Source organism: Netta rufina (assembly GCF_964035555.1).
Source record: "Netta rufina genome assembly, chromosome: 10".
Lineage (NCBI taxonomy): Eukaryota > Metazoa > Chordata > Aves > Anseriformes > Anatidae > Netta > Netta rufina.
The window spans coordinates 19,120,380-19,241,092 of NC_140133.1; the positions used below are offsets into that span (position 1 = coordinate 19,120,380).

Consider the following 120,713-nt stretch of genomic DNA (forward strand, 5'->3'; position numbering starts at 1 on the left):
CCGTGCAAGTTTCCAAACAATGCGGCGAGAAGCAGACATACTCCAAGGGCAGAGTTAAGGTTGTGTAATTATCACATGTAGGAAGTGTCATTTTCCCATTGCATCTGCTGTTTTCCAAACATTTTTGCTCTTTTAGATCGTAGCAGCAATGTTTGCTTCAGGAATCTGTGTGGGAACAGTCACTCAGCAGCATTCACAGGGGTATGCTGAGCACAAAGTCCCGTTGTGCAATTGCTACCAGAACTTCGCTGCAGTGATGTTTACAGGCACAACAACAATGTGTTTGGGGACAGTATCAGCGGAGAACCTAGGAAGAAGCACACAAAGGCAGAAAGTCCTGAAACGTCAGCTCAGAAGCAGATCTGAGCACTGCCTGACTCCTGATTTCTGCTACAGCAAGAAGAGGCTGCAGCTATTCTCCCTATCCCTCTGTTACCGCGTTAAACAGAGCAATGGCCACAGCAAGCACAGAGCGAGTTATTGTGGAAACGCAAAGGAGCTACGGGACATTTTTAGAAAGCAGTTTATCTCCTCAAAAAGTTTCAGGGTTGCTGTATTCACAGCAGAAGTTGCTTTCTTTCCAAAAACCTACTACATCCTTTATTATCAATTCCCCTGGAAACCTTCCTTCCTCAGCAAGTAAGTTTTCAGTCACATGGTAAAAGCTTGGCAACCTCTGGACAGTGTGACTTCATTTAATCACGTACGTCCAACAGGAGGTAATCATTCCCAGTTTATTAAACACTCCTCAAGTAGCAATTAGGTCTCTCTACCTTCACAGGCCGGATGGCAAAGCTGGGATGGTTCCTGCAGCAGCACCGTGACTGCAGACGGGGCCAGCTGAAGCTCCAGAGCTGCTGCATCCCTTGGGAAGCGCTTCCCTCTTAACCCCTCCAGACACCAAGAGAAGAGCCATTTGTGGAAATTAAAACAAACTAAATTGTAGCTATGCTGAAGGGGTGTTTATTTCTCACCAGGTTGCTCGCACCGTGGATTATCCTGCCTGCCTCAGAAGTCGCTGCGGTGACGTGGGCAGCGTACCCTGCTGAGCATCTGGCGATTTTTAATGGAGTTCAGGCTCTCGCACGCTCGCAAGGCAGCCTTGGGCAAGTCATTTAGCACTTCTTCTCATTAACTCCAACACTCTTGATTTGAAAAGTGAATGCAGTAAATTTCTAAGCTCACACATAAATCCATGGCACCAGTTGTAAAACCGAACTCATTCCAGCCAAATATTTTGGACTCCGTGCCCTTGGATCCAGAAGATGCCACTTTCTCAGCAGCACCGTGTTCAACCCCTTGCTTCAGAGCTCTCCCAATAGCAAGAGGATCCTGTTAACCCACATCTTTCCACCTCTCCCCTTCCCCCATCACGTGAATTTTAAAAACAAAGGTCTTGCACAGAGCTGCTGGCTGCAGACACTTCCCAGGCACGACCTGAGATGCAGCAGCCCCTTGCAGATCCACCTCCCTCGCCCCGGCAGCACTGCAGCTGCTCCTGCTTCTGAGCTCCAGCTCGGAGAGCAGGCACCGGTCCAAGGCTCCAGTCTGCACCTCTGCAACTGGCCAGAGATGCTCGGGGCACGCTGGCAGCTCTCCCACCCCAAACTGAGCATCCCACAAACAGCCCCTGCAGAGGGGAAAGAGCTCCGAAACCCGGAGTGCCAAGAGCGCAAGGATATTTCCACGCACCTGGACCACTCATATACATGGGTTTAAAAACAAAGCAGGACGCTACACACCCAGCCAAAGTCAGTATTTGTGCATAGGGTTCAATGCCAAATATAAATATTAACTCGAGCTTCTCGGCCCCGTTAGTCACTGTGGTAAAGATGCATTTTTGTGATTTTGCATCAGAGCTGCGTAACTTCTCAGAAGTGACTGCTGTCCTCAACAGGCTGAATTCTAACCACTTGTAAATGAGCTTTCTGTTGGTTTAATAGGGAATTTGTTACACAGGAATTGGAATCGGGCTCGGGACACGGGGGTCCCTGTGAGTTTAGCCAGAGCTAAAAGGCTCAGAAGTGATGCTCTGGGGCAGGAAAGTTGCGTCTCACCGCGTGATTAGCGCCTTTTAGTAGAAGTGGGTGAAAAGGGAAATTAGCAATTGAGGGAGAAACGGCAGCACTCACTTCATTGTGCCCAGCACATCCCGCTGAGTGGGATTCCGAGCTGGGGAGAAGACACGGAGGGGAGGAATGAAAAGAGGCTGTGTGAAAGCCGGTGGCCCCCACGCAAACTAGAGTAATGTTTGCCGTGCAGTAAGAGCATCCTTGGCAAGGGAAGCAGGACTGCGCTCAGAAGCCTGGAAGTCTTCACCACAAAACAAAACACCAAACCGGAGAGCACGCGTTAGCCAGAGGCGCTGGTGGCCAGCTAACCGCACCCTCCTCCGCTTTCAAAGCACAGCGTTAGCTGCCACTGGCTCGCAGGTGCCGACGCCAGCAAGAAGTCAGGAGGAAACTACTCTTGGAAATCTCACTTAGCACTTGACAGGACCTTTAAAAATGTGGCCCAGGCTGAGTTCGCAAGCTTTTGGGGAAAGCGTTGTGCTAGGAGTTGTGTAAACACAGAACTCGCTGATGGATGGCCCCGGTGCACCACCGAGCTTGATGCATGCTCCTGCAAAACACACCGAGGAAGCTGGATTAATACAGAGACGCTGAGAGACTTCACTGATAATTGTGGGAGAAAAGCAAATGATAAGAGAGAGTTCCCACACAGCATGCCATTTTCCAGACTTCAGTAAAGACTCTGGTACGCTGTCAGATGGGGTATTTTTAGCCGAGCTGGGAGCACAGGCATGGCACAGTAGGCAAGGGATGAGGCAAGGAGAACCACTGGTGTGACTGAGCTCCTGGAAAGGGAAACGTCAAGCTGCAGATATCAGAGCTCCCAACAAACAGAGACAGGGAAGCATTTAATGGCACTGTGCAGTGCGCAGGCAAGATCTTGCTGGAGTTGCCATTCTCCAGGCAATTCTTGACAAAAACTTGCACGCGGGCTGGAGCAAGCACAGGGGAGAGCTTCTAGGCTGGTCAGAGTAGTGGGAAGCCTGTTTTATAGAAGTCTCTACCAGTTCAACATGCTCAGCCTGGAGAAACAAAGGTTGAGAGGGGATATGGCTACCCTCTCAAAATACGCTGGGGAAGGAGGCAGCACGCTGCGGCAATAGAAGAGCTAACAGGCGAGAACCAAGAGCGCAGCTGAGCTACGCCGGCCATGTAGGCTGGAAATCAGACATCTGTTTCTAACCTTCGGAGGAGCAAGGAACAGAAACAGCCTTGCCATGGGAGGAGCAAAGGCAGGCGATGTCAATATGGACCTTGATCGCTTGCAGGAGGAATCGCACAGCGGAGCAGCTGCCCCGGTCCCTTCTGCCCCCGGGATCCCCATGGGATCAGGTCCTGCACCTCCCTCCTCAGCCACTGCTCTCACAAGGGAGAGATACAGAAGGAGGGGAGCTCTTCATCCAGCTTTTGCCTCTGGAAATGGATTTCTCAAACACCCAGGGATTTCCAATTTGCCTCTAAATTTGGAACGTGTTTTTTTTTTTTTTTTTTTTTTTTTTTGCCATCCCAGAAAACCTAAAACTTCCTCTGTTCAGCAAAATAAGGGTCTTTTTTAAAGTTCTCCTTTAATATAATCTATTTATAGATGGTCTTTCATGGGTTCTTTGGAAAATAGTTTTAGAACTGAATTAGCAAGTGATCAAATGCCGACTATCAGGAACTTCAAACAGCAAGCCAAAAACTTTCTATCAGAAACAGCCTGCCGAAGAGCAACTTAGTAGAAAAAGGATCTGAAAGATGAGGAGCAATATGCAAGCGAGAGCCGGTGCCAAGAATCCCAGGGTCTGCAAACCCTTAAAATGCCAGACAGGCAGGAGCAGAAAACAGCCTGAAAAGGTAGGGAGGCATAGAAAGCTGCGTGTGCAACAGTGTTAAATGCAGAACTCAGCCGAGGGAAAGGAAAGCCAACAAAAAGCAGAGGCACCAGCTAAGCATCCTGCACGCTGTATTGTACAGATAGCGAGGGCTGTGCAATTTAAATCTGTAATCCCTTCCCGAGCAAAGAGGCTTTTGCAATAGCGCAATCTGGATGTCACCAGCATATGAATAGGCATCTTGGGACTGCTCTGGAGAGCAGAGGTCAAAGTTTAGTGATGTATGTAGTTGTCTCCCTAATGGGCCTTATTGATTATCATCCATAGAAACAAGCAACGTCTCCAAATCTGCCTCCCCCTTCATGTTAGATGCTGGCAGCCAAGAAAAAGTACCTTGATATCCTCGCTCCACGCAGTTTGTAGAGCATTGAAGCCTGCAACAAGGAAAGACACGGCGCTGCTGAACAGACTTCTGAAACACGGCGAGTGGGAAATGATAAATAGACCTGCGCAGCATCTGCATAGCAGTGGGAGCGCTGGGCCAAAAAGTGCTCACTAGTAAAATACAAACAGACAGCCCAAACAAAAAATAAAACAGGATGACATGAGGGGAGAAGGAGGAGGGGAAAATAACCTGTCACCCTTGGAATTCAGCCACCTAAATAAAGTATGGAAGGGGCTGAAAAGCCCCACTACAAACAGAGCCCAATTCCTCCTTGTGCGACTTCAGGTATACCAGCAAGGTATCGTAAGTATTGCCATGAAATTGTCACATCTCTGATGGAAAATCATGAGAATAGTTTGGTGTCTTCACAGCACATGCACAGCTCTGTTGTGGAAACTCAATGGGAGAGCAAAAATAGAAAATCCAGCACAAAGGCTGGACCAGAAGCACTAACGTTTTTTCCCATTTCAGTGAGCGCTGCTGCGGCAGCCAGCGTGCCAGCTGAGTGCCAGTGATGCCAGCAGAGCCACACAGCCACCTCCGGCTGGGTGCTGGGAGACCCCTGGGTGGGGGAAAGCTGATAAGGAACCAGGGTGATTATCAGACCTCTTCAAACTTCCTGGGTTTTCAAGACAGAGCCGGAGAAAGCAGGCTCACTCTGCAGATTTTCGGTACTTCCAGTTGTGGCTGCTGCTAGAAAGTGGAAGTGGCAGGGGAAAGAAAAAATATAAAAAAAAAAAAAAAAAGAAAAGAAAAACGAGCCCTCTCCACAGTATTTCAGAATCTCAGAAGAAATCCCACTTGGTTCCAGGGTTGGAAATTGTCCCAGCCAGCAGGGAGGTCCTGGCTCCCCCAGAGGTGTTTGCCCACCTCGGTATGGGGACATCAGGCCGTTTAGGCTGCCCCTTCAGGTGTGCTGCCGGGCTGTCTGCTCCCTCCATCCTCATCCTCAGCCATTTTCACAGCCTGCAGGCTCAGCACACACACACTCAGGACGTGGAAGAGCATCCCTGCAGACAGAGGCACCATCAGCCCCCCGCAGCCCTTTGCTACCTCCTGCAGGGTTTGGGAGCCCCTGGCCCCGCAGCACTCACAGCTTCTGTAGTGCAGGCGCCCCGCTGACCTCCACAGCACAGACGAGACTTCTGGGAGGCAGGAGCAGTTTTGTACGGCCCACACAAAATTCCTCTAAGGCCTTAGGCATTGCAAAGTTTGGCCAAAAAAAGGAGTCTGTGTGCAGGAGGCGTCTGCCCCTGCAGCTGGGAAGCCTGTACAAGCCTTATTTATTCCCGAGTAGCATCTGTATGAAACCCATCATCTACCTGCGTGTCCTCACATTGAAACGCTGGCTCTTCCCACCTGAGAAAGAAGAAAAACTGGAGATTATAAAGCAAAGCACAGGCTGTGTCACCTGCATGGAGGCTGTAGTGCCAGCCAGATGGGCAGCAACCACCGCCACTTCAGCGGCACTGCAGCAGCACGACGCCGGGCACTGCCAGGGATGTCGCTATTCAACTCGCTGCCAAGTCACAGAACAGCAACAAGCCTGTTGTGCCCTCGGTTTTCTTACAGGTACAGCAAATTTGGCTCGCTCTGGGGCCTCTGAAGGGCCCAGCACCAGGGAATCAGCAATGCTGTGCTCTGTGCAGCTGGCACTAGGATCACCAGCATCTGGTGGGAGTGCAGCTCCACGGGACTCACCAAAAGAACAAAAAAAAAAAAAAAAAAAAAAAAAAAAAAAAAAAGCCTCTCTTTTCTTCTAGAGTACAGCTGAATTCCCTTCCTCCCATTCCCTCAACAGATGTCAGAAAAAAGCATGAATGGCTGCGGCCCCGTGTTTGACTTGCAGCTTTCACACTTGCTGCCGAGCTGCCCTACCGCTTCTGAATTCGGCTCTGAAAGGTGCTGCTTTCTGAAAAGGAAAAGAGAAAGGGGAAAAAAAAAAAAAATCGACAACCTCAAACATTTAAGAGTAAACTCCTTCAAAAGAAAACTTGCTTCAAGCCAAAAAGCATGTGCCAAGTTTCAACTAAATGTAAATTTTCACCACACTGTAATAAACATCTCAATATGGGGGGCTCGCAATGAGAACGCTGAGACAACTTTGCTCCAAGAGGTTAAGAATATACAGAAATATAATATATAACTTTTTCTTTCTTTTTTTTTTTTGAACAGAAGGAAAAAATCAAAGTACCCCAAGGAGCCATTTTATGGTGTTTGTTATATCCATATAGATATTAAAACCAACCAAACAAGGAGAGCAAAATGACGAGCCATGGGTTGATCTGGTGCTCGTCGTGCAGGAGGATGGAGTCGGGAGCAGGGCTCTCTCCGCCAAGCCATGTCACAGGTCGGGGTGCTGTCAACCCAGGACTGCTATGGGAAGGAAGATTTTCCAGGACAGAGAGGTGGCCTGCAGCAGAAACGTGCCTGCAGAGCACACCTGCCCATCTCATCTCACTGGGGCTCCGCGGCACACAGCACATCCTCCAGCAACATCCTCCAGCAAGTGATGGAGGTGGTGTTAACAATAAAATGTGCCTTGGAGGGGGAAGAGTCATTGTCCTTCACTGCTCAGGTGTTGCAGGCTTTCCCTGCCCTCGGGCTGGCAAGGTGGGGCGCTGGGAGCTTTGGGTGCAAAGTGCGAGCACGGCAGTGTTATCTCAGGGCCACGTCTGCCTGCTTGGCAGACAGCTGCTGATTTGTTTTGGAATGTACAAAAATGGCCTTAAATCCAATTTAGGCATTAAGGGAGGAAAAAAAAAAAAAAAACAACATCACCACAAGAGCCGTATGGCAGCTTTGCAAGCCCACAGGCTCCCCCGCAGCTCCCGGGAGGGCAGCAGGGCTGTGGCTACCGCTCCAAAGGTGGTGTGAGGGTGCCACCAGCTGCAGCACCCTGCAGAGAGGAGCCCAGGGGCTGCACCAGCACAGGGACAGCAGCTCGTGCCCTGCAGCTCCTAGGAAAGCTGCAGCAGGAGAGCATCATGTATCTCTCCAGGAGAAGGGGCCACGCTTGGCACCAAAGCCATGAGTTTGCCAAACTTGCCCAAAAAAAGGGAAAAAAACCACTGTTTACAACGTTCCCCCAGCCTAGGAGAAATACGCTTCCCCAGAATCAATTCAAACCTAACAGGTTGCTGTGCTCAGAAGCAAAATTAATCTTACACCAGGAGGATGAATTACAAGAGGAAGGGGTTGCTGCGCTCCTTGCTAAAAATTAATCTTGCGCCGAGAGCTTCCCTGTCTGCTCTCCAAGTGGCCACCTTGCCAGGTGGAAGGGAAGCCTGGGTGCAAACGGGAACTTTGAGAGAAAACGTAAAAAGGTTTCCAGGTGGTTCTGGTTAAAGCAAAGGCAGAGCGATGAGCTGCATCACTGCCTGGCCTCAGTCATGGCAGAAGGTGGAGAATTGGCCAGGAAGAGAGAACCGCTGCTGCCGAGATACCGTGACTGGCCTAATTAGGTGGAATTGCCATTAGCTATTCCACCTAATTAGATAATTAGATTAATTATCTAATTAACTGAAATTGTTGTTAGACAAAGGCAGGTAGAGCCTCAGAGGTGATAAGGAAGGTATCAGGGCAAGGTTACTTCGAGATTTATATTGATTCCTTTAACAGTTCAAGAATTCCCCTGCTTCCCACAGTTATTTACCCTCACCTCGCTCCTCCAGGATTGTTTAAAAGTGATTAAAGCAGGGAAGAGGGGGGCTGCTTTTTGAAAATAGAGGGGAAAAAAAAAAAAAAAAAAAAAAAGAAAGTTTCACTGCAAGTTCATGGCCCCATGCTCTGGCCACGCTGACAAGGACTGTGCCTGTCCCCAGGCTCCTGGGGCTGGATTTTTTGGGTTTCTCCCCGCAGTCCTTTTTGGCTACCCAGCCCACATATGTTCAGTGAGAGGCACAACACGTGAGCTAACGCTGCCCCGATGCTGCTGGGTTTTTCTCCATCCCTCGCCCCATGCTTGCAGTGCTGGTGGGAACCACAAGCCCATTACCGAGCCCTGTTGCAGCAGGCACGGCGTAAAAGCAGCATCAGAGCATCCTGCCCCAGAGACCCCGCGGCCCTAAATACCCAAGGGGTGGCGTGAGGCAGGTCTGCACGTTTGATAACCCAGCTCTTCTTGCTCAGGTGTGAAGCTGAAGGCACGGCAGACAGGGCAGGGGAGGCACCCGGAGCCTCTGCCCACTGGACCTTCTGCTGCCCCCCCTAAATTTTGCCCCGACCGAGCCCAGGCGTGGGGAGGCGCAGGAAGGCGTGCAACCAGCTGGACCAAGCCCTTCCCGTCCTGCATCTATTGTTAGAAGCATCAAGGAATTTGACCCACTTTGGGAGTTTCTGTTGGTTTTTCGCATTCCATTTGTCCTCTCCGACGAGCGTTTTGCGCTCGTGTGTCACGGCGCTGGCTCTGCTCCCTGTGGTGGATGTTCAGATGGCCGTAAAGAGATCCAGCTGCTGTATCCCGCTGTGCTCAGAGCTTTTACACGCTGAGTGGATCCAAGATGCTGCCCACACTGGGTTTTGAGGCGTCCTCTCCATGTACCAGCTCTACCTAGCATCCTTCCTCCTTGCTCAGCTTCCTTCCTCCAGCTGGACATTTTAATTTGGATGCAGACACTGCACGCTTGCTCCCACCAACACCAAAAACACGAGCTTTGTTAGCTACAACACAACTTTTGCAGAAGTCCAAAACAAGAGCCAAGATTTGGTGAGCAAAACATCCTCAGCCCAAGCTCTCTTGCTCACCTCCCTGCAGGAATCGGTACGGCTCTGCCGTAGGGCAGAAGGAAAGTTTGAACACCTTGTCAGGAGCTTGAAGGTGACTTCTGGTTTACCTTCTCCAGCGTTGGTTGGTCGCACACACGGGTGTCTCACCATCATTTCCCCTCTTCTGCCTGCCTCCTGTGCACCTCTGAGGTTTCTCTTCCATACGCCCTCATAACACCTGACTTCTTTCAGCCTTAATACCTGCGTATAATAGCTTAATAACTCTCATAATAGCTCCAGCCTGTCTCCTGAGAGGCACAGAAATAAACCTGTCTCTCCTCGTTGCAGGGAAGACGTTAACAGATCCATTACCGGCCAGAACAGAGCCGCTGAGATTGTCAGCATCCCTCGCTTCTGCTCCCAGGGAGCGCCTTGGCTTCCTTCTCTGCAGGACGAGAAGTGCCTGCACCCGAGCAGTGCCCCCCGGTATTTTTGCCTGTCCTGGAAATCCGTCAGCAGCACGCTGCGGCTGACCCCACTTAGCCAGCAGGACGGAGGGAGACCACAGGCAGGCAGGACTGAATTTAAGCCATGCCCAGCAGCAGGCTTCTAATCCCTATCACAAAACCTGCCCGTTCTGCCGCTGCTGCCGTTCGGCTCCACAAGTTTGCAGGGCCAGGACTGCCAGCACTCAGGCTCCTTCACTTTAAGCTGGAGGCTGATATCCACAGGATCTTGGGGAGTTGTGTTCATCGCATTTGGCTCAGCTGGGCACTTATTTCATTTTTAGGGCTCGGAGACGCAGCAGCACTCCTTGCTGCAGAGGCAGAGTTCAAACCCCAGAGGAGAGAAGTCAGGGAGCGGTGCACGGGCGATGCCTTGACGCTCCTCAGCATAAATATCAATTTTCACACCGTGGTCGGGTTCTGTAAGTGTGGGGAATTGGTGTGGCAACAGGATTGTAAAGAGGTCTGCCGGAGATTAATCCCTCCGTAGGCAGTCCCCCTGCGTGCGCCGATTCCTTGCGATCGCTCGGTAATTAAGAGACTAAAACCAAACCAAGAGGGACCACAGTGAAAAACTGCCCCCCTCCATCTGTCTGCCCACACCTGCTCCCAATCTGACCCATGGGCAGGGAGCAGGGCACTCCAAAACCTCCCCATCCCTCCTGCCAGCGAGCCTGGGCAGCCCGGGCTCAGCACACACCCGCATTACATCCCTTTTACTGACCCCCTGCCCGCAGCATCAGCCCCGTACCCTGGCTCCCAGCTCAGCATTACATCTCGCTGTGCTCTGGAGCTCATCCACCACAAAGGGACAGCTTCATCCCCATGTCCCCCGGGGAGCAGCCCGGAGGGATGCTGCGGGCAGGGGTTAGCCCATCGCACAGCACGTTAATCGTATTACTGCAGAAACCTGACACAGTTCCCAAAGTGCGAGCCGCCGAATCCTCCCGGCGCCCGGCGAGCCTCATTGCAGCATGCCAGAGGTTCTTTAATTCATTAATCATATTTGCTTAATAACCCCGTATCTCTCCAGTGGGGGGAACTGCCAGGCTCGCACGAGGTAATTGGGGATGGATCTTCTGGGGAGCAGCACCGGGGCTGGGGCACATGGAGCAGCCCTGCAGTCGTTTCCAGCCCCCAGCCCCATCCCCAAAGCCCGGGGGGGGGCACACACCAAGCCCCACGGGTGTCAGGCACCCTTCTGACAGCTCTCCTCTCCCCGCCTGGCAGCGAGGCTTGTGGCAGAGGATTTATGACGCTGCCAGGTGATTGACAAGCCCGCGGCCGGCAGCAGCGTGTTTATTGCGGGTAATTACTGATGATGTCAAGGAAAAAATTGCAGAGAAGATCCCGCGTGCAGCCTGCTAATTGTACCTGCTCCTCGCGCTAGGAGTTGTGAGAGGTGTAATCCATCAGAGGGGCTTCGTGCGACTTCGCAGCAGCTGGCTGAAGGCCAATTCTGCTGCTTTCGGAGCCAAGAGCAGCAGCAGGGCTGGCGGCAGCAGCCCCAGCTGGCACTGCCCAGCAGCAGCAGCCCCACATCGGCACACGTGCGGGTGGATGGGGTCAGCTCTGGCGTGTGAGGCTCTCCTCCACTCGTTCCCTGCCCCTGCAGCACCAGTTGCTCTCATACTCACTGCATCGAAGCCCCTGAGCCCAGCACTGGGTGGTGGCAGCACTCGGTACCTGGGGTTTGGGCGCTTCCCATGTTGGGAATCAGCCTTCTTAAATATCCTGTGATAATAGCCCCAAAAATCCTCAGCTGGCACTTTTTCCAGGACTCCACTGCTGGCAAAATGTATATCGACCACCCCATGGCTCTGCAGCCCCCCAGCACGCCCATGTCCATCCAGCAGCACCCGGACCCCAGCCGCAGAGCTACAGCCCCACGCTCTCCCTACAGCACCACCAGGGGGGTGTTTTTTCCTCACCCATGATCAGGGAAATCAGCTGGCAAATCCCATGGCCGGAGCATGGATGGGGTGGTCTTTTTAATTGCTCGTTATCATCCAATGCCACCCACCTGAAGCACAGCCTGGGCGCACCAAGGAAGCTGCTGCACCTTTATGGGGGCCTGCTGGGGTTCCAGCTGTCTTTGGGGATGCAGGGAGCATCCCATGGCTGCTGCTACCTCTGTCTTCCCCTTCCCAGGCAAGCAGCAGCTTCACACCAGCAGCCTTATGGCCACAGAGCAGGCCAGCTTTAAATCAGCCCCAGCTGGGCCAGCTCCTCCTTCCAGAGGGTGCTAAAACCTCACCAGCAGACTCCCTTCACGTCCCACCGACTTTGGAGGTGCTGGGTGAGCCCCCGCAGGCTGACACGATGCAGGATTTACCTGGCGTGCTGCAAGCACCACAAACTACTTGTTAATCTTCACAATGACCATTCAAGACAGACAAAAAACCTCTGCCCTGCTCATCCTGCTCCACTATGGCCATCAGAGCAGCACATCCCACCCGATGTAACCCCGACACTGGGTGCACCCGCAGAGCCCCGGGTCCGGAAACCAAAGCGGGGACAGGCGAGCACGCCACCGAGAACCTGGGAAATTAAATTGAAATGCTTTTAAAAAGCACAGGGAAAGCAGACACCCTCCCAGGACAAGGAGGCTGAAAAGGCTATTGAGAGCAGCTATAAATACAGCCGGGCCGGTTCTGGCGGAGCCATGATATCATTTAATAACGTCGCTCGGAGGCTAATTGCAGAGTTTAAAAGCAAACTTAATAAGTAGCAACTATGAAAATGTTAGTTCTTAGGTTACGGGATTATAAGAAAGCAAACCAGTCTATGCTGTATGTTAATGTCTGAATCCACGTATTAGAGCAATGATCTGCGCTCAGTCTCTCTGTATAAACCTGCTCAATATTTCAGCAGCTGGGTATTTTTGCCTTGGTTCTCAGAGAGAAAAATACGCTCATTTATTTCCCCGAAATAGCATATTATGATGGATGCAACTGCCAAGCTCCAGCTAATGGATGTAACATGATGGAAAACATCATTATTTAGGTGTGGGAAATTGTTCTTTAGGAATCCAGTGTCTGCAGCAAACCTGCACTCCTTGAACCTCAATCCCACAACGCGTTTCAGATGTGGATTTTAAGTGACTGTTTCTAATTAGTGCATCACAGAGCCCTGTCAAAATACCTCCTGGTGAATGGCAACAGCGTGTGCACGGGATTTTAAATCGCACCTAGAGAGCGGCCGTGGCTCCCCGCAGCTTTGGAGGCAGGAGGCCAGCACCACGAAGCAGCGGGGCCGCCTGTGCCCGGCGGGCAGCGGGATGCCAGGCTGTGGGGTGAGCCCGGGGCTGCTGCTGGTCCCGTGCTGCTCGTCCCCGTGCTCCTCCTACAGCAGAGGTGCTGGGGAGATGAGGCAGAGGCAGCAGAGATCAGCTCGGTACGGAGGCACCTGCAGAGGCTTCTCCCCAGGGCTGCACATCGCCTGGGTACCCAGGGGGGTTGGGATGGCAGGCGGCACCGAGACGCTGCCAGCTGCACGGGGAAATCGTGAGCTCCCCAGTGCCACCTGACGCAGGAGGAGGGCCTTTTGTGCTGTTTCCCACAGGAAAATGAAAAGCAGTGAGCAAGGCGCAGGGCTGGGTACAGCAATGAGCCCAAGCAGCTTGGCTGCTGCAGGGAAAATCTCCTCCTGGTGCGGGATCTCCCTCACTCCCCGGACTGATGGGGTCAGCCTGGCCTAACACCCACAGGGAGATGCTCTCTGCTCGCAGTGGCTCTGAGCTTTCTTTGTCCATTTACTCACAGTTTGGCACCGACTCATTGCAAAATCCCCATTGCAGCACAGGCCAGAGCCCAGCAGCCCCAGTCCAAAGGTACTGCCTCGCAGGGGAAACGAGAACCCTGCTCCTCGGGCAAGGGCAGCAGCATCAACACCCACAGCTGGTTCACATCAGCCCCGCAGAGGCGTGTGCTCCAGGTGCTTGATAAATGCTCCTGGCTTCCTATGCAGGGTTCTGCTGTGCATCAGGGAGGCTCTCAGCCTGCCTCCGCAGCCTCAAGTGGGGCACCCCTGGTGGTTTCGGTGCTGCGAGAATAACTCGCTCTGCTACCCCGGCGCTCGTTTCTGCTCCTGGAGGTGTGTGAGCAGCTCCTGCTGAATCCAGCCTGGTCGAGGCTGGGCTTCTGAGAGCTTCACAGCTGCCTCTGCCAGTTTGCAAAGCACCCAAGGGCTGGGTGCTTTGAGATGCTGTCAAGTCCTTCCTGCACTTGAGGAGGGAAAATCCAGCTGTGGTTACGTGGGCTGAGCCCTCCTGGTCACATCCAGCCCAGGACTCGGTGGCATCAGTGACCACCAGCCCTTGCTCCCCGGGCAGGAGAAGCAGCATGCACCCAGGCAAGCTGGCTTTTACCAATGCTGCTGGCATTGAAAGGGCTCCAGAAACAGCATCTCTCATTAACTGATTGGGAAACCACAATAATCAACTTGCACTAAACCTGCAACTCTGTCGGTCACATGATTGTCACCATCATTTTGGGGAGCCATTCCTACTGCTCAGCACTGCCCAGAGAATCCCCCTCCACGTGTATCCCCAAGGGCCAGAAAGCAAAAGAACAACAGCAGCAGAACAATTATCATTTTAGGATCCCAGTTCTTAGCTCACTCTCGCTGCTCCCATCCCCATCCCTCCTTTAGTCCCCCCCAGCATCTCACAAAATTCCTGCACCCCCGGCAGATCCCTGCCACCCCCGGAGCTTTTTGTTCCCGGTGCCGCCGGCGTGACCGAGCGCTCGTGCGGACGGACGCACGGACGGACGGACGGACACGCTCCCCCCACGCTGGCATTGTTCCTGCCGTGCCTGCCCGAGCTGCTCAGCAGCTGCCCGGGGGTTTTGTCTGGCTGTTTTGTGGCTCCCGGCCGGGAGCTCATTGTGCGTTTCCAGCAGCTCCCGGCTGACCCAGGTGATGGCTCAGCTGCCGCGCGGCCTGGCGCCGGCACAACTTGGACGGGTTTCAGACACCTGGCATCGCGCAAGGAGGCAGAGAGACAAAGGAGATCGATACCCTCTGCCCCCAAGGCAAACAAACGGCATCGATTAGCTCCGGCGGCCGCGGAGACGTTGGGAAGCGATGTGGGTTTCGGCAGGTCTCACGGACACCCGCTGACCCGCTCCAAATGCGCTTCTGGTGTTCGGCCTCCCCGAGCTGCCCGGTGGGGGTCAGGGCTTTACAGGGAGCAGCCACCCCCTAGGCAGCAGCTCTGAGGTCCTGCCTTCATGGAAACGGATCTAGGTTGGGGGTCTTCATGCACAAATCCTCCTCCTGGGGTCCAGAGCCCCCTTCCCTCCCCGTCCCCCTGCCAGGATCCCTGGTCAGGCTCGGCACGGCTCAGAGGACCCCCCCAGCTCCATGCCTCACGTGCCAACACGTGCACTGAGCAAGGCAAAGCGGGGCACGGCCTTTGCACAAACACCTGCCCTGGGTTAAGTCCCCGTGCTCGTTGGGCAGGCCCCAAAATGGGGCTGGGAAGTCGGGTTTGGGAGGAGGGAGGCTGCTTTGAGGGGTCAGGGCCTGTCCTGCCCCAGCCCCGGGGGCTCCTCGTCTCCTCTCCTCCCCATCCACCCAAACTCGTTTCTTCTGGCTGCCCAGCGTGGTACTCAGTCAGCAAGGACACTGATAAAAGGAGAAAGGCTTTTATTTATTATTCAGCCCTCTCCAGGGTTTCGGTGCCACAACACATTACCGTCCTTCCCACATCCATTATTTATTTCCTGGTTCAGCACAGGTAAAGCTAAAGCGAAGCTGAAAGATGTTTGAAGCCCGTGCACAAAAGCTTCATCCAGCCCAGCCTCCCCCAGCTGAAATCCCTTCCCTGCTCGGAACCTGGACGAAAGAAATCCCGCTTTTGCTGAAGTCAAAGAGTTTTGGTAACTAATTTCAAGGGGTCTGCGCTCCAAGCCTTAGCAAATGGCTGAAGTGGGGGTGGCCCTGGCTGCAGGCAGCCCCTTCCCACAGCCCAAAGAGGCTGTCCCCCCCAAAAAAAATGCTGTCCCCCCCCAGCCCCTGCTGCCCCCTCCCTGCCCCCTGCAGTGCCTGGTCCCCGGGGAGCAGCACAGGAGAAGAGCAGCAGGGAAGATCCTTGGACTCTTGGATTTTGCCCGGTTTCTCCAAAAACCTCCTCCCTCAGCCCCAGCCACCCAGCTGGTTCGGGGAAGGGCGGCCCTCACCACATCAAACACAAATGATTGCAGGATCTGAGGAAAAGACAGCAGGCTGGTGGAGTAAAACCAGCGCTGCAAAATCAAAACATCTTGGATCTAGGTACTTTTTTTTCTTTCTTCATTCTCTCTCTCTCTCTCTTTTTTTTTTTTTTTTTTTTTTTTTTTTTTTTGGCATCTGGTGTTTGAAGGGAAGCGAATTCAGGAACTGGAGATATTCCCAAGCCTTTGGGTCACAGCTGCCATCAGTGGCACCGGGAGGGCAGCGGGGAGCCACGAGCCCTGCCTGGGGTCTCTGGGGAGGGTGGGGACGTGGGGATGGGGATGTGGGGATGGGGACACACTGCTCCCGGGTGCCACGATGCCGCAGAGCCCCCTGTCCCTGCCCTACCAAGGATGCATGACCAGACCGCGAAGCAGGAGCTCTCGGGAGCCAGGATGGGGGCACAGCCCGGCTGGCCATCCTGAGGGGGGATTGAGGAGATCAGCTGAGATTATTCAGGCATGGAAGTGTTTGCTGAAAGCCGGAGCCTGCTGTGAGCTCGCTGCCAGCGGAAACGCTCCTTTGTGTCTGCCCGGCTGCAGAGGGCTGGTGACCCGAGTCCCCCACGGACACCTAAAAACTGCTCCTGATTGCAAAGGTGCTGCCCACGGGGCACTGCTGTGGGACAGGTAATTAGCAGAGCCACTGCTAATGATGCACAGAGTGAGAGAGTGCCTTCGCCCAGGGGCAGCGGGGACACGAGGCCGCTCCCGGGGGCTGGGAACCTCCCCAGGACACGGGGATCTCCCGGGGATCTCCTGGCCACTGCGCGTCGATAACAGGATTAGCGATCTGTTCTGTTGAACGGCGCTGTTTAAACACGAGGTGCCCTTAAGCGTGGCGCTTAATGTCAATATTGGCTGGCGAGCAGGGACAGCCGATAAGCTGCCCGCGAGGACACCGGGTGCCGGCCCCCTCCATCTGCAAGGAGCGCCTGGGACCTCGCTCCCAACCCTTTGATCGCGCCCCGCAGTTGTCTCGTCCTCAGCAGAGGAATGCGGCCCCGTATAAATAGCGCTCGCTTTGATGTAACAGCCCCGATCTCCGCGCTAATAAAACGGCCTTGATTCGGCCCAGCACCCAGCGCCCGGCTCGAGCCTATAAATATTGCTCTTCCCCTCCTCGGAGCCGGCGCAGGTCCTGCCGATATCAAAGGGGAGCACGCACGGGGAGGATTCATCGCGAGCCGCGAGCCAGCCGGGCACTTAAGTGATTTGCTGAACCGGAGCATTAAATGGGAAGCAGCGAGTTCTTTTAACTGCCTATAAATACCATAACTTCTTCTCGGAGCCGGAGCTATTTTTTAATGACTGGTGCTTAGCTACATTGAAGTTTAAAACCCCGTGGATAAAAAAAAAAAAAAAAAAAAAAAAGCCCTGCTTCAGCACATGGGTAACACAAAAGCAGCATTTCTTGTCCATATGGAGAACATATTGGCTGAACTCAGCTACGAATCGACCTTTATCTTCGTTCGGGAGATGAGACCAATTAAGTCACTGGTGGCAGCGCAGCCGGTGAGTTATCGCTCTCCTTCCTCGGGCAGATAAAGGTCAGGCACGAGCCGGCAGCACGGGGCTCGCTGCGGTACCTGTTGCCCCGAGCTGGCTGCGGATGCCCACGTGCTGCTGCTCCTGGTGTGCCCAGGAGCCAATTCCCAGCTAATTGGGGGGGGTTTGGAGCCCCCAGCCTCGAGCGGGGGTGCTGGGGAGAGGCTCCTCAGATGGGCACAGAGCCTCTGCTGCCCTGTCCTCCCTCTGGGGGCACGCGGTTTGATATCTCGAGCCAAAAAAATCCTCCAAAAAAACGCTCTCCACGCTCCAGTGGAGAAACCAGAGCACAGATTTTGCCCCTTGTACTCAAGTCCCTGCCTTCAGCAGGCTCCTCGGGTTATCTTCTGGGGTCTGTGTGTATGTACGGCTGCGTACGAGTGCCTATATCCACACACACCCCGTCGCGGTGCACAGCAGGGCTGTGGGCAGAGCAGCCTGAGCCAACCCCCCCGGGGGCACGGCTGGGGGCACGCGGTGGCCCTTGGTGGCCTTTGGCGGCCTTCGGGCCGTCCGTCAGCGCAGCCAGCATCAGGGCCAGGGCGCAGGGCAGCCGCCTCCCCCGGGGGATGAATTACGGAGCCATAAAGCGCGCTGGGCTCAGCAGGAGGGTTTTATGCTCGCCATCAATCAGGAGACACAAACAGCTCCATTCCCGGCAGAAATCACGGCAGAAACGGGCACGTGGGGACCCTGGGGGGGGGGTTGTTGAGAGGGTCGGCCGGGGGGGCAGAGCTGGGCACCCCCCATGCACCCACGATTGAGGGATCGCACCCCTGTCCCGCAGAAGGAGCCCCAAAGCCTGGCAGCTCCCAGACCAGAGGCTGGTGCTGCTCACATCCACGCACCCAAATTTCACCTCCCTGAGCAAGAACCCAAACCTGCCCCCATAACCGGCGGTTTTGGGGCTGGTTTGGGGCTGGTGGAGCCTTCCTGGGGCAGGGGTGCTGTGGGGACAGGCTCCCAGGCAGACACTGCTGCCCTGCTCATCCCTTCGGTCTCCAAACGAGCATCGTGTGGGAGAGGAGAAGAGGCAGGGAGGGGAGGTGTGCACCTACTGAGCTGTGTCACTGCCTGCCCGAACGCGGCCCTAAACATCTGCCCCAAACATATCTGCCTGTCCACCACCTGCAATCAGCAGGCAGAGCAAAATGTGAGCCAGCACATCCAAAAAACCTCACCCTGAGCATGGGGGGAGCCTCTCTCGGCTGCTACCTGCTCGCTGCTGGAGCTGCGTTCTCCTGCTAACCCTGTGCCGCCGGAGGAGTTTCACGCTCCTGGGTTGCTTCCCCGCTCTGCTCCCAAAGTTTTCCTTGCTGTCGCGTGGATGTTTTTCCAAGCTAAAAATAGGATTATCTCTCCACCAACCGAGTCTGTCTGGGATTATACATTCAGAGGGTGTGATATAGGGACGTGGAATAAAGGTTTAATGAATCACAAAATTGAATCCTTTATGGGCTGGCAGCATTTTTCTGAATAAAACAACAACTTAATGTCCTACGTGTTGTACTTTACGAACTGGGACCTAAACTTATCTTGTACAAAGGAAATTACAGAAGCAATCAGGGGAGGTCTTTTATTAGTAGTTCTTCTCTCCCCGGCGCAGAGCAGAATATGAATTGATTGTCAGAGATTTTTTAAGTGCCTGTGATTGAGGAGATGATCTCTGATAAGCTGCTGGAGTAAAATAGGAGCCAACAGCTGCTCCATTTAACACCGGTTAGCCTCCAGTCCTGGTGGCTCACTAAATGACTGTTTTATCTCCCCGGCACACCCCCACATCACGGCGCCGCTGGCGCACACCTCCTCACCGGAGCTGGGGAGATGCTGAAGACAGGGACGCTCCTTCTCCCCCTCCAGCATGGGCACCGTGTGTCACACCGCCCAGGAGCTTCTGGTGGGGATGTTTCCCTTCTTAAAATGGGGGAGAGATCATCATCCGTGCTTTAGAAGGGAGGAGAGAAGGTAATTCACTTGCTCTCCCCAGCAACGTGTCCATCAGGCAGTTAAAACACAGACCCTGCGGCTGGTGAGTTTGGAGGGGGCTGCTGCTCCCCAGATAACCCCGCTGCGCTCTCCCCGCTTGCAGCATGTCACATCACATCACCACCGGACCCGTCTCACATCTGGGAGCTGCTCATTGCCATAAATTGCACAAATTGCCTTCACTTTAATGCCACCCACACCCAGCTGCATCCCCGGTGCCCGCAGGAGGGCACGGCCACCCTGCTGCCCCCTCAGTGGGAAGATTTGTGTCCCAAACTCCACCACGAGACGTGCCCCAGACACCTGCAATGAATCCTGAGCGCAGCTTTATGGCACGGGTCAGGGTGCAGCCGAAGATGTACGAGGGCACTGCGCAAAGGGGAGGGGGACCTGGAGCTGCTGATGCCCTCCGTGCCTTCCCTGCCCCTCCACCAGGGCCAGCAGCCTCTGACACGTGCTGCAGCCCGGTTTGCTGGCTGCCTGCGTTTGATGCTACCCTTGGAAGACTCTCAGACGTTCACAGGCTCCATGTTTTGGGCGAGCAGAGCTTTTTCCAAAGGAGTCACTTAAAGGCTTATGCAGGAACAAAGCTAAAGGGGCTGCTGATTATTTAGAGTTAGGCACGGCTGAGTTCACCAAGCAGAGCCATCACCCATCTCAGCTCCCCACCGTACGGTGGTGAGAGGAGGCAGATTTCCTCGGGCTGTGCAGCCGGCCAACTCCCAGGCTGAATTTAGCCTCGGAAACCTCGGGTCTCCTAAAGAAAACACCACAGCCCCGCCAGAGCCAGGAGCAGGAGCTGACATCAAGTAGCTCAGACAGGCTTCGAACCACCACGACCTGGCCTGGCCCAGCCCTCCCCCAACCCACGGGGACACCGCGGGGAGCTGGGTTTGCACTGTGGGGGAGGGCGAGATATTGCTGGAGAGACGAAGGGGAAACTGAGGCAGCACCTCTGCAGCAGAGCCAAAGCCTGCTGCCATGCAAAGGGCTCTCGAGGTGCAGGAGCATCCTTCAGTGTCCCTGCTGGTGCTGATGGGGAGTGAACCTGCCCGTTGCTGGCAGCTCACAGGGGGGATGTTGGCGGGGTGGCTGCGTGGGCCCCCCTGAGCCGCCCACGGCCAGGCTCTCCCCGAGGTCTCCACAGCACAGGAACAAACCTCCCGGCGCTTGGTTTCGAGACGCAACTCCGCCATAATTGATATCATAAATATTAAACCAAATAAACCCTTCTGCGCCCTGCCACGCTGGGAGAGCTGCCTGGGAGAGGCGCGTGCAGCAGCGCAGGCTGGATTTACGAGGGCTGTAGTTATAGCAACAGGCGCTGCCCTGGTGCGGCACAGCCCCGGCACAGCGGCGACAGAAACCCAGAGCCATGGGCTGGGCTGGGCAGGACGCTCCTCGGGCATGGCTCAATCCCTCTGGATGGGGTAGCACGCCTGCCTTGCATGCCCTCCTCGCCTACCTTTGTGCCAGGACCCGTGGGCACAGACCTGTAGAAAAACCAGGCAGCGTGCCCGCTCTGCTTGCCCTTTGGTGTACGCGGGGTCAGCCGGGCACCCGGCGTCTTCAGGTGGCACTTTGCTGCCTTTCTCCTCTTCGCAGCACGCAGCCAGGCTAAAGAGCAGCTCTCCTGCCTGCGACTCAGACACCCTGCTAGGAAATCAATAGCAATTTGGTGATGTTGTGGCACTTGGCTCGCTGCATTGCAATGCCCTGGGAGGAGCTGGCGGAGCGAGCAGAAGCAGTGTGAGCAGCACGGGCAGCACGCCTCCTCCTGTGCTTGCCCCAGGAGGCAGCAGCCACCCTGCAGCAGGCATCCCGTCCCGTCCAGCACCACGTGTGGCTGCCTGGAGCATCATGGAAATGGGCAGAAGGCTCGCAGGGCATGGGCTCGGTGCACACAGATCTGGCTTCTGGTTTCTGCAGCTCCAAGGAAGGTTTGGGTCTCCTCCTGGCTGCTGCTTGCACATCACATGCTCCAGAACAACTACAAGGCACGAAAAGTGGGTAGCCATTCACCCTTTTATTTAGTTTAGCTTAGCCTATTTACCTACAGAAAGACAGAGTAGGAATCACAAAGTTCTGGTCAAGAAATAGGCAGAAGCCAGGACGTGACTCAGGATCTCAGGATCAGTCCCAGACACGACAGCAACGTGGTCCTGGTCACAGGCTCGAACGCAGAGCCAGAGAGAAATGAAAGGTGGAGGTGCCGAGCAGCAGCAGCTGGTTTAAAACAATCAGGAAACTTAAAATAGATTTAGGCAGCTTTGAACCACAAAAATAAAAGCTGCTGGCATCTTTGTTTAACAAAGAACAGTTGTTCTTTCCTGCACGTTAAGGAGGGCACGGGCATGGCTGGATTTCAGCAGGTTTCAAAGGGCAGCACACACATTATTTTAAAATGATAAATAAAATGTAATAGCCTGACCTCGGGAATACAAGGGTCTGTTTCCAATGCACTCCTGCTTCTTTCATTTTCCTCCATCTGCATGGAATACAAACTCCTGCTGCTTCCCACCTGCGTGCACCACGGTGCCAGAGCTGCTCTGGGTCCCAGCCTGGCCAGGATGCAAACCCCAATGGGGGCAGGAGGGGAAGGGCAGGGCTGAGCAGGGGGGGAAGGACAGGGCTGTGCAGGGGGGGGAAGCTCAGGGCTCTGCAGGGCTCTTCCCTGGGCGCTGCCTGCGCTGAGAGCAGAATTAAGACCTCCAATCTATTCCTAATGGAGAGGTTACAAGAGGGCATTTGGGAAGCAATTGAAAGGTCGGTGAGGAGAGGCGGCCAGGAAATGTATGGAGTCTCATTACCTTTTATCTTCCAGGCGCATAAAGTTTGCAGGCTCTCTGTTTAGGCTAGGAGGAAGCCTCTGCAAGAATTATACACGCCGCCCGCCTGCTTATCAAGCGAGGGAGAGCTGTGCTCCATCAGCCAGCTGCGGGGCTTCGCGGAGATAAAGCTGTCCCCCTGCCCGGCAGCGCCGCGGGATAAATCATCCTGTCCTCGCTCTGCCGTCGCTCCTAACCTCTGCCTGGCCCTGCCAGCTGCACGATTTAGCTGCGGAGCCCACAGGAGCGAGCGTGGCCATGTCTGCTTGAAGCCTCCGAGTGCTCTGCCCGCAGTGTGGGCAAGGAGGGAGCGCTGAGTTTACAGAGTGAATCAGCTCCATCAGCTGCAAACACTGAGGTCGCGGCTTAAACACACGCCCAGCCCGGCACCAGGAACCGCAGTGCTGGAGCTGGCAGCGGGGTGCAGGACGCTCGCTGCCCCTCTTCCTGCAGCTCCCCGCAGCCCCCCGGGGATCCCGTCCCTTCCCCGGGGCTCAGCAGTGGCGGCGAGGCGCGGAGAATGAAGGAGGCTGCAAACGGAGCGGGCTGGGCACGGACACGCAGTGTCTGTGGGATTCGCTGTCGGCCAACAGCACGGAGACATGAAGAGCAGAGATGCACGGAACCAAAATCCCTGCAGGCTCGTTCTTCTCTGTAAGCACCACATACACACCTGGAAAATAAAACCGTGCGAGTGAAAGGGAACAAATTAAAATTCAATTCCTCCTCTAGCAAAGAGACGCTACCATCGGTGGAAGGACGTTAGAGATATATCGGTACCAGCATAATTCCTTGGTGAACTTTTATGAGCCAATTGATAAAAAATATCCTCCTGAGAGCAATGCACATTATTTCCAGAGCTCCAGTATTTTACTAGCAAGTCAGTGCTGGGATGTGTGATTTACACAGTGAAAACAGAGGGCTACCTAGGCGCGGGCAGTACAAGCGCTAGTGCTCCATGGGGAATTCTGCCCGGGGTCGATGCACAACGCCTCTGCTCGGCCTGCAGAGAGGATGAGCTAAGGCAGGGCTTACGGGGATCTCTGCTGTTAAAGAAGTGGCAGGCGTTTCTAAAAGCAATGTTCCCAAGCAGCACAAAACGCACCGCAAGGAAAAAAAAAAGAAAACAACAACAAGATGCACAGCACTGCTGCATCTTTCCTTACGACGGCCTTAAACACCTTCAGCAGAGTGGAGCAATTTCCTCCGGCACTCCATGTGTTCTCCAAAACAAAGATGGGAATCTAGATGAAATGAGCTCATCCGCACCTTCCCTCCAGATGTGCAGCACCCTGTGGATCCTTGCACAGGAGGAGCTGCTCAGACATCGCTCGCCAAGCGATGCTCAGCCTCCTGCAGAGCGGGGTGCCGGGCTGCTGCCTGTCCCTGCGTGGTGTGGGGGCTGTCCTGCACGGCCCCCGGCACCTGAGCACCCCCAGGAGCTCCCTGGAGAGCAGCAAACTGCCGGTCCCTGCCCCGACGTGGCTGCAGCTCTCACCGACATCAATCACAGGGCTTCCATGTGGGACAGAGGATGCTGGTGCAGCCCCCCGCGGATCATCAGTCATGGTCTGCTGATGGGAACCAGATGGAAGGGGCGCTGTCTGAAGCCAGAATTATGTTCGCTGCTCTGGTCTCGCTGCATTCAGGGAGGTTTCAGCCAAGCAAGCCATGGCTGTGCCTGCAGCAGCACAGAGGTGATGCTCGAGCAGAGCCTCTGCAGCCCCTCAGCAGCTCCTGCTGTGTGCAGGCACCCAGCTCCTCCGTGCTCTCAGGGGACTGCAAATTTAGATCTAAGAAAGCCAACATGGGTCTGGTTCATGCATTCTTTGAATTCACCCGTCATGCCTCTGAAGATGAAGGTCCGCTCATTTAATTAGTGTAGTTTACATAGGAAAGAGCATGCAAAACCCAACCTGAAGCAGCACAGGAAATTTACCTTGAACCCTGGAAATCGGGTGCTTAAATGATAACATTCAGGTGTTTTACTACACCCCTGCTGTCAGCCCCGTCCTGCTGACTCAAGCAAATCACGAAGGCCCGCGACTCCGAGGATGCTTTCCTGCATGATTCACCTTGTCACTCACTGCAGCAGGAGCAGCAGGGATCAAGCTTTTTACCTGGGGCAGAGAGAGGGCTGCAAGTCAGAACCTCTCACCTCCGCGATCAGGAGGGAGAGAAGTCACTCAGCTCCTCGTGCCACGAGGGCTCAGAGGGAAGGGAATATTTACCGTGCCTCAACATTCACCTGATTTTTTTTAAATTTCTTCACATTAACTTGTATCACAGCTCAGCCATTTGTTGGGCACAAATTTATTTAAAAAAAGAATCCCAAGATGGTTAAAAATAAAAACTTGCCCTGCTTTTTCTATCAGTCCATCACCAGATATATGTTTTCTCCATCTCAGGGAGTTTTTCGGCCCGCAGGAGGAGCATGGTGAAGCATCTGAGCCGAGCATCGTGCCCCTGAGCAGTCCCCACTGCAGTCCCCTGGTGCAGGGCAGACCCCAGTGGCATCCCACAGAGGGGACAGAGGATGCAGCCGGCAGGGCCAGAGCTGCTGTGGGAAGCAGGAGCTGATCCTGAAGGAAAAAATTGCTTACCATAACGACTTCATTATTTTTAGTGGGCACGGTAGTAGTCACTGTGATCAACTTTGCTGCATTTTAGCCTATTCAGCAGTTTTGTCCCTACTCATCTGCCTGTAATAACATGTGTAACTATTTTATTGAAATCTAATGCAACTACAGAATAAATAGAAACCCATCAATAATACTGAGCTCTTCAAAGACAAAAACATAGGCCACAGCAGGCAGGATCGGAAGAGGGGGCGTCCAGGCTGACCCCTCTGTTTGAAACCAACCACCAGCACTGCGGCCTGGTCCTGCTCCTTCTCCGACCTCGGATTCTTTTATTTAAGTGGTAAAAGGAGCTTCACAGAGTGCCAGAGCAAACCTGAAAGTGAGAAAACCCACAGGTGCAGCCAGGCACTTGCTGTGCCCTACAGGGAACGGCGGCCAGAGCCTCGGTGGCAGCACCAAATGGCTCTGCACAGCCTGGCACAGCCTTGCCTGCGCTGTCCTGGGGGACCTGGGGAATTCCTCTGGCTTCTCAAAGTACAGCAAACACACAGAAAAATGTGTTCTAGTCAATAATTTATTATACCAAGATGGCAGCATAATTAAGTTACCAGAGGGCTTTGGGCAAGTATCTGGTAGCATAAGGTGCTACGTGCTCTTGGCACAAGCTTTATTTAAACACATTGGATCAATTTGAATCAATCTGACATGTACACACTTCAGGGCATGGCTAGTTTCAAATCAATTAAACTCCTTATGACTTTATGATTAGAAACTTGAGGTTATAAAACATTAATACAAAAACACAGTTTGTAAAGTAAAAAATAAAATCCCAGTGTAATGTTTCATGAAGATCACAGGAATCATTATACAGGCTTCATTAAACAAACAAGGTAAGGGCAATTAGACTGTAAATTGAGTACAGTAGTTAAAAAAAAAGAGAAGCTATAATTAGGATGTGATGGCCACTTAAACAAAAATAAGGAAGTACGGCTAACTAGTTGTCTTCTGATTTCAGACAAAAAAGCAATTGATTTCTTCATGAGATAGAGTGTCCCAGCAAAACCTTCAACACTGAAAGCTGTTTGTAGCAAATGGCTCTAGGACAGGCAAGCCAAAGGAATTGATTTTCAGGCCTGGGAAGAGAAGACACAGATTTAAAGCAACAAAATGCATGCAGATCTCGCACAAACAGTGAATAAAAGCCCAGCTGGTATTATGGCCACAGCTCATGCTGTAACGATATGATTCAGCAGAGGATCTGGGCAGGTACCTGGGCACGTTCCTCTGCACGGACTTCCCTGGAAGAGCCCATGCAAGTCCCACTAGCATGGATGGGACTGAGACATGCACCTCAGTGCCCAGCAGAAATAAATTAAGCTGGGGTTTGAGAGCACTTCTGGGGGAAGGTCTGCCAACAGATTTTACCTTCTGGTGCGTTAAGCATAAGAACTGTCAAATCCCAAAGTGCTGTCCCCTGCTAAGCAAATGTTCATTACCAGAAGTCCCAGGGGAACAAAATCCTTCCGTTGCATGTTCTGTGAAAGGACCATAATGGCCATGCTCCTTCCTTGGCTTGGTACAGGTTACACTACACAAAAACCGTCCTGCCACAACCACACATCTTGGTCAGATTCAAGAAGCCTTTTCAGAGGCTGTGAAAGGCCTGTGAGCAGTTCTCCTTCAGAAACGCAAACAATGATTCTCCATGTGCTTGTATCTGGCCTGACCAATAAAAACATATTAATATAATTGTTTCAGTACAAAAAAAAAAAAATAGCAATAGTGATAAATAACAACAGACACAACACCAGGTGCTGTGGATGGGAGAACCCCGTGGGCTCCCCCCGTTACACATGGGGCACAGTGCCTCCCCGCCGTGCCCGGCTGTGTGCTGGCAGGCAGGGTCCAAGGTCCAGGAGCCGGCAGAAACCCTCAGCCTCGGCAGACTTTGCTCGGGGCCCCATGCACATAGGTCGTGTCCTTTGCTCCTCATTTACCAGGGGACACAGAGGCTGTGGGATCCTGGTGCCACCCCACAGCACGCCCTGTGAGCCCCCTCCTGCCCGCTGATGTCCCCAGCCCTGTCCCCTTCCCAGAGAGCCGACCGAGCGGCCGGAGGCCTGCTCCAGCCTCCCCACCGCAGCAGTGAAGCCCTGACAGCTCCAAACACACGGCGTCAAGCCTTAACACACAGCCCGAATCTGGATCGCTTCAGCCTTGCGTTGCCACTTTGAAATTCTTGGCAACTGGTCCGAAGCCTTTGAAGCTTAATCCCGGCCCTGCCTCCCTCCCGGTTCAAACGCGGCGGGGCCGGGCCGCCTCCATCAGCTGGCCGGCACATTGGGTGGGCGACCCACGGGACAGCAGCAGGGCTCGTGCTTCTCGCAGGGAACCTGGAGCTGTTTTCCCTCAGTGTCCTGACCCCACCTGTGGCCACAGGGCCCCCCTTTTGCTCCCCTCCGAAGGAACTGCCCCAAAAGGTGTTCCTCGCCACTGGCACCTGGAAGGAATGTGCTCTTAAACCCTATTTCTTTTCTTTTTTATTGGTCATCCCACAGTAAGTGCTGCCCAAAAATATAGCAGGGGAACGTGTGAGGGACAGGGAAAAAATAGGAAATCAGGCCGTACCTGCTGCCTGCTAACCCAGGCTCTGTGCTGCTTCTTTCCGAGGTGACGGCGCTGCAGAAGGCAGGGGAGGAAAAGCAGCAGGGGCGGAGATGCAGAAATTGCCAGGATCTGTGCATCTGCCAGACGTCTGGGTACCCGAGTGTGGCCCCAAAACCAGGGCGCTGGGTTACAGCACCAGCGGGCTTTATCACATCAGCTCTGCCCAAGGTTCAGCTCAGTCCCCAGCCGGTTTTGGTTCTGATTTCAGGCCACAACCAGCACCAGGCTTGTGGGCAAACGGCTCCAAGGAGGAGAAAAGCTGGTTGTGTCAGGGTGGTGGAGGCTGAAGTCAGCCAGCCCCACCTGGGACGGGTCTGGGGGCTCTGGGTGCCACAAATCCCTGCCCGGGGGTGAAGGCAGCGAGAGCCTTCCCTGCTGGCTTACGGGAATGCACGAGGATGCCTGAGGATGCCTGAGCAGCGCTGGCGCGTTTATTAGGGGACCTGCTGGCTCGCCAGGAAATTGCACAACAGTTAAATGCTTTATGTGCTGGACTAGTTTAGGAAGGAGCTATTTGAGGTTTTTCAGAGAGGGATCACTCTGGAAAGCACGGTACGGAGAGCAGGAGGCAGGCCCCGAGATGTGGCATGGCTCGGTGCCACTGCATCGTTGCTCATGGGGAACAGGAGTGCGGCAGCCAGCACACAGCACAGTGAGGAGAGAAAGAGCCATAAACCGGGAGATCTCTCCTCCCAGGAGCCTGCAAACATGTGCGAAAGGGCAAATAGCAAAAGGCGTGTGCAGGGCTTCAGCCACGTCTTGGCACCAGCAGCTGCTGCTGCGACAGGGCCTGGTCCATGAGTGTGAGCGCAGGGGGTGGCAGCAGGATAAATGCCACAGGGAATAATGTTGTTCTTATGTAGGGGTGTCCCTGATAATGCTGATCTCAGGGTGAGGAACCTGGCAGATGTGCAGGCATCTCTCTGCCCCCACTGAGCCCTTCAGGCCTCAGGGCTGCTGCTCGTGTCACCTCCATTTTCCAGCAGGCAGCTGAGACTCAGGCTGGCCTCTCACACAGGGCAGGGCTCGGAGGCTGCCGGGGGGGAAACGGCAGCACAGAAACTAACGAGGAGCAATCCCCACCAGGTAAAGAGTGACTCAGGCACATTCCCCGGGCTAACAGGTGCCAAAACCAACACAGATAAACGACAAACAATGGACCTTGAGACAAGAAATAAAACAATGTGCGGAGCGGAAAGGTCGCGATAGGGACTGACCAGAAAAGTCATCAAGGCTGTTGCAGATAAGAGAAGGAAAAAAAATGCTCTTATCACGGCAAGAGGCAGCGAAGGAGCGCTGGGCTGCTGCTGCCACCCGCCCTGCAGCGTGCCAGCTGGCCCTTCCCCTCACGGCTCTTTTTGCTGTGCTCACTGCATTTTTACCTCTTTCTGCTTTTTGGAGATGGACAGAAAGGCTGTCCGTGGCTGGTGGGGTGCCAAGGTGGTGCCAACCTGTGGGCTCCCAAAAGAGCTAATTAAAATTACGTCTACCAACCCGAACCAAAAGGCCGCCCGTAGCAGGAGGCAGCCGCTCCCATGGTCACGTTCCCTCCTGCAGGTCCCAAGGAGGAGAGGCAGAAAATGACTTTTCCTTGGTGGCCATAACTGTCAGCGCAGCGTTTGCAGTGCATGGATTATCTCTGGAGAAAACAGGGCCGGCGAGCGCGTTGACCTTTCCAGAGGAAGCAGCCGGTACCTGCGGCAGGCTCTGTGCTGCCCTGGCAGGGCTCTGCCCCCAGCCACCAGCCCAGTTAGCCCGGGCCCAGCCGGGCGGTAGATCATGTACAACTGCGGCACTGTCACCGGCGAGGATGTGGCAAGAGGCAGCTCCAGCCGCTCACCCATGAAATGTAAATTTAATGCAACTATTTGCAATGTAAAGTGCTTTGCACTTTGAAAAATATGCCATTATGTGCGCCTTTTATTGGCGAGAGGGGGAAAAATATATTCAGAAACAGTCTCTTGTGCATGTTCGCTTCTTTCTGCATCCAGAGTTATGGAGTTTATATTGAAATTTAGCAGCTGTGGGATACACGGACCAACAGTGCCATCACCACTAAATCATCTCTTATTTAGCTAATGCCCTTCATCGCTTGCACTCTCCTGCGAAAGCCACACACAGAATAGAAAATGACCTGCCAGGCTTACAACAGGCTGGTCAAAACAATTCCTCCTTCACTCAGTTTCTGCAAAATGCACCATCACCAGTAATACCACAACACATTTGTAAATATTCCAATAGTATTGGGTTTATTCTTAGGCACGCATGACATTTTCCCCCAAATCTTTTTTTTTTCATTCACCTTACCAGAAATGTCCACCTCAAAATAGTTAAACCAGCTGTGAAGGAATGTATGTCAATGCATTAAGGAACATCCATCCACTACGAGAGTATTTTATTCTGTTTAAAATTGTGAGAAAGACTTAACTATCTAGCCTCATACTATATGTTGAGTTTGTTTCTTTTTTTTTTTTTTTTTTTTTTTTCCCGTACATCTGTAGATCTTAACAAAGCAAAGGAAAAGGCTTGTAGGGAGAAGTAATTCAATTACTAAAAAAAAATAAAATTATTTTTCCCTTCTCATGAGTTTCAAATTCCTCCTCCTTTCACTTTGATGTCAACATGGTAAGTTATGAGTTTCACAGGGAAAGGGCTGGAGCCAGTGAGAACAGAAATGAAGATATTTGGGGGTGAGGGGAAGAAGCTGAGAAAAAAATAGTTATTGTCAGAAGTAATGCAAAGAAACTTCTTTACAAACGTTACTCCTCATCCACAGACTCGGGAGGAAATGCCTCCAGCAAATCCCTGGAGAAGGCAGGATAAGCAGAGCTCTCTCACATCGCATTGCCATGGACTATTTATGCTCCTGTAATCAGTAGTTGAGTGCAGGAGAGGAGTGAAAACTCCTTCGGAACTCTGGATCACTGAGAAGCATCTGGCTACCTCCTTGGTGATCAGTGAAAAGAAAAGAGTGGCTTCTTTATAAATCCCCCCCCTGCCCCCCCCCCCCCCCAAAAAAAAAAAAAAAAAAAAAAACACAAAACAAACACATTTTTGCCAGTGAAGCCAAATTCTGAAACACCACACGATGCAACCTGCAAGCCAGCACGATCACTTGGCCATTTCTTTTCCTCAAAATAAATTAGCTGTTGGTTGTTTTTTATCTGAAGGCCAAAGGCTTGCATTGCTCCAGCCACTGTGAATGCATTGCCAGGCGCACGCTGGTGACAAGACTGGTCAATGGAGGTGACAAATGGCTCAGCTGCTTTGTGAGGAACGTCCTGGCACCAAACCTTCATCTTCCACTAATAGTCAGATGTGAAAGGTTGAAGCAGAGAGCCTGGCACCCCGATACCAGCAGAGCGGCCACATTTTATCCCAGGGTGACACCACACCTCCCAGAAGCTGTGGCAGGTGCCTACAAGGGACGTCCATCAGGACACGAGGTGCCACCAGATGCGCCACGGGGGCTGCAGTCAGCGTCTTGTTACGGGAGGCTGAAGATAGATGACGGCGAGCAAGGTTTTCATCATTCAATGAGATAACAAGAGGCAGAGATAAATCCCTCTTTAGGCTGCAAGGCTGGTGGGAGTGATCTTACCTCCTGGTTCATTAAGCTTCCAGAAAGCTTCATCTGCCATCGTTAAGCGCTGTGCTAATGGGCCTGGCTGGGTTTCCAGTGGCTCGGCTCCCAGGGACACAGCAAAACTTTTTCCAGGCACTTCTTTAAACGCAGTCTCAGTGATGTCTGACAACAAAAAACTGAGGAAAGAGAAATGCAGTCCAACAGACACCGTGAGGGTGCTGTCCCAAAGCCTGACTGCCTGATCCTCTGCCATAGGAAAGCAAACACGGGTAGCACAATGCGAAGACAGAGGAAATCAGGAGTGCCAACAGGGTTCCTGCCTAAAAAAAAAAAAAAAAAAGGCCTAAAAAACCAGCTCAGCACCAGAAACACCCACTCCAGTAGGACAGGTTGTGCCCAGCTCACCCCCAGCATCCTTGTCCTGCCTGGCACAGGGGCGCTGGCCCAGGGGAGGCTGCCAGGGGGACACGGGCTGGAGGAAGGCATCACACCAGCCATCACCTTTGTGGGCTCCCAGTGGCTTTGTGCACTGTGTTCCTTCCCGTGTGGTGTACAGAGTGAAACAGGTTAAATCCTAAAGCCAGTTATAATAATTGCTCTGGAGGTTGTCTGCAGATAATGTAGAAAATAACAGTGGATTTGGAAAAAAAAAAAAACAACAACACAAAACCCACTTTTTAACTTTAATAAAAGCATTTCAAAGCAGTGGAAGGTTATTTATAGGGTGTGTAAATGTAACTGGAGGGGAGGCAGAGTAAAGGGAGTTCAAAGGGTGTCTGTGAAAAGGAAAAAAAACGCAGCGTTATCAACAGCGCTTCCTGTTTTCTCACACTCAACAACATTTTGAACCAAACTAGAGGAAACAACAACAAAAAGCTCCCGAGAGCTATTTGAGTATTATTTGACTAAATAATACTCTTTGACAGGTGGGCTCCTGCTACTTGCTGTGGGTTGGGGCTGGCGGGGATGGTGCCTGTGATGCCCACAGGACAACGGGGTCACCTACCAGGTGAGGAGCCTCTGAGCCCTGGGCACCACCCTAGCTGTGGCCACCACCACCTCCTTGTCCTGCTGTCCCTTGTACTGTGACCTTCCTGCATCACCTCCAGCTCACGGCTGGGTATACTGGTAGGACAGGAGATTCTCATCCCCTCGGGCTGAGCTCACTGGCCTCTATCCTACAAGGACCCCAATTGTTGTGGGGTTCAGCTCTGGCCTCCCCGCCACAGCCCAGACTTTGGTGGGAGACAGCACTGGATGCTGCGGGGCTGCCCGCACAGGACACGTGGGGAAAGCTTTCCTGGCAGGAACACGATTTTAGGCAGAAATAAAATCACGGACTGCCCCTTTCCTGGGGCTCTGGATCATCCGCAGGCTGTGCAGGGTGAGGAGGAGGCTGAGGGCTGCCTGGGGAGGGGGACACAGCCCCCTGCAGGGATTTTCTCTGGGCGGTGCGATGCAAGGTGAGCACTGCTGGTGGGAACACCGGGCTGCAGAAGAGCTTTTCTGTGTTAAAAAATCAGCATGCTGCAGGAGAGCCATCGGTTCAGCTGCCTGCTCCCGTTATGTTTCCTGAAAGCCAGGCAGTGTATCGGATATTCATTCATTTTGGGCTAACTATCTTTTCCATTTCTGAACAGCTTCAATTTTCTTGATGTCTCGGGGAATGGTTTATGAGGAAATAGAGCCTTGAGGGTGGACAGATGGAGAAAAATCTCCCTTCTCACCAAATTGATCACCGTAATCCTTCATCCGCTGCCTGCGGAGCCGGGCTGCTGGCACTCGCAGGCCCTGCCCGTGGTGTGGCCCCTCTGGGAGCACTGGTGCCACTGGTGTGTCCCCAGTACCGGGAGGCTCGGGCATGAAGGGGCTTCGCCTCACTGCTGCCAGCACTGAGGGGAACAGAGCTGGCCACCCCTGTTGCCAAGTGCTTGTGTAACAACACATCCATGCTCCCAGCTGTACCAAAACCGTGCTTTTTAGACTTCTTCATTTATCCATTTAACCCATTCGTTCCATTTTTAAAGAATATTTAAGGACGGGTTTATTCTGGTGCAGCTTAATTCCTGATGTTTCTTGTTTCAGTCTTTTTTTTTTTTTTCCCTTTCCATCGATTGGGCCAAAAAAATAAAGTAGTGCCATCTCCCCGCAAGCTGCACGAGCTCAATTAAGCTGATTTAAAGCACTCGGCGCTAACAGGGCTGATTTACTGCCCTCTGCTAAGCTCCGAGCAGCTGCGCGGCCGCCTCCATGCCAGGACCCGGCCCTCCCCTGCCTGCAGCTCCCACCGGCGGCCCCCAGCCCCTGCCCCAGGCCAGGGCAGGACCAAACCACCTTTACAGGGATGCCCAGAGCCACTACAGCAACAGGTGACAGACTTTTGAACCAAAGCCTGCATGGAAGCTGCACAATCGGGCTGCTTTTCCCACAAAACACCCTTTTTTGGGCAGCAAGGACGTAGCTCTTGGTTTACATTTTCGTGTTTGTTGGCTGCCCGGGAGTGTTTCCTTCTATTTCTCATCGCACCTCACCAACGAGGCTGTTCCCAAAGCTCTGAGCTGCCTTTTTGTTAGGATATGGAGCTCTGGGGAAGCACTGGCACCACCTGGGGCGTAACGGGGCAGCGCTGGGCCTGCACAGCCTCACCCGGCTCTGCACAACAAGGAGATCCAGTGTAATTTGCAGAACTAATCATTACTAATGACCAACATCACCACGGCAGAGTAACCACAGCAGCCCACAGCGGGCTGGGAACAGTCGGGAGCAAGCAGGACCCTCGGCCGGGTGATTCCTGCCTGGGGAAAGAAAGGGGCAGCCCTCACCTCAGCCACCTCCGGAGCGAAACGCGTGGGCTCTCCGTGGTGCTGCTCTCGAGGAATGGCACCAGCTGCACGTTCCTCGTCAGGGGCAGCAGAACAGAGCCGCAGCACCGAGGTCCCCTGTTGGGACGGGTCGTGGGGAGGAACCACGGCGAGGCAGGGCCTGTGCCGATGGCATCGGTCGCTATAAATCACCACGTCAGCAGTGCCGGTGCGGCAGTCTGCAGGTTCACACCTCATTAAGTTTCCAAGTGCCAAATTAATCAATGGGGTTCAGCACAACTGTTCTTAATTAATTGCCGTAGCAATGGAGAAAAGCAACGGCAGAAGAGAAGGAGAACTTGCTGCCAGCAGCAGCTTACGCAGAGCGAAACTCCCCTTCTGACTTGGTGGCGGGCTGGGGACGCCCCCGCCAACCTCAGCCTGCCGGGGGCTACTTCGGGGCTGGGGTGGAGAGCAAATAGGGGCTGGTGGCTTGGAGAGCCTTTCCACAGGCTCCTTGGTGGGTTTCGCAGGTTGGCAGTTGTTTATTTTTCAGTTATTATTAAGATTAAGCTGCATCCTGTCCACTTGGCCCGAAGCAAGATGCAAACCCAGATGTAAGGGAAGGAGAGGTGGGTGCTGTGCTCTCACCTTCACGGTGCCCCCACCTTGCTCAGTACAATTTGTGATGCCAGGGTATGATAAGGACACGGGGTTGAGCTTCGGGGACAGAGCCCAGGAAGGACAGGACTAACAGGACTACCCCAAACATGATGCCCATGTCCTTGTGGGCTGCTTTCCCCTACACGCAGCAGCCACCACGGCACCGGGTCCCATCCACACCAACACAGGCACAGCCGTGCCCAGGGGCATCGTTATCTTCCCATGACAGCCCAAATCCGACTGATTCTTTTAATGGACTGCTCTGGGACCTTGCCTGCTTCTGTGGATTAATTTGAGCCATGCCTCCCACCAGCTCGGTACATCATTATTTTCCTTAGTTTCTCTTTTTCCCATAAAAGTCCATACTAAATTAGTAAAGCTGACAATCCATTAAGCAAAAATGGTCTTAAACCGTGTTCCTAAGCCCCACACTTCCTGTGCTAGTAACCAGGGATACAAAAAAATATTATTTGTAGTTCAGTTTTGATATGTTGAGGGGGAAAAAAAATGTGGGCTTAAAGAATTCATGGAGGTTACGTCCAAATCTCTGTCCAAAAATATCTGCACAGCATTAAAGCTCCAAAAGTGAATTGTTTTGGCACTAGAGAAGAGGTCCAAGACACGCCTATCTTACACGGTCATGAATAATTACACGGTGTAATTATTCATAACTCAAGTCCCAAAGGAGCACAGCCTTGCAGCATAACCACGGTAGCATCGCTGCCTTCTGGGGGGCAGAGGCTTCACCCAGCTTCCAGGCAACACCGTCCCGCTTCCTCCTGCAGCACTGTGAGCAGGGCAGAGGGCAGAAGGAGCTCCCTGCTGGTGCCTCACACCAAATCCTGCCACACAAAGCACGGCTCTTGTCTCGTAGCTCACCACCATCACCAAAGTGGGCTCCCAGCGCAGACGCTCTGACCTTGGCGGCTTCTACGCTTCTCCATTCTGCTTTTAAAATTAATCATCTCATTCCAGGTAAGTGCTTTTGAATTCCGCCGAGTGGGACGTGACTCTCGCTGACTGAGACGTGCGGGTCTCAGCAGGGAAATAGACTCGGCACAGCTCCGCTCCCCGGTCGGTTCCAAGGCTCCAGTGGCGCTCACCTGCGCTAATTTTAAACGGGAAGCCTCACTGCAGGGTAATTAAGCACATGAGGAGCTCTGTCAGCACCTGGCGGTGGGATTCCCCTGCCAGAGGCACCTGCTGGATGGTAATTCCTCCTCCCCGCTCCCCAGCTTCAGCCCGAGGAGCAGATGGAGCCGTCGCCCTCCTCCTCCTCCCGCAAGGCCCCCCGCTGCTACCCGGCGCCTGGCGCAGCGGTAATGCACGTAATTAGGCAAATCAGTGGACAATGCAGCGTATTAGAGTAGGAGGAGTCGCATCAAGGCAAAACACGAACCCCGATTTATCTGCCACAGAAGACGGGACGCTGCTGCCCGACTGCCAAAAATCGCAGCCACGAGGTGAAACACGGTGACGGCACCGGCAAGAAAGGTGCTGCAGGCGGGTCACTGCCTGGAGGGCTCAGAGCATTTCATTCTCCTCCTGGCACGTGATTTATGCCTCAAACACCCATTTCTGTTCACGTGCTGCACCCCCAGCCCCTCGCACACCCAAGCTAGGCAGGGTGATGGCTGCTGATGTTCACTTTACCGCTGGCACCAGGCTGAACGGCACAGCTGAAGGCTGCAAAACCCTTGCAGCGAGGAGCTTTGGGCAGCCTGGCATGGGCTCACCCCTCCAGCAGCAGAGGGGAGGTGTGGGACGCAGGACATGCCCACGTAGGAGCACAGGGCTGAGCCCCACGCGGCGTTACGCAGAGCGGTGCAAGCCAAAGCGGTGCCGAGAGCTGGAGAGGCCGTTACATTTCTTGGCTTCTTCAGAGAAGGGGCTCCGCCTGCCAAGAGGAAACACCAGGGGTGTGATTCCAGCGCTGCAAACAGCCTCACGCACACAGCGGGGTTTATCCCAGCCTATAAACTGGAGCACGGCCGTGCAGGGACCCCCCGAGAAGCCCAGCCCTTCCCCCAGAGCACTGCGGTGCTGCTCAAATGGTGGGCAGCCCTCACACGTCCCGCCGGGCAGGGGGCACTTCCAGATCTGTCCACACACAGCGGGACAAAGGGCCAAGCCTTCGGGTGTTGCTGGGTGGCTCTTTGTTCTCTTCTGACTTTTTGGGCTGGTTTCTGACACTTTCACGGGATTTTGTCTTTGGCCCTAAGTGACTTCGCGAAGTGGGTCAGGACTGCGAAACCCGGTGTGTTTTTCCATGCCAAGCACTGCCCGGCTCTACCTGGCTGAAGGAACAGAGCTCTGCCAACGCCCGAGCCCTCACACAGCTTTTGTTCCTGTCCTCGAGCATCCTGCAAAGCACCGTCCGCTGTGCTGAGCCGTGCTGTGGCTTCTGAACACGAGACATCCAATAAAATGCAAACCAACATGACCAAACTCATTTCAGATACGATCTAAGCCAGGTCTGCAAACGCAGTAGTTGTGGAAATCGTACTGTCACTTCTCCAAAGCCGAGGAATATAAAAATAGTTTGATTTATGGGTACCACAATTCTACAACCCCAATTTACTTTGTCGATGCAAGATCGTGCCTCACACATGCCTGCGTAACCACAGCCTGCAGCCACTCACCACGAGAAAGGAGAGAGACAGCTCCACGACAGCAAACCTTCAAACCTACCGATCTGCTCTGCTGACCAGAGACCTACAAACATCATCCACGGCTGAAATATTTAATAAGAAGCTTGCAGGTTCACCCAGGCTGCTTGCCATGCTCACGGGACACCCCGGGAGGGGGCACCGGGTTTGTAGCACCACCAGATGCGAGCGCAGCAATCCCACGGTCGGTTCATTCCCCCGGCTTATCTTTTCGCAGCTTTGGAGTGCATTCTTCCTTATCTTGGAGACAAATGGCCTCCACGGAGAGCTCTGAACAGCAGAGCTATTTATCTGTTTGACATGTGTTTCCCTGTTTGTTTTCTCCAGCCTTGAGACAATCAGCCCCAGCTCTGACACCGCTCAGCTGTGCCAGTGGCGGGGGCTGCCCGGCCCCTTCGCTCCAGGGCTGTGAATCAATTTCTTTGCCATATTCATCATTGACTGTAGTAAATCAAGCCTAATCGATGCTTTCTTCTTTTGACATAGAACAAAGTCTCTATAAACTTTTCAGAAAGCTGGCTAGAGGGAAAAAAAAAAAAAAAAAAAGGAAAAGAAAAATCAATTCAGCTCCGTATTTTTCTTTCAGGAAACAAATGAAGAGGTGGCAGTGTCACGGGGGTGACATTGTCTCCACCAAAAGAAAATAAGGAGGAAAAGAAGTTTTATCTGATTGTTTCCAGTAGTCCACTTGTTGCTTTTAGCACAGAAACCTAACCCTAGTCCTAAAGCACATCACCCAGCCTAACCCAAGCACATCTGCATGTTCTCAGGGGCTGCTCCTGGCCCCACGTGCTGCTTGTGCTGCCCCTTCCTGCTGCCAAGCACACGGACACGCTGGGTAACACAGCCACAGGGAATTCTCAGCCCTTAATAAGGAAAAACTTCGCATCCCGCTGCTGCAAAAGTCACTTCCAGCAGTTGTAAAATTGCCAATCAATGTAAAAATCAACATTCATTGTCAGTTCCACAACCACTAAACGGGATTTTGGAAAAAGGCAGTGATGAACATCAAAATGATCCCAAGTGGAAGTTATTTGGGTATGGGACTGGTTCCTGGCATACCCACAACACAGCACGTTTCCCCAGGTGCAGGCACACAGAGCAGCAGCAGGAGCAGCCAGAGGGCCAGGCAGCATGCAGCAGACCTGCAAGAATGGCACAGGCACCATTATGTTTTAGGAGGCAGAAACAGAGCTCACCTGTACAAGGCCTCAAAGGTGAGGACACACCTGATGGCATCAAAGCTCTCTGCAAGTTAACGTGTGTGTGTGCATCCCCTGTTCTCATCCAGACTCCGTCACGGTGTCACGTCCTATGGGCACTGAAGGTATTGACACCCAAAGGGGATTCACACGGACATCGTGCAAAACGCTCCCAAGTGACATTCAGAAAGGATGCTTTTGGATGGGGGAAGAACACGTAGATAAACTAAATACGTTGTCTTCCCTACTTGGTAGCCAGTCCCCACAAATTAAGTGGGACTACTGGAAAAAGGTACTTTTAATAGTCTGCCACAAAATTGGTAAAAGGAGAAGAAAAAGAGCTGAAGATACAGGATACTACAAATGCCTATTAATTTGTAGGGTGTATATTTCCTAACTCACACTAATTTAAGGTTCTCCAGCCCATGTTCAATTGAAGGAAGTTTGTGTTCACACCTGTAATCTGGGGAGGGAGGAAGGAAGGCTACTTTTTTTTCCCCTTAAACACATTTTTTCACTCAGATATACACCGCATAATTGCAGCTACAGCGTAGATTTTATTGCTAGCATTTAGAAGAGTAAGTGCTCCCTGACATGATGGGAAAGGTTCCTCCCCTGGGGAACGGAACACAGAGCCTGATTAAGCGACCGGTAGGTATTTAAGGACATAAAAAATAGCAGCAGGTCGGGGCTGCAGTTCTCACCAAAAAGGAGTCGGCAGAGGAACAGAACTGAACAGAACTAGCCTGCTGCTTTCCAGCAGGGTACAGAGCACTGGGGAAGAACAAGTCTTCAAGCACAGGATTTTTATGTTTTATAATAATAAAAAGGTTGAAAAGTAAGCATAGAATGGTTTGGAGCGGAAGGGACCTTAAAAATCACCTCCTTCCAATGCCCTCTGCCCCGGGCAGGGACACCTCCCACTAGACCAGGTCCCTCACTCACAGCTTGCTCCTCCCGAGCTGTTCAACAGGTAAGTCACAAAGCTGGGTCGAGACAGAGCAGGTTTGCTTGCAGTCCTGTACTGAAGACCACTGCACGATGTTGTTTCTTCATTTTGGTTAACACTACTTCAGTGAGAAGAACATACACAGACAGAAGAAATAATAATTAGGACTTAGTGAAAAAGCAGTAGCTGTGCTCACGTGTGGAAACATTTCAAGTTAGATGAAAGAGTGAAGTTACTTCAGCACTTGTGATGTGTTAAGAACTGCAGAAATAAGCTATGAACTCTATCTTGCACTGAAAAATTTCCTTTATTTTCGCACAAAAATAGAAAAATCTTATTAACAGAATTTACATTTTTAACATTATAACCATTTTTGAAGTGGTTAGCTACAAACCATTTCAAAATGAAAATAGCAGAAAACATGAAATACAAACGTAACAGGAGTATTTCTCCAAGTAAATGCCACCATCTAAAGGTATCTTTAATGATTCTGCAACTGACTTCAGTTGTGATTAAGGACATAATTCTACTAAACAAGCTTAACAAAAACTTTTTTTTTTAAACATAAACTTTTTTTTTTTAAATGTAAGTTCCCTGAAATTACACGTTCCCTCACGTAGAGATCAAACCTGACTCTGTAAAACCAAAGAAGAAAAATAAAAAAAGTGAGGCTATCACACATTCACATCCATTCTTTTCAAAGCAGTCTTGTCCTCCAGACTGTCAACACAAAGAAGAAAAATATCAGCTTCTCTCTGCAGCTCAGCATAGCCTTGGGAACACCTCATTACAGCACCAAGCTGTGTTGCTATTGGGTCACACTGCTCTAACATGGTCCCTTAGTCTTCATCTTCATTTGTACTGCAAAGAAAAAGCAAAGGATTTGTCTTTGAAGGCACCTCCAAGAAATTTCCCTTCCCAGTAGAAGCTTCCGAATACTTGTCAGGTTCGGACACATGGTTTTCTTCTTGTTCCCGTAAAGCAAAGCAACTTGCAGCAGCCAGTTCTTCAGGCTGTTCTGAAAGACTAATTGCAGTGTGCATTTGCTTTTCTAATTCTTCTATCAATTTTCCAGGAACAGACGTAGATTGCAAAGAAGCCTTTGATTTTTCATCACTAACCTCAACCATCGAAGTGTTTGCGACTTGCCTTAATCCATCACAGTCAATAAGTGGAGCTGTCCCCTCCTCTTGAAGCACGCCTTGTGAAGAATTTATTTTCCCATCTTCACCGGCTGAGGACTCTTGCTCATCTGAATCAGAGCCTTCTGTCTCAGATGAAGTGCTGCTCGATTCTTCAGAGTCACTTGTCTCCGACTCAGAGGAAGGCAGCTGTTGCCTGGAAACTGCAGCAGCAGCTTTTAAGTGTCTCTCCTCTTCTTGTACCAGCAGCGCTGCTGCTTCCAGCTCTTCCAGCTCAAATCCGAGGTGGGACTTAGCCAGTGCGGTTTTCTGCAAGGATTCAGAAAGTGCAGCCAACTTTTTTGACCTTTAAACAAGAACAAAACATATTTAATGTTACAAACAGAACATTCCCATTTGATAATGAGAACAAATCAAACATTTCTACTATTCACTTGGTTTGCAAACAACTTCCTATTCCAGTTATAACTGTAAAAGTTACACAAAAGTATCTGAAGTACTGGTGATTACGATTATTCTGAGCAATTTTTCTTATATGGCTAAGCAATATCCCACTGAAAGCCTTCAGTGACATTTTCAGGAAAAAACACTGCTTTGTTGTTTCAGCAATACACGGTAAACTACTGGTTTCACAGGGATTCTCAAAACACCGATCTCAGAACAAATCTTTTCAGGATTGCTGTCTTTAGCAGTGACCTCTGCAGTATTTGGCTTATTGAATTAAGTTAAAATGCAGCAGAATCATTTTGTTCTACTGCCCTTCCAGATGTCTGCTAAACACAGATGAACTGAAAGAGCAGAGTTGATCAAGTCCATCTCAGTGGGTTGTCTTCATTATTTAAATGCCTAATTTTTTACCGTTAACTCTCCCAGAACTATCTGATGCCTTCAAATCTTATACTGGTTACATATTTATCCACCTCTTAACTCCGACCAACCTCTCTAAGAAACACAAATGACAGTCAATAATAAGCTGACTCTGCAGAACGGCACGCTCCTAACGAGCATCATCAGTCTCTGGGAATGCGTCTCTCTGCTTGTATGCAACCAAGTGACATTCATTTCGTACATAAAAGTAATTCACTACACTGAATTGTATTCTTAAAGTATTGAAAACTTCAGCACCGCAACTCCAAACAAAAAGCAGGACAATTCTTAACTAAAACTGCAAGTTTCTCCTCTGAGAAGTTCACACTAGCTCCCTCCAACGTACAGCTCCTGGTGACCACCTTCCACTCTATGCATGCCACAAAACTTTTTGTTTGCTTAGGAAGCATTTTCAGAAATCATCTTTTAAAGCTCTGCTATCCTCCGTCCAGTCCCTCTTCTGCTAATTTTGAAGGCTTCTTTAAAACCTGCCTCTTCAGAGGAGGCAGATCTTCCCTTTTCCTCCTCTACAAAGAGGAAACAATCCTCATTTTTAAAGGTTATTTGAAATTAAATCTCACCTTCTCTCAAAAAACATAGACACACACTTTCTAGGATCTACATTAAAATATATATATATTCAGGAAAAATGTACACAATTTAGATTTGAGTTGTGTTAGTAAATGAATATAAAACAAGACAATAATTACAAAGAAAATTCAGGATATATTGACAGAATCCATAACCATACTCCAGGCCTCCGGGAATCAATCTTTCCTGTCTGAAAGTTTGAGAAAAACATTCTGCACCTATGCTATTTATCCTACACTTGGTTTCTCTGATATCTTCTCTTCACTTCACAGCTACCTTGGTGCATCCACGAGGTGTCCAACACACTGTGCTTTACCCTGCATTTGTACGACAGCTGAAATGGAAGTGAAGAAAGCTATCGGGACCGTTCAGATAAGCACCACTCCTACAGCAGGCACATTACCTCAGCTCCTGATCTTTGGAGCAGCCCTATCCATTTCCTCAAGTGCTCTGAAGTCAGCACGTGCTTTACCAGAAAAGGGCATCGTGGATTTAAAAACAGAACAAAAAGCAAGGGAATGCCTGGAACTGGGGTGGGGGGGACACCACCACACAGAGGGGAAACCAGGTATAAAACCAGCAAGCATACATCCTGTTTCTTGTTGTAGAGTTTTGCCCCAGACTATCAATCAACTTTTCACCACTTCCTGCAACAGCAGGTCTGCTATAAATCCTGCAGTAACTGACTGGCTTTCATTTCCTCTGCCAAACCCTGCTAACCTGCAAGGCACGACACGCTGACACCGGAGCAAGCAGCTGATAATGTAATACATGACTCCTGCGAGGCACGAGTTAAAGTGCTTGTTCTCTCAGCTGAATGATTTTAAAGATCTTTATATTCTATTTCCCAGGGGGGATAATTACTCAGTATAACATAGACTCTTCAATTTTTTTCCCGCCCCCTGCTCCTAAAGGAATTGGATTTAAAACTGGGGGAAGGGAAGTTTAATGCAGCAGCTTATGCGTTTTTAGGCACAGCGCAACACTTAAAGGCTGAACTTGGATGAAATACAGCAACCTGCCTTCACCCAACCCACGGAGTGGAAAACCAAGAAATAAGTGTTTACAGGAAATAACAGAAGCAACAGAAAAATGGTATTTTTAGGACTTTTAACTCCAAAAAGCTTAAAGTTAAATCACAAATCCGAACAGCTTCCAACGTAAACATGGGTTTCAAATGTTAAAGAGCTGCTTACTTGACATTGCCCAAATTTATTTAGGTAAAGTACTTCCAAATTTATTTATTTTTTTAAATCAAGAACTTAATAATTGATCTTTTTATTTTTTAAGTTCCAGAGCATTTGAGAAGTTGCCAACTTTGTAACAGAGGAAACATCTTCCTTACTCCTTAATTAAAAAGGAAGGCAGAAAGAAACCCCAAGCGATGCACAGCAAGGTTCATAAGGCCTTGCAGGTAAGTCGTACAGGAATAGCTGCCTTGCAGGGAAATTTGTTTCCTGAACACACCAGTTCGAAGCTGGGTTATGCTCTAAGTCACAGGAGTTTGCATCCCTTTCAGAAAGCATTTTTCTCCTTTGCTTTTGAAACATGTCCTTCCTCCTAACTTCACGCACGTACTCGCGTATGTGCCTCCTCCCACAGTAGGGGAGGTTAACAACGTGAAGGCACAATTATTTTTGTCCTATTACGTGACTGTCCACAAGAATGTGACAAGCTCTACAACCTCAACTTGCCTTGTTACAGAGAATATTGTTTTCCTTGCATCGTGGCAGAGAATACGTGGTTCCTTTTAATTTCATTGACGCACAGTTTCCTCTGCTGACACATCTTCAACTCCAGCAACCTCAGTCTCACTACCTGTTTTACTACTGGCATTATAGATAGAAAATCAATTTTTCAAGCCCCGTTTATCCACGTACCTTTTCTATCATGTCTGTCACTGTTTCCCAATCCTGTAGGTGTTCTTTGGCTTTTACTTATTTCTACTATTCTAATTTTTCCTGCATATTCTTCCTGCAAGATGTTCTGTCCTTGAAATCCCTTCCTTAAAAACTCCTTCCTCCTTTTTTAGTATTTTCTTATAACAAAGTTAACACTTGGGATAAAGAAATAAGGCACATAACCAAGTCAAGTACTAAGGAGATGTATGGCATCGTGTCCATTTTTACATTAATACTTCAGTGTGCTCCAGATTACTAATGACAAGCGGTACAGAAGAAAATACACAGTGAGATGCTCATTTTATTCAACACACATTATTTTACTAAATTAGATGTGTGGTACCCCTGACAGATAAAAGAATGGCCCCTCTAAAGCAGCAGGTTTTTCAGCCCTCTACACTCACATGAATTTTTATCAATGAATTCAAAAAGAATGAATGAAAATGCTGGTGCCTGACAGCGGTGAACATCTGCCTTACTGGACAATGTAAAACTGCAGAAGGCATTCTTCTGAACATCTCGTTTCAATTCCTTCTGAGTGATCAAAGTAGACTACAAGATAACGATAATTAAGTCATAAAACAGCTGCGGCTTCCAGACTCACGTGTACTCCTTTTTCCTCAAACGATCTGCAACTACCGAAAGAGGAGATGCTTTTTATCTTTACAACAGATAACCAAAACATGGCATTGATTCAACCTCACAAGCAGATATTCTGCTTGAACGAGTGAATGCCTGCAAAAGGCCAACAATTCCACCCATCCTCCTGCTCTCCAGATCTGCCTTACCTCAGCTGTCTCCCATGGGGTCCCAGGGAGCAGTGTTGCGGCCACCACAAAGCACCAGGTCCCAGAGCACATCTCAGAAAAAAAGAAAGGGTGCAGACTTCATGCAGACCTGCACCACCATCAACTCAAGAATCACATTACACCAACCAGAATAGGAGTCTTCTGGTAAGCCATAAAAAGCCTAAAAAAATATTTTCATAGAAAACACAGAATGATTTGGCTTGGAAAGGACCTTAAGGATCGTCTAGTTACAATCCCCTGCCACGGGCAGGGCCACCTTCTACAGATCAGGTTGCTCAAAGCCCCACTACTATTTTTTGAGCTCTTAGCTGCATCGGATATTTGATTTTAACTGGATTTAAAAGAGCATGAATAAAGTATCTTTTCAGTTACTCAGATTTCTTAGCAGATGAAATGTTTCCTCCCAACTTTTACTCTGGTCATCAAGTCTCTTCCAGAAAAAAATGGAAAGCCTACAGAGCTCAACATTTCAAATGTGAAAAATAAATTCAGACTGTCATGCTCTTGACAAATTTATACATAAAAGCAGCAAACTCCACTCCCCAACTTTCTAATCTTTTATATTAAAAAAAAAGGCACTCAAAGAGCAGCATTGTGTCATTGCCCCCCTCCCATTTTCCTGTGCAAGGGACTAACAGAACTGCAATTAGCTATCGGTCCATCTTGTTTAAGAGAATTATCTTATTTCAAGGAGAACTGAATTTCAGCAGTGCACTTCACATCAGCCTTAAGAAAAGGTGGCAGTACTCCTTGGACAAAACCAAGGCAAACAGCATTAAAATCAGAGCATGGAAATGCTTTCAAGGGATACTGCGGGTCTCTGAGCTGACAGTTTCCCTGGCTGAAAGATAAGGGGCAATTCAGGAAACAGAAGTGAGACAGCAGAAGTGAGATATGATGTGTGAGAGACTTGCAGTAAACAGGTCCTGCTGTTTCCAAAATCTTTTGAGTAGCATTTTAGAGATTAAACAGCAAATACTTTAATTTTTCAAGTATGATTAATGGAAACGCATGATTACTTTAAGACATGCTCATTCCGTATGCACATCATGGTAATGATATCTTATTATTATGGTAATAGTGTTCTTACATAAACCTGCATAATAAGATTTAAAGGTGCTACACAAGATAATTATTAGTTATCAAGACGTCAGTTGCTTAAGGAAAATGCTTAATTACAGGTTAAGCTGATCAGATGCATGTTTTGTTTAATGTACAGCTTCAAGAAACAGGTAACAACAGAGGCATCTCAGGTCCTGTCCATTAGTCTGAAATTAAAATTTCAAGACAGAAGTACTGCAATCCTTGCCTAGGCAGCAGGGAAGTTTGTCTAAAAGAAACAATAGATGCTGTTCTACAGAGCTCAGATTATAAAAGAGTAAAACTGGGGTGAAAAGAACAAAGAAATGAAGAGATTTGGTAAATAAAGGGAGACAGATAACAGGAAAAAAAGAGGATTATGGCAGCAGAAAAAGGAAAGCTGGGTGTAGGATGGCAATTTGAAGGACCGATCAACAGACAAAACTGTAAAGTTTAAACAAGCTACAGTCTACAATTACACTGCTGTACAGGAACTGTAAGAGTACTTTCTGCCCCAGTGGCCTTTCAGAAAGCAGAGATGGTTTTCTTTCCCTCATTTCTGCACCTCCTGTAGTGCTGATCATTCAGGATGATCACCAGGAGAGGTGAGGGCAATGGGGACTGAGTGCAGTGCCCAGTGACACGAGGGGCAGCTGGGGTGGGTGGGAAGCAGGACACGACTTCCCCAGCTACAGCCCAAGGGGCTCTGGTTCTACCTTCTGCTACGGAGTAAAGAGGGCACTGGGCTCTGATGAATGAAGATAGCTGACATCTCCAGAGCACAGAGGTACCAGACGAGGTCTCACAGAGGAAGACATACTGCAGGGACTTGCTTTTTTGCAGGAAGGCTTATGTTAGCCAGAAGGAATGGTAACCTACCAAAATTACCTACCCAACCACAGCAGGTGAAGACCACAGGACATGGGGAGATGCATCCAGACATAAGATCCCCAAACAGTTTTCTGTTTGGGGACAAAAACCAAGTTTTCACCAAACATTAAGTACAAAAAAAAAAAAAAAAAAAGTGCTTCTGTATAATATGCTCATCAGTCAGAAATAGCACTATGAAAGGAAAAGGTTTAAAGAAAAAGTGTTAATGGGCCAGGCCTTTCCATCTGCCTGGTATCTGCCTTGCATCCAAATCTCTTGCTTAGCAGTTCAGCTATCTTAAAACAAACAAACAAGAAAACAAAGAACTTGAAAAATATGAAAATCAGCATTCTACTCCTCATTCTACATGACGGGTGGCACTGCATACTCGATCACAGCATTGTGAGTTGCATACCTAAAATGCTGTGCAAAGTATTTGCAAACATAGGAGTAAATAGTCAAATTGGCATGACAGCCTTTAAAAACAGGAGTCAGCAATGTTTCACTAAGGAATGAAAATAGTGTCTTCTTGTACTGGTACAAGCTTTAGCTTGCTCCTGTTTTTGTAAACAATAGAAAAATTATTTCTACTGAATCATAAGCCTGGTTTTGCATTTTACAGATGTATACAAACAGCCACTTTTCTGAAGTCCATGGTGTCAACTAGATATAACAGATAACAAAACTTTAACACAACAGAATTTTATTTATTTTTATTTTTTTTTTTATCTCCCCCTGCTCAATCACAATCAAGTTAGTGCACAGAGCACTAAGCCATGGCAGATTGTGTCGTACTTGGGCAAGAACAGCTCAAAAGCAACAAAAGCATGGGAACCTGTGTATCAAAACCCCTGACAACAGCCTTGGTTACCAGCCTGGTGTTTGAATGCAACCTAACTGGTCTTGGAACTGAGATTCATAACTCAAGTCTCGTTGTATGAGGCTGTTCCAATGTGTCTTGGGCCTGTTAATTGTGTTACAATGGGAATCAGTCCCTAACAATACTCTAACTTGGCTCTACAGAGCTGACAAGCCCTGTTTTAAATGTAGAACACTTTCCATTAATTATATTTAAGCCTTACAGGCAAGATAAACAACGCTCAAAGAAACAGTAGATACTTCAAGTGCAGGCTTGCCTTCGCAGTGTTGTAGGCTCCACCAAGTGGGAAAGCAGGCCTGCCTTATTGCTAAGCAGCCATCCCCTGGTAGCCCTACAGCTCCCTGAGAGCCACTCAAAGACAAACTAGCAGCACGCTGTGCCGGCCAGCAGGGCTGACAGGTACAAAAAGAGCAGTTAAATAACTTATCTCCACTCGACAGGAGCTGCGGACACCTAGGATTCATCTAACAGCAAAGCTGCTGCGTTAAGCGAAAGGCTTCCCGTCTGCTGGGTCTTCAGGTACTCCCAACAGCCTCCGTGTGCTGGGATGGCTCCACGAGAAGCCACGGAGCTTAAGGAGAAAGCATCAGTCTATATTTAAACTCTCTCTCCTGACAAGGCCTGGCAAAATTCAGACTTAGGAGAGAAAGCCTCACAGACATCCTTTTTCTCAGATACAAGAGATAAGATAACAAGCAGCACGCCCAGCCAGTGCAACCACTTTAAAGGTGTTCCAGATGACAGACCTGGCAGCACTGCTTGCAGTTTCCCACAACTACATGTACTTGTTAGCTAGAGGCACCCTCAGTACAACCCCAGGGGTATTGCTATCTCAGGCATCACTGGATTCAAACCCCAAGCAGAGCCCCAGCAGCTCAGACAGAGGGCACCTCGGTGTAAGGATCTGCACGACACTCAACACCGGGTAAGCTCTGAGGGGTAAGGGAACTCTGCCTTGCCCCAATGGCGAGGGACAGGCTGCAACCTGATGTACCTGCTGCTTCAGCACCGACACCAGCCACCAGAAACTGCAGACCCTGCAGCTCGGCCCTTTTCCTGCCCACAGGGGTCTCACCAGATTCCATCCATCGCTGTCTTCCAAGCCCATTTTGGCTTATGGGGCTGAACAAGGGGTATGAAGAGACCTTGTTCAACATTCAGCCCATTGGTAATGCCAGCATCGACTTCCTAAAGGAATTCTGTCATCATCTGGATGAAAATTAGTCTCCCTCAGGCAGCTTAAGCTCCTTCATGCAGAGGACTCAGTAAGTTACAGCTGACCACATAAAAAAGAAAGTTGATACAAGAGTGATGCAGCTGAACAAGCACCCAGCTATTCTTACAAAGACTTGAAAAGAAAATGTGTTGTTCCTCCACCTAAAATTTAGATGTCAGCTTCCATCCAGTCCTGCACAGCTGCTTCAGCAACCGAAGCGGTGATCTTCAGGGAATGTCTTGAAGATGGTAACTGAGCTCACCCTTTTAAGTAACACGGAAAGTCACTGGAAAAGAACATGTGATATCCAGGGGTGCCTGATAAGGTGGGAGAGGAAGACACACTGTTGAATTATCCTAACATGACTGAAACTTCAGGGCTTTGGGCCAACACTAGCATGCTTCCGCTAGAAACCCAACTAAAAGTCAAACATCCCTCCACATTTGAAAAACAAACTGCTAATAAGAAAAAAAAATGATTTAATTCTCATGATACAGAATTGAAAGACAAATTGATTTTAATAAGATACTCAAGACATGAAGAAGTCTAGGTTTGATCGACCCTGACTGTAAAACATAGAAGCAATAACAAAAATGACATTGAACTGAAAAGCAGACTTCATTAATGTAGAAACACCTAGAGTCAACATGCACAAAAAGCATAAATGGTCAAACAATGAGATTAGATAACAAAAAAATCCTCCAGTCCAGGAACATAATCCTTACAAACGGACATTTAGCTGCAATCGTAAGAAACTCATCACACTAAACACACCATCCATTTGCTGAAACTACTCCTAAAGCCTCGGATTCTGCGTGGAGATAAGGCCTCTGACTCAATTACACCTTTTAGCGTGTTTTATACGAGACACCGTATTTCACCACATTTTATTCCACTTTCAAGGTTATTCCTAATGAGTGCTTCAACTTATCCTCAATGCAGTGACCTCCAACCAAAGAGAAATGGTTTTGAAAAAGCCAGCTCAGAATTAGCCCAGACTTTTTGCAGTGTTTATTTGCTAGAAGCGGTAATGCACACACCAAGAGTGAGCTCCCCCCTCCAAATTAAGCTCTGACAGTAATTCACAGCAGAGTCTGTAATCTTGGTAGATTTTAAACAGTTGCCTATCTGCACACTCTGTTCTACTACAAACTGCAAAAAGATCCTAACTTTACATTATTTTTACTGAAAACTACCTTATGCACCCCTTTACCCCAATTTCCCACAGGCTTGGGGAACTATACACAGATTTTATCCAGTTCTGGGAACACACCCGGTCTCTACTGTGAAATATAACTCAAACTTCAACGAAGCAGAACAACACTACCCTGAAGTCTGAGGCATGAAGTGGAAAAGAAAAATACACATTAACTGAGCCAAAGGGCAACCCTTTCTTGGAAAGGAAATGCACTCATTCGGAAGAATACAGACAGTATTTTTCTCTCTCTCCATACGCAGACAATACCTTAGGTTCCTAATGAGCAGAGAAGTACTGAAGTCTAAAATTTTACATTTCCTTCTTCAAAAATGGCACATCTACCCTCAAAACTCCTCTTACCGTACCAGTAAAACAGAAAGCCATTCCTTTATGGAATAGACAACATCTAAAAGTTGCTCTTTCCAACCTTTACTGTAATTTCATCTGTTTTCCTGAGATGCACCATCTGAAAGGTGGCCAATCATAACCCCACCTGACTCAGGAGATCTGAAAGAATCACGGAAAAGGTAATGTCATTAACAGGCAGTGAGATAAACTCAAGCAGCACCATTCAACAGTTCTGTGCACTTAGTTTATTACATATTTTATAGTAAGAGGCAGAACCAATAAATAACCCCATTAAAATCTCATTAATTCTGATCAATGCGTACCAAAGCTAACCTAAGAACAAAGCTGAATTTAATGTGTTTGTGAAGGAGAAAGAGGACCATTTTCTTCAGGACCTGGCTAAAAATTGACCTAAACTTTAACTAATCTTCTACATTATCTACAGCAAAAGAAAGACAGATGAGTGTAAACACAACACAAACAATGCAACATCTGTTCACACGATTTAGTACGAGACTAACCACTATCTTTATAGGTAAAAAAAAAAAAAAAAAAAGTCTCTAGAACACAGCACTGAAAACCACATAGTTTATAAACATCCTTATGAAAAGCCAGCTGCTAAAATAACGTGCCCAGTCTATTCAGGATGTGCAAGTGCAGGTAAGAATTCACTCTTTCCATTTTTCTTAAGAGAATGGATTCTGATTTTTAGTCTAAATAATCCAGGTCTGCACACTTATACTGTCTATACTTACTGTTAATTATTTCCTTTATAACAAATTTTCAAAGTAACAGGCAACTTCAATCAAATTTAAGAGAAACTACAGGTTGAAAAAAAAATCTTTGAAATCCCGCACGTTTCGTGAAAATAAGCAGAATCACATCAGAAATAGACAGCCCCATGAGAAGGGCAGGCAGAACACAACCACTGTGTGCTGGGTTGGTGGGAGACCACAGCATGCACATCCCAACTGCAGGTACCAACCAGCCCATCGGCGCTCAGACCAGCTGCTGCCTCTTGCCTGGTGGAGGTGTCAAGGGCTGAGAAGAAACCAGGGCACAAGGATGGGATTTGTACCAAGTTTATAGAACTTTTTCCCCCCTTCTTCCTCCTTTGTAGACATCAGAAAGTGGAGACTGGAACCGTATTTGCTGCTCACTGAATCTTTATCTTAAAGATAAGCAAATCATGCCATAAAAATGGGAGCACAGAGTTCAAAAAAGTCTCCCATTAGGAGGGAGAACAGACAAGAGAAACTCACCGCTCGTCTTCAAGTGACAGACAGGAGTCCTGAGCACAAAACAAAGGCTGACGTGGAAGAATCCAACAGGCTTATGGGCAACAGAAAATGCTTTCATCCTGAAATTCTGGCTTCTAAAGGGCATTGCCTGAATTCTGAGCTAAGAGCGATAACTTACGCTGCGAGCCAACTCACAGTCATGTAAACACGAACTGCTATCTACAGAGCTTAAAGTATTACAGTCTGTTAAACATAAATCAAATATGAAACGCAGCACCATCATTTCAATTTAAGTGACTTCTTTATGTTAATAAATCTGAGTATTTCAAGTGACTTTCCCTCCATATTTATTCTGTAGTTCCACAGCATTTCTTTTATAAAGAATCTAAATACTGTATGAGCTGAACTTCACATTTATAAATATTTAAAAAAAAGATGAAGCTTTCCAGTGTAACATTTTACTTTCATTACTTGGTCTTTTGATAAGTTGAAACTAAACATATCATGGATTATAAAAGAAATCAAGGACAGCTTATGTATATGATGCTACGAAAATATTCAGAAGAAAAAACAGGCTTGTAATTAATACTGGACTATAAAAAGAAACTGAACAGTGTTTATGTTTTAAGAATGCTTTAACTGAGTTTAGAAACAGCTCAGTGTTGCCAAAATAGCTTCAATAAGTTGCAACCAGCCTAAACATCCAGCAACTGCACGGCTTCCAAACTTCTATATGGTAAATAACATAACGCAAGATTAATAGGAACTTGCCACAGAACAGACAGATAAAGGAACGGATTTTAAGATGCGATAGCAAGTGTTGGCTGTGTGACAGAAACAGAATGCCGACACTTGTCCTACGTCAGCAGCACCTCACTTGGAAATTTCTGAATTGCTGTTTACCTGTAGCTTGGGCTTCACCGTGGCCTCCTCTCATCTCCTCTGCCACCACCCTGAGCTTTCAGGGTACCTTGTATCAGCTGCCCTGGGGCAGGATCTCACCTCTTACACCTTTTGGGGGTGATGAGGCCATGTCCCACCGAGATGGCCGCACACCTGGCTCCCCACCACAGCAGGAAAGCCTGCAGCCATCGTGCAGCCCGCAGCCACGGTCCTTGCGGGAAGGAGTCCCCGGGGAATAGTGGGGACAGGTCCCAAGTTAAACGATCATCCCAACCCCTTCAGCACGGTTTCTCTCGTGCCATCCCTGTTCGGTGTTGAGATGTACGGGGGAATCACCGCGAGGGGTGGGAGCGGGCGGATGAAACAGAGGTAGCACTGACAGGGCTGAAAACACAACAGGAAGGCATTATCAGGCTGCACATCGGCTCCCCGCTTTGATCACAGCTGCACGCTCCACCTGCTCAGAAAGGCAGCAACTACACGAGCCCATCCTTCCCCCGTCGGAGCAGAAGCCGGCCGAGATGTGCCGACTGCAGACACGGCACCGAGCGCTGACCCTTTGGCAGGCAGGCAGGAGCTGCCTCCCCACAACTTGGGGAAATCAAAGCAAGGGCCTGAGGGGGAAAAAACTGGCTTTCTTCTTCCCCTGCTCTACCCGCAGCAAGGTGCATGCAGACACAGCCTGAAGGAATACGAGCTATAGAAAAGCGATGGAATAAATAGGGGAAAAAAAAAACAAGAGAGGAAAGGAAAGGAAAACATCAAAGGAAACTGCAGCTAGCAGCTGGGAGGAGAGATTAAATCCCTTGTTAGAATCCATGCTTTACAGGGCTTGCTAAAACATATATAAAGGGAAATTTCTGGCATTATACCCACCTGTCTATCACATTTTTCAGCCTTTAGGGCAAACACTGTTTTGCTTTAAGCCTCTTAAGTCAGTATATTACATTACTTGGGTATTGTTATTTACAAAGTGCTCCACGTACACCTACTGCTCTGCAGACAATTGAAGCGACACCTCGGGCCTTAAATAAGATGCAATATTTAATGAGAAGCATGGCAGCTCAGGATGACAGTAAACAAAGAGAAACTATATTAAAAACATGCATCAAAATAGTGAAAGATGAGACAAACACAATGTGCCTGCAAATTCTTAGTTGCTATTTTTAAATCAAAGAACTGTGATCTAAGGATTAAAAGCAGATGACTTGGCATGAAAATAAATAAAATTTGGGTCCTCTACCAAATTCAGGCACCAACTGCTCATGCACTCTGATCAATTGGTAAGCCCTTACCTAAGGTCTAAGTGCTAAATGATAGCATTTCCTTTTTTTTTTTTTTCTAAAAAAAAAAAAAGGCTAAAAAAGCCTATTTTAGTAACAAATCGTGAAGAATCTCAAATACTTTCTGCACCATATCCATAGCCAGTGTTTGAGCCATGAGGTATGAACCACGAGTTACACTGTCTTGATGGAAACATAAAACAGTACAAAAATCACCCAACAACCTAGGGAGAATGAGGGAACACAACATACTGCTGGTCTGAATTTTTCCTGTTTCATATTCAATTAGATGAATTTTAGCTGCATTTTTGTTGTTTTTCTTGTATTACACAATAGCTAAACAACAAATCTCTGCCCCAGCATACTTGCAGACATGTCAAAAATCAATCTTTCTTAAGAATGACCCACTAAGTTTTTCCAGTTCTTTGCCATAACATGGGTCATTCAGACATGCACATTCATAGAGCTTTTTGTCCTGTAACTCTCACCAATTTTCAACATTTTTTAAAAGTAGACTCTAGAATTAGTCACTCTCTTAGCAGGCTCACAAATGATGCAGTCTGAGGTCGTGCCACTTTTCTCCTAAGCGATACCATTCTGCTTCTTCAGTGAAACACCGTGCGCACGCTCTTACCTACTGAGAGATGAATAGGTACTCAAGTTCAAACTGTTCTCGAGCATGACCCAAGCTATTTTTCCTGCCCTCAACTGTCTCATGTTCTTCAATTCATAACCATGATCTACAATCTCTTATTGTAGATGTGCCATCTTATACTTGATTGTATTAAAATGCATGTTGTTCAAATAAGCATATGTTGCCAATCTGGGTCAGTCTGTGCAACTCATCTGTTCAAATCATTATTTCCTACTTTAGAAAAAAGAACAACTTTAAATGTCACCAGAAATTTTTATCTAAAAGAGACATACTCTGTATTTTCTTACAGATTGCTTAAGTTATCAGCTAGTACTCAGACAAAGACTCCAAAGACAATGGATGATCCTCATTTCATAAAGAAACAAAAAATCCCATCTTTTCCTTTTTTTTTTTTTTTCCCCTTTTCCAGCATTTCCTAAACACTGACACATTAGTTACTCCAAGGGTCAGTGGTACGTAAACTGAAATAGGTGTAAAATGAACCTCAGGAGCCTGCGAAGATCCCTTTTGAAGCAGCCACTCCCCATTACTGGTAAAACTTTGAAAACCAGCTGAAACATCTGAAAGTTAATACACTACCACAGGCCAACAAAGAAGTGGTAGAAAAGCAAACCTAAAGCAGCACGATTACTTCAAGCAGTAAGCAAATGTAGTCTGCCAGCAATAGGAACGCCAGTTTGCAAAGCCTGGTAAGAGGGAAATACATTAACAGAGGCTTGTAATCGTGAGCTACTGTTGCAAGGCATTGCAGCCACAAAAACCAAATAGAACAGCTTTCTTACTTCTTTCACTGAAAAAGCGTGATCACAGTGCAGCACACCAAGATTTTTTATTTTATCCCTTGTACCTGCATGGACCTCAATATTGAGTGGAAACTGCAAAGGAAAGAATAACCTTCAAAACATGATCTCCACAGTCCAACAAGTTGTTTTGTTTTACACAGAATATGGGGGGGGAATTAAGGGGCTTCAGTGTATCCAGATAACAATACCATTCAAGAAAAACAGTGAAAAATATAGTTCTTTAACTACAAAATACATCAAAAGAAGGGATTTTGTACTGGTGGCAAGGAGGTTGTTGACTAATAAATAATATAACCAGCTACATGAGAGCATACACTAAAAGCAGATGCTAATGGCAAGACTGCTTTCAAAGCAATGTGAAAGCAATTTTGCTTTTCTCTGCACCACCTACTTGGAATACTGGAATTTTATCAAACCTGTAATTCCCGTATCTTTCAATAAATTAAGCTTAATTTGGCAGTAATGAAGGTAAAGTAAAACCCACACTACAGCCAAAGCAGACTGCAGTTGACCATGGAAGTGTAATTCACATAAAATACAATCCTGTGAGTTGTATTCTTCTTAAGATCTTAACTGTAGGAAATGCTTAAACATACCGTACCAATCAGTTTAATCCCACAAAACCAAGAAACAGGATTTTCATCCAGAATATATTACTGCTTATGCTTTTGTTCTTCTGAATCATGGCTGCTGAATCCAAGAGGTTAACAGCTGAAAATTAGCATATTCTTCTAACAAGAGAATGCTTTCAGCCACTGATTAATACTTCTTCTCTGCTAATGATCCCCACACACACATAGACACACACACAGAGAAAAATTAATAAACTAGCTTGCTAGCAACATACCATTTAACAGTCTGTTTGGATAGTTTTGTTCCTGAATCTTCCTTTCTGAACTTAGTATTTTCATCATAGATATGCAGTCAACAAGATCTACGCCATTCACCTCTCATTTGAGGGTAGTCCTTAGCTGGATGTTACAGCTAAGTTACTCCTAGGAACACTGCAAAGCCACAAAGAATAGGACTTCAAGAACATTAACCCTGTAAGTCGCAAAAAAGCAAAGACTGAAAGATTTTTGAAAGTCTGTTTTTCCTCTATTAAAGTATTTTGATCTTTCCAAAGGTCCAAACCACTGAGAAAAAAAAAAAAAAAAAAAAAGCCAAGAAACAGATGCAAAAATGGCACGAAGTAGTTTCTACACGACCTTCCAGAGTTTTCTAGATCTCAGCAAATAATGACGGGGTCAAATTTTAAGTTTGCAGATGGATGATAAATTTCAGAAATAATTTTTAACATACAGCTATTTATATTCACCTAAAGATCATAATATTTGACTACACAAGCTTAAAGATGTTATATGTTATAAAAATATTTTCCCAAATCGAGCGGAAGCTTGAAGCAGTTCTTTCAGGAGGGCTGTCATACGTAAGCTGCTCTTAAACGCTCTTTGCCCTACAAGCAAGCACAGAAGAGTACATGGGGGAGCCAATGTAACAAAACAGAAGGAAAGTACTACAAATAAGATGCTCCACAGAGGAGAGAACTTGATGTAAATTAGTAACAGACACATAGTTATGCTAACAGCTGAATAAACGGAAGAGGCTTTTGACCATTTGATGGTACAGTGTGTTTAGATGGGCACAACAGCAAGCTATCAGCACCACTCCGATTATCAAATGTATGTTTGGAAAAAAACCATGAGTAGGCTGCCTTTTTTTCCCCCATATATAAACAGTTGATCACTTGTAAAATAAATATTTAATATCAGTTAAAGCCAACAAAAGAGGTCAGAACCAATATACAGAAATCTTCCCTCTACCAAACCACAGCAATGGACTAAAACTATGATGCCGAAGGCTGAGATCCTTATTCCCCTACTTTAGTGGCTTTATCATTTCTTATCTTAAAAATCCTAAATCTCGCCGATCTTACTTTTTTCTGAAAGACTTGTACTCCTTGATGCCTTTGCAACAGCAGCCCGTAAACCTTCAGGCCCACATTACGCTGTATTGATTAAAAGAGTAATTCAGAAAGCCTAGGGAAAAGGGAAGGGGAGCTGAACAATCACAGTCAATCTCATCACCTCAATGACACACTGTGAGTGTAATTAATCCTACATTTATTTAGAGAACTTCACACCCTACACATCAAGCAGCAACTCCCTGCTGGCTTCTGACTAGGTAATTATGTTGTAACAAGGACTAGGTTTTGATTATAACAAAGAGATGAAAAGGAAAACAGAGCTATGAAGCTAGGATATCTTTTAGGGTATGTCTAACCTGCAAATCAACAGAAGCAAACGGAACACGTTTAGCAATATTGACTTGGCTTTAGTCTAGTTCCAATAAAGATACCAGCTTCTACAGAGGCTGCATAAATGACACCAGGGATCCTGGTTCTTTAAAGCTTACTCTAAAGCAAACAGTCCATGCTTGAACTGGCACGTTATACCTGGAGTCATCCAAATTAGCAAGATTACATTTGTCGTAGGTGTAAGTATCTGTACTCTGCAACGAGGAGGTGTGACTGCAGAGCATGTACACACCAAAGCAGCCTGTACGCAGGTGTCATAAATCAAGTTGCAGGCACAGTTCCACGGGACATGCTGAAGCAATTTAGTGGCTCATCCCTCTTAACGTAACAGATCTCCTTTACCGTGAGTCAAATCTACAGCAACACACCGTGTGAATAATGACTTCAGAATTTTTTGCAGTAGAACGGATCATGAAAAAAATATGAGATGGCAAGATAAAAATATGCTGTTGAAAATACAATGCAAATTATATGGGATCAAACATCTTACTCTTCTGCATTCCTTGAACCCACGAACTTTGGAGACGTATAAACTATAAAACTGCCTAAGTGTAACTACCCCTGGAGAACTGCCAGGGGCCCTACCAGCTTCAAATCCATTTCAGGAACACAGGAAACATACGTTTACCAATAATGAAGTGGTGTATGTTTAAACCTAAACATGTATTTAAATGTTAGGTAAACATACTTTAAATCGGCATGGGCTCAATTGTTTTCTTCCACAGGGATGCAGAACGGCATGCACTTAACTGCCTGCACCACGACTCGAAGCTGTTCAGCCCTGCACTCCGCCACTGATCTTACAGCCAGCAGCAGCACACGGCTGAGCTACGAACAGAGCGGTGCAAACTGGAGTACAAAGCACTGGAGAAAGACATCAGGCTACACAAAGGAACCTCAGCACAGCAGAAGTCAGCGGGTGAACTACTCTGACATCTATCCGTAAGGGAAACAACTCCTACGGGGTCACAGACAGAACTATCCTCCAGCAAGGAAAGGGAAGGAAAGAAGTTCTTCTGCTATAAACCCACACTTGATTCCCCGCTCTTCACAGCCCAAACGTAGCTATGAGACAACCAGTGGTTCCCCAAAGCTCTCTCTCCTCTCCCTCATCATCTTCTGCTTTTTATACCAGAATGGTGCAAAAGACAGAGAAAAGCTCAGACTTTAATACAAGTCCAGTTGTAACCTCACTTTGGAGAGGCTGCCATATGTATCAGAGTGGTTTGTAAAAGCTCTGACCTAAAGAAGAAAAGCATGCAAACCAGACAAATTAAATTTAATTTTATTATGGAAATGAAAGTAGTAACAGAAGTGACAGCAGGGTGGATGATAAGCTCACTTAGCAGGGGGATCAAATGAAGTGATGACATGTCATTATGACCTCAGGGGTTAAAGATGCAATTTTCCATCTGGCTGCATCTGGCTTTTCAACATAAATGTTGACACCACCTGCCGAGACTTACGACAAGCTGCCTGCATAGGTCTTTGTCGAGCTTTTGTTACCCAGGTTAACCTTTACTTTTCTCTCTTCTGATAGGTTTTGCCGAGCAACATGCTCCCTTCCTTCAAAACACGATGGAATTAAAATGATTTTACATGCCATTTTATACCACAGAACCGTATTTATTTCACAAGCAAGCTGGAAGTCTAAAAAGCAGGTTAAACTAAACTCAAGACTGCAAAAGAAAAGATGAAACTTCAGCTATACTAGCTAATATCTTCTATTATCTAAGATTTCCAAGAATTTACTTTTAGTTACAGTTACCTCAATAAAATCAGTTTCTCAAAAAATCCTTAGAATTAGAGCACTGGATTGTACTCACCATATCCAACTGACTATTAGCCACCTGCATTTGTTTTTATTCAGAAGCTTAATCATTTCCAATTCCAGACACACTGTGCTTAAAATAAATCATCTTCTGCCAGCCCAGTGACACATGCACTTATTCATCTAATTTAGCCACAGCCAAATGATGATCTCAAACCAAATTTGTAATCTGCTATTGACACACTGCTGGCTATAAGGTTTTGTTTCCACTCTGAAATTTAAAAGGTAGTAACTACCTGTGGTGCTCCCTCCCCAAAGGCTTCATCTTGACTGTTATTCTCTTACTACCATACGATATATCCATTGTACTTCTGCCTATGTCATTGTTTTTTTCCTAAACCTATGACTCCCAGAGTTTTCTCTGCCAGTACAGGTGAGCTAAAAATCTTGCTTCCAGCTGTTTTTAAAGTGCCCAGATTCTTCACTAAAAATAACCTACAATCTGTTTTAACTGTTAAACAGAGGCCCCAACCTCCACTAGGACTGGGTAACATCTCATGGAAAGAGAGGAAGAAAAGAAAAACCCTTCACTGATTTTTGAGAGTAACCTGGGACTACACCTATGAATAGAGAGGAGAAAACGGAGACAAAGAAGATTAATGAAGCTTGCACAGAGCAAAGAATAGCTAAGAAACAAAACAGAGAAAGTATCCAAACCAAGTGGGTACGCAAATTATTTCATTAAAAGACCACTAAAGAAACCTATGAATTCTTTCCCCTCCCAAAACTCTTTCCCACAGAGGCAATTATCAGAGAGCTGTAACAACTTTCTGCCCCTGGAACCGCATGTGTACCGCCCTCCCATCCCAACGCCTTACTCACCTTGAGGAGCTGGAACCCTTGCTCTTACCAGACTACTCACCACTCCTTTCCAAATCTGTTAGGTATATTCTGAGTGAAAAGTGGACTCAGTAATTCCCTTCAACACTTACAAGGGGAAAAAAAAGTGCCCCCGCTCACCTAGAACATGCTTAACTTCAAGCACACGCTTCACTGCTAAACTGAACCAGGAATGACTTAAGCATATGCTTAAATGCTTTCCTGATTCAGGCAAGTTCATTCCTAAAAATAGGCAATGGTTTCTACTGTTCCTCTTTCTCTTGTTCTCCTAATGACAGACAACTATTGTGCCATGTCATTATGACAGTAAGATAGCTTAATTGCCCTCTTTCCAGAAGCTGTCAGTTCTGCTTAACTGGTACATAATGTATGTGTCTGGCAGTAAATGTGTTAATGTAGCAGTCACTTATATCTACCATACATTTTCTTCTGCTATGTTTAAAGAAATTATTGGGTTTTCTGACTGACCTCCTTATCACTGTATTCACTGATATGGGCAGCAGTGATATCACTGTTCTGTGACTCATTTATTTGTGAAAGATCATGAAATAACTCCCTCTTTCATTTACTTTTTCAAGTCAACTTCAACCTGAACATGAATTTCCCCGTACTTGTATTAAAGGTCTTGGCAAAAAAGACCCCTCAGAAATGGAGATTTGGAACGAACTGGCTGCTCTTGTAACTAATCAGGTTTCATCAATCAAAAATATTGGAAACATCCGTAGTTGCTTTTGTGTATCATCACCTGCAGGAGCGTGATCTTTTTAACATATAGAGAAGACGACGACTCATCTATATGAATAGCACATACTAAGCAGTTGTGAACAAAAGGCCTTTAACTTATGAAAGAGAAGTGAGCCAGCTTGCACACTGCCCTTTCTGATTGTGAGAATTATCAAGCTCCCTCTATATCCCCTCATCACTTCTAGTATCTTGCACACTATTTCTTACCCACAGATAACCCATCTTGAATTGTGAGCTAGAAGGCAAAGACTACTTTTACCCATTGTTAGGAAATTGCTATGTTGCTATATTATCAAACATGACAATGGCACTTTTTGTATTTGTATTAGGAAGGCCATGATTCCCAGATTTAGTCTGGAAGTGGCAGAGTCACGGTTTCCTCTCCAGAGGAGTGGAAGCCGAAGCATATTGCCAGGCAGAGTGAGCTGGCAAGCAACTACAGGGGCAACAGTATACAGCACACAGATTTGAGACACTTATTCTGGTGTTAATAATCAATTGGTACACCTGCTATAGTTCATAAATCAACTGTTTCATACAGATTTAAATGGTCTGCATGTGCATTTGACCTGAATTGGAAGCTGTCAATACTGTAAGTAATTGTAAATTCAATGCTGAACTCGAATTTGTTCCAACCATCTTCCGGACGTTACATAAGTTCTCAAAAATCTCTTACTCCTAGGACTGCAATGGCATGAAAATTCCCCTAAAGCTGTTTTTCCCCCTAAACCATTAATAATCAATGAAAATTCACACCTATATTTAAAACGCAACTCCTCCCTCCCTTCTCCAGTGATGCCACCAAATAAAAAAATGAACTGGATGTCTTCTCCCATGTTGTAGGAATACCTGGATAACAAGGTTACGAAATGAAATAATGGAAAACATTTCCCTTTATAGGATGTAGCCTGTATTTTAGTTTTACTGATTATTTGTTCCTACATGCAGTATGCTAAAAACCTTTCCCACATCAATAACAAGTTCAGAACTTACTTGGTTTTTTGAATCCAGACGCAGTAGTCTGTAATGAAGAGATCGTTAAGGAGGTAGGCAGGGTCGCTCTCCCTAAAAATCTTGTGAATGTCCAGCAGACACTTCAAAACCGCAGCTCTTCCTGGAAATAGATTTTTATTTCTGTAATTCACTAGAAATTAGTCATTATGATTTCTATCTTCTTCCCACCTTTGAGACTTTAATAACAGCTATCTACAACCACCTTGTAACTTAAAGTTGATTCACCGTCTCAGAATTGCAGTCAGATGACTGCCCCTTGGCTCCCACATCTCTGTGGATGCAGAGCCTCCGACTTCAGCAAGAAAATCTCTGCAAGACTGAAGCCTCGAGGCACAGTCATGCGTGTAATTCTCAACAGCTCAAGAAGCCCCCTCCCCCTGCCTCTCCTTTCTTCTCACTGTATGGCTCTATACCACATCAAAAAAAAAAAAGAAAAAAACAAGCTGGAAAGTAACTCGCGGATAACAAAAAGGTTATGCCCCATCATCATTCCCCTGCTGAAAAAAAACATAAAGCCTATTTCTCTGTATGCCTACACAAACACCTGCACTGGGAAAAAATAAAGTTGGAAACACACAGCCCAGAGCAGGATCAGGCACCCAGAAGCCACAGCAATTGTGTAAGCCCGTGTAAGTGATACCATTGCCTAACAGCTAACAATTGCTTTAAATTAAGCAGAACTTTCCCTACTGCTCTTAGTTACAAAGTAACTTGGCAAGCTGAGCCTCCCTCCAGAAAGAAAAATTCACTTCAGGCTCAAGAAAGTGCCATTTGACGTGCAGTTGATAAATGCAGAAAAAGATAAAGCCTTGAACATTTCCTCATTCCACAACCAGAAATCTTTCTGCAGTCGGTTTGTTTCTGTTCATATGCAATTATTCCTTGTTAGTAACTTCTCTTCCTTGTGTAAATTCCAATTAACTAAAATCTCCTCCTTCAGTTTTCTGATGGGAGTTGCTAAGGGGTTAAAGGCTGGCACACTAAACAACAAAAAAAAAATATTTTCACTGCTTAATGGGGGAAAAAACATTCAAATGAAAACAGCCACTACTGCAAATGGAATCTAATAACCCTCTCCCAAGAGACTGGCTCCTCCTAGGCTATGAAACCTGAACATGGATGAAATTACATTTTACAGAATTAAAAAAAGGAAAAAAGATCAGAACTCCCCCTGCTGTTTGAGCACAACATTTTTGTTTGTTGCTTGTTGTGGAGTAATTCCATGCTGCAAAATATATAGACAGAGAAAGAAAGTGAAAAGATGGGGAAGACCACAGTATAGAAAAAGAACACTGAGAGCACAAAGCAATGGCAAACAAAAATTAAAAAAAATGTGTATAGAAAGCACTACTTTGGAAAAGAAGCAATTGAAGAAAAGTCAGGGAAGAATGCAAAAGAAATGACAACCCCAAGTATAACTGCTGAACTTTCAGATTCCATCACCATCAATGCCTGTCAAACCAAACCTGTCAAACTGAACTATTTTGACTACAAAGAAGTATGCTCTTTTAAAAAGAAATTATACACGGAATTAAAATTTTGCTCAACTTTTTGGTTCTAGCTGTCAAGCTGCCAGCCTGAACCATTTACAACATCCACTACATTTACTCAACTGCCAAGTAACTATGTAAATTAGTGACTCGAACACTAATTCTCAACAAAGAAGTAGTCCTTCTTCATTAATTACAATTTTAGATTACTGTAGCTTAACATCTCTGTCCTCACAGAGGCTGCAGCTCTAGCCAGCCTTAATCCCTGCTCAGCATGGGCATTCAGGAACCCTAGAGCTGTGCCTGTGTTAGCAGAGGCAGCTCCCAGCTCCTCTTTCAGCCCACGGCTGCACAGTGAGCAGCTGCCTGTGCTGGTGAATGCAGCATCTTCTGCACAGAGATGACTTCAGTGATGCCCACCTTACCTCTGCCTTGGAACACTTCCAAATCCTGTATATGTTTAAAACATGCTATACGTTCTTGTAATAAAAATATCATTTTGTACACCACTACGGGACACTTCATTTGTGAAACACGACCAGAAGATTACACTGTATTTACAAAATTGACTTTGAGTAAGTATGCAGATAAAGCATCCCAGAGACGGGGCACTATAGCCTGTATTCATGGTCTGGGGCGTTTTTCTGACTTTTCAGAGAATTTGCTATTACAACTAACATACTGACTCTAATCTTATGTGTTTTTTCCCCCATACTTTCACTGGAAAGGGAATATATAAAATTATATTTAATTTACAGATTGTGGAAATGATCTCTACTAAGTCACACTGCACATACCAAGATAGGATGGGAAACAAGACAGCTGCTTTTTTTGGCAGCTCAACCCTTCTTTGCTAAGATACACCGACATTAATGTAGATTAAACTTTCATCATGTTGTCTCTCAAGATCATACATCTCTTCTGTTACAAGAATAAAAAAATAAATTTGTGTCTGAGTGATACACGAGTGGGAATGGTAGATGGTGAAGGCAGGCTGGGAACAGCAGGGGTAAAAACGTGGCTCTGGAGGACTCTGTGACACTGCCATCAGCAATCCCATCCCAGTCCTGACATTCCAGGGGAGCCTGATTTAAAGTAAGTCAGCAGAAAGTTATATCAAAGGCAGTTTAGTTATACTGGAGGTAGGCATTCCCTCTGTTTCACTGCAGCGGCCCTTACCAACAGCCACCCTCCTCCTCCTCCGGCAGCCGAAGTCCTGCAGGGGGTGGCCGAGCAGTGACAGAAGCACATCTCCCTGCCTTTGGGAGCTCAGAGCAATGCCTGGTACAGTTGTCGATCAACAACAGCAATAAAATAGCTGAGGGAATACAAGCATGGTTTTCAGATGTGGTAACAACAATGGGAAAAGATGAAAGTGTCAGCAACACACGCGTGATGATCTTCAGCTGAGGAGACAGAACACTGAAACAAAATGAAAGCAAATGGAAAAGAAAAACAGCTCTTCAGTGGATTTGCTTGGGTTCACACGTTCACACGGAGATTTTATGTATGCACATGCATGCAACACATCAAACAGGGAATCCCACACAGGAGGAACACAAAGCATAGCACACACTTCCGCTTTCAGGATATGCATTTTATACGCGTACCCAGTAAATAAGTCCCTATAAAAACTCCTTACCACAGGAATGAAAAATAAGCACTGAAGAACAAACACTAGTTAAGCCTTGAAGTAGGGTATCCCATGAAATACAGATGATTCTTAGCCAATTTTCGTGAAATCCCATACCCTTATGTTTTGTCTTTGGATACACCTACTTTAGTCTCCAGCAGGCACCCGGCCTTCCCTTTCGGGCTGCAGCTCAGTACCCAGCACCATTCCTGCTCACGCTGCCTTCAGCGCCCTGCTGCACTCCTGCACCTCCCCCTTCTGCACAGCTCTTCGTGACGTGCCAGTGGCAGTGTTTGTGAAACCGTACAGAGAGCTGGAACAGGGAACCGGTGAAGCCAAAAGATGAACAGGTACGGGAATTTTTTGGCAGTTATGTCAGTCTCACTCACAGAAACGTTGCCTGTCAAAGCAAAGCTAAAACGTGCTAGTTTTAAAAAGTCTCACTTCTTTTCTAGCCCTAGAATTCTCATTTTTTAAAATTCACCACACATTAAAAGTTGGGGTCTTGGAAATGGGGTCTCTGACATTTCACTTCCTTTCCTGACGTTAACAATCATCCCACTTGTGCTGGGCACAGGATGAGGGCAGCAGCAGTCTCAGAGGAAGAGCAACAGAGGCTGAGCACCCAGGGCTGAAGTTCCCGAAGTCAGAGCACGGCTGCAGATCGCTGGGTTGTGCTGGAGTTCACTGCTACCACAGCTGGCAGGGGGCAGCCCACAGCTGGAGTTCTAGATTGTTTCAGAAATTCAGTTCTTCCCACACATGACTTCAGAAATTGATATAATTCAACCCCAGCTATTTGCCACTTGATACCAAAACTACTGTTTTTACACAATCATGAAACTCTGCTGGTTTTAATACTGAATGTTTAGAAGTAAATTCATCCTTTCATTTTACTTTATTTTGCCTATAGCCTATATTTTTCCATATGTGCAAGAAGGAACATTCACCTAAAGAAATAAACCAAACTTTGCTGTCTCATGAAGCAGAGAGAAGAATGCCATTCTGAAAAACAAGCAAAGGACTCTTCTGACTTCTGAATGAAAATCTCCTGGCAATAAGTTACCCCGCAGCCAACAGCGATAATTATTTTGCCCTAAATCTATGAGCATTAACTTCTGCGTGGAAAGAGGCGAAGCATATTTTATGTCACAGAGGATAAATAAGTCCCCTATTTTTAGCTCATAGATGATGGCTTCCAAATCAGCATTAGGCAATGGTAGCACAATGGCAGTAAATACTGACAGAACCAGCTCGTGCCACGTACTTACTACAAGTCTCCTGAAAAAGGGCTCCATATATTTCCATAAATGCAGAACACAGATTTTGCTTGAAATAGCACCGTAGCTAGTACGTGCCACTATTTCATTCCATTTTTTAATTATCCAAAGAACAGTAGAGCACATATCCTCGACAACACTGAAGTTTGAACAGCATTGCTGAAGTATTTTACGTATTATTGCTAACTAAAACAGAATGAGAAAATCTGCTAAAGACCTTAATATTAATCAGCTTAATGCATTCTGTCTTATGATTAACACTTTGGTGGGAAGTCGTAATTCAAATTAAGAAGCGTTTCAACCTCATGCAAAGTCCTTAATACCTTAAAAATGAAGTATTCTGTGTTTTTGAAGTGATACATCAAGATAGCACCAACATTTAAAAAATAAAGTCAAATACCTTGACATAAAACAGTTCAATTCCATCAGAATTCTTTACTAGTACTCAAGAAATTATTTTATTGTGTTCATTTCTTTAGAATTCATGAACTTTTTAAAAGCAGAATATTTATTTCCTCAATTATTTTTTTAATAGTGGAAAAATTGTATGGAAAAAACTGTCAACTTTCCTAATACCTCTCTATTAAGTTGCTTCAATTTTACACTTGGATATTCCTATCCTGGTACACAAAATTTCAAATCTGCAGCTAGTATTTTGAGCACATAAATACACGTACGAACACACCTGTGCCAAACTGCACCCAAAATACCCTGATTTTATTATCAAAACCATTATATATCCCATCTTCTGCTACCAGCACTCTGTAAAGAAAACTTAAGTCAGGATGCCATCAGCTAAACCCAACACTTCCTTGGAGTCCCACTTGTCCTCTTGCACAGCAAGGAATAGTTTTGTGGTCCTGTCTGACTGCATTCATTACCTGTTAGCTGACAGTCATTTTTACCTGCACTCCTCACCCCTACATTGCAACACAGTGCTGAATCAGGTTGGTGATGCATCCCGTGCACTAAACAAGAAGGGTAACAGAGCCCGGTATTCTGTAAAAAGAAATCCCTCAAAAGCATGGCTTGACCTCCAGTGAAATCTGAAGGCAAAAACATTCTCATTGAACAAACAGGCCTTAGCCGTACAAGCAGTATCTACAAACCCATTTCTTCTGACACTTTTTCCCCCCCCACTGACTGTAGGTAGGTATTATTTCCAATTTTTATCTTTCCCAATACTTTGGTAGTTGGCTATTTAAAAAAAGCTTTTCACTCTAAACACACATGACAATAGGAAAGTAATAGGGAAGACTAATTTGATGCATAAAACCCAGAGTTTTCACAACAGCCAGTAATAATCACTCTGACTCTTATCACCACACTGCTAACTTGCTAACATCCTTCCCAACAGCCTTACAGCCACATGAAGAAAATCACGTATTTGTGTCAACTTCCCGGGCAGCACCCGGAGATAATCACTGCTCCTGCTGAAGATACCGCCCTCCTCTCTGTTGTTAACAGCTCTGGCTGAAACGGGCACACATCCCTTTTTGTGAGGCTCACATCTGCCTTTCCAGCACCGCTGAGGCAGCCAGAGCCCCCATCCTGAGCCCTTGTTAGGATGCACGTCCACGATCTGTTCTTCTTTTTGTTACCAATGGGTACACAAGTGTGGTTGTGCACAGCTGCACAAGTGAAGTTGGAATAACCTTAGTTTTGAAAGTTTGTCCTTTGGCCAGGAGAGCAGGAATTTAATGTTACATTAAAATTCCTTTCTGCTAAAATCCTAACGGGATTGACAAGGGTTAAATTAAAAGAACTCATCTTCCAAACAATAAATCCTACTAAGGAAGCCGTTCAGATTCATGACTGTGAACAGCAGAATACGAACTGAACAGTTGGAACAGCTGAAGAGGATGCTTTAAGAACTTCCTTTAAACGTAGACAAACCACGAAAGTCAGAAATCCTAGTCTTTCCTTTCCTAGAGGCCTTCAGTCAGGTAATTGAAGAAGATCAAGAGCAGCAAAACAACAGAATTCCTGCTACATTTGTAGCAATAAGTGACTCTGCTCTGAAATATATCAGAAATAAAAAATATAAGACACCATTAGAATAGGGTCTAAAACAATTATAGTATCTAACCTACCATAAAAAAGCTTTATTAATGTTATTTATCAACAGAAAAAAAAATCTTTAAAAACAGAAAAATACAGCACAAAGAAAAATACTTTAGAATTCAACATCATGTTAATAATTACTGTAATTTTCTCTGAAGACCTTTTCCCTAAAGCTTTACAAATCACAGTTGGGCTACACTGATTTATTAAGATACTAGCTCTGATCAAAGCTTTTTCTGAGGATGAGATATTCATAACACTTGTGTGGATTTTCTGGTGTGAATAACGTAGCTGAATTTCCCCCCAACTGCATGCATTATCTGCTGCCTAATTAATGAGCTGCTTCACAGGCTCTTGCCTGGCAAGTACACCAATTTTGTTCCCTTCACTCCCCGGTCTCCTTTTCGCAAAGCCAGCAGATGTCCAGGAACGTGGCTATCCATCAAGTTCAGGTGAAACGGGCCAAAAGATTAGAAAGTATTTTTGTTGTTTCTTTGTTTTTGTTTTGTTTTGTCTGTGTGGATTTTTTTTTTAACAGACATACAAACAATGTGGCTGAATGCTTACCTAGTTGTAGTATCATGACTGTATCATTCAAGGCACGTGTCACCAAGTCGAAATGTCTGTGCAGTGGATAGCAGAGCACTCGTCTTCCAAAACATACCACAACATCATGAATGTCATAGAAACACTGCATATATCAATGACAAATCTGAATTAGTCTGTGTACTTCTCAATACAAAGAGCTACTATTTCTTTTTATATATATAGGGAAAAGTTTATATACATAAGGAAAAGTAGCATAGATAAAAAGTAGTTTATGTATTACGCATCTAAAATCTGTACTTTGATAGACACGAAAATCAACATGTTAAATGGAAACAAGACTGTGCAGTTAGTTTGCAGAGCAGAATAACAGAAGTCCTATACATTTCAGTGGTTTTGAATTAAAAAAGTAGGGAACGTTAGAATAAAATGTCTAACTTGAGACTTTGTCATTCTTTAGATTAAAGCAATAAATTCCATCTGCCCCATATTATTACATATATTAAGGGGAAGCTATAAAAAGCCTTTTAAGATTTTTTTTTCTTTTAAGAAAAATTAAAAACACATGATATTAACAAAATACATGTGTACATGTAAGATCTCTAAAAATGATACACGACGCTGCCTTTCATGAAAATTATAGATATTTGAGACAAGGATAAATATATCTGCCTAGGGAAAGCAGTTCATTGTCCTCTTTTATGAGTGAGGAAGACCTCTAATTTACTCAGACCGGAGGCATTAATGAGTTATTACACACTCTCTTACAAGAGCCACTTTTTTCCAGCTTTCGCTTTTCAAAAGACAAAATATTCCTTTTATGAATTCAAATAAAAATACCAATTTCACCTTGAATCCACAATTTATTAAAATTAATAAAGGTGCTTTGTTGACAGCGAGCACTGTTTTGTATTACATGACCACCTCAACCCATTTTTCATTTTAATGACTGCTGATAAGCATTTTAATCATATTTTGTTATTTGAGTCTAAGGTGTGTACGCATGACAATCAGTTCAAAAATGGCAGTCAGTTCAACCAACCCATCGCTGAGGCAATTTTGTTTACAGATGGATGAAAACACCCGCCTCTACATGGTTTGTGTAACAGATATAGTTATTAACAGCTTGGTGCCAGGAGACTGAATTTCCTGGGTGTGAAGTATACTGTTGGCGCAGGCTGCGCCAAGAACTGCTACATTATAGGATGAGCACATGCAGAAAACTCCTTCGCTGTGTTAGGGTATGGATCTGCAAGCACTCGAGATAAGGCAATCACTATTTTAGCTGCACTCCTCCGTCACTAGCTACTGCAGAACACCCAGCCGGACACAGAGACAGACTGACCAACCTGGAAAATCAGTTATGAACGGAACAAGTTCTTGTTAATCTCTCACCACTGCTAGAAGTGGTCATAGGACCGAACCCAAATAGCCTGTCAGAAATCTCATTTTTGATCCCGCAAACTGAGACGTGGCTCAGTAATTTCAGGAATGATGGAAGGCCAGACCTTTCTAGCCCGCTGCCATCACAACCAGTAAACGGCCACAGGCCAGGTTACGTCCCTTCCACTCCCAGCTCTGTGACAACTTAATTACAGAGGCCTGTGAGCTCCCAGTAAACGATGTGAAAGCACACAATAGAAAAAAACAGTTTGTTCCCTTCAGTCTATGCTGATTTCAAAGAGCCAGCAAATCCCCACAAGTAATGGGACAACAGTGCTGAAAGGAAGGGACGGAGTAAAGCAACACACATCGACTGGCTAACTTTGCAAGAAATATGAAACAAAATCATTCAGATAAGTAGCTTTTTTGTATTGACTGAGCTCAACTCTTCCACAACAGTCCAGAGCAAGGCCCAGCACCAAGAGACAGACCAGAGGTCATGCTCGAGCCCCTTGGGGCTACTACTAACTAGGAGCCCAGAGGTCATGATCAATTTCTGCTAGTATTTATCAACAAGTGGATATACAGTTATTTTAGACTCAATACTGAATGAGTAAGCCTTCCTCAATTGCAACGTACAATGCCAAGAACAAATAACACTGCAAATCCGTAACACAAAGAAGTTTGAACTCACCTCCAGCCAGCACAATGTAGCACTCAGTTTCCTGACGTTCCAAGATGATTCAACCTGATTTTAAGTGGAGACCATAAAGCAAATATCATCTAATTCAACATTCAAGACTGCTGGCAAACTATTTAAGATAACATTCCTGCTGCAATTTAAGAACCTTTGTGAACATGGAGGAGTAATTACACTATATGCATTGAAATGGTCACAGGACAGCATTAAAAGTTTTATTGCAATGCAGATGTTAAAATATCTGAAATGGTTTCTGTATTGGGAATATCTAGCCCATGCACAAAGCCTTTGTGATTGGTGTTGTATTTTAGAGTAAATTATTTCTGTGGAATTCTGTCCCTTTTCAGCAAGCAACAGAAACGTCAATCTGCCCAGTGCATAAATCCAGATCAAGCTACAATGCCTTGTTTCATGAAAACAGCTCAAGACTTCTGGCTTTCAGAGGGTGTCCTAAAGCCAGCAGTATACATAAAATGCCATTATTCTTAAGATGTGGCAGATTCCTAATATTTCTGTGGTAGCGTGGTCTAGGCGGATGATTATGACTAAAAGCCAGGAAGCCTTCAACTATAACCCTGACTTTTGTAAAGATTTGTGTGGCCTGAATGTCTTAGTCTTCCTATTAAAGAGAAACAAAGACAGAATGTGTTTTCTACACATACCATAAATGACTATTGCAAAGCTCAATGATGATTTGTACACGTGCTCCTCACACATATGCACCTTTGTGCAACATTAACAAACAATACAAGAGTCCTGTGATTACTCTGTTCGATAGGCAGGTCTGCACGGTTCTGCCAGCAATTCTAAAATCCATGCTTCACAATTCAGTCTGATTAGAACAGAATGGTTTTGATTATATGTTGCAATATTTTGATTAAAAGCATACAGAAAACATCTCCTTGGTTAGTATCAGCAGAGGAGATGTTAATGTTTTTATCTGGAAAGCAGGTCCATTTTAAGAAGACAAGTTTTCCAAAGAACTGCACAGAATCCACACTAAACTTGTGCTATCTTCTTCCTTCTTTATACCTTATAAAAAGCCTAGGATACAAAACACAAAATAAAGCTGGCTGCTGTTCTACGCAAGAAACAGAAACACCAGAATACTGAAAGTGGAAGCTGCCTTCCTACTTCCCTCCAGGATTTAAATACTGGAGAAAAAAAAAAAAATCATTGCTGTTTTGTATTTAAATGTGTATTGATTTTAAGATTTTAAATGCCTAATGGCAGTTTCCAGAATGCCTCAAACATTTTTCATACTAACTGCACAAGTTTAAAAATAAAAATGAATCCGTCTAAAAAAAAAAATAAATCAATTTTGTTAAAAGCACGTACCGATTGCCAATATAAAACACTGAATTCATAGTCTCAATCCTACAGAATTAATGATTTTCCATGCTTTTCCAGAATCCAAATCAGCAAACTTACCTATTACGAAACAGTAAAAAAAAAATCTGAAGAACCGTCTATATGAGAATGCTTTCATGAAATCTGCATTTACATAAACAAGACATCACAAATCAGAACCTAAGGAAGTGTCTTTAATCTCCTGCATCTCCTTCACCTTGCTCCCATAGCTAGAATTCTGCTCCAGAAGAAGCATTTAGAAATTGCAATAATCCTGAATTGCATCCCAACAGCTCAATCTAGAGAAGGAATGTTTTGCACTGTAACTTAGTCAATGATGTATTTTTAAACACTTGGAACTAAGTTCACTTTGAAAGTTAAGTTTTCCAAACAACCGAACAGGGTCTGGCAACAGGTTACTAAGACGTAGTGCATTTCCTTTTATCTTTCTTTCTTTTTTTTTTTTTTTCTTTTTTTTTTTTAATTACTTACATTTTGTTCTCCTTCGTTGACACAGATGTCATAGCAATATGCCAGAAGGATATCAATTAAGCTCAGATACACGTGATGACGGCTTCTTTTATCCAGAAGATAGGATTTATTTGTGAACCTTCTCAGCTGTTCTTTCTCTTCTTCAGTGAAGACAACTACATAAAGTAAAAGGATAATTGATTACGAATTTAAAGCTGACTCTTTGATTTAACGGGTGGTAATACTATTTCGACAGTATCTTTAAAAAGAAGCATTACTACTTACAAGTCACTCATCACTCAAAAAAAAGCCTAAATTATTCTTCATTATTTATTAAACTGATACACTCTTTGCAAAGTAAAGCTCCAGCCCTGGAAAGTATTACATGTATACACCAGCAATTTTGAAGCCCTCAGAAAGCACCAAGGATTTCCGTGGATGTGTTGGTAACTCACAGAGTAGTAAATGCATAATCGGGACCTGAAGGAATTTTAATTTACGAAGTCCATGTTGTACAGGATTAGAAGAACACAGAAGAAAACAAGTGTTTTTTCTTAATTTAGCAAAGTGTAAGAACTAAATAAATAGGGAAGGGAAAAAAGGAAAGATATAATTTCGTATTTCTAAACGTCAAATTTTGACTCAGGACCTAGATACATGATTTAGGAGCATCATTTACACTGTCCGATAATATCCTCCTGGTGTTTAAGGAAGATCGAAAAAAGATGAAACCCTATCCTACTGATGGCAGTATGAAAGCTACAATTATTTCCAAAGAGCTAAGGTTTCCACTGTCCATGACCATTGCATTTTGCTCACCTTCAGTGTACCTCATTTAGTTAACAGCAGCTATACTGAGCCAAGGGAGCGAAGCACCTCACCCAGCTCCTTCTCTTTGGGATGCACAAAGAGGAAGGCACCACCACAGCAGGCGTGCTGCAATAACGCATCAAAATATTGCTCTAGGGATCTGCGGTGCAGGCATGGAGAGCTGAAGGAGCATCCTGAATGGCAAACTTTCTGAAGAGTACTTCAAGCACTTCAGGAAGGATGTCACAATTACCTTGAAATAACAGCACAGATTAAGGAGATAACTGACTAAAAGCCATCTCTGCACAAACTCGAAGTACATCGAGAAGTCATTTAGTAAAATTAAAGCAGCTAGAAGCCTGAGCTAAGAGATTTTCATCCAGGCAGCGTGGCGTGCAGGCGCTCTGTGTCAACAGGCTCTGATTTACTGAGTCGGATGGATGTGGCAGACACATTTTGGTCACACCACAAGAGAAAGTTACAGACACAAAGCGACTTGACAGGAGAAAGCTGTGTTACCAGCTGATGCTCTGTTGCATTGCAGAAGCCCCACTCCACTATTTTTTGCAAGTACCAGCAAAACTGGAACCAGCCTGAGTTTAAGGATGGCAGTCATTTAGGGAGATTTCTGAGAAGATGGCTACAAGCCTAATGCAGCACTCTCCTTACACCTTCATAACAAGCCCTAAGCACAAGAGTGGATACGTGGTGTTCCCCTTAGCTTAGTGAATTTGATTTATTCTAGGAAAGGAGAAAAAACAACACCTTATAATATTGAAATCTCTCTTCAGTTATTCTTTTACCACCTCTTTTCTGAGTCACCATGTTCTGCCATACTCAGCTGGGGGCAGAGAGAGGCAGCAAGCAAAACATCCGAACTTAAAAACAAAAAGCAATTATTGGGCAACACACCAGGACGAGGGGTTGATACTGGACAGTACACTCAGCACCCTGATAAAGCGCCTGGAGTCCCTGGTAGCCAGGCACCAGTCAGGAGGGGAAAGGTCAGCTTCTGGAGCTCTCCAAGACAGATCCTCAAATATTACTGAGCTGCCATCTTCCACCAGCTTCATTAGCACTAACAACTTGACCTGATAACCCAACAATTCCCACCTCGACTCCCTATTTTCCACATCACCATTTAGCCCTGGAATCCTTAAGCCACTAACAATCCTGCCTCCACAACCTTACCTGTAATTCTACCACTCCGATTTTTCTGTGGACTTTCTCACAGCCGTCAGTGTGAGCCAAGGTTACGCGGCTGGGACGTAGCAGAGCCCCGGACCCTTGGAACACAAACAAATCCCTCAGGAGAGCTTACAGCACAGCTTACAGAGAGAGAAGGTTACAGTTCCTGGTAAACCAAGTTTCTTTTTACATCCCTTACTCATTTCGCTACTGTAAGGATGATGATCATGAAGGTGCTTAGAGATGTTTCTCCTCAATTTATACAATCCACATTCTCAGAGATGCTACCCCGCTACAAGACACGTGAACTTCTTCATCCAAGGAGCTTTCTACAAGACTTCTAATTTTACAGCTGTTTTCAAACAAATGTCTGTGATACCAAAGGCACACACATATGCACACACCTCGTATTGAGGCATCAAATTACAAATTAAGAAAAACATTTTTGAATGTTTCTTCTTTATGAACTTTTTAAACGTTTCAGCTTCATAACCATGAAATGCTTGATTTAAATTCCTATGGAAACTTCTTTACGAGCTAAAACATTTCTCTGGAGCGGAGCCAGTCTCCATTTATTTACAAGCTCCCACAAAAAAATTCCAGCTTTTATGTCATCTTAAGAAAGCTGATCTCTTCCATTTGCTATGATCTAGTACAAAATGACAATTTAGTGAGACTGTGGCAATTCAACTCTGTTTTCCCATTAATGCAATGCAGCTCAGTATTATCCCCTAAATCACCAACCTAGATGGCACATCTATATTCTATCAGCAAATTTCTTGGCAAGTTCTTAAAATGCATTGATTGTTCAGCGAGTCACCTCCATCATTCATATTAAAATTGTCCATAAAACCATATGTGCAATGTTGTAGCACGCTGGAAAAAAAAAAATTAGTTTCTGAAAAATATAGCATAAAACCACTCCGAAAGTTGCTACAGTAGGGTGGGTTTAATGAGGTATCACAACAGGGTGTTTACAGTTAGGAGATCCAATTAGGAAGAAAAAAGGCATTTCCAATTTCAGCAAGCTTTCCACAGAAAACCCTCTCCTGGAGTAGAACTCAATTTATTATTAATAGTATATGCAAGTGGCACTTTCATCCTGAAGAGAAACACAAAAAAAGCAGAGGTAAAACCAAAGCTAAAGGAACAAAAGAAATTCTGAAAGAAAAAAAAAAGAAAAAAAAAAAAACACAACACAGGAAAAAAGCCCAAGTCTGCAAGCAAAGACTCCTACATCAGATTACATTCATAAAGCTTAAAATCACTTCCAGGGACTACAGAAGTAAAGCAGTTTGCTACAAAGAAACTAATGACTCTCATGCTTTGAAAGAATTGTGTCACGGAACACATTTTCTGCAGGATGTAAGTCATTTACCCCAGCACTCGCCAACTTCTAGGTCCATCTCACTGTGCTTGCTGCAAGCAGCCACCAAGATGGGCATGCATCAGGATCACTTCTGTTCTCCTCCAAACACTCACTATATCAAGTACTGGATCTACTACCAAGAAGTCACCTTCCACTGTTCTTAATCAGTGACTTAACAACTGCAAGTGGATGTTTGTCTCACAGCTGATGACAGTTGCCAATGAGATCTCCCTCATCCAGGTTAAGGAACAGCCCAACACTGACAGCAAACATTTTTATTTGTACTACTGAATACCTGTTAGATACCCTAGAATCCATATTCCAGAGGTATATGTAAAATGGCAACAATGGTTCTAAGTAGAAAGCAAAGAAGTTGTGAATTCAGTGAAATTCATGAAACGTGAGACTTTTCCTCCTCTAAAATGCAAACTCTGAAGCATTTTGACATATACAACTGGACCATAATCACAGAGAAAACAAGTCTACCAGACAAGAGCAAAGAAGCAGCAAGACTAGACAATTCCCAAAGGTAAACGCTGCAAGATGTTCATTAACTTAGTTACTGCAAAGTACCAGGTGTTCTTAATAAAATTTCTCTCTGGAGAAAATACTTGAAGTTTACAAATAAAGATCCATCAATTCCATAAAGATCTTGAAGAATAAATTATCCAGGCCTAAAACTAATTATTAGCATGTCAAAACCACCACCTACTTTGTTTTCCTAATTCAAAAATACAAGTGTATAGTACAAGGTAATCAGAACAAGTGAAATCATAATTACATTTTCTGCTATATTAAGCCTGTGCTTTGTCCATTGGCATTACCAATGTTTTATCTAACAATGCCTCCACAACAATCCATAGTCGTTTTCTGAAAAGCAGCATCTGCTGCCGTTGTTTATCAAATCCTAAATTTGCAACTTAATTTGGATTTTAAAGCATTTTATGTTTGTCACTGCCAAAATCATGCCTCTTCCTGTTACGGTGGGATGGTGTATTCATACATTAACATCTAAACGAATTGTGCAAATTAATCTCACACACAAATTTACTGCTATACTGAGACTACCCTCACTTTTTTAATCACTTCATTTACTTATTTTAAACTACCATTTCTCATTAACACATTTCAAATTGCTCCTCAGTACAGTGAAGTACAATTTAATCCCTAAACAGGACGATGCTTTCTTACCATGTGGCTAAAATTTTATACAGCTGATCACATCACTTAAATTCTAGATAAGGTTCGGAGTATTCAGCACTCAGGAGTGCAATATCTGTATCTCAAGACTGTTGTGAAACTTAGGGCTCTGCATGTGTTGTGTTAGGGGTACTGAGATAACATGTGCTACCTACAGAGAGCCAGCTCAGTGGTCAGACCCGCAGAACCATAGAGAAGTCTAGGTCAGACAGGACTTCTGGAAATCAGCTGCTCCAGCCATCAGCTCACACCTATTGTGAGTTGTAAGCAGTTTTAAACACCATAAAACTTGTAGTCTCTTAGCAAGCCATGTGTGTGGAAGTACCTCACCCTCTCAGCAGCTGTTTAGAGGCTTCTTACTAGAAGCACCATCCAATACCAGCGACCGTCTCCGTATCCTTCTAGGTACGTTAATACACCTTGCTGGAATGCATTCAGATTTCTCCCACTTCTAATGGAAATGATGCAAAGTTTCTCAAGTAGTAAAGAAGGTCCTTTACTCAGCACAGTCCTTATTTCTATGTGCATTTTCTGTGTCGTTTCCGTTTACTCAACATGCACACTAGGAAACATATTAATGCAGATATGCAATTGAATTGCAACCAGTTTGTGAGAATTCCTGGATCTGTAACCCAGATAAACCAGATCTGTGACCCAAATTATCCAATCCCTTCAACTGGATAAACCATAACAGCAATACAAGAACATTTTAATCCTCCTATTGATCATAAGACTCCAGATCGAATAGCCTGGACCCCCCTCCTGCCCTTATTTCCACTATTCAAGTGGAACCTGTACTCCCCCTCATGGTGGTTTCTTTTACCACAACTCATTCAGGTTTAGCAGCCTCCGAAGGCTTCAGATCCCTGTTCTGCTGCCTGCCATCCAAACTCTGTTACCAGAACAGAGGTCTAAGTTGGAGGGCACATGGGGCCTGTTGTCATTACCTAGCCCAAACACCAGATGGCCACTTACGCTATTCAAATTTACTCAAGATCCCCAAAACTACATGAGCCTCTTCACTCTGCCATATGAAGGCCACACTAAGCTTTATTTGATCATCCTGATTACAAAAAAGTCTGTTTTAACAAATGCTTTAGAGAAAAGATGAGCCTTTGTGAAGTCCTAATTTCTGCATTACTTTCCTTAGCAGGCTTGTCAGGCTTTTGAGCAGTTTCTGTATTGTTGCTTCCCCTGAAGTCCGAGAACATATGCACGTGGGTTTTTTTAGAACTTTAATTTGGAATAAAAAAATATTCTTTATCAATAAAATCACCCAGCAGCTCTTCATCTTTGTTATACTCCTTTACACAAACATTATCAATATTTCATTCACTAAGGAGAGAATGGGTAAAAACAAACAAAAGAACTCCTCGTTATTCTGTTTCCAAGCCTCTTGTACCTTTGTCCAACGCTTTTTAAATCAAACACTTATGGTGGATATAATTAATTTCTGGTTTCAAAGGCTGAAGAGAGATCAGTAATGAAGATCAGATTACATTTGCAGTAAAATACACAGCATTACCCAAATTCCATTGTTCTACCCCTGTAGAAGATGTGCAAGTGCAGGTTTTATTAGTGCGCTAATATTTTATTTGTTACAGAACCTCTGCTAAAGGGATTATCGTTATCTGCTTCAGAAACATAGGATTTTCATACTATAGAGGAAATGAGGGAAGGACAATAAAAGAATATGCATAATAGTAACTTGTAATAGTCTCTACAATCATTGTGTTCAGAAGGGTAATCTCAGTTATCTGGTAACAGTACTGTTACAAGGTCATCTATTTAGCTTCTAACCTGACACAAAGATTTTCCCCTGAAAAAAAGTCTCTAGGAACTATAAAAACAGTTCAGTAATAAGTACCGTGAATGTCTGTGGCACTGTACAAATAACATGAAACGCGCCACAGGCGACATGACCATCAAACAGAGCTAAGGGCTGACACTAGGAGTCTTCCACAACTGATTGCTGGAAAACTTGCTGTGAAATGTCTGCACCACATTTTTAAGTGGGCACTAAAGTCTGTCTTCCAGACTAAAAATTGTAGGCTAACACCATACTTTCCCTTTAAGGATGATAACCTAGAACATAACAAGGCTTCACAGCAATTATTCTGTAACAGGTACGTACACACACACACACACACACATATATATAAAATGCTCTCACCTACTGTATTGCTGTCGTGTTTCTGATGACTTTCTCCCTGCAAGGCTATCATTTTTTCATGAGCCTCAACCCACCACGGTTTGTATTTCAAAACATGCTGAATAGCTTCATCTTCAAAAAAGTCAGCTCTGAGGAAAAAGAAGACATAGTACTCAGTTAGCTTTCTGGCCTGCAAGGGCACATTGCCAGCTCAAGTCAAGCTTCCCATCAACCAACACTCCCATGTCCTTCTCCTCAGGGCTGCTCTCAGTAACACCCTACTGTGATGAGACAAAGGGGCAGATAAGAAGTAAAGCTATTATTTCCACAAGTGTTCTTAAAACCAAGCATCCATAGAAGAAGTGATTATTTCAACTGAGATACTTTTACTTGACCAGATAAAATAAATCAGTACTCACAGGTAATGATCAGAATCGAACTTAGCAGCTTCTGCTGCCAGGCGTTCCTTCCTACGTTCACATACCGGAGTTTTGTCTGGATCCTTAACATCTACAACATCACTGAGTTCATCCTGAAAATGCATCAAGAGTGAGATGACAAAGCTGCAGATACAACATGCAAGATTCATTTAGTAAAAGTTTATGAAGGATGCTTATAAGCATTACAGTGTAAAGCCTAGATGCTGTCCAACCTCTCTTTCAAATCTTTCAAATTCAGGCTCTGCTGGGCAAATAAAAGATCAAAATTCCAATGAGTTACAATTATAACAAACTCTAAAGACCTTCAAATATTATGAGCTCTATTAACGCCTTTATACCATAAGGCAGACAGGTTATTTTGCAGTACAATGACAATTGCTATGTTTAACAAAAGCACACAACCACAAGAAGGCAAGATAAAAATCATAGCTATTGTTCTTGTGACTCTTGAGATTACTGCTATGCTCTGAAGTGGCCATACATTAATTAACAGGCGATTGTAGTGCCCTTTTAAATATCATTAAGCAGTGGTACTTTAATGCTGATGGGAAATGTACTTCGGAAATTTCATGGTAATAAACCAGTGTATATGTCTGAACAGAATGCAAATACTTTCTCCATAAATAGCAATCTTTCTGCTCCAAACCCTTAAAATCCTACAATTCAAGCAGTCGTAACTTACAGTTATATGATTTGTTTTAAGCACCTACTGGCAAAATTGCTCGGTGTAAGAACTTAAGCAGAACATTAAAAAACAATAAATTATCAACTACTACTTTAACAAAAGCTTTGCGCGCTATGAAAGGTATTCTCCTACCTCGCATGTTACTGGGTGTAGATTACTTTCCATCTATTCATGAAATAAAAGAACTTCTGAATATACAATAGCAAAGTAACCACATTTTAAAGTTCCTGCCCTGCCAACTAATCCACAAAAGGAAGTTCCAGTGCATCAGCATAACCCCAGCAAATCTAACAGATACCAGGTGGGCGATCACCTTAAAGAATTATGATCTCAACCAGTAAATACCACCTAATTATATTTCAATTTATTTTATTCAACATAGTAGATAGCGAGGCATTGCCCTCTTCATGAAATATTTTATAAGTCTAACAGTAGAAAGGCTTCACTTTGCATTTTTTTTAAATCTAAGTATTCATTCAATTAAAAAAAAATAATAAGAAGAAATAACTCTGATACACAATTAACTCATTCAAGCATCTCTATTTTCGCAGAAAAACAAAGATCTGTCTGTACTATTACATGCAAGGGCATAATATACTCAGTCTCAGAATGGCACAATGGAGAACTGTTACCTAACAATCCCTTCCTGACTACAGAATGAGCCAGGAAGCCTACTCAACAGGAAAGCTACCTGGAACTTTTGTTAGGAAATATAAAAATGCATCTACCTGCAGCCGCTGGAACACCCCCGAACGCAGATTCCCAAACCCATAGTAGTACTGTAGTGGTGGAAAGCTTTCTGCAGTTTCTTTATAAGGGGTCTGCTCTATTTCCCATTCAAATTCTTCTTCCTCCTCCTCAGACAACGCAGCAGAGGCACCTGCATATATTGCATGGTCAAAGGAACAAAATTATTGTGTAGGAAACGTATACAATTTAAAAGAAAGGCAAACACCAATAACAAAATAAGCATTTTTCATTGTTGCATCTTTAAGAAATGTTTTACTACACTGGATCAGCTGTAACTTCCAGAAAAACAAAAGAGGGGAAAAAACAGAGGTAGTGGACAAATGTGAACAGCACAACTCCAAATCCCCCTTTATCTTATCCAGTTGACTGAGAGCATCCTGAGAACTTCCCTACCAAATAAACCAAATAGTTTGAATTAAAATTAGCTATGACAGACTAGATTCATAGATAACAAGGCAAAAAGACAAAGATTAGGAAAAAGCTTTTTTTTTTTCCTGTTGATGCAACGCACAAATTCCCAAATATGGATGTTCAGAATTTGTGAGGTTTCATTGGACTTCTTGTGCTGCTATCCCAAAGGGCGGTCTTCCAAAAAATTATAACTCTTGTCACCTGGAATCTGCAATAGTATCACTTTCACACACAAGCCCCGTTATTTTCCAATTGCATTATAAGGTTGAAGGGTGGCATGTGCCTATATCACAGTTCACACTGGAATAGTGTGAATCACTGCTTCTGTCACAAAGGATTTTAGTGAACAAAGAAAAAAAGACATTCACTGGTTACTGAAGTGTTTCAGACAAGCAGATGATTAAACAAAGAATCATAGATCCTGCTCTAGATTCAACAAGTTTCAAAACTGGAGACAAGGAAAACTGAAGCTTTTTGAGTACACTCACTCAAAGTCTGAGATCATTGTTCCACTGTATACAGCCACTAGAGGGGTACAAAGATCTACAGAGGATTAGCATATATTAAACACACCTTTAAAAAATGTGATCACAACTAAGCCTACAGATACAACACCTCTAACTCCTGAAGACATTCCTTTCAATACGTACTAGTAATTCCAGTCTCACTCATACTCCACTTGTACCTTGGACTAAGTAAGAATAGAAATACTCTTATTTTTTTGTAATATATATATATAGGTAGATCTATTTTCCTAACTATTTTCTTACGTATCTGTATCGATAATGTAACTAAGACTTTTTTGTCTTACCTATCTCCTCCACTAAATGTTTTGCTGATCTTGATTTTTTGGGTGCTAAAAGGGATGTTACCATATCCAGTCCTTCAAAATATTGCCCAGGACTCTCCTTAGGTAATCGAATTGTCAAGGTCCCTTAAAGGAAAGTCAGAATATAGTTATGATATTAAAATAACCACGACAAAAAATGTGCATTTTTCCTCTAATGAAAAAGGCTCTCATAAATTGGGATACATGCAGGTAGCATTTTATTGTGCATCCATCTCTGTGCATGCTTTTAAACACACCTAACAAGTTTCACAGAAATCAAAGATTTTTATGATAAAGCACGGAAGAGAATATTTAATGAGTTGTGGTCTCTTGACTCACATAGCATAACACACCAACAGAAAACAAGCTTGAATTTATCCTGAATCCATCCACCAATCAAGCCATCAACAGAAGATCATAGGAAGCTATTCAGCATTCTGATTATTGTTCCGAGTCAGTACATAATAAAGGCTTTGCAAGCCTTTTGTTTTGTTTATGAATGCATTTATTCCAAAAGGTAAATACTGTTTTACAGAAATACCATCCACCTTAAGAGAGAGGACTGTCATGAGACTGCCTCAGGATTACCTAATTTCTGCTTAGTACTGTCTGACTTCATTGTGGATTTGCTAGACTAATGATCTTTGTACAATGGCATGTCTGTCCCCTATGGGCTCAAAGGAACCTTGTACATATTTTTTTCATTATTAGGACAGTTATGGAATGTCATTTGTGCTTACTGATAGCCTAAGTACAGCAAATCCCCAGCAATTTCTTTGTTGTTTTTTTTTTTTATACCACGTAACGTGGGAGAAGCTTTGAATTTATTTACAGTATCGTATACTTTGCTAAATGCAATTCCAGTGCAAGGAAGTATAAGTTACTGGAGAGTTAGTAACATTCTTAAAAACTAATATACTAAGAACATTAACCATACGTTTGTCTACATTGTAAGATGCTTTTTCTCTGCCATCTTCCACAATTCTTCCAGGAAGCGTCAACCTGTGGGCAAGAAGCAAGATGACGACTGAATGCCTGACTAGTTGTGCAACTTAACATCTCAGCACACAGACATGTAAGGCGCATTCCAAAAGGAACACAAACAATTTAACTACGTGATTCCTCTTGATACTAACGGAAGCGATAAAGCTAAATTCCTATGCAGTTCAGGGTCACAGCCACCACAGAGACAAACAACATCCTTGGCACTATGTGCAGCATTTGGAAGATTCTGTAATTTAAAAATTCTAAACGAATCTAATCTACAGTGATGTGACATGAGGCAACTAATTCACTGCATTCTACCAACCTACTAACACACCTTGTGGTCTGCTAACATGCACTGGGGAAGCTTATCCAAGAACACAGGAAACAGAAAATAAGAAGGGTTGATAACTCATCAGCTCTTACATGCCAAAGGTTCCCTTAGTAATTCCCTACTGAGATTGCCTCTTGGTCCTTTTCTGCAGCATAGTGGGGAACTTGCAAGCTGTAGACTTGACTTCCTACCACCTGTACTCACGTGACTTTTCTCCGTATGCTATTGGGCATCGAAATACATTCTTCATCAAATATATTGTATCTGGGTCTACATCACTTACACGCGCCCAAAGAACTGTGTTGTCATTTTACAACTAAAACTCTATGGTATGGTAAACTCAGAAAAGCAGTTAAGTTCCTTTTAAGGTGACTTAATGTCTGGAAACAAAGTGAATGGATCCATAGGAAGAATTTCTTGCAAAAAAACGGCCTGCCTGAAGTCAAGAATGTCAGAGCTGTAGATGAAGAATGATCTGAGATATCCCACATGAAGTTCATTTTCTACTGATTTTTATGTATTTGATGAAGCCCAAAGTTCTTTTTTTAAATGCTTCTACTACTTGCCTGAGAAAGTAAGGCTTAGAATAAAATTTAAAGTCTTCCCCTTCAAAGTACAAGTCAAACTCTGAAGCTCTTGCATAAGGTACGTCAATGATTATTGTAAGGAAATCCGGATCCTGGCTCAGCTCAAAAGCTGGAGTAATCATGATGAATGCTGCAGGCAAAGCAACCACTGACTATACGGTCCTATCAAAACAGAGAAACAAGAAAAGGTTAGTATGTTGTAGTTTCCATTTTATGACAGTAAATAGAATCTCTTGAAAATTTTGTATGAAAAACATTTCAGATTCTCACAGAATTATCTTCTACACACTCAAGAAGAAAACACTCATGAAAACAGAAACAAAAAATGCGTTCCTATCAAGAATATGAAGGTACCATCTTGCTGCACCATAATGAGAACTTATCATAAAAGATCACAAACATTTGGAGCACACAGAAGTATTTAATACATTCATCATAAAAAGCACACCAAGTTCAGTCCTAAAATTTGTCTGTTTTCTGTAACCATTACTTAGTATTTCACAGCGAACTGACCATAAACCATGATTAAAAACATTGAAAAAGAGCAGCGTTTTATAATAACTGCAGCTGTGCTTTACAGTGGCATGCACAGGTGAGACAGACCACAAGCAACAGACAGAGTACACCCCACACAGATGAGCTGGGTGCACGCCCTGAGCATCCTGCCCTTCGTGTCACATTTAACATACGTCACGGGGATGGTACGTGCAGAGCAAGTCAGAGGTGCTCCTGCGCAGCGGGCTCAGGCCACAATAGCTGTTTCAGCAACACAAGCAACTGACAGGCTCGGATTTCCACATGTCCATTACAAGCACACTTACTGTTCTGATCAGTTTGCAATTTTTTGGTCAGTTCCAGCGATGCTGAGTTCGCAGCCCAGCCTCGGTTCCGCCTGCAGATTCGGCCAAAGAGCACCTGAACACAAGTTGCATTGCATTAAGTTACCTGCACTTGGAATCTCCCTCCCTGAGTGATTTTAAGGTTTGAATCATCACCTAGCAGCATCAGATATATGTTTGTACATGGGCAAATAAATATTTTGAAGGAGGGAAGGGATTTACAAAGTAGCGCCCATCTGATGTATATAACCTGTCTCACTCCTTGAAAGCTTCCTTATGCAGAATATTTTTTAAGTTTAACTTAGAATCCAGTTTTAATTAAAAAAAAATAACATTTGAAAAAACTTTTTACCTAAATAAGAAAAATACGCGGAGCACCACCTGAAAGTGCGGCTCCCCCCCTGCCGCCCCCCAGCCCCCCCACACCACCCCATCCCCAGCAGCGCCTGCTCCAGCTTAACGCCGCGTTTTCCCGAATAACCCAATTTCCCAGCCTTTTATCTTGTTTTAAATAAAAGAACACACAAACCGGCCCTGCTGCGCACGTGAACCGTTGCCTCAGCACACCTCTCCCCCGGGGCGCCGCACGGGACCCGCCCGGCTCCCGCAGCCGCCTCAGGAGGCGCGGGCTCGGCCGGGGGCCGGCTGCAGCCCGTGGGCAGGGCCCGGGGACCGCACCCGGGGCAGCACCGGAGGGACGGGACAAGGCACAACGAGGCCGTGCCGCCGCCACTCACCATGCCCAGGCTGTGGCGGTAGCGCATGTGCGGGCCCGGGCAGCAGCTCCGCCTTCAGGGGCGGCCTCGCACAGAACCGGCCCTCACAAGCCCTTCACAAGCCCGTCCCTCACAAGCCCCGGCTGCCTCCAGCTCGCTGCCCGCCCCCGGAGGAGGGCGCTGGGAGGGAGGCGAGGGCGCCCCCGCCGGCCCTGAGCTCGGTTTTCCCCTCACAACATGGTGCGGGATCCCCCCTGCTGCTCCGTAGAGAAGCCACGGCGCTGACTGTGGTGGTTTGGTGCCCCTGGCGTCCTGCTTTTGGGGTTGTGTAAACGGTCTAAAACAAGTGAAAGCAGTATTTGATGTTTTTAAAGCCCTGAGCTTCAACTACTGTCACTACAAGTCTTATAAATCTGGCAAAATCCTTCTCAGAGGATGGGGTGCTGTGAGGGGAAGGCTGCCCGCATCACCCCAGCGTTTTCCTCTGATAACCGCAGGGATAGTTGAAAGTGTTGGTGTCAGACACGGCCAGATCCTGATCCTTAAATACAACAGGCTGCTGAAAGTAAATTCAGTGCCACAGCTCAGAATATAACTGCTTTATGTATAAGTACAGCGTGTGGGCAGAAGAAACACCTCTGGAGAGAGGGAAGCTGAGAAGTGAGTAGGAATGGAAGGTTTGGGCCTAATGTAATTCAAATTAAGGTATTAAGGATAAAGTGATTTCAAGAGCTGAAATGCAGAGCAGTGCAGGGGAGCAGGAAAACACAGATCGGTCCCACAAGTACTGCTGGAACAGGATGCCCAGTTCCGTGAGTGTCTCGCAGGAGAGCAGGCAGATGTGAACCAGATTGTCCATGTGAATAGAGGCAGAGCCTGATGATGCCAAGGAAACAGCATTTGGGACAAAGCACAAGAGGCTCGAGGAAATTGATAAAAGCAGAAAAGTATGTTTAAAAGCCAACTATTTAAATATAGAATTTAATGTAAAATTAATCTGATTTTTCTGTCGTCAGACTATGAATGGTATTCTGGTTCCACATCATTCTCTACGTTTTTAAGTGCTACTGATTCTCTTCTCCCTGTCCCCTGTGACATGCATTCAAACGTTTGTCCTGAAGGGATACAACCTCTGCTGACAAAGCTTAAAAAACAAAATAGACAAACATTCTTCCATGCTGATAAAGATTGATTTTCTTGCTGGAAATCCAAAGGATCTGGCATCTCTTCATGAGAAAACATCTTCACTCATACAGAACTGAAACAGCAGTTTAAATACCGTGCAGTGTTTCGTTGACATGCACAAAAAGCAAATACTTGCTTCAAAATAGATAATTCTCCCCAGTGATCTAAAACGGATGGACAGTTTTAATACACAGCCTAAATGTTCCCATGTCCCATTTTTTCACATGCAGAAATTGAAGATGCATTGTATATAGAATGCATTTTTTGGATTAAGAAGTTAATGGCATGTAATTTCAGATGCTGATTTGACTTAGACCAAGGCCTCAGAAACTTTTGATGCATTTCCAGAGAACTTCAGCACTAATTAACTTTTGGACCTTGCCAGTACAATCTGTGGTAAGTGTGTTGGACAGGAAGCTAAATTATGAACCACTAGACACCATTCTCTAGATAAGTCCAAATTCACATAAGATGAGTCTGTGAAAGATAAGAAGTTTCATCAGAGAATTCATTCTGGTCTAACTGATGCTTTCCAAGACTGCCTCAGAATTATTTTTTTCAGACTCTAATAACTCCTAGCCTTTTTTGACTGGTAATACTTTGCCTGTAAAAGAGAATTTATATGCTGATTTCAGTAAGGAAACTGGCACATCAACCAAAAGTTAAACTGACTATTAAGGCTCCATATTTAATTTTTCTCAAAATATAACTGTACTTTAAATTAGTTCCTTACAGATCTACATAATAAATCTTACGGTATAGCACAGGCCTTTGAATGATTTGCCTCTCAATACATATGATGTCATGGTACTGTGGCTGCAATATAAAATATGCAGAACACACTTGGTGTTAATAAATTTGTTCAAATGAAGTCTAAAGTATGCAAAGTTTTACTTAAGCATGCTTTCACTGTTTTATTTATTTATTTATTTATTTATTTTGTCCCCCAGACCTAAGCCATCTGTTTGATTATCTCTGTAGCCACTGTCATGTAACAAGACTACACATCATGACCAGTCCATTGCTTTGCCGCCAGAGTTGAACACTTTGGAGACTGCAGTGGATTTAGCAGTGCTGACTAGAAACTGTGCCATGGAATTCTTCTCCAGTCTGGTAATGTAACTGATTTTGTTTGAGCGTGCATGTTGGTAGCCCAGAAGAACTGGTATCTTCACAACTTGGAAAGTTTGAAAGAAAATGGTGCAAACAGGCAGGTAAGTGTACACTGGAGCATATCACACAAACAAGGGAAAAAATCTCCAAAATCATGTTAGGAATGTTTTGCGTATTCCATAATGTTTACCCTGGCATTTTTATGCAGACATTGCTGGCACATCTATATTAAAAAAATATTATTGATAAGTAGTATAAAATCACACATTTTACTGGTTGAGGATTTCATGGGATTGCTATTGATAATCGTTTTTATTAAGAAGGAAGTTTGGTAGGGTTTTGTTGTGGTACATATATTCTTAGAAGAGAGCATATGGTTATGCATTGTGGTTTTTCTGTAGCCTCTCATTTAGTATTGCTATTTTCTCCTTGTATGAAGTAATTTATATTTTGACATCTGCTCAGAATTAAAGTTGGATGAAATTCTGAAACCGTACATTTTCTTCACATCTCCGTTGATAGTAAGGCTAAGTATTTTTTAGGATACCATTGGTGAAGACTTGTGACATTGGTACAAAATGGCCAAGCTGTGTAGCTTTGCCAGCCACTAAATGCATTTTAGTAGTGGAGGACCAGCTCTTGGGAGACCTAGCCTCAAAGTAAATACGACTTTACAGAGCAGGGCTGTGCAGCAGGAAGATTCACCCTTTTGGGTGAGGTGAGTCATTTACTGTACACTGATCCTTACTTTGGTAGGGTCCTGACCCACAGGTTCGAGGCTTTGGCCTCACAGCCTGCAGTTACCTGTCTGCAGTGGCGTGCTTTCCCTCAGGTAGCACTGCAGCCTCTGTGGTGGTCCTCACATTACAGCAGCAGCACTGAGGATTTATTTTAAAACTAGCAGACCAAATAGCCTGATGGAGAGCACATCTCCAGAGAGGTGAGAGACAGCAGGAGAGCTGTGTTTGTTATGAGCCCCGCGGCTGCTCCAGTGCAGCTTGTTAGCTCATGGTTGTCCTGCACAGCATTCCCTGGAGCTAAAATGAGCCACGGAGAGTCTGAGTTCAAGCAGTAAGACCATGAGGAATGGGTGAGGCTACAGCTCCTGCTCCCTGTGATGATGTTTGTGCCTCTGCTCTTTGCAGAGCTTATGCTCCAGCTCCGTGGGGCAGCAAGAATCCTCGCATTTCCATCCTTTAACGGACATACATTACCTTACAAACCTACGCAGGATTTACTTTTCTGAGTTTATTTCTGGAAGGGGTTGCCCAGCGTGTTTCAGGACAGGCTGGACGTGGTGCTTGGGGACAGGGGTCGGGGGGTGACAGTGCTGTGGGGGGCGGTCGAACCCCAGGATACTGGAGGCCTTCCCCAACCTCGGTGCTCCTGCGAAGCTGCCGGTGCTGCTCTCCCAGTCCCTCCAGCACAAGCCCCAGGAGTCAGCAGCTGCTCGTCGAGCCCCCGATTCCTTCACGAAGTTTTATTTCTTCATATTGCAGCGGGGCAGGCTCTGAGGAGCGGGCCGCCTTCCTCCCCTCACGGCGGGGCCGGCCGCTAACCGAGGGCCGCCTTCCTTCCCCGGGGAGAGCAGGAGGAGGAGGAGGAGAAGGGAGGGAAGCAGCGGGACCACCCCAAGCCTCCTCCCCCGGTGCCGGTCCCTCCCCGAGCCCCTCCCGGCCGTGCCGTGCCTCAGGGCCCGGCTCCTCCCCGCTGCCGGCCGGGGCTCGGCGGCCACGTCCCCGCTCGGGGCCGCTCGGGGCGATGGCGGCGGCGGTGGTGGCGACGGGGGCGACCCCCGGCCCTTAGCCCCTCGCCACCCGCCGTGGCCATGCGGTTGTCCTGCAAGGTGGCGGCGGCTCTGCTGGGGCTGGCCGGCCTGCTGCTGCTCCTCTACCTGCTGGCCGGCCGCCACGCCGCCCCCCGCCCGCCGCCGCCCCCCACCCGCCCCGCCGCCCGCCGCCAGCCGCGCCTCGGCCGGAGCCCACCGCGGAGGAGCGGGGCCGGGGGAGCCGGCGCCAGGTAAAGCCCCCCGGAGCTGCCCCCCTGCGAGCAAACAGCACGGGGGTGGTGGTGGTGGGGGGCTCGGAAGCGGTGTGAAGCCGCGGTGTGCCCCGGAGGGGTGGCTTTTGCCCGGGGGTGGGGTGCGGGGAGGTGCTGTCACCCCCCAAATTGTGGCTGGGGGGGGGTCCCAGTGCTGCAGGGCGGTGTGAGGGGGCTGGGAGGTGCTGCGTGGTGCTGCCGTGTCCCGAACGGTGAGTATCGACGGCTTTTAAGCTGCCCAGGTCTGGTTTTAACTGCTCTTTACACGTAAATTATCATGAAAGGTTGAAATCAGGCTGTCTCACGTTCCCTCTCCTAGAACCTCACAGATGGGATACTTAAAAAACATGAATATTTGCAAAAAAATCTAATTACTTCAGAAAAAGAGGCAGTGTGTGCGTTCAGTGGGTGGAGGGCTGCGTTCCCCATCGCATTCCAACTTTATTATGGTCAGTGTGACCTCATATATCTAATTAACTTGGTATGTCTTTGTGCCTTTGATTCGTGATTTCACAGAGATGTTCTGAATGAAAACTGTTCCTGTTTCTTGAGCTCTTATTCCTTAACTTGCTGAAGCAGTTGGTTTCTTACAAGCATTGTTGCCCTGCTGAATGTGTCATGAACAGAATTCAAATGTGTGTATTAAAGCAGGATTATTTCCACTAGCAACTGTACCTCTTGAAGTCATTTTTCTTTAGGGCATATCTCTGCGATTATCATGGAAATCGAGAAGAACACTGAGGGAAGGAGCCTGGAAAGTATGAAACTCTGTTAGCATGTAAACAACCGCTCCATTTCAATGAGCTTTTCAGCGAGCATCTTCGTGTTCCAAAAGTTGACGTTATCTGACTTTCATTTACTGACTTTGCAAGGATTTTTGACAAAGGTTGTAAACTTTTGTTGTTGTTCTGCAACACAGATGCTGCACCAGACACCAGCAAGAGTTTGCATCGCGGAGAGGCACAATTTTAAGGCCCAAATATGACCCTTGCTGAAAATTTACGTTGTATTAGGTACTACCAAAATAAAATGTAATTGTTGAGGATATCCATACAAAAATAACTTAGCGTGGTCCAAGTCGAGGAGGTGCCTGCCGTCTTGGAAAGGAAGCAGCACCTGCAAACAGGTGCCACGCTAGCACAGATCGCATCCGCACGAGCACAGTGAAGGTATCAGGTGGGAGGATCGGCTTATTGTGAAAAGTCTGATCCGAAATACACTGAAAGCAGTGCGGAGGCTGTTTCCAGGGGACTTGAATGTGGAACAAGGAAAACTGACAGTAGTTGAACTAGTTATTGACTTCGGGAGTGAGTATTCCTGTTCATTGAGCAGGCTTTGCTTGTGCATGGCCTTACAGAAAAGCACATTCAAATGTTAAGCTGAATCGGGGTTGTTATTACCAATTCATTCCTATCCTATAAACAGTGATTATTTTAGTTACTCCTTACAAGCCAAGGGAGAGTTACAAAATTACTTTAAGGCTATGTGTGATCTAGCCAATTCCTGCAGGATAAAAAGTCCGATTATGACTGCGTAAGATCTTGTGGTCTGCCCATGGTGTCTGTATTCATATGCAGACTGCGTGAGTAAGTCACATAACCTCAGTGAAGCTGTGTCTGTGTAAATGTAAAAAGTTGCTTTAATTCAGTTTTGCTGAGTGGATTAGTGTAGTTTAGCCAGAAGAGTGCAGGTTTTGGTCTGAATTCAGAAATACTCGATGCCTCACCTAGGACATGGGTTTGGTTTGTAAGAACCCGTCATGCTGCAGGCAAGGTAGTTTTGCAGGTTGACAATTTTAGTTTAACTCTGAGTCTCTAACGCTGCTTTCTGCAGTTGCATGAGAACAATAGAAGATGTGTGTTTCCAGTTTTGAAGAAATTTCTCCTGATACAAGTAGTGATCCATGGTAAGAGCTTTGAGCCACGTAGTCCCAGCTGGCTGGGGCCTGGTAAGGATTAGGGAATAGGGGCACGTGTGCTGCCTCAGTCATTAGATGATTTTGGCAAGTCTGGAGATGAGCATCACATCTGAGTTTCTGAGTAGCTTGGAAAGCTTGGTTTTGGGGGGTTTACTGATCCTTCCTCTCGGAAGTGAGAAGTCCTGGGCCTTCAGTAAGATTCTCTTCCTGTGCGTAAGTACAAATACGTGCCAGACCGATGTGTGCAAAGCATCAAAAAGCAAAAGGGTTATTTTACATTCGAAGGGCAGATGTGACCACACTTTCTATTAAACCAGCGTGGCAAGGTTTGGGAAGTGAGCCTCTGCCAGGATGTTTGCTTCCCTGGAAGTAACTTTCCCAAAGCAAAACATCTCTTATGTGGCAACCAGTCAAGACGCTTTTTCTCTCTGTGCAGCCTGTGTGCACACATGCAAGTTTGGCTTGAGGTTGATGGCCATAATACCGCGGTGGTGGCCCCAATCACACTTCTCTAACAAAAAGCACCCTTGATAAAAGAAGAAGATACAAACATCCGTTCTGCTTTTGAGTGTTTTCCTCCCTTTGTCTGAGTGGTAGGAAGAGGTTTCAGGAGTTTTTTGATTGCCAGCAACTACAGTCAGTTTTGTGCAACTGCATTAAAGTGAGAAAACTTTATTTTTTAAACATTTTGAGCCTTTCTGGTTTATATTTTAAAGTGTGAGAGGGTGTTTCGTATAACAGAGCCGCTGTTGGGGCATTGGCTCAGTGTTGAGGCTCAGGAAGGGAGCCCATCCAGTGAATCACGTTTTGATACATTGCCTAAATCTAACCTTGTTTATGCTGAGGGAGTAAATGAGATCATAATAAGAAGAAGGTTTCAAAAGCTAACAACTATATTGCATTTTGTAAGAATCTGCATGCATTATCTTTCTCCCTGGAATAAATTTGAAGGTTTGAATAGGTTAGGAGGCTCCGTAATGAGATGGGAATGCATTATTTTGAATGGATCTGGATTGATTTAGACAGGTTTTGGGTTAATTACGTTTGAGACACTTTGGCTGTGACTAATAAGAAAATTGCATGTAATCCAAACTTTAAGGCCTAGAAATGTAGGCTATTGTGCCGGAGCACTCAGGCTTCTTCTGTGATGTCAACAAGCATGTCTGTCAGGAAAAAATGTATGCAGTAAATAAAATGCCATCGGGCATCTGGGTAGGAGCTGGTCTGTAGTGCTGGGAGACCTTTGCTACAAGTATTTTATCGTGCTACATCCTACCAAGTCTGGCTTCAGCTTTTTCCCAGGGATCTATTCTGCTGGTATTTTGTTAGGCTTTCTGCAATGCTTAATCCTAGGCAGCAGTGCTTAATTTTAAAGCCATAATAATGGGGAACAGAAGGAAAGGGAAAGCAGGAAGCTGTTTTCTCTGAACAGATGGGTAAAACTGGGAACAGAGCAGGGGGGTTGACATAATATTAGTTAGATTGCTAATATATCAACAAACTACGTTTCTGTACTGAAATTAGAAGATGGGGAGCAAGGTAGCAAAGACCTGGCGTATGTAATTCCTTTATTTGTTCTGGTCAAACCTTAAATTTTAAGGACCAGGTCACTGTATTGTGTTAGATGCATTTGAACATTTAATTTAGGCCATAAAGTCCAATTATAGACTGTACCTGTAACCAGTGGGTTGGACTATAAATGAATGAAAGCCTGTGTGCAGGTTAGGAAGAATTTGCTATTAACAATAATTATGGTTCTCTGTGGGTCTGTGTGCTTCTTTTAATATGTATGGAGTTCTCTAGAGGTAGGCAACTATTAGTACTGGAACAGCCGTTCCTGCTTTTACAGGCAGAGCAGCTAAAGCACGAGGAATTAACAACTCACCCTCAGCTTTGCAGGGGCTGAGTTACTGAAACAGCCCCAAATGGTGCTCGCCCACCCTCAGCCACTGCCCGAGGACTTCTCTGGTTCCAACGCCTACGAGTGTCTTTGGTGTACAGAACCTAGCCACGTATTCTTGCTTTCTTGCCAGCTGATTTTTATTTTGTGTAACAAATTGCATCCTCTGCACTGTTTGCTGGAGTATTTGAAACAAAGCGTGCATCTTTGCTCTGTCCTTTTGTTGTAGAGTCTAGGAGCGTCTGAGCAGGCAGGTTGGGAAAACTCGAGGTGCCCAGTCGGTGTGCGGCACCCAGCGGTAACTGCACGGTGATGAGAGGACTTTGTTCTCACAGTCCTCTTGGTTTCCTAATGTACTTACAAAAAGACAAAATCGTGTGCTATTTGTCATCTCCCAACATCCCTCTGCTCCTCATTCCTGCTTTCTTCACTAGCTGTTGCCCTCGGTGTCCCAGACTACTAATGAGGTAGCTCAAACACTACCTCTTGCTCCTTTTCTCAGGCTTTTTATTCCTGCTTAGACCATTGCAAGCTCCTGAATGCTTTCAGCCCAGCTCCTCATGACTGATAATTAGCACAAGGCCCAGGTTTCTCCTCCGCTCTGGAGCCAGGGCAGTGTCTGTGTTGGCAGTCGGGATGCCTCCTGTTCCTCCACGCTTCCCCTGGGCTCCTGGGGCTGTCTGCTTTCATCGAGGGGCTTCTTCTGCCGAGTCTGTTGGAAGCACCCGTCTGCTTGTACGGGGTTTCTCAATACAAAACAGCTGCAGAACGATAAGCTCGCTGTGCCTAACGTCAAAAAGTCGTAGCGCTTCGGTGTAGGGTTTAGAAATGTCACAAAAAAAGCTTTAGTCCCTCTCCCAGCGACTTCCACTGCCACAAGCTGTATCAGAGCAGCTCTTATCCTGCATATGGCTTGATTTAGAGACTCAATTAGAGGAAACATTAAAGGGATGGGGGTAGTGTGGGGGGAAGCGGGATCTGTGTGAGCAGCTAATTATTCACTTTAATAATTCAGCGGTTTTTACACTAATAGGTTGGTAAGTAAATACCACTTCACATAGATGTAGTGTTCTATTATTTATACGCTGATGAAATTGGGGTTTAATTAAGACTAAAGCCCAAGACTTTAAACCATTAATGAAACATGTTGCTTTGTCTAGCCAGGCTGGTATTCCTCAACACAGAAGTGGATTACCCCGTGGTACAGAGCGCTGCTGCTACACTGAGCTGTGCTTTAATGTGTGGAAAAACATAATGACAGCTTTATTAACTGCAATTTTTCTCTTTATTTAGAACTTTTGTTTATAGTATTAACTTTACTGATTAATTTTATGTATGTAATTGTGTGCAGAGAGCAGGCAGGGGCTGACGTCCTGTGCTCGGCGGTCTGTCAGGAGCTGGCAGTGATCTATGATCAGCCTTTTGAACTTTACTCGAAAGATTATGATGCTTGTGATTTAGATCCTTTGTCACCATGAATCCATCTAACGGAGCATAAATGCAATCTGTGTTGGAATGTGAATGCAGTACAGCAGCAGCATTCCTGGAGGATGTGATTTTACCTCCGTACTGACTGCAGGGGGGAGGACGCAACCAAAAGGCCCCATTTTCAGAATGTCTTCAGGTCCCTAAAAGGACTCTGATTTTTCTGAGTAGCAAGGAGCCTGAACATGCCTTTTACATGCAGATTCTCCTGGCTGAAATTTCTCTAATGTCCACACAGACAAAAGTAAAAAACCCCATAGCTTGGCCTTACACTGCTTGCGGAATCTAGTTGGATTCAACTGGGACAAATAAATGTGTTTGTTTTTAAAAAAATCTGTATTTTAGTAAAATCTCAGGGATTCCATCCAGTGAAATGGAGAGCAGTCCTTTGAAACTATGCCAGTACCTTCAGGCCAGGATTAAGGCATGCATTTTTAAAAGCCAGATTAATTAACTGTTAAAATAATTTGCATATGGATGGGTGATTTATTTATTTATCTATTCATTTCATGATTGGTTGTCCTGTGCCAATCTAGCCAAAAGTTACGGTCCTGGAATGAAATTGCTGGATATAGCTCTGTAACCTGCACTGTGTTTGAAGGCTGCCTAGGTAGTAATAAGCCCATTCTGGCTTTGTAACATCAAAGCTGGAAACAAAAGCTATCATTTGCACTTAGCAAGCTGCTGTTGTCTGCTTTGAGGTGTTATTGAATTAGTTTCGTGTGTGGATATAGTGCTGTGATTTATGCCAGTGCAGAAATGCAGGAAATCACAGATAAATTTCTGGGAAGAGCGCGTTTCTTTTTGTTGTAATTTTAAGATTCCTGATTTGCCTTGATTAACAAAATCTGGCCTCCTACTTGCAAGTTCTGTGAGTGTCTAATCAGAAAAAAACCTCTCTGATCCCCTACATCATGGAGAGGAAGAAAAAAAACCTCATCTCTTGATGCAAAATTATCTTCTTGTTTACCTTAGTATTTTTTTATATGTCTGTTACAAATTTTCAGGAAGCCTGGAGAACAAAAACATTCAAAAGAGCCTTCATCTCTACGATGCATGCATCTGGCAGTTGTGGCATGTGGGGACCGGCTGGAGGAGACGCTAATCATGCTGAAATCAGCAGTTCTCTTCAGCAACAGGAGGCTCTGTTTTCACATTTTTTCTGAGGATTCCCTTAAGCCTGAATTTGAGAAGAAGGTGAGTTTTTTTTTTGTCATTTGGTAAATAAATGCACGAGTCGCTTACATGCTACAAATCCTGGAGCAAAATTACACTGACATCAACAAGTAGCAACTAAGTGCTTTGTTACTGTAAGCGGTTTCTAAATTCCTTACACATGCACATTAAAAAAGAAAAGCAATATAACATGTATAATTCCTCCCCTCATTTCTTCTAGTTACAGGAATGGCCCTCCTCATACACAAAGAAGTTTGAATACAACATTTATCCAATAACCTTCTCAGTAGGAAATGCTCAGGAATGGAAAAAGTTATTCAAACCATGTGCTGCCCAGCGCCTTTTTCTCCCGGTAAGGCACCTGGCTTTCTGAGTAGGATGCTTCAAGAAAAGGGGCTGCTTCAAGAAAAGGTTAATTCCACGGAAGGGAAGCTTCGCTGATATAATATTAAAACGATTTTCAGGCTAAAACGTCTGCTTAAAGGTACTTTAGTCTGTACTATTGCCACTTAAAAACAACAAAGCAGAAATCCAGCCTTTTTTTTTTTTTATGCTAGCAAAAAATGTGTTTCTTATTTGCCTGCAGTTCCACTAGTCTCTCAGTGGAACTTCCACTTAAGACTCAGCGCAAGAGCTCTTTCAGGGTAGATGCTGCGTGCTTTCAATGAATAACATTCTTTTCAGCGTGCAGTCATCATATCCTCTTTATCCACTATCTCCCTTTCCATATGTTACTGATGCTTTCAGGAGTCCCTTTTCTTGTGTTGAACTTCTTTTTTGCAAGACTGTAAGATTTGCCCTTAAGGTAATAATTCCAGTGTGTTCTTAGAATCGTAAATTTGGAAATTATATAAAGCTGCTGGGCAGAAATAACAATTTTGCATATGCAGAAATATGCAAAATTAAAAGAAGCTTTGCATAAAGCAATTTCAGTGAATTTGAGAACAAACAGCAAAATATCTTGTGCATTGCTGTTGGCTGGGGTGACTCCAGTGAAGTGGCACGCTGCTCACAGGCTCCAGATTTCTTCATTGCTGTCTAATGAGAAATGGGGGGAAAAGAAATCTCTACTTTCTCAGATGGAAACAATCAGGAGACAGCTGCACATCCAGATACGTTAGCCTATGAATACATATGTGAGAAAATATGTGCTGTCAGCAGTTCTGTTTATCTGCCATTTCGGGGTAGATTTTCAAATGCACAAAGGCCAGATGGGCTGGAAGTAACTCCAGCTTCAGCAGGGATCCTCTGCTCCCTGAGTTTTAGATCACCTGGAAAATAATCCCCAAGTGTTAGCCTGTTCTGTACAGATGTGTTGTAAGGATTTACTCGCATGGGGATGTTCTCACTAGGAAAACACAATTCTCTCCTCTTCCTGTGACTGTGGCATTTTTTTGTCATGTCAGTAGAGACACTTGTCACAGAAATGGTCTCACATTTGTTGTCAGCTGTCTGATGACAGGAAAAGTGTCATGTATCGATGACAGTTCCTTCAGGCTGGGCACTGCTTTCTCGGTTCCTTGTTTGTCACTTGCGTGTTGCTGAAGTTTGGTGTCTCCAGCGACTTCTTGCAGGGAATGATTAGACTGGTACGTGGTTTCTTGAGAAAATTATGAGGCAGCCTGAACTGTAAATGTTTGTTTCTCTCAGGACAATTGCAAGATGTTGTGTGTGGCCAGGCCGAGGTGTCTGGCCCTCAGCAGGTGGGGTTGCCCCAGAACAGTTGCAGCTGACACTACGTTGATGTGGAGACAGCGAGGAAAGTAAGTTGGAGTAAGAGCAGAGGTGGCAAGCATCCCCTTGGCACTCAAGTTCACAACCTGGCAGAACTTTAATCTGGGTAATTTCAGTCACCATTAATGTTTGTTACTCCATGACTAGGCTCTGATGTCCTCTTTGGATGAGACAGAGCTGTAGAAACCCAGTCCCCACACAGTGGGAGCAGAGGGTGTCTAGTGTTGTTGTGTAGTGGAATATTGTGACTTTTTAAATATATCAACAGGGTGTCAATATCCTTTTTTTTCCTCTCCCTCCTTCCAGGCCCTAAGCATTTTCTAGATTTCTAAACGTGCCTGGATTTCGGGAGGACCCCAGGGGAGCAGTGGTGGAGTTGCTCAGCTGTTGAGCCCTCAGTTGTGCAAATTGTCTTGTTCCTGATAATGCTAAGCCTGAGTGGAATGCGAGCCTTTGATTCACAAGTGCCTCTCCTGCCAAAGCCTCTCTTTGGCGGTGACAGCAGGCATGTGAAAGTGGACAGGAGGGAGCGAGGAATGTGTTAAAGGAAAACTGTGTGAAAATCTTCTGGTGGTTTAACTGGCTGATAAAGCTAGAGCCTACGGGATGTGATCCTACAGCCTGTAGCAATGAAGTGTCCGCCCTGGGTAAGAGGTTGAAGAACACATTCTCAGTTTGTTGAATCTATTTGGGTTACTAATATATTAAGGGAGATCATATGGCATCCTACATCTTGTAGAGGCATTCTGTGACATCTGACCTTACGTTTGCTACACAGAGGCAGGGGAAGTGGCCTCTGTGTAATCTCACAGAGGCTCCATGTGATCTCACAAGTCTAAATCTTTTCCTGCAGTCCATTTCAATAAAACTGTCAATGGGATCTGCAAAGTCAGAATAAGGAAGATGTGGATCATCATTAGCACAGGACGATACCTTAAAAATAAATGAGGAGGATAATGCTCTCAGCAGTTGCTACCTGACATCTCTGTTAGCAGGAAGGTAGGGTGGTAAAATCATCCTTACCAAGTAGAACTTTTGTCCTTGTGCTGTCAAGTACCCGGACATCATGGCAGTTGGCAGCTATCTACAACCCGAGACAGCTATTGTGCAATGTTGGGAAGATTGGCAGAACGCAGCCCTGCGATACAGCTCGATGCTGTGTGCGGTTCACAGATGTGGAAACCGAAAAATTCCCTGAAATTCTCTGCTCCGAAAGTCACGCAGGAAGTGTGAGGCTAAGACTTCTCATCTATCACCTTTTGTATGCCAAGTTGGTTATATTCTCTTCTCCTTCCTGCCTTCCCCCCTTTCCTCCCAATAAATAAGTCATCACCCAAAGCCAGTTTTTATTCTGTGTTCTGGATAGCTATGGGGGTTGTTAGTCCGACTGGACTGTAGGATCACTGAGGATAATCCTAAATATCTGTGTTTGTTTTTTTTTTCCCCCACTGAGAACACAATTGCTACACTGAAAGTGTTTGGTGGTATTGACATGGATGTTAAAACAGGGTAAAAAACTGTGTTCTGTTCTCATGAACGCTGTGTGCCACAGAGCTGGCTGGCAGCTGGCTCTGCATTGCTCCGGAGCTACCCAAACAACCGGCTAAAGTATCATGAAATGCTTAAGGGATTTTTGGATGATTTTAACTCTAATAGTAACTAACATTTACAACGTTTCCCAAAGCATTGAATCTACTTAACAGCTTTTAAGGTAGATTAATATTATCCTTGTTCTGTAGGTGTCCTCTTGAGGATGCTGAAGTAACCTCCCCAGTGGATCGGTGACAGCGCAGGGAACAGAGGCCAGGGCTTTATGTAGACAAAATTCTCTCTGTTGTAACTTGAGTTAATTGCTAATTACAATTAAGTTTAGTAACTCAACTTTACATTATCATGGAGATGCAAGCTTAATTGTGATTTGTCCCTAATTTTGCATAAAGCTCTGCTAAATTGACACGCTGGCTGTTGCAAAACAGTAGGTAACGGAGCTTCTCGATGCGCCAATATGTGTTTACACAGTCGTGTGTTATTACTTGCCAACCTTGCTAACTACAGAGACAGAAGTTGTGAAATCAAATTGCAGTTAATTGAGTATTTAAGTGAAGTGTCAGGCTAAATATAGCAAGTTCTGTGCAGAACTTTTTGACAGATTTACTAAGAATACCATCTAGCTGCAAATGAGGAAAAAAAAATAATCACAGTTCTTCTGAGCTGCAAGTGCCAGCAGAGCGAGGAAGAAGACAAGGCAGTCAGCCCATATTCCTGACCATTCGTTTCAAAAATCACAGTCTGTCAGGTATGTCTACATGGTTCGTGCTAGCAAGCATAAACTCAGAGCACCAGACACAATCTTGTGCTGCTTATGCTGCAGGTCAGATGTGCATCTCCTCCAGCGTGTCCCCCCGTGAGCCCCTAGCAGGCTCAGTGCCACTCTGCTCTGGCAGAGCCAGCTGGAGCAAAGTCTCCTACCGCTGCCTGCCTCCTGCTGCTCACCTGCTTTTGACGTTGAAAAGCAGCAGTCAAAAACATGTTGCTTTTGAATAAGTAAAGGCTAAATATTGTTTTAAGGTCTGTGAAAAGCACAACATATTTTTCTGAAAATTTTTTTTAGCTTGGGTACAGAGCTGCCTGGAACCTATGGGACATTGGGAATGCCAGAGTTATTTAAATGAAGTTTTATTCCCAGTGTAGTTCCATTGAAATCCAGGGAGCTATGCAAGGAACTCTACTGACATGATTTCTGAAATTAAATTCCTCTACCCAAGGCACAGCCAGACAGGGATGTGATCAATTCAGGCTGACATGTGTAGGTTTTAAATAAGTCTTAACACTTTGCATGCGAAAGAGGAAAGTGTGAAGGGTTTAGGCGGAGGAGAGCAGCTTTTCTTTCAGCCTGTTGGGTGTCCCTGCAGGGCAGCAGAGAGGCAGCAATCTTTTGACAGACCAGGAAAGAAAAGCGTGTGAATCTAAGTGGAGGAAGACAGGGTGGAAGGCATGGGGACGAATGCCTGTAGGCACCCACTTGACAGGGAACTGGAATACTTGCTTGAATCCGTTTATATATTGGAAAATTATTACAGTCCGTTTAAGCCTTCTCCAGGCTTAAATTTCTGTGTGTGTTTGCAGTTACTGAAAGAATATTTTCTGCTGGCAGAGGCAGTGCTGACACTGTCAGTTATGCTTGAGAGGAGTTCCTACGTGCACCCATTAAATGCCCCCCTTAACCCTCCACTAGGAAATGCCTAAACTTGTCTCTCCACCATGACACCATGTGTGTATATATATTAAATAATTATATGTATATTATATGTATTAAAAAAAACAAACAAAAAAACAACAATAAAAAGCATCCTGGTTTGGTCTGCAGTGTGCTATGGGTCCAGCAGGCAAATAGCTTCTTATCATGCTCTTCATATTTGAATGTTACCACCTGTCTCACACTAAATTTGGAGGGAATTGTTATTTTTAGTGTTTTTGTCTTTCTATGGATTCACATAGTGGGTCCCTATGAATCAGGGCATGGCAGTGCTACAGAATAGCATGCAATACCCAGAATATCCTTAAGCTAAACATCCTTTTCGTGTTTCCAACTACCTGTCTTCTGTTGATTTACTCTTAAAGTAGCTATCTTTTTGGGTTTTTATCCTTTTTTTTTTTTTTTTAATAGCATTGGACTTGAGCTCTGTAGTGTGTTAGTAGACTACTAGTGTCATCCATTATTGGTACCTTCCCCTGCTGTTCCATGTGGAAAAAGAAGTCCTGGCGGTATTGCTACAGCCTTCCATGCAGCAGAGTGCTCTGCCTGTTGGACTTGTTTATGTGCAGTTTCTCATAAGCAGATGTACAGACATTTGCCTTCTCCTGCTCGTCCTGCTATGTGGGAAGAACATAGAGTTATGACAGGAATTTGTTAAACTTGGCTAACTGTCCGTCGGAGTCCCAAAGTGTGCAGTCAGGTGAAAAATCTCACTCAAATCTGTACTCACACACTTGGCATCTTAATGGATGCCTGCTGAGCATACTTAAAAGTATTTTTTTTTTCACTTGCTCAAAGTTCTGTTGTTCCGTCTGTCTTTCCCCAGTAATCTTTAATCATGATACATTTCAATTCATGTAAAATTAAATTTCTTTGGTAGCATTAAGTCATCTGCATAAATAGGAGGATTTGACATTAGTATCATTGCATTTGGATGAGTGACTGGTGGTTCCATGCCACAGCCTGCTGTAAATCAGCCCTTTGGATGTGCCTTTCGAGTAAAGAGAGGGAGAGAAGTGGCCTATTTGGCTGAGACCATAGTAAGAAAATTTCAGTCCTTCAGGAATCCTCGGACAGTTTTAGCAACTAACGAAGAAGAGCAACAAAAATTCAATTGGACCTGATGGTGAACCTTAGCTAATGGTATTTCCTACCTAACAAACAGCATTACAAAGAGCTGCTGCAAACAGCAAGGGAGTTCTCTCAGGCTGTTAAAGCACTGTATAATTTGCCCTACAAAAATTAATGAATGAGCATGTAAGCGCTTGGACAGCCACAAGGGGGAACATTGTCAACGAGAATAGATTAAATATCCTGGATCTAATTTACAATTTACACCCTTGTGACCTGAGTAACTGTACTGTGCTTATTCCTGATGTAGAGTCTGATAACAAAGGTCAGAATCTGACCTGATAAGTCTTAAGAGGACGTTTCTATTCACCAAGCAATTTTTTGTTCTTCAGGAGGATGTGTATAGTAGTTGTGATTTCTGTGATTAGTAGTTTTCTTAATGTAAAACATTTTTATGTACTAATATTGAATGTAAGTCTCCTTGTATAGGAACACAAGGTTGTAATAGGAAAAACATAATCCGAAATTGAGATGAAAAGCTTTCTTTTACGAGAGCTGTCTATGGTGGAAGCTTGTATGTTTCATCAAGGTCTGTGGTAGCCAATCTGACTGCATCATAACGATCCAAATTAGGTTTTGTGACTGATTCTGAAAGCATCTTCTATATACATACAGAGTAGCAGATGTATATTATGCTGTATGGTATATAATTTTCAATACTAATCCTTTCAGAAACCTTGTCATGCAGTATGCAAAAATGACATGTTTTCTAAAACCGGTTAATGTATTTGTAGGTTGTTTTTTTTGTACAAGCATAGCACAGTTTGTTAAAAGAGCTAATAAAATTATGTAAATATATATTCTTTGCATTTCATTTCTGAACTGATACTAAGTAGGCCTTGCAGATATTTTTGAGAGGTAAGTGGATTGTTGTTGTCTATGAAGGTTAGAATCCAGCGTTTGTGGTCTGGTAGCTCTTCTGCTTTGCAGTTGAAATAAACAAACAAGTTATAACTGCTGTTCCTGTATGTAATTGCATTTAGCTGATAAATCAGCTCTTTTAAATGATCAGTTTAAAGTATTGACCTTTTGTCAATAATCTTCCTTTTTATTGTCTGTTTGCTTCCTTTCTTCCTCTCCTCGCTGTGCAAACCCAAAAGGTTATTTTAAAGGATGTGGATTCACTCCTGTATGTGGACACTGATGTTCTCTTCCTGAGGCCCATCGATGACATCTGGCACATCCTGAAAGAATTCAACTCAACCCAGCTAGCTGCTATGGCCCCAGAACATGAAATACCAAAGATTGGCTGGTACAGTCGATTTGCGCGTCACCCGTATTACGGGACAACTGGAGTCAATTCCGGAGTGATGCTAATGAATTTAACACGGATACGCAGCACTCAGTTCAAGGTGAGAAGAAATGCAGCTGTTGCAGAAAGTAGCGATTTATGTGTTTTTCACATCTTTTAGGGAAACAGAGTTATGTTAAGAATTAAAATTAGTAGAGAATTATATAAAGCCTATATTATAAAGAATCTCAAAAGTACAGAATGCATACATGGATACTAAACCCAATTATTGTGAAAATGATCACTAAAACAAGTGAAATATCCTCATGAGGCTGGAGCACTGAGAACTTGCAGATGAAGCAGTCTGCTAGTAGAGAAAACGTCATCTTCAACAGTTCACACTCCTTTCGCAGGTACATAAAAGGAGAAATTCAAGGACCTTCAGTGTGGTCACAATGTTGTTTTAAAATTGAGAAGCTTGATGTAAATATCCAGATAAATTTAAAGATAAATTTGTAATTGTTTGCATCTGCTGTAAATAAAATTTTGTACCCTGCTGCAGATGAAGTGATTCTGTGAATCGATATAAACGAGGAGGGAATGTTTTCCATCCTTAAACTGACATCTTTCCAATTTTGTGAAAGGCCTGGCACGTTAAATTTTGTTTGCTCTGTTGAGCATGTATTCTGTAATCTCTTTAAAAACTTTATTTACCCCCTGAGTGGTCTTGTTCTTCAGTCAAGGCCAGGGGTTACTCATACAAGAACAGCTTGATTAAGAAAATAAACAAACTTCCTTTTTATATCAGAATCCCTGGGAAGGGAAGATCGTTTTCAGTTTGCGTTTTCCTCACTTCTATACCTCAATTTTCACCTTGTCCCTGCATTTTTACATTTTTCCACATTTTCTCCCTCCTGTTGCTCAGAATAGGAAGATTCTCAATAGCAGGAGCTGACATCAGAGCGACACCCAGGAGACCTTGCTTTCCCGTTCGGTTAGATTAACAGCACAGTCAGCTCTGCTCTTCCAACCCTATCCGGGTCAATGTTTCCTAGCAGTTCTTCATTTTTCTAGGTATCTGACATGGCTTAGCAGATGTGGGAATATGTGGGTGCCACGCTCTGAGTCATACATCACATCACTGTACCCGGGATTAACCCATTGCTTCTGTTTTTCTTCCTGCAGAACAGCATGATACCAGGCGGTTTGACCTGGGAGGAAATGCTGTATCCATTATACCAAAAGTACAAAAATTACATTACGTGGGGAGACCAGGATCTACTAAATATTATTTTTTACTTTAACCCAGGTAAGTAAGGGTTCTTGGAATCATGATTATCTGTGCTAAGAAATCTTACTGACTTCACTAAATTAAAAAAAAAAAAGCTGTTTGTTACTTTTGATAGCATAGTGTACTCCTGCATGAAGATCATGTGTATGCACACGTAGGATTTGCCACCTATAAAAATACTTCTGAAAGTGGTGCGGGTAATGAGGCTCATACTTGGCTCTAATGAATATGTAAATTTGTCTTCTGGAAACTGTGAGAAAATAAGTATAATGTTAGTTTCATGATCGAATGCAGACATAAAGTTTAAGTTGCATATGTGCTTAAGAGCTTCACTGGACCAGGGCCTAGCTGGAAAATATTTTTGTTTCAGATGTTTATCTGAGCACAAGGTTGCCAAACATTCTCCAAAATTATGGTCTATTTTTCTGAAATCCAGCTGAATTCTGACACTTATGCAAATAACTGTGTTACTATAAACAGAAAACAGAAACAGTCACTGAAATACCTCCTTTAAAGCCTGCTGCCCTCCTTCAGTGCAAGTTATGTTTTGAGAAACGTGCGGCTAGCCTCTCACCTGAATGACTCATCCTCAGCAAGCAGCTGAATGGTGTCATTTATATTCTGCTGTTTAGTTGTGTGTTTTCTACTCTTCCTACATTCTGCTTGCTCTGGTGCTATGAAGAGCTCTAGAGGACCTCCTATGTCTCAAGATGTTATCATGGCATACCCCACCCACCCAAGGGATTGCAAGGCTCCAACAGAGGGTTAGCACGACCAATCCGTATATATTTGTAAACATAGCAAAATAATATATCAGATTCCTGTCTGTCACTCTTGCACAATGTCTCCATAAACAGTTTGCAACATTTCTGGCGTCTCCTTCCTGTCCTCCTGATTTTCAGTCTTACTTGCATGAGTGTGCATTTCCAAGGAACTGGCAGCTGAAAGCTTCTTCGTTTTAAAAGGGCGTGTCTTTTTTCCACAAATGCTGAGGCAGTTTCTGGAAGTTCAGCTCCCTTGAAGATCACACAGAAGTAACTTCAAGCTCTTCCAAAAACAGTAACATGTAAGAAATGCAAGGATTTCAAAATTGCAGCATAGTAGGTGCTTTCCAAAGAAGCTGAGAACCTTATTTCTCACTTGGGAATGTGCTAAGCATCCGTCCTTATTTGCTTTTCCTCATTTCCTATGTGACCTTGTATTCCCTCAAGTGAGCTTGAAAACAAAACAGGTTTGGATTTATCTTTATTCTGTCCCCTTTCCTTTTACTCTGAGGAGTCGTAGTGGAGGTAACTGGATGTGCTCAAGTCCAGCCAAAAATACGGGAGAGCAAAAGCAAAGCAGGAAGTTAACATCTGTTTATTGCAGACAGATGTCAAACATCAGCGTCCTGGGTACACTGCTCATTAGACTCAATCCTGGGGGAATATAAAGTGGAAGAAATCTTCATAATGAAATTATAAATTAATTTCTGAAAAGACATAAATATTACGAGAATAGGGTCTTCTGGAGAAAGATGAAGCTGGATTGGTCATAAAGTCAAACTGAAGTTGCTAATTTAAGCATGAGAGGAAAAAAAAAAAAAGCCTGTTGAGTGTTCTCTATCAAATCCATATGTTGAGACTCTGTTCTGCACCATAATCTGCCTTTTCCTTGTAACTGGTAAATATTTTTTTTCCCCAATCAAGTAACATCAGACTGCACAAGAAAAAGAAAACAAAATAATTGGATACAACTCAAACAGCAAACCAGACTTTCCCAAGTTTTTAAACTGCTGGACTGATGAAACTGACCTAGGAAAGAATCAGTTGAGACTGCTGCAGATGGCTTTTTATAGATGCACTGCACTGGCTTAAAACTGCACAGAACTGTGCTAGCTGGGGCCTGGAAGGATGCCCCCTTCTTCCTTTCTCCCAAGGCTGTTCAGATGATTGATGTATCACAGAGCAGCTGGAGGTCAAGCCCAACTGTGACAGCAAAAAACGTGCGAAAGCTTCATGGTGAGAAGAAGATGGAGAACACTCAAGTAACACGTACAGAAGCTGATAAGCACCTGATGACATCCTCTCCCCGTAGTGGCCTGCTGAGCAGTTGTGCTTGCAAACATCTGCTCAGGCTTCCTGGAAAGTCCCCGTTAACTGGATCAGAGTTTGGATTGGGGAATCGCAGCCTTCCCTGTCCTTCCAGCAACACCAGGGAGTGATTTTGGATGTGTTGTAGGTCAGACTGAATGGAGACCACTTACCATCTACCCTCTCTTGAGCAGTCTCCTGCTAGAGATGCCTTTAGGGAAGAGCTGTTTCAAAAACATTTTCTCTCACTTCCTCAAGAATCACACAGGAGCTGCTGCACATTTCTTGGGAAGCTAGGAAAGGCCAAGTGGAAACTTCAATCTTCAGCTCTTCTGACACGACCTGCCAGCATAGTGGAATGATTCATTGTGCTCCATTTCTGTAGCAAAAAGGTCACAGGCAGTGGCATGATTCATTATAAGCGTGTTACAAATACTGTGGGTGTATGGAGAAAGCTTAAAAAAAAAAAATCAGTAGGGAGAATGAGGTTAGAAGCCCTTTTGAGAAATCAGGCTGATCTTTAAAATAGTCTGCACCTTTGAAATGAATGGATGACAACTCTTAGGAAGACTATGGATAAAATACAGTGCCTCTTGTGCTCTGCTGTGTCTCAGTTTAACAAAGTGCCATACCCTCAATGAAAGCTTCAGCAGCGAACAGTGGATATACTTTGCAAGATTCCCCTGCTATCTCAAGAAGGATTCAGGATTTTGCACACCCATCAGTGCTCCGTGTGCTTCCCCCATCATTTCTGTGACTCTGGAAACTTCCTCCTGTGGCAGAAGACCCTGAATAGTGCCACATAGCTCGTACTCTCTGGGTTTGATTCTGTCATTTCTAACCTTGTAAATACACTCTTGGTTTATACTTGCACCCAGCCTTTTCGTTGCCCACCCCTCTCTTCTGATCAGCTCCAGTCCAGCAGTGCTGAGGGAGGTGTAGCCGTCCTCTGAGGAAGGGAAGCTTCTGTGTCTAGTTGTTGCTTTGGACCTTTGTAAAAAAGTAACTGATTTTTTCTGATTGTCAGTCCCAGCTTTTCCACAGAACCATGGTTTAAGTTTTAACTCATTTAATGTGTCTTTTTTTTTCTATTTTCCCCCTCGGTTTTTCCTCCCAATCCCCTGGCTGACACTGGCAGAGTGTCTCTACGTGTTTCCTTGTCAGTGGAACTACCGCCCTGACCACTGCATGTATGGAAGTAACTGCAAAGGTGCAGAAGAAGAAGGTGTCTCCATTTTGCATGGAAATAGAGGCGTCTACCATGATGACAAGCAGCCTACGTTCAAGGCACTCTATGAAGTGATACGTGATGTAAGTCTCCTCTTTTGATAGAGGCAGTTTTTTTTTTTCCCATGTAGATTCTAGCTTTAAGCAGGTCACTCAGATCGCTATTCCAGCACACCAGGCTGAGCGGAGTTGTGATTCATGTAAACCCTTTGGTCACAAATAATGAGGTTGCTGTGGCCTGTCCTGTTTTACTGGGATGATTTGAACAATCTTCCTTCATGTTACAACAAACTCCTAATCAAAACGTCCACTAAATTGCTTTTCTGCGATACTGGAGCTGAAAACTAACAATTCTCTTTCTCTTTCCTTTAGTTTCCATTTGAAGACAATCTCTTCCAGTCTTTGTACTATCCTCTTCAGTCTAAGTTTCTGGACACAGTGCACACTTTATGTGGGAGAATTCCACAAGTATTTTTGAAGCAGATTGAGAAAACTATGAAGAAAGTGTATGAAAATCGTGTCATTGTCTACCTGGGGGCCAACCACAGATACTAAATGTAGCTGTGTTTTTTACTTGGAGTTTTTCATTCTTGCACTCAGACATCATGAAGCATTTAAATGAAGAATGTGACCTCTTTTACTCAGAAAAAGATATATTTTTTTCCATATCCAATTTCTTAATAACTCTCTGAAACTGCAAAAACAGAAGAAATCCTAGAGATCCACCTAAACTGTCCTTTTTTAGGCATTCTGTTGTTTTCCTACATTGCTCTTGGTTGCCACACAGTGAGTTGATGATTCTCACTTTTGTTTGATGAGTTCAGTTTGGTTATTTGTTTAAGACCAGCTGTATTCAGTGTAACTTTCTAAGTTGTGCAGAAGTTTGTACTGGACTTAAGCTCAACAAAGAAGTGACAGTTTGAACTATTTAATATGTATGGGATATAACTCTTGAAATGATAAGGAAAATACTCTTGGCTGTCATGAGAATGCTAAATTACAGCAAAGGTCACTCTTGTCATATGATGAGTAAAAATTTACTGTAGTGTAGGGAAAGCATTTGCTTAAAATTGAAGTTCTGTCTGAAGGTATGTTACTTGCTGTTCTTCACACGTAAGACCTTACAAAGGTTAGGGGAATAGAAGAGTCCACTTTATTTTACAGCACTTTTTGTCTAGTGATTGTCAATTTTACCCTTTGCTATTCAGTAGTTTTATGAGGGCTTCTCACAAAGGAAATAGATGGAAAATAATTACAGCATAAACAGCATACAAGTAATGGGAAGGGGATGCAGTGGAAGCTGTGTCACCTGCACAGGTAATGCACAACACAAAGAGAATCCTTTCTTGCATGGAGCGCAGGCATGGTCTTCCTCTCTGCTCTCCTACAGGTTTAAGAACATATTCCCTAACTTGGTAATGCTCGTTGCATTAGATGCAGCACAAGAATGTTGTGAATGAAGAGTCCAAAATCAGGTATTATTGTTCTGTTTTTAATTAATTAATCCTCTTTAATTGCTATTTACTGCATAGTGATGATGCTATGCCACGGAGAACCTTTGTTCTGTACCTAGGCTGGGAGACAGAACGCTGGCTGTGACCTCTGCTTTTGGCAGTGCCGGGAGCCCGGGCTGTAGGAAGGTGACTGCCTGGCAGCTCCCTTCCTGGAGGTACAGTTCTACGCTAGGATCATAATGGATAGCTTCAAAGTGAAAAGGGGATACAAGAAGGCTTTGATGTCTATTTAAAGTACTTCATTTAGTTTAGATGTCAAAAGTGTGATCATTGTATGATATGCACAGACAAAAACTTCCTAAAACTTGCAGTAGCCAAGAGGTGATAGGGACGAGTTACTGGGGAATGGAAAGTAAGGACACTCTTACAGAGCAGTGACACGGGAGCAGACTTGCAGAGAGCATCCTTTAAGTGTAAACAAGCCCTGATGGGTGCGTGTAGGTGGGAGCATGTAGAAAACAGCAGAAAATGATCTTACTTTCCAAGTGTGTTTAGCAAAAGAAATTCACTCTTGAAATTACTGTATTTTATGTCTCACAGGCAAAGTAGGAGAGAGGTGAGGAAGGTGAGATGCATGAAGCTTTCCTCTAGTGAAAAGAAAATGGATACAGTTTGCATATCCTGTATACGTAACATGCATTTATTAGAGATAAATATCTGTTGTGTGTGGGTGAGGGGTAGGATGTGTTTCTGAAGTTACAAAGGAGGATTTTGGAAGAGTTGTACTTCTGGAGGTTGCTGCCCTATCCAGTCAGGACAGATGCACGGCTTCATAAAAACCAGCCTCCAGCAGAAGGTACTCGCAGCGCGCACATACCTCTCCTTGTGTGGCAGCTCACAAGAGAGAAAAAACACAGACCTTGCTGGCATCTCCGGCTGCCAGATCGGCTGCACGCGGGATTAAGTGCTGACAAACTTTTTCCGAATGCACGGGGTGTGAAAGTGGCTGTGACACATCCCGAAGCATGCTGTGTGAGTGACACGGCGTGGCAAACTGCATCGCTACCCGATCGGCTGAGCAGAGGGGGTGTTAAAGCAGGGGGTGTGCAGTCTTGGGCCTGGCAGTTTCGCTGCAGGCCTGCGCTAGCCCTCAGCGGGCCTGACACGCAGGCACGTCTGCTGTTCGCGCTTCTGTGCTGCAAATTCCAGTCGACAATTTGAGCGTGTTTTGTGACTCAGAGACATTATCTTACAGTCTTTGCCACATAAGTGTAAATTGACTTGTAAAAGACAGAGGCCCTTCTGCATCTGCTCTGATGGAAAGCTCAGTATTTCCTAATGGGAACCAGAGAGGCATTGAATCTTCAGTTTAGGTGTTGCTTTCTCACACAACTCGCCTCAGTATTTGCTATTTCAATTAGACTTCTAATTGCTGCTTAGAAAACGCTGCATTTCTAGATAGAGCAAAGCTTGAAAACAATGCAAATGGACCTCGAAGACTTCAAAACCAGGAGGCAATGAAAGGAAAACTCAGTATGCTGTTTTAAAAAAGTTTAAATTAATGCAAGCCTAACATAAGTAAGCCTTTTAGGCCAGCAATACTGAGAACTTGTAGAAATCTTAGCTTGCTTTTTGATCTTTATTTTTGAGTATCGGGGTAAAGCTGCCTGTAGCTCAAATGAGGATAGATGAGACGCGTGTTGGGCTCTCTGAATTCCTCATTTCCGTGATATCTACAAGCCACGGAAAGTTGCAGAGCAAAAGTCTTGTTGCCCAGACAGTTGCAATACTGATGCTAAGTGTCTGGAGGTTAGGAGGCTGTGATTGTGTAAGCCATGATTCAGCAAAACCCTGCGCTAAAATGAAGGAATGGAATTAATCACAAAACAAAGGCATAATTACATATAAAATGATTAGACTTTAAAACTGCTTTTTGTGTTTACAGGGGGTGCTACATTATTTTTAGAAAGAACTGTGTTATGTTCGCAACAGCTATTGAAATGTATGAAGTATGTGCTTTAACATGGAGACGTCTGTTCATCCAGTATCAGCTTGCAGGAGGAATGGGGGAGTTCCCCCCGCTGTGCTTTTTCTGAAGGGGGGAAAAAAAGCTATAATTTGAACTCTCCAAAGTGTACTAAAACAATTATGTAACTTTGATTCTGCTGTTGTTGTTAGAATTATTAATTTATATTCTGTTACAGCTTTCAAAAGCATATTGTATTTTGGTTTTAACAGTAGTTGGTTCTAGTATTAATCTTATTTAGAAACCATTTTTCATTCATTTCGTATTTCATACTTGTGGCTAATTCATGTAAATTAGCCTTCATTTACTTTAATAATGGGATATGTAAATACTTACATAGACCTTGTATCCTCTTTTCTGCTTCCTCTCATATTTTAGTTATTTCCAGCAGTATAATGTAACCAAAACACCTTTGTTAATGTAACACATTCAGCAGTGTGTCATAACACAGAAGGGAAAACCGAAATAGTTTTCTGTAAAGGAGCAGACACTCCAGCAGGCTGAATGTGCTGGTAACAAAGAATCCCCTTTAACATGGAGAAGGAAGCAGTAGGGTGCAGCCCGCAGAGCTGTGCCCTGGTTACATGAAGGTAAGCCCGGACCCAGCAACCCTTCGGTTCTCTGAATTCTGCCCGTAGTCAGTAGCTTATATGCAGTGCATAAAGTTAAGTGTGTAAGCAAGTCCTTGCTGTATCAGCGTCAAATATTCAGGTTTTAAATTCGCTATATTATACTTGAACTTGCTGAAGATAGATAAATAGGGGCTTTGTATTAAGAGCTGCTGAGCACCTCCTTTTAGCCCAAAGCCATTTAAGAAAGTGTCAGGTTACAAATGCACATTGTAGAACAAAGAACTGCCAGAGTGGGAAGCACTTGGTTGCATCATTTATATAACGTGAGAGCTTTTCTAGGTTATTTGCCTGCATATTACAAAGGAGGCTTAGATAGCTTTGTTATCGTTTCTTTTTTCTTACAAGAGGAAACTGGAAACTGCTGTGTGTGTGCATACCTACACAGCACGAGTGTGTGTGTACAGAGCTGTGTACCTTTTCTGTATCATCAGATTCTTGTGTATTTTTATTTGACAAGTGCACCAATTGTTTATAGCTCCCAAGGAGGCATAGCAGTGCATTTCTGTGTTAAAATCCTCTGGCTTACAGTACAAATAAATGAATTTTTAAGCAAGCTCTGTATTTTTATTTATATAAGTATATTTAAGTGTGTGTACTGGGTCTCGTTGGGATGGAGTTCAGTACTAATGCTGTTAACTTTCCATTGTAGCATTTCTGCCCATGCCCGTTTTGAAGAGTTAATTACTTTGTCTATGGTTGACACTACAATTCAGTGATGTCTGTTCTTCAATTTGCTGTCAAGGTGGCTGTATTCGTTGGTACGTTGTAGCCTTTCTTTTTCTTGTTCAAGGTAAAAGGGGTATGGCCTCAGGGAGGTGTTGCCTTCTGCTCACCTGGTATTGCATTTAAAATGTATGGATTTGGCAGTTCAGCACAAAAATCCACCAGCAAGGTAAGGTTCTTGGCTGCGTGGCTTGTCCTAAGTAATGGAGAGCGAAGTGGAGAGGGAAGTACAACACTGGTTGAGGTATCTCCATGCGTGTGTATGGTCTGTCTGCATCGAGCAGAGAACACTGGGCTTACCGTTCCTCTTTTACCATGTTACTCTTACCATAGTGAAGGAGTGTTAGATTGGATGAGACAAATACATACATTTAACTTCCATCAAAGTGGTGGTGAGTCCTGCTCCACTCCAGTTTTGTGGTGACAGAGTTGGGAACCTAGTCTCAGAGGAAGCTGAGGTTACCACCTTCTGCAGCACTTCAAGGATTTGGGCATTTAGCATCATTTGCCTTCCCTTCTTTCCTTCTTGTTTGTTTTGTGTTGTTGTTTTGTTTTTTGACACTCTTGTGTGGTCACTGCTGCAGTGTCTGTGGTTTTGCTGCAACACCTGTGTGTGACAGGAGCCTGTGAGCTGGCTCTGCAGCCAAACCAGTTGAATGCCGGGTGATGAAATTGTTTTCCCATTTGCTCAAATTGCTCAACTGGATGGTATGTTGGGCTCAGTCACACTCTCTTTGAAGTCAAGAATAAAACTCCCATTGATATTCATGAGAAGAGGTAAGGCCAGCTGTAAACCAGTAGCACTCTGTACAGTGTTCCTTCATTTCTGGCCTGGGAAGTGTGTGGCTGGGTGGTGTTTCATTACCTGCCCTTTGTCAGCCTGGGCAGCGCTGTCCTCATCCAAGATTTTTTACTGGCAAGCGTGGCTTCAGTCAGTATTGAAACTTACGGGGAGAACGTGCACAAAATTTCCTAAATACAGAGCAGGCAGAAGTAAGATGGGCATTTACCCCTTGCTGGTGGTTCAGAGGAAGGGACCTGAACTGAGATTTCCACGTCCTCATTGCCGTCCTGCTGGGTCTGTTGGATCAGTATGAACCTTGCTGGCTGCAGCTGCCCTGTTGGGCACAAACAGACTCTGAGCTCCCTGAAGCACAGTTACCAAAGCTGGGGGACCTGGGTGCTGGATGAATCCCCTCCCCTGCTCTCGCTGCTGTATGCACGTGGATAACCACGACTGATGCTAGGAGACATCCCCGTTGTGTTCACATGGAGCACTGAGTATAAATGGAGCTCAGATAAGATTTTATATTCATCCTTGTAAGTATGATCCAAGCAGAGATAACTCTGCATGTCTGTGACATTTATAGCTGAGAATGAAGTACCAATAATGGAAGAAAAAATGTGGGACTTTCATACTGCAATAAATCTTGACATATTATCAGCTTTAACACAAACCATTGATCATTTAATTTCAAGTGGTTTCCTTCCCACTGCTTCAAGAAGAGATTCCTCTCCTAAGGATCAGGTACCTGTAATCACGAAGAAGCCAACTCTCAGAGAATGTTCTGCACCTTTCTGTCGGAACATAGTCAAATATTTTCCTGGCAAAGAGACACCACGGACCCATCTAGATGGGACAGCACAGCTACAGGGAGCCCCCAGGGAGGCTGGAAGCGTTCCAACGCTGGGCTCTTGTGGCAAATGCCTGTCTGTACTGGGATCCGTGCAGACTACAGTCTCCTAAAGAACAGTAGTTGCTGTGAGAGAAGGAATCGTTTGTGCTTCAAAAGACACGGCAATGTTTGGAAATTTTGCTTTCATTCTGGACTGGAATAAAAAACAACCTGTCAACACCTCCTTTGAAGTGAAAATGAAAATTGAGACAAAACAAGAATCATCATTTAAGATTAACAAAACACTTTGTTAATGTTTGGAGGTAAAACATTTTGCTTTTATATTTCTATAAATAAACCATAATTGCTTATGTTATTTTGTAAAGATTATAGTGTAGTCCAAAAATGTGCAACTGCTTTACAGCTACAGTATATTTGTCATACTGAAATAATGGAACTTTTATTTAAAAAAAAAAAAAAAAAAAAAGTAATTGATTGACCTGCTCCTGCTGAAATGTCTTTCCATGAAAGGGAGGCTGTTCCTGAATCCCTCTGATTACCTGCTGTACTGGTTGGGGTTGTGCAAAGCTGGTGCCTCCTCGGTGTACACTTTTCCAAGACGATCTCCTTCCTGCTCTGCTTGGCTCCTCTGAAGGGCACGTTGTTTTGAATACCAGCTTCCTCACACCTTAGGCTCCAGGTGAAAAAACAAGTCTGCTGGTAATCTGAACGATCGGATAGTTTTAGGGGTGGTGTAAAGGCAGCTTTGTGTCCTAGGGATGTACTGGGAGGAAGGTATGAGAAAGCCAGCTCGGAATGAGCACTACACAGTCTCACAGTTCCAGAGAATCAGGGGGACTTCAGCTGAGTTAGTTTTGAGGCCAGTGGCTAACTTTGCTAAAGCCTAGAATATTTACCAAACGTAGCTTTTTATTTTTATTTTTTTCATCTTGCTGTTGGTACTTTCAACATAAAAACCCAACTCCCACAAATACAATCTTTGTTTTCAGCCTTGTCTAGATTTCAAGCACCCCAATTGAGCTATTCTCATCTTTTGATGTTCCCCGGCCTTCCGGATCTATTAAATGATCTTCAGCTGTTTCCTCGGAGGAGGGATGTAATTTGTCTTGAAGTGGCTATGAGGTACTTTTAAATTAAATAATAAATACACAACTTTTTAGTGTCATTTTGTTGTATCGTGCTGGTGTTCCTGCAACTATAAACGTAATAAAAACACCCAAACCTTAACCTCCTCAGGTAAATCCTATGATGTATATTGATACGTCATTTTTTTGAAGATCTAAGAGGGTCTTGAAACACGATTCTTCTGATTTTCTTACACTCACACTTTGTATTCTGCTGCACTGCACTTGCTTGATACTGAATCGCTACAGATTTTTTTCAAAGCGTGCTAATCAATTTTGGTTCAAACAGTTAAAATACCTTACAAATTGCTGTCACACATCAGTGAATGAAATTACTTTAAGCCAGGTTAGGTCAGGAATCTCCAGACACCTAATCTAAGCTTCATTACTGAAAGTAAAGGTATCTGCAGATCGTGTGTCTTACCTTGTTGCATTCAGCACTACAACCATTGATCTGTGCCCAGGGCTTTGATGGTGTGTAATTCTGTGGAAATTTTCAGGAGCGTTAGAGACCTGAAGCTCAAGAATCAGGTTTTGGCTGTTGTAAAAAGACCTTCCAGGGCAGTGAGGAAAAGCAGTGCACCTGAGCCCCTGCTGTGGGCAGGAATCCTCCCCTCCTCTTCCCCCGAGTGCCGCTGCTGCTTCCCCTGCGTTAGGGGCCTGGCCACGCTGCTGCATGAGGGCTGCTGCTGGTGTTGAGAGTTAACCTTGCAAAAGGAATAGTTTTCAGCTGGCTCAATGCAAAGGAAGGAACTGGAAATGCTCTTTTTGGGGAGTGCACATTAATATCTTAAAGATCCATCAGAACTGGCAGTATTGGTTTCTGTCTCTTATTTTGCCTGCAAAGTGTGACATGGTTACATTGCTGGAAGTTGGTTTCCAGTTTGTTCTAATCTCTGCTGGTGTTTTAGGAAGATGAGAACGTGGAAGTACACGATTATGCTCTACATTTTGTATGTTATGTCTGTCTTCCTTCAGTACTGATGAGTATGAACATAATTCTTACCAAATCAATGCTTGATCTGAGCTTCTCAAGTGTAAGATCTTTCTTTCTTTTTTTTTTTTCTTTTTTTTTTTTTTTAAATGAGATTTGTCCAACTGCATAAGGCAGAACTGGATTCATATTGCTAAGATACTGGACCTGGTCCTGCTCTCTTTAAAAATTCCAATAAAATAAAATAATGTTTTGCAGAAGTTTAAAAAAAAAAAATCTAAAATAGGCTTTACATAAATTTAGTGCAAAAAGAACAAATCTGTATTGGAAAATGATTTCTCAGTCTTTTGCTGCAAGTTTGAAAGCACCAGATCTCCTTTCCTAACATGACTTTTTTCATTGTTGGTTCTCAGTAAATACTCCACAAGCAGCGTTGGGAATTTACACAAAACGAAATCGAGCTCTCTGTGTATGCTTTTATTACAAGGCGTGCCAAATACCTTTCAAAGAGTAATTAACATTTCTGTCTCATTAATGTAGAAACTCAGGTATGATTGCCTAGCTCATTTGGTTGAGATCACACAATGTACTAATGATGAAACCACACACAAGCTTTTTTGTCTTCTAGGATTATATTTAAATGTTTCTCCTTTGAGAATAGAAGGGAAATATGAATTGCTGTGAATTGAAATATTTTTCAGTTAGCTGTGGGGATGTGGGTTTCAAAACATGCAGGCCTCCCCTCATGTGAGCTTCATCCTAAATAAAATGCATTTGAAATAATCTTTGTTACCACCCAAACATGTAAAGTCATTTGTGTGCTCTCTCTGCCTTATTTCCAGAGAAATAATTATGGTTTTTATTCTGTTCCTGCTCCAGAGGAGATGATTGTCCTCCAAGAAAGAGGGAGTCACTATTTGTATATCTTTAAGCATTTTCCCCGAAACACAAAACAAACAAAAAACCCACGGTGTTTTCATTTAATTTGCAAGGCTGTGGTTAAATTTCCAAGACTTCTTAATGCCATGGTTCAATGTTTTTATTTTTTGTTTCTAAAAAAAAAAAAAAATCTATTTCAATGAAAATGTCTTTCCTATAGGAAACAAAAAGCTGTTGGAAGTGTATACTTTGAAAAAACAGTCTTCTATTAATTCTAGTGGAGGAAGGAGGGGGCTGAAAAATAGAAAGCATTTTCTCTTACTGTGGTAAGAGGAAGGAGGAGAAACGACAGGGAATATGGCTTTACTATTTATTTCCTACAAGTTGGGGAATGACACTTTTAAAAATGAAAGATTGCTGTCTCTTTGAAATACCCTTTGCACTGAAAAAGTAAGTTTTTATAGATTTATGTACGCATTCTTTATCCGTGAGCAGTATGGAAAAGAGGACTGGGAAAAAAAAAAAAAAAAAAAAAAGAAATTAGATATTTTCTGTTGCATCAGTGCATGCAAGGATTCAAAGGCAAAGCAAACTGTGTAACTGAAACTTCTCCATAAACTATTTTTCCAGATCTTACTAAGCATTGCTTCCCACTGTCCACTGGTATCTACAGAACACAGTCAACTTTTCTAATGATTCTGAAGGGGGCCTAATCTAGTCAAATGTTGATGCTTTGTCATTTTAATAAAAAATGTTTTCAGTCCAAAGATATTTGTAACCAGCACATAACATTTTGTCAGTCCTCCAAAAATTTTGGTTTTGTCTGGCTAACAATAAGAAGTGGGCATGATCTCACCAACGGCAGTGGTTTAATTAAGCTTATTGAATGGAGCTGCTGCCTAAATGGCAGGCCATTGTTCAGTGTTCCGTATGTGCCACTGAAGTATCTGTGAAAATACAAAATGTTGTCTTTTTTACTTGGTAAAAATAGATTTGGAGCTAGAATAGATCTGCTTTCTTGCCTGAGCAAGTGGAAGGAAAGTTCTTTGATAATGAAGAGTCAGTGCTAGCATACAGTTGGTTTGACTCTTGGGATTTTCTCACACTGTGAAATAAAGATCTTCCTCCAGTGTCATTCTGCAACATTTTACTTAATATCCTTTGCTATTAAATAAAATTATACGACATGTAAGTGCTACAATTCATATAATACAAGTCCACTTTCTTCAAAACAGAAGTTAAAAGGATTGGAGTGAAACCAGAGGCACTTTTCCCTATTGATTAAATCCTGCCAAAAGTATTATATTAACTTGTATCTCACTTTTAGAGACAAGATCTGAGAGCGGTGGCCCCTATTGGCTTTACCTATCCTCAGAGCAGCATCTGTTACAGCGCGGTGCCAATGAAATTCAGAACCTGACAGCAGCGGCACAGAAAGTTGGAGGGCTGCAAGCATACCTGCCACATTGTGCAGCATTAGCATCAAACCTTCTACTACTGCTTTTTACTTTCTGCGTGCAAAGAAGTAGCTCTGAAGTGCTTAGTAAAAAGGTCGAGTTTGTTTTATTCTATTTCAAAATTACTACTTAGTTCCATATTTCTGTGCAGATTATAGCACAAGAATTTAGATCAATTTATTTTATTTTTTTTTTCAACTTTAGTGAGGAAATGCAATGTTTTACCAGTTTAGGACACTTGAATTTGTCTCCTATGGTTTTTAAGTAGGTAGTGGAAGTGTACTGGTCTTTAAAATGTATGTTTATGCCTCTCTAGGCTTGTTTTGGCTGGTGGAATTCTTTAGGAGCAATCATGCTGGGAAATGCAGTTTCTTATGAAAAACTGAAAATCAGGAGCACGTGATGACCTCCAAGAAGTATTACAGGGAGCAGACTGGGCTGTGGATGTGAGCTGATGTGGTGTCTGAGGGGAAATGCAGTCAGCTGGGGTAGATAAGTTATTTAAGAAAAGCTGTGTTTTAGGAAAGGTGTGTTCTCCACTCCTTTGTTATAGTTAAGGTTGCAAAGGTAAACTATTATTTTTGCTGCTTTAATTAGATTTTGACACCTCTTTTAAGGTAAAGGGTACCTTGAGGAAAAGAGCTCAGAGTAACTTGTAATCTGAGTTGTATTGTCCTTTTCTATCATCAGCGTACCTGCGTACACTTAGCACGTCTGTTTTCAGCCCAATATTCACTGTTTGCTTTGAGTGGTTGGAAGAAAAAAAGACAGCTAAATTCAGTGTGGTTTTAATGCCATCACATGCAGCATGCTGTTTGTTTGTCTGGCCTAGGGTTTCAGGCATAACTTTGTCTCTGGTCATTTATTTGCTTAACAGAGTTAGTTAATGATGCTGCCTGGCTGCTAGGGAAATAGGCAACACAACAGACATACAAGTAAGCAAAAGTGCCAAATCCTAAGTATTGCTGGGACTTTTCATGTAATTAACATCCACTGGGGAATACCAGTTTCTGTTTTAGAAGCTGACAATTGATCCATGGCCCCAAATGGACAATTCCTTTGTAAAACACTTAGCACTCAAAAGCAACGCTTTAGAAAGCA

At 44.9% G+C, this 120,713-nt stretch overlaps 2 protein-coding genes across 2 annotated transcripts; one reads left to right on the plus strand and one right to left on the minus strand.

Annotated features, from left to right (window-relative positions):
* Nucleotides 1-39,661: 39,661 nt before the first annotated feature.
* On the minus strand, nt 39,662-86,003 carry SHQ1 (SHQ1, H/ACA ribonucleoprotein assembly factor). The gene is made up of 13 exons (XM_084292545.1): nt 85,801-86,003; nt 85,254-85,347; nt 84,412-84,594; nt 83,465-83,529; nt 82,510-82,632; nt 81,266-81,417; nt 79,832-79,944; nt 79,434-79,561; nt 72,715-72,869; nt 70,867-70,920; nt 68,811-68,934; nt 61,756-61,876; nt 39,662-40,731 (listed from the first exon to the last, which is right to left on the minus strand). The coding sequence occupies exons 3-13, from the start codon at nt 84,552-84,554 to the stop codon at nt 40,083-40,085; spliced, it is 1,827 nt and encodes a 608-aa protein (XP_084148671.1). The 5' UTR covers nt 84,555-84,594; nt 85,254-85,347; nt 85,801-86,003; the 3' UTR covers nt 39,662-40,082.
* Nucleotides 86,004-89,996: 3,993 nt separating this feature from the next.
* On the plus strand, nt 89,997-113,411 carry GXYLT2 (glucoside xylosyltransferase 2). The gene is made up of 7 exons (XM_084292638.1): nt 89,997-90,304; nt 96,636-96,825; nt 97,025-97,156; nt 104,026-104,277; nt 105,342-105,465; nt 108,658-108,830; nt 109,119-113,411. Exons 1-7 carry the CDS (start codon nt 90,114-90,116, stop codon nt 109,299-109,301), a joined length of 1,245 nt encoding a protein of 414 aa, XP_084148764.1. The 5' UTR covers nt 89,997-90,113; the 3' UTR covers nt 109,302-113,411.
* Nucleotides 113,412-120,713: the final 7,302 nt, after the last annotated feature.

Bases quoted from the DNA above. Each gene is read 5' to 3' on its own strand.
- SHQ1 (XM_084292545.1), bottom strand. From the start codon at position 84,554: ATGATTACTCCAGCTTTTGAGCTGAGCCAGGATCCGGATTTCCTTACA. The intron at 68,935-70,866 runs GTGAGTTCAAAC...TGATATATGCAG, and splicing joins CTACATTGTGCTGGCTGGAG to TGTTTCTATGACATTCATGA. The intron at 61,877-68,810 runs GTAAGCATTCAG...ATCTATTTCCAG, and splicing joins AGTCATGATACTACAACTAG to GAAGAGCTGCGGTTTTGAAG.
- GXYLT2 (XM_084292638.1), top strand. From the start codon at position 90,114: ATGCGGTTGTCCTGCAAGGTGGCGGCGGCTCTGCTGGGGCTGGCCGGC. The intron at 97,157-104,025 runs GTAAGGCACCTG...CAAACCCAAAAG, and splicing joins CCCAGCGCCTTTTTCTCCCG to GTTATTTTAAAGGATGTGGA. The intron at 108,831-109,118 runs GTAAGTCTCCTC...TCTTTCCTTTAG, and splicing joins TCTATGAAGTGATACGTGAT to TTTCCATTTGAAGACAATCT.